The sequence below is a fragment of the Glycine max genome, chromosome 11 (genome assembly GCF_000004515.6).
Source record: "Glycine max cultivar Williams 82 chromosome 11, Glycine_max_v4.0, whole genome shotgun sequence".
Lineage (NCBI taxonomy): Eukaryota > Viridiplantae > Streptophyta > Magnoliopsida > Fabales > Fabaceae > Glycine > Glycine max.
In genome coordinates, this window is record NC_038247.2 from 39119681 (window position 1) to 39253300 (window position 133620).

Here is a 133620-nt window from a genome sequence, read left to right on the forward strand (position 1 = left end):
CTCTTATTTTTATATGCAATGGAAATGGACAGTATACGGATTTGAGGCTTGAATAGATTTGCATATAGTAGAGCAGAGAGGCTAGCTGAATAGGATTCTGTGGAGTGGCCCAGCAGAGAAAGAAGGACAAGGAATATGTGGCTGTGGGCTTGGTCTTTTATCTTTATCCACTTTATAGTGTTGAAAATGGAGGTTATGATTTTGCCTCACACATGAAGATAAGAATGAGGTTGTGGCAGATATTTACGACATTCCCTACTATTCGAATATGATGCACTAATGTTGGTGTCTTTTGATGCCAAGTATTTTGAGTGAAAAAGATTGAAGTTTCCCCTCTCCCCTAATTTGTTTTCTTATTTTTTTAATTACGAAGGATAGTAAGAAAGAAAATAAAAATGAGAAAGAGGTTTCTTTAGCTGTTTGGGTTTAATGCAACTTTTTACTTATTCATTGTCTTTACGTAATTTATCAATAAAGATGGGCCTTGGCATTGCTGCAACGTAGGGTCTACTTATTTTTTTAGGTGCCAAATTAGGGGCGGCGAGTGGGTCAGCTTGGGCTCAGCCATTTGGATCCAACAAGAATAAAGACGGGAAGGTGAAAAGGTGAGGGGAGAGGAGAATGGCCAAGAATGTCAGGGGAGTTGAACAATATAGAAGAAGAAAAAGAAAACAACAAGTGAGAGAGAAATAAAAGGGAAAAAACTAAATGTAACTATTTATTTTTGGTTTAGTTGTTTACCGTTTTATTTGCTCCACATAACAAAGAACCACAAAACAAGAAACCAGTTTTTATTTAGTCTACATATGAAGCCCATCAACAAGTTGCTCTCCGTTTTTTATAGGCTATTCATAACCAGATAGATATATTGTGGGCTTATAAGTAGCAAAGCCCAATAAGGGTTGGATAGGTCAGTTTCTGCCCCACAAAAGATGCATCTCGCCCATAAGTGGTTGGCTTAGTGATATTGAACTCGGTTATGTTAAGTAAAGTCTTGAGTTTCTTGTGGATGAAAAAATATAGTTGAAAGGAAAAAATTCCATTAAAGATAGTCAACATGTTTTTTGGCAAAGATTAATCATCAGCAAATCCGATAAATACTTTATACTAGTAACATGATAATAAAAAAATATACCTCTTAACTCATGGGTTAAAATGTGTTCGCAAAACATGTATAATATAATGTGTTCACAATTCATAGGACCAAAAAAACAAGATGAAGAGAAAGTAAAGTTTTATATGCTCCCTAGTTTTAATATTTTCCGCTTATCTAAAGAATGTCTCTTTGCCTAAAAAAAGGTACTTTGGGCCTTGACTTTAGACTTCATTTTTTTAAAGCAAGGTATTCTACAGTTAGAAGTCATGAGATTAATCCCTTAGGAAGTAAAGTATTATATCCTTTTCCCATAAATGTTACTATATTCACATAATCAAGAATCGAACCCCTAATCATACGCTTAAAGAGCCCACGCTACTAGCCACTTCTGCTACACCTTCTGAGTACCTTAGGCCCCATTTGATATGGCGTGAGCATCAGTTGAGTTGATTTGGATTTAGGAGATGTTTAAATTTAAATTAAGCAATGTTAATTGATTTAGGTTGATTTAGATTCATTAAATTATTCTTTACAACTAGAACTGAAATATTTTGGTTATATCTGGATTGATTCGGATTGAGTCATTAAAATTTGAGTGTATTAATAAAATAATAAAAAACATTGAAAAAATTAGAAAAATAGATCTATAGATAAGAAAAAAAATATAATAAAATGAGTAAAAGCTTCTAAATATTCACTTAGGGGTTCTAGTTCATTCAATTAAGTGGAATTTTTGCATTGTTTTAACCCTTTAGTACTTATTTTTTATTTTTATGATAAAAAACTAATAAATGTTCTTAAATGTCAAAATTATCAAAATATTCAAATAAAAATGATATAATTGTAGACTAACGAATTTGCTAGTACTAACTAATGTAATAAAATTTCTTAATTCCTATAAATTACTTTAAAAAAATCTTCTATATAAAACGCCATTCACCCAAGAATGCTACAACTTTGGACTGTGAAGCACTAGATTGTAATGATTCCTTCAAGGTGAGCCAATGAAATATGGGAGGAGATGCTTGCTGCTCCGTGTTAATTAATTGCCTATTCTTGCTCTTACCCATCAAGTTAAGACTTAAGACCCTCCTAGTGCATAAATTAATAAATTTGCTTTTCTTTAATTCCCTCCTATTCGTCAATTCAATCTACTTTGAACGTGTCTATTTTATGTCAGTCTAAAACTCAATGGTATGCAAACCAAAAACTCAAGCGCAGCCTTTGTAACTCAATAAGCAAAATATTTTGACCAAATCAAACTATGTTCTGCAAGCTCAACGTAACCATGTTTTTCACTTCTCTAACAAATCTAACATTACACATTCAGTCCACCTTGCAGATCCTTGCCGTGCCACCGTTTTGCTGTAAGATCAACCAACCAAAAACACTGAAATAGGATACTAATAGTTGTGTAACCTTGTTACCTCTTCATTATTTAAAGCAAATACTAGTTTAAGGAAAAATAAAAGAACAACGAGAATACTTCACTGTTTTTAAAAAGTAGTATATCTAATAAGCATTGCATTATGCAATCACTGTCACTAGAAATCAATAATGAAATAGTGTATGTCATTAACATAATAAAAGTCAACTAAGAAGAATAGGGAAAAGAATAGTCCTAAAGAAGAATTAAAACATATGTAAAACGTGCACGATCTTGATATGAAATGTGAATACTGTTAACATGTTTTGATCACCAATGACTATAAATGGATAAGTTGGAAGAATTCTACGTAAAATTGACTTTTGTGAAACTTTTAACATGATAACCGTTCATGCTTAAATGGTGTTAAGTACAAAAGACTGTGGTTGTGACTTGTGAGAGTGAATATTTCTCATTTGTTAGATCTTAGCGGTGTAAATTTTCCTTCTATTGTGGAATCTTTGGAGGGTCTTACTTTTTCACTGTTTTGATATCCGTCAACCATTTTTGCTTCAACATTATAATGTACGTTTTTGTGGCGATATCCTGGCATTCAATTCTTCCAGACGAATGGACTTCAAGTAATACATGTTATAATATAACCATAACCATTTGTCAAAATAGCATTAAGCTATTGTTTAATCATAGTATTCTTCTTTTGACTGTTTTCATGGTCTTTTCCACCACTTATGGGGTTTAATGGGGTGAGGTTTAACACCCCACCAAAAAAACAAAAAGAAATATAAAACACTTGACTTGATTACCTACTCTGATTGATGTAATTCTTTATATTAATTAGTATATTTGATTAAATAGTTTAGCACAAGATCTGAGGGCGAGCCCTGGTGCAGCGGTAAAGTTGTGCCTTGGTGACTTGTTGGTCATGGGTTCGAATTCGGAAACAGTCTCTTTGCATATGCAAGGATAAGGCTGCGTACAACATCCCTCCCCCATACCCACAAGATCTTTCATTCCAGAATATAAAACACTAGATTTGATGACCTGCTCTGCTCGGAGCTTGGAAGACAGCTAACAAGCACAAAATTATAATATATATAAAGGCGCACAAAGAAACTAAACAATTCAACAAACCGATATGCCTCCCATCAAATGCTATTGAAATGAGCACCAGTGCCTGCAGCACCCTTCTAATCAGCTTTTAAACTCAATATAAGAGCTAACTTGAGCATTAGTTTTACCAATAAGACTAGTCCAAAATGTTTTGCCACTAACAACTAATCAAAGACATGCGCAATTCTTTTATATCTTGTTATTGAAATTTGAAATAAAAAATGGTAGTTAGGCTTTTTTTTATAAAGAAAAATTATCAAGTCATTGTTTAATTTAAAAACTATGACAAAATAAAATGGGAATTCAATGAAATGGTCCAATTTGATTGAGTCAAGCTCAGCAACAAGTGTGGCCTTGTATTCAACAATTGCGCAGTAGCTTCAAGTTTGAACACTTCACTATGACTGAGAGTGAGACAGAGCACAATTCAAATACAACAACAACAACAACGATTCACATTACAAGTACAACCACGAGCGTAAATTGCACAACAAGAAGCCAGAGCAACTTGATATTCGATTCGTCGCATTACTGATCAATTAATTACGCGCTTTCTTCAATTCATTGTTAGAGCAACAAACAAAAGAGGAGCAAAAATCTATGCTTGTATAAGAAATCAAGAATACGAATTACAGTAATACTAGTAGTATATGATTGGAACCTAACAATTAATTTGCTTAGGTGGTAACGTTCAACTTTATATTACATAATAATTGATAATTGATTGATATAAAAATAAAAATAAAATGTTATACTAACGCTAAAAGGAGTAGTGGCGAGCGAGCCCAACGAATAGGTGACCTAATTAATTGGGCGGTTCGGTGGGCGAATCGCGATTTTGGCCGGCAAGGGACGACCGGTCCCGGAGCCGCCGCAACTGCTGCAGGCCATCCGACCCGACCCGGAGCATGTGGAGCATCCGACATCGCCGTCGGACCAACGCGAACAGAGGCACGTGACTCGACCGGTTCCGTTGCACGTGGGGCAGCGAGTGAATGGGCCTGCCATGGGCTTCTGGTCCATAACCGATTTCACAAGAACCGCTCCGGCGAGAACGCTTAGACCGGTGGCGAGTTGGCTCAGCAGCATCGGACCCATGATTTTAATCTGCTCAAGGGAGAGGAGAGAAGGAGAGTAAATAAAGTGGTTGTGGAATTGTACACGTTCACGACACTGGTTTTTGGTGGCTGGAAGAAGCTTTTGGGTTTCGACTTTGGAGGCTAGTGCCAAACGCTAATTGGGACATATTTTTCATTTTAGGACGGTGTCTTCCATTTCACAATAATTAATTCTGTGTCATTTTTAATTTACAACGTTTAAATTGCTTTCTTGCACATCACTTGCTAATAAAAAAATATGACTATTTAATATTTATATAATACAGTAAATTTTAAAAATTCATTGCAATACTGCTTGCTAAAACCCAGAAAATAATTATATTTTATTAATCAATCTTTATAACAATTCTCTTAATCATTTAAAGAAGACATATTTTGTTTTTCATTTCCAACACTTCATTACTTTTATGTTTAATCATTATTGTTTTGTACTACTAGCTAGTAAGTATTTTAGAAGTTCAAAAAAATTATCATACTCTTGATATATTGCCCTAAAACCTTGCAATAAGATTTAACGATGATATTAAATATGCATTCAAAAGAAAGTATTAAATAAAAATAATGTTTATTTAAAACTTAAAATAAATATTAGTAGTATGTAATTTAAGTATTTAGTATCGAAGCGTTATTGTTTTTGTTAATAAAAAAAAAAACTTGTTAGATTTTATGATTTAAATTAGAACTTTGTTAACTTGCATATGTTAAAACTCGTTTATTGTTTTCTATTAAGTGATCTTAATTGTTTGAAAATATTATACTTTGTTTTTAATATTAAATATTTTTATTTCCTACCTTATGACATCATGATAAAAAAAAAAAACATTATCAATAATAGTTCGGTTGCTATTTCATTTCGTTGGCGCATGCTTATGAAATTGTGACAAGGTATTTTAATGAAAGAAGTTACTTTGAGATTCATTGAGAAGATTTTTCTGCCACTTGGCAATATTCAGACAATTCAACAAGGAAGAAAGAGGAGAAGAGCAAAACAATGGATAAAATTTGGGACCATTTTCTTCGTCTCATACAAAATAATTAATTAATTTACGTTCAAATTTGTTAGAATTGTTTATCCAAAATCCTGAAGCTAGCACAAATCGACATATTCACCACCTGGGGCAAACGACCCCCTTTACTGGTATTTTTTTTCTAAATTATTAAATGAAAATAAATTTTAAATAAATTCTCAGAAATAAATATATCAAAGAGTATCCGTGACTTCTAAGTTCAAAGATATGAATTATTTTATGAGTTTTTTTTTATTTTCACTGAATTCGTAAAAAAAAATTATTACTTCTTTTTTTTTTTAAAAAAAACTAACTTTAAAGTCATAAATAATTTTATTTATTAACATTTTTCTTTTTACTTTTATTTTATATTTTTATATATTTTCGTATATTTTTTTTATTTAATTTTTTTAAAAAACAATTATTTTTTATATTTTATTTTTATATTTTTTTTATCTAATGTTAAGATTTTTTTTCCTAATTTTAATATAATCCATCGAGCTCGAATTTAAAGTCGTACATATAATCACATACATATAGTCACAGCTTCATTTTATCAGTGTTTTATTTATAGAAAATATATTAAATAAAAATATAAAAAATATAGAAACTATTGAATAAAACTAAAAATAAAAATTTTAATTTAAATAAAAAATATACGACTTTTTATATTGTTTTTAGTTTTATTTAATATTTACTATATTTTTGTATATTGTTTTATTTATATTTTTTATATATTTGTATATTTTTGTTATTTAATATTTTTTATATATTTTATTTAATATATTTTTTGTAAATGAAACACTAATAAAATGAAGCTATAATAATATGTACTTTAAAGTTGAATTCGTTGGAATATATTATAATTAGAAAAAAAAATCCTTAACATTAGAAAAAAAATATAGAAAATATTAAATAAAATAATATAAATAAATATAGAAAATATTAAATAAAGTAATATATAAAAAATATTAAATAAAACTAAAAATAAAAATATTAATTTAAATAAAATCATTTACGACCTTAAAGTCATAAATAATTTCAAAATTTACGACTTGAAAGTCAAATCTAAAAAAAAAAAGTTGTTTTTTACTATTTCAGTGTAAAATAAAAAATAAAAACAAAAGTCTTAAAATAATTTAAGACTTTAAACTCAGAAACCGTAAGATATTTTATTATTTATCCTTTCCTGGATGTTTTTTTAAAATTTGCCCCATTTGATAATTTAGAGAGAAAAAATACCCCATTGTGCGTTTTATATTGTGACTGATGGATATCATTCTAGCCATCCGCGTGCCATGTTTCTAGGACCATATTGGCAACCTCGCAGGTTAATAAAGAAGGTAACAAATTTATGTCATGGTTTTTTTATTTTCTTATTTCAGTATTCATGTGTAGAAAAAGATAGACGATCAAATCCATTATGATTGAGTAAGTAGTTAGTGGTAAGAAGTTTAGTAATTTGTATAAGATTCTAAATACAAGTTTCATTGTACACATAAAAAAATAAAACAATCACCTTAAGAAAAACTTATGATCTATCATGTGTAAGTTGTTATTGGGTGATTTATGATTTAGTTAGTATTCTTTTTTAATAGTTCTTGTAGTCCTATGCGGCGAAAAGCATGCTTAATGGTAAATAAAAAGTTATTTATGATTTATGTTTTGTTTAAATTTCTTCTCACAATGGTTTTCCAATTCTTGCGTCCCAAGGCTAGGTGAATATTAAAAAAAAAATAGGGTGGGGAGAGAGCTTCCATTGAAAAGTGCATTGATATTAAAATACAATGAGTCAACTCTAAAAGAAAGGCTTTTAGTGGCTCAATTTCCTACTCTCTCTCTCTCTCTCTTTATTTTATAAATGCACATATGAAGTCAAGTTCAGCAATTGAAATCATCTGTTAATTCATATTTTTCCATGAAATGCTATTACTAATCCTATAATATAGGTTTTTTTAGTAATTTGATAAATAACACGGGAAGTTATTTATGAAATGGCATGAATTTGAGATGTTCCAAGTTTATTCCAGTGTTATTCAATTTGAAATATTTCAATTTTAGTGAAAATTGATTTATATTCCAACTCATTCACGTATGGTAAGGCATATTCTCAGTGGTCAAATTATTTATTCGCCACTTTTTGTACAAATTGTTTCGTACGAAATAGTATTTGTTTTAATTTTAATGAAAGTTGAGATTCTCTTTTTTAAAGAATTCTGGGTGTCAAATTAAGTTTTTCCATGAAGTAGAATAAACGTTTTATTTTTTCCTGAATAAGTAGAATAAAGGTAAATATATCTTTCTTGATTTCAACTTAAAGATCACAGAAAAGTGTAGCAACAAATTACATTCAACAAATCAATCCGAATAGTTCGCACAAAAGAAAAATCTAGATAGTTCGTGCACAAAAATTTGCAACTTAGATAATTTTTCGGTCTCTTAAATGCCGTTTGGAATATCAAACACGGTATAATAATAAAAAATTTGAATGTGAAACCCAACAAAGTTGAGATGGCCGAGTTGGTCTAAGGCGCCAGATTAAGGTTCTGGTCCGAAAGGGCGTGGGTTCAAATCCCACTCTCAACAATGTTTTTTATATTTTATGCAGTAGATTTTTCATGACCAAAATCGGAAAGTAACAGGTACCCGCTTATGCCAACTAACGATAGCTAACGTAGTGTTCTTAACCAGATTTTTCGTTTGGTACATCATAAGGATTTAAGGGTTCAGTTGTGTTTTTATTCTAGTATCGTTGCTGTGTTGGCTTAGCACTGTAGATACCTTTATTCTATTCTTTGCTGGCTGGTTTTCTATGCATCCTTGGTTAGTGAGGTGAGGATTGTCAGTCATCTTTTATCTTTGTATTTGGGTTTTGGTACCCCTGTTGTACCCTTTTTATCAATATATTTATCTTTGTCGAACAAAAAAAAAACCAGTTTCACTGCTTTACCCTCTATCATCACTACTAACCATTGATTAGAAATGGAATAAAGCATGCTTGAGCTAACTGCGAAACGGACAAAATGTGTTTTTGGATGGGCATCCAGAACCCACAAACTTGGATAAAAAATATCAAAATAAGAAGCAATATGAAATAGCTTTTACCTTAACGTGGGAACGATACGTGCATCTGAGCAGAAGTAACACGAAACCAAACAGGCTAAAAAGCTACTATTATCAAGTTTACCTCCCAATTCCCCGACTCAACAATTCACGAAGAATTAACAGAAGGAAAAGTACCTTAGCAGCGCCAGGTTTGCTGGATAGGACTCGCTTGTCATATAAAGCAATAATCACGTTAAATAGAAATCATACATCATTTTTTTGTTCCTTGAGCTAATAAAACAAATTTCACTTCGAAAGAAAAGAACATACTACTCAAAAAACTTGTCTGATATTGATGTTGATTCTAGATGTTTGAATGTATTTTAAGAAACAAATATCATCTTCATGCGTCAGCCGTGTCTCAAGATGGCCTATTTCAGCATTTTCTTTATCTGTGAAGATCCGAGGAACCCCTGCAACATAGACCAAAATCAAACCAATTTCCAGTAATTAGACAGAATCTTGACACTGCACAAGTCAGCATAAGACATTACTCAATTCAAACATGTCAATTCCCAATGATAATCTTTATCCAAGTGACACCAATTACTCTAATTTTAATGCTTCAAATGATCACATGATGAAATCACTCTCTGGTTTAATATTCCGGACCAAGTTCTCATAGGTGAGGCTTACCATGAAAGCATTCCCTTGCATCTCCAGCCATAAGTACAGCATCACCGCTTCGAAGGAACATTGCCAAGGGAGTATCCTCTCTGGATTTTCCTCCCAAAAGAAATATAGCTTTGCAGCCCAGACTGAGGAAACGGGGACAACAAACTAATTAGGATCTAAATATGAATCTTTCTTTTTACCTGTTGGCATCTAGAAACTAAAAAAAAAAATTTAAAAGAAATTAACGTAATACCTTAGACTAACAATAGGCTTGCTCCAATCTGCTTCCATGTCATCAAGGTGGCCACCCAATGTGTCCCCTGGAATAATATAAAAGATAAAATGAGAGGTTGACTGGTAAACAATGAAGCAGACTGTTCTAAAAATTTCTCAAGAACTGGAAAACATTCACTACTACAAGAAAATGACATTTCTTGCTTACCACTGGTATGAAGAATTTTATGTTGCCACTTGCCATTGCATCAGAATTAAACTAAAAGGGAGTAAAACAGGACATACGGAACTATGACACAAGCAAATTCATAATAAATATTTTCTTTGAGCATACCTAGGCCGAAGTAATTCACTATTGCAGCATCAGGTCTGAACTCAACACCACCAGGCAAAGCAGGTTTTGCCAATTGTTTGGAAAGCTCACATAATGCTTCAGGGATTTTGTTATGTGGGAGAGATACATCATAATTCCGCTGCACAAAAACATAATAATTGAGTGGTTTCTGTGAATGCCCAATAGGTAAGCATTTTTTTTAGAAGCTAGAATTAAATTATAACCCCCAATAAAGACCCAATGGTGCACATGTAAGTGATGCAGCCATAATAACCTTAGCACAAAAAGGTTTAGTTTGACATCTTTGTAACAGAGCAAAGAGAATTTCTACTAGCTAGAAAAGTTTAAGATATATGTTAAGCAACCTTATAATAAGAATCTTCAATCACAGAAATTTATTGATTAAGATGAATGTAGTCCTCCAAGGACATTGAGGCACAGTCTGGAGCACTTGGCTAGTTCTTAAAGCAATTGTCTTATATCTCATTCACACAACAACAAAATACAATCAGATGGATGCTAAGCAATAGATTATGTGCGATAAGGATCAATAACTAGCTACAAGGTCCCCATAGCATAAATGCACTAATGTACTTCAGTAGAGTAGACACAAAGTTATTCCAATTTCCTAACACAAAAATAAGCCCATAACTAAAATTTAATTGTTTTGGAGAAAAAACAGAACCGGAAAATATTTGAATTGGTGAATCATATCTTACCTTGGACCAATCAAATTGTAGGCCAAGGGTGCTCCATCGCAACTTTCTAAGTAACACAGAAGCAGAAACTGTTCTGCACTTTCTCAACGACATGTCCTTTTCAGTAGTAAACTTCCATTCCTTATCATCTCTATGATCAATATCAGCATAAGTTTCAGAAGAAGTAATTGGAGAGTTGTCTTCAACCAAAAGTTTCCCTTCCTTAGCTGCAACGAACAGGTCCTGAATAGGACCATACAAGGCATTGTGATTTGTTCTGTTAGGTGGCTGCGGAAAATCAGTCAAACTCTCCCTTATCAAACTACATTGTTTCTCTATGCTTAATGCCCCAGGAATAAAATAAAAGCCTGCAAATTAAGTATCACCAAGTGTGCTTGAGTTCATTAGTTACAAATGCACTTATGATTAGTTTCTAATCACTAATTAATTATCCCAGTCAAGTACAATTCAAGCCATTTGTTTCAAGTTACTAAGATAAACGGCAAATAAAAGAAAAAAGAAAATACCTGGGCGATTTTGTAAAGCAAAAACCGGAGAGGTGAACTTGTCGTGAAGAACGATAACACCCGAAGGAAGCACAGCGTTTTGGTGATAGCATTCTAGAATAGATCTAAAGTCAAGGACCTCCGCTAAGTCCACGGGTTTAGGTTGTTTTTTCCTGTTAAGAAAGGGAATTTCAATTAGAATTTGCAGAGATTACAACTGAAACAATCTACGTTCAAAGGAAATGAAATAGTAAAATACTTTTTGTTCTTGGAAGAAGCATTGTAGTCGTAGTAGAGCTTGTACTTCTTCTCTGCTCTTCTGAACGCCGTTCGCTCCGAATCATCTCGGTTATTCTCGGTTCCGTACATCGGAAAAGGATCGAACTCAGAGAGGTTAGGGTTCAAAATTTTAACTAAATAAATAAAATTGAAAATGTAAGAAGTCAATAAGATCCTCGCATGACTGCTTAAAGACAGGGGCATTAATGAGAATTCACATTGGTCCTTATCGAAAAAAATCTGTGTTTTCCGAGGGTGATGGAGATGTCTTATATACTACTATTAGGAATTTATCGTATGTTGAAGAAAATAGACGGAAAAAATGGCGTGCAGGAGCATGCTTCGTTCCTCGATTCTGGTGGAACCCTTCCAATTGCAACCTCTTCATTTTAGTAACAGACCCGTTAGGGCTTGTCCGTTTCGCCGTGGCAAAGGAGTGACCCTCCGTTGCTCCAGCAATGAGACGCCGTCGTTTCAGGACGATCAAGGTCCACCTCAAGAAGCCGTGTTGAAGGCCATTTCCGGTAATTCCATCTTCTCAACTATTTAATTCATTTAATCTATCATGCTTAATTTTAATTAATAGTTAGAAACTGAAATTGAAAATTGGTTAACTGGTTACATTGTAGAGGTATCTAAGGCAGAAGGGAGGGTTGGCCAAACTACGAACATGGTTATTGGAGGCACCGTGTCGGATGATTCTACTAATGAATGGCTCACTTTGGACCAGAAGGTACTATTTCATTCATTCCTTCATTATTTAACTGTTTGCTTGCTTGGTTTTAACAGTTTATTTTGTTTGCATTTCGTGTTCATGTTTGCGCCTTGTGTTTGTGACACTTTAAATTTTTGTTGTGTCTTGTTATTGCAATACTTTTTGTGTTATTAATGTGTGCTGCGCAGGTGAACTCATACCCAACTGTTCGGGGATTCACTGCAATAGGAACTGGAGGGGAGGACTTCGTTCAAGCCATGGTTGTTGCTGTGGAATCCGTAATCCAGCAGCCCATTCCTCAGGTGTGTATTCATACCTCAACACACTTTCGTAGAAACTTGGAAATTGGACTTATTTGTTGGAAAATTGATGCACTAATATATAGTATGATCTATGTATGATCCAAATGACTTGCGTATTTGTTTTCTTTATTACCTTCCCTTGTGAACTTAACTTGTTTTCCTACACAATACAAATATGGTCTGTTCCAATTGCAATGGTAATTGAAACTGTGGCATGTGCATGTCTAATAAATTTTTTAAGTTGTTTGTTATTATTACTTAGGCTAATTTTGTGACCAGTTTTGCTTCAGTCCAACTTTTTTCTTGTAACTTGGCTGTTTCTTGAACTTCATGTGATGATGATGGATAACATAGTTTTGTTTGTTAGGCTTGTAAATTAGCATTCCAAGTGGAGCCATACATAATATATCTATACAACTAACTTTAGAAGTTCATTGTGGGCTGCATGCCTGCAACTTTTGATTCGCATAGTTTTGCTCCTCTGTTGGCTCTAAGATCACATGTGAATATCTATCTTTTTTTCTACTAAATAGTTCTTGCTTGTAAGGTTGCTGAGCTATCCCCAATAGTTATAACAATACCAAACTACTAACTATGTTGACCTTCTAAATTACTCGTTTTTTTTTTTTACATTTTACCATTGATGTAATAAGCTTGAAAATAGAAATACATCCATAATTGAGATTTGAGATGCATAATAAGCGTTGGAAAGGACAAAGTGACTTTTCTTGACACCCTTCATACTGAAGGACTATGATTATGCACGTGCTTAAAGTTTCCAATGAGGTGTATTGCCCCTAAAAATCTTTCAAGCATGCACTCAAATTTTCCAATATAAGTATTACCCCTAAAATATTTCAAGTATATGCTCAAGTGAAAGGACTTTCAAGCTTGTGCTTAAAGTTTCCAATATGAGGTATATTGCCTCTAAAATCTTTCAAGCATGTGCTTTAAGTTTCCTATGTGTACCCCAAAAATCTTGTGGAAATTGGTCAAAGGGAAGGAAAACATAGACACAGAGACTTTTACATGCATGGACACAAACTTTCAAGCATATACTCAACACACACGCACTCACGCTTTCAAGCATGTTTTCAAAGTTTCCAATATGAGGAGTATTGCCCCTAAACTCTCTTGAGGAAGTTGCTGAAAGGGAAGGAAAACGCACACAATTTGAAACATGTACTCAAAGTTTCCAATGAGTTGTATTGCCCCTAAAATATTTTCTGGATGTTGCTCAAAGGGAAGGAAAACACACGTGATTTAAATCTAGATGGGGCACAAACTGAGTAATCATCATCTATGTAGTAGTCCTGAAAAGTATCTTGCTCTGTTGCTCATCTCTCTTACATTTGTGCAAGCACACAGTTACACACAGAGTCTTCTTGATCTAAAGCATTAATCAAGATATGCATAGGTCTGAAAAGTATCTTGCTCCTCTCTCTTACATGTGTGTAAGCACACACTCACACACACAAACTCAGTTTTTGTTGATCTAAATTGTAAACCTAGAAGTTAGCATCAGCCAGGTGTTAGATGGCTTTGCTTTGGTTGGTAGTTGATCTAAATCATAAACCTAGAAGTTAGCAAACTTTACTAGCCTTGAATTGTTAATCAGTTTCCTTTTACTCAAGATGTTTGAGAATTTGAGACAGGATGACCAATGGGAAGATGTTTTTTTACCTGCTTTGTGCAAAATACCCTCTACAGTAATGTAGTGCCAATATGACCTTACAAGCATTTAATTAAAATTGATAATTGTGCCATGGTCAGCGACAATGAATTTGATTGATCCTTCGTCTCACACCAAGTCACTTACACTTGAAGGAAGAGTGTAGTCCATCATAACTAAGTACTCACAAAATGGACTGACTGAGTTCATTAGAATTTAGAACTTAACATTTCTTCAATAAGCTCTTATCAAATGAAAGCTTCATGAGTTTAATCGTGAAGCCTATTGAAATAAAGCTAATAAGAGTAAGAGCTTATTTTCATACGCATATGTATGAACCTTATTAAAATAAGTTAAAAAGAGCTAATAGGAAGGTCATAAGTCACTTTCACACAAGTACTATATAACTTCATCCAAACACTCCCAAAACCAAAATATGTGGTAACCTTGCATGCTGTGATTGCCTTCAAGGGATTGGTACAGGAAGAGTGTGGAATATATCATCATTAACTCTCATTAATTATTAATATATCAATATTTTACATCTACACTTTCAATATATCAATGTATCAATAATTTGAACGTTAACATCTATGTTACAGGGACGTGTGAAGCAGAAGTTATCAGCAAGGGGCAAATATGTATCCGTAAACATTGGCCCTGTCCAAGTTGTTTCCAGTGAACAGGTCTTTTTGTCTTGTATACTGATATCTTTTCCTCTCGTTGAACTAAACCTTTGTAGCTTATTTTTTTTGCTAAAGATGGATTTATTCGTAAAAAAACATGAAACTCCCATTACACAAACACTAAAATGTGTGTCCCTGCAAATGACACTTGGTGAATATACCTTTGATATACAATGTTGTTGTTGTTGTTTTCAGGTCCAAGCTGTATATAATGCCATGAGGAGGGATGACAGGATGAAATATTTTTTGTAGTCTGTTAGATTTTGAATAGAATGCAGTGTTACCAAGGGATGAATTAACACGTCTGCCTTCTAGTAGTTAGGCTGGTTTTGTTATTTGATTAATCCATGGTATCATTGCAGTAGATGTAATCATGATGCAAATTGGATCTCTTCCGTATTTTGCGAAGATGTAATTAGTATGATTTGTTGTTACCGATAGTTATATTAATATAATATTATAAACAGTATATTCTAGTGTATGGAGTTGAAGGGGGTGAGTCGTAGATGTCCTGTTTGGTGCCTTAACTGCAGATTAGTTTAGTTTAATTTCTGTACGCGTTATTGACTATTGAGTGTACGAAATAATTGGAAAATGACAGTTGATACACGCTATGAAATATCTATACTTTGATGAGATATGTAGAAATTAAATGTGCGTCCACCCCTTTCACAAGATGATAAGCAAGCAATGGAGCGTGCAGATGTGGCCCTTAATTGGATTTACACTCTGCTAGGCCGCCACATACTAGTTTCATTCCTTAATTTTAAGTCCTTATTCTAATTTCTTGAGTGAAAATTTCTGATCTTTACTAGGTAATAACTAATAAGCATAAAGGGAAACTGTCTTGAAGACTTGAACTGAGAACTATCTTAAAAGGAAAATTTGATGTTCTCTTATTTCTGCTTTAGGTAATCCATCTTTTCTGCTTTTGACACGAAATGAAAACCCATTGGCTATTGCGGATGGGAGGAAAATCTGACGGGTGTGTTCCAACTTTCAATTATAATACCATACCTTGCTCTTGTGCAACGATTGGCATCTTTAGCCAGTATTAAAATATATTATTTAACACACTTCTTTAAACACATTCTGTCTTAATTAAAATTTATTAAAAATTATAATATCGAGAAGAAGAAAATCATTAAATATAACGTGAAACCCATTAAATTTTATCATTTTCAATAAATTTTAGTTAATGGGAAATAATGTATTTTTTTATGAGGGAAGAATGAAATAAAACAGAAAGAACTACTGCCTAACATAAGTAACACCTAAAGAATCACCCAACAACAAGGAAGAAAGTTGTTGAGGACATTCATCCCAAATTGTGAGAGTGTCCATTGTTGAAGATCCCATTTTTGGTAGAGAATCCGCACACATGTTTCCTTGACGAAGCGTATGGCTGAAGCTAATCACCCAATCACGGGTCTTGTTGATCACAGCAGCATAAGGGTGGTACCTGTTGTCCCCGTGATCTATGAGGTGAAGGACTCAAGAAGAGTCTGACTCACAAATGAGCAATCGAATACCTTTCTCCCAAACTAGCAGCAATCCCTGGAGAATGGTCATGAGTTCTGCATACAGGTTTGTAGCATGTCCACAGTATCCTGAGAAACCTGTTATCCATTCAGCAGAATTATTCCTGAGAAGACCCCAAAAGCCTGAAGGTCCTGGGTTACTGGCCAAGTGAGCTCCGGCAACATTGAGTTTGAAAGCGTTGTCCGGTGGTGCAAACCATGAAACCTCTCTTGGAGAGGAGGTTGTTGTTGCTGCTGGTGAATCTGTTGTGATGATCCCATGAAGAACAGTGATCTGGTTGGTTGTATCCTGCAGTGTCCACGTGCCGCCGTCAAAAGCGAATGCATTCAGGGTGCCATATAAACCAACAAATACACGCCACAAGTTAAAGGAATATGTTAAGAGAGTGTATTTTTTATATTTCTCTTTTAATTAAAAAGTAATGTTAGATGATAATATCATATATGAAATTAGTATTTGAGTTATATAACATTCATACAATACCCAAGTTATTACACTAATTACGTTAAATATATAATCAGAAATTAAATCATTAATTAACTATAATCTTTTATATATTTCATTTCTTTCCATTCTAAGTTTATTAGAAAGAAGAAAAAAAAAAGTTAATACTTGTTAATCTTTAGTAGACACATCATCTTTTTTTCTAAAAGAAAAAAACTAGACATATCATCTTAAAAGTGTTATTTATGATTTTTTTTTTAAGATACAATTGATGAATCGTTTATAATAAATAAAAAACTCTATTTTTTACATATTTAAACCATATTTTTTTCATATTTAATTAAACTATTCCATTCATCATTTCATCCATTGTCATTAATCTCTTTGCTTTTATGTAACCTTTGGGCTGGCTTGGGCAACAGTACACAATACTCCAACACTAAGCTAGTAATTAATAACGATTTCTACCTATAATAATTTCCATTTACCACTCACCAGAACAGCACATGGTTCCATAATCCATTCATTATTCATTCAGGCAGAGAAACCACCAAGCAGAAGATTATTATAATCAATAAAACTATACCTCCAAACATGTAACATAACTACACGTCCAAACCTCAAACTGAGTACCAATTGATCACTGTAACCTTAGTAATTTTCCATCATAATCATATCGAAGGGCCCAAATTAATAAAGGAGAAAAAAAAATTGCAATTAATCTGGCCATCCCTGTGGGGAAAGGGTGCATTGGACATGCATGGCAGTTCATGCAATCCTATGAGCCGGTGATTCCTTTTGTCTTTGAATTTTCGAACAAACTAAAAAGTAAAATAAGAAAGCTTAATATGGTAATTAAATTAAAATATATATATAAAAAAAGAGAGTAAGTATATATAATATAGTATCTGAAATACTGTTCCTGTGCGTGCCACACCACATGATTTTGAATCATAACGTACCAAGTGAAGAAAGAAACAAAAATGATGAAGAATCATAGTAATTGTGAGCGAAGATGAACAAGATTCTAGCAGAAACGAGAAGCACGTGTGTCGTTAGAAGGAGGTATCTCGAAGTGCCAAAGCCTTCCAACACCCTTGACCAAGTTCTTTTTACAGAGAAACTCTTCGGCGTACACCTTCTCCACCTTCCGATCCACGTCATGCAAAAACACGTGCGTCACACCGGATTCCTTCCTGTTCCTCGCCATCACCGCGGCGGAGAACACCGCCGCCATCCTCCCCGGCGCCTCCGCGAAATACCCCTTCGGCGCGTCGATCATGATCATGTCCCACTCGGTCTCGTAAACCTCGTCGGGCAAATTCTCCAGCGCCAGCTTGCACGCTTCGTTGCCTCGCAGGTACGCCTTCGTGGGAGAACACGAAGGTTCGGAGCGGTACGAGGTGATAAGCCCCTTGGCGTCGCGTAGCTGCGTGCGGTAACGCACCGTGTGGGCCCGCAGGCCAGGCGCGTCTTTAAGGATCGAGTGGACCCACTTTGGATCTTCTTCGAGGAACACCGTGGTGCCGCCCGGGTTGAACGAGGCCCACATGAGGGAGTCGTGGCCCAGCCCGAAGACGAGGAAGTTGATGGGCCGGCCCAGTGATTTAATGACGTCCAGACTGATCTTGATCTCCGACACCGATTGTTGCGGAACCACGCGCGAGGTCGCGTAGTGCATAATCGCGCGGAGCTGGATCGGTGACGCGTCGTAACTGAATTCGGTTCGGGTCTTGCTTCGGATCCCGAGCGCCCCCGGACACACGTACGAGGTTTCCGAGGTTCGGATCGCGTTGCTGAGGAATAGCACCGCGCCGATCAACCCCACGACGGCCAGACCTACGAACCACCGTCTCTCCGGCACCAAATAACGGTTCTTCATTTTTTTTAAGCCTCCTTGTTAGTACCTTTTTATTCCTTTTCCTTTGTGCTGTTGCATGTATGTGATGAGATATGGTGTTTAATTATGAATGTGTGTGGTTGTGTTATGAAAAATGTAGCACGGAGTGAGGAGGTAGTGATTGGGAAGAGGGAGTTTTGTGTTTTAAGGAAAGGTGATTTGATTTTGTCAAATGTAATGAGGAGAATTGGCAGCACAACCAATATCATGCAAGGTACGAGGACATGCGAGATTTTATTTTTCCTTTTTTTTGAATGATACGTTTTGATGAAATTTTGGGGTTAGGACATTATTACATGAATAAACCAATTCTATAGGAGTAGGAGGGGTGTCGGGGCGACAATTGGCAAATGGCAATAAGATGGAACTCATGTTCACCGCATCTGGCTATAACACAATTTTGAAGGAAAAATGTTAACCAAGCGTAATTATAGTATAGATTTCAAAATGATTAAATGTGTAAAATTGAGTTGTTGGAAAATTTTTATGCTCTCTTATTATATCCACGTTAAATGGGATGTGTAAAATTATATTTTACATGACTTATTTTTTACGTTATATTATATTTTTTTAATTCTTTAACTAATATTTTAAAGATAAGGACAAATCCACCTCTTGTTTAATGAGGACAATTTTTCGCACTAAATTGTTTTTTTTTTTACTTATACACGCGTAATAAAAAAATTGCTCCTATAAAAATAATAAGTATTGTTCCTATAGGATTTTTTTAAAAAAATAAAACTTATATATATATATATATATATATATATAATTGATACTAAAATTATTATTTCATCTTTTTAATTTTTATCTTTAATTATTATTTTAGTCTTCCAATTAATTTTTAGGTTCAATTAGTTTTTTTTAAATGAAAAAATTAAATTCATTTTAAAAAATAAAAAATATAATTAAAATTTTTAAAAATAAATAAACTAAACTTAACCTATTGTATATAAATTAAGGAATCAAATTAAATATTTTTAAAATAAAATGACTAAATTGAACCTAAGAAAATCAGAGAGCCAAAATAATAACCTCCAATTACTCTATAGACATTCAACATAAAGCAATGATTCATTTACTAACTTACACTATATATTTTCATTTGAGTGATTTAATCCTAATTTCCAAATAGAACAAAAAATAAATAAAGAGAGTTTATCATTTAAGATATTTCTCTACAATTAATTTTGTGAAGAATAGAATGTGATCACATAAAAGAAGATGAATGGTTGAACAATTGTTTGGTTATATATATAATTAGATATTTTTTTATAATATTAACATTGAAATAATCAGAGAACATTCTCAATAAAAATTCATAAAAGACAATTATAATTTATAAAAATTTAAATATTTTAAATTATTTTTTTTCATAACATTATACATTTTGCAAAATCTTATTATATTTCTATTTTGTAAAAATATTATAAACTATTTATTGTCTTCATCAAGATTTTTTTTTTGGATCCGTCAGTATCTAAAGTTACTGGTTAACAAGACTATTTTGGAATTCACATATTTTAGCAAGACCCATTATAACTTCCATTTTTACTTTTAATTTTTATTTATTATTTTAAAACATTAAAATATTCCTAGGAATATTAAAAATTAATCGAATACATTTTTATACATGCCAATGAATAACATTTTCAACTATAATATTCTCGGTAATGGGATTTCCAAATATGTAAAATAATTTCATGGAACAAACATCCGCTTATTCTTATAGCATTATCATATTTTTTTACATTTATTTTTTCGTTTTTTTTAATCATTATTATCACTTTTTTTTTTCTTTTTAAAAAATTGTTATACAAATTTATCATAGAAATAAAATTATTCTTTTTGTAAAAAAACGTATCAATACACCTATTAAAATGTACATTTTAGTTCAACGGAAAAATGTGCATTTTTATTACTACGTAATAAATAAAATATATTAAGAATCAAGACATTGTGTAAAACTTTAACTGATTGGTTATTAAATAAATTATATTGACAAATTCGTGATTTTAATAAATTTTAATTATAAATAAAACACTCTTGATCTTTGGATAAATTCTAGTGTTATTTTTCAAAATAAAATTTGAATAAATGTTATTTTGAATTGATTTGTAAACGTGTAAACTAATAATAATTTAGTATTTGAATATGAATGAAACATAAATATCATCCCCGGTTAACATCAAATCTAATGACGACGAGTAGATAATATCATGTACTCTAAGTTTTATGTACTTTGGTGAATAAGTGTTTAGTATATAATTGTAATTAGAAAATAAAAACAAACAGTTTTACACAAATTACAAGTTATTAAAATAAGTTATAGTAAAATTATAAATTTTAGTAATATAAGTCGAAATACTAAATTACTCCGACGCATTCAAAACTTAGAAGGAAAGTTCAACATCCAACAAACTTTAGTATGTTGATGTAATTTAGTAGCAGTACAAAATTATGCCACGTGGACAATTAAATAGCGAGGTCGACATGACACGTAGTGGTTGAAAAACAATGCTATTTATAGTATCTGTCGTTTCCACAAACTCCAATGTCATAAGCTGAAGCAGTGAGCTCTTAATTTCATTCCAACGACTACTTGCTTCCTCATTTATTAATTATTTCCTATGCTTCACGGCACCATCACGGACAAAAAGTTATTTATAGATTATTTCAATTTGATTAGTTAAATACCCTATCAAACTTTCTTTATTTAAATCAGTTAATGTCAAGCTTTACAAATTCTATAAGTTATTTCTAATATTATTTTTTTAGAGAATTTTCAAAAAACTAATATAAATTCAATTATAATTTTTTTTAATTTGTTATGATATTTTTATATTTTTAATAACTGATATCTCTCGTGCTATCTTTATTATGACTAATTCAAGTAGTATCAAGAGTATGTTAGAAAATTCAATACCAAGATTTCCCATGGCATAGTGCCTGCCCGTGGTCCATGGATGTTTAACCTTAAATTAAATTCTATTAGGTATATCAAGTATCAGTAACTCTCACTACTACTCTCTTCTCTAAACGAACATTTTTAGTGATTTTTAAAAATAAAAATGTACTTAGTTGATAAGAAATTGACTCTATTCATATCTTACAAGAAAGTAAATTTAATTTTTATTACTTACATAAAAACTTTGATAATTATGAATAATTTATAAGTATTTTTATTAAGTGTTTTCTGAATTTTAAGGCTTGTCTTAGCCCTAAAGGATAATCATCATCTAACTCCTCTGAACTTTATATTATAAAAAATAAATTATAGTTGAAGTTGTAGTGAGAAAAATAAAATTAAGTAACGGCGTCTAAGTACCGTCCAATGTTGGAGCAGCACCTCCTGGCAATAAATAGAGAAGACCAGGCAATACATTTCCCACACACAGAGCTATTCTCATATTTTGGAGAATCCGAAAAACACGTTAAAGAAAGTCCCATTCCCACTACCGAAGCAAATTAAGAAGATGAAGCAGCAGAGAGTGGAGTTTATGGGCCTGGGCATGGGCATGGGCATGGGCCTTTTGGTGGTGATGATGGCATGTGGGTCGGCGAGTGGTGCGGATGATTTGGCAACCAAGTGTTCAGCGGTGATTCAGAAGGTAATACCGTGTTTGGATTTCGCGAAGGGGAAGGAAGAAACGCCGAAAAAGCAATGTTGCGACGCAGCAACGTCCATAAAGGAGAGCAACCCAGAGTGCCTCTGCTACATCATTGAAGAGACCCACAAGGGTAGCCCACAGGTTAAAAGCTTGGGCATTCAAGAGGCCAAGCTGCTTCAGCTCCCTTCTGTTTGTAACGTCAAAAACGCCAGCATCACCAACTGTCCTAGTAAGTACTCCCCACTATTAACCACGTTAGGGACAATACATACTATCGTTTTTCAATTATTCTTTCGTCTAATTTGCTTTTTACAACTACATGTACATCTAAACTTTTACTTTACTCATTTTTTGTAAACGTACAAATAACACAGTTTTTTCTCTTTTCTACTTTTCCCCAAATTTCAGATCTCTCTCCTTCTATCCAAACACACTATTATTAGCTGACATCCATGTTATTATATATGTTATGTTATCGATACATCTCTTAATAACAAGGTTTTATATTTCTCAGGTTCTTACCATTCATCTTATTACTTGTATTTCTAAAACTTTATTTTTTAAGAGGACAACCACCCCTGCTTATACTTTTCCTTGATAAAATTTAAAAATAATACTAATATTTTATCCTCTCATCAGTCATCTTTGTATTTTGGCATCATGAAAGATCTCATTTACTGCAACTCTGTCTATTGATGTTTTTTTTTCCTTCTCTTTTCTTATTGTATCTTTTTTCTCTCTTTTTTTTCGTTGTATTTCGTTTTTCAGTTCTAAAATATCTACACTCGAGAAAAGTAAACCAAAAATATTTTTAAATGAAAATAATCGAAAGCCCAGTTGGTTAATTTTATTTTTTTTACCTGATTCACATTTTTGGTTTGTTCTAAAAAATTATACTATCGTCTAGTAAAGTAAAAGAGAAAATTTAAGTATACTAGTATTTATTTTTACCTTTTTTTTTATTACTCTCGAATCAAATCAAAGTTTTGTTAATTAGTGCCGACCTCGGATGTTAGTTTTGTGTGTGTGAGTTTTTTAAGGTTTTGTTCTAATTTTGTTGAGGATAATGACTCATATGTTAATTTTTTTTTTGGGGGGGGGGGGGGGGGAGTACTATTAAGGTGAAGCTCTAGCTTTGGTGAGAAATTTGTCCTTTAGGTAATTTTGGAATACTCGTGACTCAAAACCAAAGTTCTACTATTAATTAGTGTGTGGACCTTTTATGTTAATTTAATTTTGCGTGTTTCTCAGTGCACGAGTTGTTAAGGAAGTTCTAATTTTGATTGTAAATTTGTTGTATAGTAAATTTTGGAAGCTCGTGATTTAATTTTTTTTTACTAAATTTGGACATCTCATTATAGAACAGAACAAAGTAAAATCACGATGCTTAATAGTAATTACTACTGCTTTTTTTTACTGGCCATAATTATTACTGCTTTAGATCTTCACTTCTCATTCTCTCCCATTTTTTCTGTCTCTTGTTAAGTTTTTCAACAAATTGTATTGAACTTTGCAATTTTAATACTATCAAATACATGTAAATACAAAACATCTAAAAACACTAATAAAAATTAATAACGATCCGCATATGTGATAGTAATTTATGTTTTTTAAAGTGTTTGAGGGTTTGAATCCTAATTAATCATATGAAATAAATTATATTAAGAAAAAAATACCTTATTTATATTTATGATTTCCAACCAAAATTAATCACCACTTTATCAATATCAAGATAAAATTAAAAACAGTGATTATAAGGAGGTTACACATCATCTAGATTAGGTAGGAGGACAAAATTACTTGCAGACCTCTCATCTAGATTGGTTAGGAGGGTGTTAACATTACTTTCAATAAGATTGCGCACATTAACTAGAATCTGATTCTTGTCATTAATTAAATTGATATGTGACCCAAGGGCAATCCAAAGAGCTGAACTGTCTACATATTTATTACTACTAGATTAGTTTTTAAACCGACGAATTTTAACTTTGTCACGTTCACCACTTGGAAGTGTAACAGTCTATATTCATAGGTCATAATTGTCGATACTTTCTTAGGTGAAGAATTGAACTAGTATATTGCCATTAATATATTATTCTGAGACTCGAATTCGTACTAGCCAGTTGTTATGTAGGAGCTTTTAAGTGTTTGATGGAACAGAAATGGAAACATGGGTTGACAATAGTTATTGTTTGGTTGGTTAATAAATTTGGTCACAGGTCGTCAACCACTAATGTCTATCTCAAATTTTCTTAGCCCATGATGGATTAATTTCCCTTAAATTAATAAATACTAATACTATGAATTATTTGAATATTGACAGAGCTTTTGGGTCTATCTCCAAGTTCCCCTGATGCTGCTATCTTCACATCAAATTCTTCGAAGACAACTCCTTCTGCACCTGCAACCTCAAACTCACAAACTACGACCCCCCAGAGCCAAAACGCATCGTATGGAAGCATGGTTCAACCCAGTAGTACCGTTACCTATGCGATTGTGATGGCTTTGGCCATTGTTCTAATTGCTCTTCCAACCGAAATTGTGAGCATTTACACATGATGATGATGATGATGATGCGGCATTGTTGAATGAATGCTTCTTCATCTACTTACCTCCTGCAGTGATGAAGACAGAGAGTAGTAGACAGTTGGGGTTGTTTCCTGCTTTTGTTATGCATAGGACTTCTTCGCAGCTTTGAATTAAATGAATTGAATTGGTTTGCATTTGTGGCCTGTGATGGTTTCTCGAATTTTGGGACCTCGCTGTAATGTTTGGCTTTATTGTGGACTTGTTTCTTTTCTGCTTCCCACAATTAATATTAACCGATAGTTGGTGAAAGTTGAGAGACTTAATAATGCTATGAATTATTTTATTTAATTTAATAGTTTAAGACTTGATTGATTTCACTTTCAATACTTTTATAGTACTACTGGAGTGTATAGTTTAATGAATAAAATTCAGCAAAAAAAGAAAAGGTTAAGGAATAAAGTAAAGAAAAGAAAAAACATGAAAATGAAAATTCCTTTTTAAAATTGTTTAATAGAGAAGATAATGAAAAATGAGAGAGAATAAAACCATATAAATATCTCTAACAAAGAAAAAATATGAAAAAAAATTGTTATTATATTTAACAGAAAAAATTATTTAATTTGATGCATAGTCTATGTAAAAAATTGTAAATGCTTAACTAATTATAAGGTTGTCTTCAGGGTGAAGGAAAAAAATGAAAAAATTATAGATTTGAATTCCTTTATTGAGAAAAATCTAACAATTAATATTAGCTGATAAAGAAAATTAAAAAACATACTATATGCACGATTCACATGGTCTTCTATGTTTTGCGAGATTTTAAGATCAATTTGTTTAACATGTGGTTTAAACAGATTTACTCATGGGCTAACGAGCCTAATCATATATATATATATATATATATAAATAATTTGTGCTTGAAGTAATTTTAGGTTTTTTAACCATCTTTTACTTTTTTCTCGTATAGTTGTGCTCATGTGAGGCTAAATATCATAATTACGTTTAAGGATACTTGTTTCCAATGTTAAAATAAAGTTGATTCCAAAAATATAAAAGGTAGAAGAACATACAAATGTTTAGCTATAAAAATCACAATAAAATTATACTTTTATTATTTTATTTTATTTTCCATCTGAATTATTCGCACTTATTGTATGAGTATTTTTCAAATTCCCCAATCTCATGAGGATGAATTGTAGGATATGATGAATTCTTATTGGTGGGAAAATAGTAGTAGAGAGTCAAAAGACATAAATTGGTTGAAATGGGATAGACTGTGTGAGTTGAAGGAGGATGGTGGAATGGGGTTCTAAAATGTATTTGTCTTAAATCTTGCCATGTAAAGCAAGTAGGGATGGAGTATTGCAACTATGGGGGTTCATTGTCCTTCGATTTGTCCTCTATGTGAGCTTAATGAGAAGTCTACTTTTCACATGTTTTTCATGTCCTATCAATGAAGGGTGTTGGGAGCACGTGGACATGAAGGAAGCTATTAAGGCTTGTTCTAATCAGGCAGAGTCTAGCCAACATATGTTTTTTTTTTGTCTCAGTTGAGTTTGGACAAACGCAAATACTTAAGTATGTTGTTGTGGAGTCTTTGGATAAGTTGTGGGAGAAGATAAATATATCAAATTTTGGCGTTGTTAAATTAGAAGATGAGTTCTTTTAAGGGTGGGCCAAAGCTAAATTAAAACCCAACTTTTTGAGTGAGGAAATTGGCCAACCTTTCATTGACAAGTGCTCTCCACCAATGGGTCACATTAAGTGCAACATTAATGTTGGGTTTTTCCACGAAATAGGGGCAAGCAAGGTGTTGTGTGTGTGATCATGATGGCGTAGTTGGTATTGAGTGTATGGATTAGAGAGCACCAATCATGGACAACAATGAAGGGAAAGTTTGGGCATTGATAACGGCTATGAAGTTTGTCATCTCTCTTGGCCTGCAACATGTGAAGTTCGAAGTTGATTGCAAAATTGTGGTGGATAAAATTATCAAGCGCACTAGTGATGCTTATGAGTTTGGTGATTTGATTCATAATTGTATTTGGTTGTTTTAACAAAATCCAACCTTTTCTATTGGGTTTGTAAAGAGTTAATGGGGTTGCCCATGACCTAATTAGGGTAACGCCATTCTTTTATAGTCTCTATAGTTTCTATCTTCTTATCCCTTGTATTGAACAATTGATTAGAAATAAAATGGGATGAGTATGTTTTCGTCAATATATATATATAGACACACACATATACATTATAAAAGTAAACTTCATTTGAACTAATACCAGGCATTGATCAAAAGTTACAATTAATAATAGTCATCGATTATGTTAAGTACACTTGGACTAACATCAACCATTGATCGAAAGTTGTAACTAACAATAGTCGTTGATTGAATTTCATCATAATTAACAATTGTGAATGATTAATTAATCTCATTAATGCTATTTAAATTGATTTATAATATTTTATTTAATCATTAATTAAGGATAAAGTTAAGAGATATATATACACTCACAATTCTGTTTTTCATAACTATTATTATGATTATGTGCTATAAAACTATACTCAAATCTTTAACATTTTAAAGTTGACTTAAATATGTTGGAGATTCTTTAAGTATATTTGAGTTTCACAACTGACCCCTAGAATTCTTTTGCTTCTCGTTAGGTCCTTGAAACTTCAAAAGTTTTGTAAAAGATTTTTGTCATTAGTCTCCGTCCAAAACATGATGATGTGTCTTTTAGTTAGACACGTTAATGATACATGTGTGAAGTCACGTCAAAAGTATCAATGACACGATGTGCCACTTATATTTTTTTGTTATTTTTATATTTAATTTAAGTTAATAAACTATTTTATTAGAAAAAAAGAAAATAAAGTTAAAGTGACGGATCATATCATTTTCAAAAAAGCTTCTCACACGAGAGTTGGGTTTGGAATTAGGTATAAGAGTAAGAATGAGGAAGGGTAGGTGGATTTGCATTTTGCAAAAGGTGATTTCCAAGACTGTCTTGAAGGCATAATTCAATTGTGGCTCCAATCAAGGGCGTAGTGGTGAAGGAGCCAAAGTGGATGGTGGCAGCGATGACAGCGACATTGGAGAAGCATAACGCGAATCTAAGCGTGAATTTAAGCAGCGAGGGTAGTTTGGAGGATGATGATTCAATGGAGAGTCATAATCTTCAATGGGCGTAGAGGAAAGCAGGGGAGGATCGTGTTCATGTTGTGGTGTTTGAGGAACATAGTTGGGTTTTCGTGGGGATCTATGATGGTTTTAGTGGAACTGATGCACTTAATTACCTTCTCTCCAATCTCTACATCCCAATGCATAAGGAGCTTAAAGGGTTGCTATGGGATGACAGGTCTACACCAGAAAATTTGATGATAAAGGAGGACATGTTGCGAGATGTTACGATCATTGATGAAGATGATGTTTGTTCTCAATGTCAAACCAACTCATCTGTCGTGCCAAGCTTTCAAGCCACCATGAAAGGCTTTGTAGTCACTGCGTTAGCGAACAACAAGTGCATGTTCATATATAGGTTTTTTAAGTGGGCATTCTTGATGTATTCTTTTCTTTTTTTTTTCTTATTCAATTATTGTTCATTATTATATTTTTCCCCTTTTAGTCTCAATAGCTTGTGATAGCTACGGTGATTCGTGGATTTAATTTGTGGTGCATGTTAATCGTTGCTTGCTGGTGTGGATTTGATTTTTAGGAAAAAAATTCCAACAAAAATATTGAAATTGCTTATTGGTTGTTGTTATTTGAATCATTTTCTTTTAAGAATTGAAAGAGCATATCTGGGTTTTAATTGTTGGATGAGCAGGGTATTTAATCGTTGGTGTCCCTTTTTCAAATCTTGTTTTAATTATGAAAAATATTCACTAGGTGGTTTTGAAATGAAGGGAGAACACTATCGGTTGGTAATGGAGGAGTACGGTAGTCATGGTTGACATGACCCTGTATGTGTATTGCTGACGTATTCAACTAACAGATGCATCATCGCCTTTTGTATGGAGATTAACGGTGGGGATCTCACACAAAACTTTTGAAGTTTTAGGGACACAAGGACAAAAAAATTTGTTAGACGTAGTGAAATTTGGATATATTTTAGGGATCTCTAGCATATTTAAGCCTTTAAAGTTTGATTAATATTTATTTTATTTTTTATCTTTTTATATATAATTTATAAAAAAATATTTTATTTATTTTATTTGATAATGATAACCTCATGAAAAAAAATGACAATCAATATGCTTAATTTTTAAAAAAATACAAATAATTCTTAAAAATTTTATTTACAATGAATCATCTATAATAAGTTATTAATTGATAATTTTTAAATATTTAAATAAGCCCATGCAACACACAAGTTTATAAAAAATGATTAAGTAATTATTAATTTATGTTTATTATTTTTCTTTTGAATTTATACATTTCATATAGGTATTACATCATTGTTATTATTTGAAGAAAAAATAAATTAAGATAAATTTTAATAGACTTAATATGTTTTTAGATAATATGATAATATTTGCTCAATTAAAAATACAATTAATCTTTTACTAAATTTTAGTATAATTATATTTAATATGATATTAAATATTTTAAACATGACAAGTTTATTTATTTGCATAGCCGAACCTTACTATTATTTGTCATTAATATTTATTTCATCTAACTAATCATGTTTGCGTGCAAATAAAAAATGCAAAGAGGTTGAAATCATGATTATCTCCTTGGTAAAAAAAAAAAAAAGCACAAAACAATAAATATAAAGCTTAAATGTATTTTAGTCCTATAAAATGATTATGTTTTGATTTTAGTTCTTACAAAAAAATTCTTTTTTTTATTCTTTTAAATTTTAAAATTATTGATTTTAGTTCTATAGAATCAACCTAATTTGATTTTGGTTTCAATACAATATTTTTGTTTGGGTTTAATGGCTCCAAAATTTAAAATTACTACTTTGGTTCCCCTAATCTAAAGTTTTTTTTTTTTTAACAAAACCTAAACCTTTAATTTTAAGGTAGATAAATAACATTTTAAGAATCTAGATTTTTTTTAAGGTATTACATATTGGCATTATACCATAGACACCAGTGAATGAAAACCAATATCTTTTTATATAAAAACTGAAATTAAAATTTGATAGTAATTTATAAAAATTTAAAGTATATTTAAGTCAATATAAAAAAAAGTATGGGAATAATACTGTAAATTAAGTAATCGAATCCTATTGATTAATTTGTTAAAATTAATGTTAAATAATTTAGATATTATTCAATCTGAGATAATTTTTTCTGCCGAAAAATCCAAACCTGTTCATCATCAAATAACTCGGTGACCTGGGCTAAAATCAATGTACCAAATCTGATGGGTCAAATGCTACATATGAAAGAAAACGACGTAGCACAGGCAAAAGTGCAAAACTCCTTGTGCCCAGTAGTGTTCCTATTCGTTCATACAGCGAAGAAGAAGCTAAACAATGTCGTTTATGCGAGGGGATTTTCTTTCTCGAACGAGGAAGCTCGTGAAGGGTTTGGCTAAGGCGCAACCCGCGTGGCTCAAAGCCATGGAACAGTTTATCCCCTAATTTCTGATTCACTCTCTTCAATCTTCGCCTTTGCATTTTTCTTTTTCCATTTGAGAATCCCCCATCTGGGTTTTTATCACTTACGCCCCTTTTGCCAAAATGTGGTGCCATTCTTCGGTTTCTTAATTTCACTTCTGAAAATTCATTTTTTTTGTTATTTATTTTTCCTGAATCCAATTAAGTGTTATGGTGTCTGTGATGTTCAATTTTCAAGTATTGGACTATACTTCACTTTCTGAGTTTGATGGTTTTAGGAATGTTTGGGATTCAGTGATTCACTGAATTTTTATTTTGAATGTTTATTTGAGCATGGCGATGATCCTTTTTTGTTTTTGTTTTGAAAAATTGTGTAATGTTTTATTTTACTTAATGGTTATGGTGATTGTGATGTTCAGTTTTCAAGTCTTGGTCTAGACTTCACTTGCTGAGTTTAATGATTTTGGGAATTTTCGGGATTCACTGAATTTTTATTCTGAATGTTTACTTGATCATGGTGATGAAACTTCGATTTTTTTTTGGAAAATTGTGTAATGTTTTGTTTTTTACTCTGTTTATCAGGGCACCATCTGCAAAGTTTCCTCGATCTGCAGGGAAAATTCCGACCATCACTCTTCCTGAGGATGTTTATGTGAAGAAGTTTTATAAGAAATATCCGGAATCTAAATCCCATGACGCCATAAAGTATTTCCCTTTGTTCCATTTGGAATGTTTGAGCATCTAGTTCTGGTTTCTGCATTGCCGTATGATGTGTTATCTTGTTATGTGTCTGGTCTCCTTGTTGTAATATGACGTGGCCACGAGAGAAAATTGTAGGCGAGGTTCTAAATTTAGGTTCTTGAATGAGGGAAATCATAATGTCATGCCTATTTGGTTTAGGTAAATGTTTTAATTACCAAAATGTCATTTTATTTTTTTACTTTGTTTCCTGTTTTAAAAATCTTTATACGAAAGTTTTGCCACTATTATTGGAGTTTGACAAACCTTAAACCATCAACTATGAATTTCTCACCGTAAAATATGGTATAATTTGTTTTCACTGTCTTTATACCGATTTCATCAAGATCGAGTTTCCAGTGTAAACAATTATATTGTTGGTTGAAGATTTCGAATGTTATCTCACGTGCAGCAAAGTGAGTATAACTTAGTCTTCTCCAAGATATTTAGAAGCATGGCTTCCTGAGGAAATTCGCAATGGTAGGATCATTCAAAGTTTTTAAAAGAATTTTCTTTGTTGGTCTAATTGTATAAAAGAAAATTAATCAATCTAAATATCTCATTCGCCGGGAAAAATGCTAAGAAAATATCAAGTAGCAGAAAATAAGAAAATGTTAAAAAATGCATTATCATAAAAACGTTTTCAAATTAACTTCCGGTCTATACTCACTTGCAAGATTGATTCCATTTGGATTATAACATATTCCCCTCCTAGCAATAATTTTTTTGGAGATATTATCAGCAGGTTCTAAATTAAAGGCAAATTTATGTCAGAATAGAACTAAATAAATCAGTCATTTGGTTAGTTTATTAATTTTTTTCATCTTAATATCACTTTTGGTTCATTTAAGTTTACTTTTAGTTTTGTTTTAATATATTAAGTTTAAAAAGTTTCGTATTTAATTCTTTATGTTTTAAAAAAAATTATTTTGGAAAGCTAGATACTAGATAATAAATTTATTTTCTTGGGTATTATGAAATATAGAATCACATTATTTATTTTAGCAAATCTAAAGATGAATTTATAAATACTAATGGTAATGCAAAAAAATTAAACCTCTAGGAGAAATCTTGTAAAATAAAAAAAATATTCCACAAAATTCAACAGATTATTATTTTATGGTGTAGCATGAAATGTACAATAGAATTAAAATGAAAGACTTGATGAAAAAATGTATATCTTTTTATTGATGAGTGAAAATGAATGTAGGATGATAAAAAGATTTGAGAGTGGAAACAAAAGAAAGGAAAACTGGTTCAAAACCAATTTAACTAACCAGTTCAATTTATAACCATTTTAGTAAAGAGGATCAAACCGGTTCGGGTAATTTTTTTGGATACTCGATCCATGCACAATCCTAGTTGTGACCCTCGTGGTTAGATTGCATTTCTGGGAAGGACACACTTGCTGATTTGGACGATGAGGCATGCTGGAACTGGATGGAGGAAAAGAAATGGGGTGCAAAGAAGGGGCGGAGGGTAGGTTCCTTATTTCATAAAATCTGGTAGTGAAAATAACAATTAAATGGTGAGAATAGTAGCTCCCCCCCTCTCGTTGTTTGTCGCTGGGCCGTGTCTTGGGCCATTCTCAATTTAGACCTAAAAATACTTACATTAAAAATAGTTTTAAAATAAATGTATATGTATACTAGATTCGTGTTATTTGGGGATCGTTATTGTGTTGCTTATTCTTTTTTCCACAACCTTGAATGTTTACCGCCCCGCCGGATAAGGAGAAGGAGAAGGAGGATCTGCGTCGCAGGCACTGTTCATCGCCATGTCTCGGGTAAAACCCCCTCTAATAATCTCATTCCTTCACTTCTAATAATTCTCTTCGATTCATCATCTTCCTTAGCTACGCTTTTGAACCCTAGCCCAATCGATCTCGGTTCAATCTGGTGTATTTAGGGTTTTGTCAATTATAAACGCTGTAATTTTGATTCCTATCCTTTTTGCTACTTTTTTTTTTTGTGGGAATCAGCTTCTTTTTGCGGATTTATGTATTTAATTTGTCATGTATAGTTCTCTTTGCTTATATGCCCAGTGAAATTGGAATCTTAGCCTTCTGATTGGTTTTGCAGGTTGATAACAGAAATTCCTCAGCCACCAAGCGTGCTAGGACTGATGGTGCGTCACGCTTTTCTTTATGTTCTTGTTTTTTTTACTTTCTGATTTTTATGCATACTTCCAACATTGTTGTTGATACTTGAAATTATTGTGCGCGCTATTTTACATTCTGCAATCAATTTATGCACTGGTGGGTGCATTCGCTAGCCTCCACACTCACCATCGTGTTACTTTTTTTGTAATTCAATGTTGTGGATGATGTGGTGTTGAACCTAAACTCAGGTGCATTTTATTTGGTTTTTGTTTGTAGGTAGTCGTAGGGAAGATGATTGGACATGCCCCAGCTGTGGCAATGTCAATTTCTCTTTCAGGACAACTTGTAACATGCGTAATTGCACTCAACCAAGGCCGGCTGATCATAATTCGGTATGATATTATATGTAATGTCATTTTTTTTTTAAAATGTGATTTTCATTTCGTTAATGATTTATGGTTAACATTTATTTGATGATTTCTTTTTATCAATTTCTCTCTTTTTGCTTGTGTTTCTTATTGTGCTTTCTTTTATATTCCTATTTTCTGTTCACTCGTGTTCCATGAGTTTTTTTCCCAAATAATGGGGAGTATAGAGGGTATGGAAATCAAATGTTCATACATACATAAAGGACTGAGGTGTAGTTATATTATGCTTCCTTTAGAGCTACTTTTATCATCAAATCTCTATGTATTCATTTACTACTATCCAGAAATCTGCTGCCAAGCCTCTACAAGCTCCGCAGGGTTATTCATCCTCAGCTCCTTATTTAGGTTCTAATACCCCCTCTTCAATATATCTTGGTGTTCCACCATATGGATCTTCTCTGTTCAATGGATCATCTGTTCCTCCCTATGATGTTCCATTTTCTGGAGGATCAGCATATCACTACAATTATGGTAGTCGCCTTTCTGCTGGCAGTCCTTATAGACCATTGCATTTATCTGGACCAACACCCTACACAGGTGGACCAGTGATTGGAAATGGTATGTTCTATTCCTTTGTTTCTGTCATTCTTGTCATTGAAGTTTCTTCAATCTGGATAAATTATGCTTCATGTTTCATTTTTTATTAATAAAAGAACATGGGAAGGGAAAAATGAATAATCAATTCGAAGTTGGAACTTTCTTTTTGTATGGTAATGATTGATTTAATGATACATAACTCTTGCTTCTGTAATTTTCTGTTTTACTCTTTTTTTTTTTTAGCTTTGCTCCTGTTGTAGTTAATATTTACTTTATTGATTGTGTATTCTTTACAGGTGGGATATATGGAATGCCCCAACTGTTGGATCGGTATGGCCTGGGCATCCCTATCGGACCTGGGACAATGGTACGAGACTTAAATCTAAAAGATTAAAATCAATTATTTGTAACTTCTAATTTCAGGACGAACATTTTTTTAATTACTCATTGAGTATTTCATGACAACACCTGAAGAATCTTTTGTCAAGTTATGCAGTTAATTTTGTTCACAGTAAACACAATATTATAAGCTAGATTTTTTTTCTAGTGTCAATCACAACTCACAAGTTAAAGGTCTTAACTCTTAACAATCTGCATTTATAGTTTACTCATCATAGATACCTACAGTCATATTTTATATTTTTTTTTAAAACAAATTAAGTGTAGATATATGCATATTTGCATCATCAAAGTTGGATATTATCCCTAGCAAGTTAATGAAGCTAAAGTTTTTAAATTGTATAATTTCATGAATTTTGTTGCTAAGTGGAATTTAATAGTTCTTACTTGCTTGGGCAGGGTGCTAGGCCTGGATTTTTTCACGATGACAAGTCACAGAAAAAAGGTACAGGTGTGTTATTTCTAGCTTATGTCTATTTTTGTTCAAATGGAAGTTGATGTAGATTTATTTTTGTCATCCCCTATTCCTAGCAGATGCAACTCGTGACAATGACTGGACATGTCCAAAATGTGGCAATGTCAATTTTTCATTCAGAACTGTCTGCAACATGAGAAAGTGCAACACACCCAAACCTGGATCACAGGTCTGCTGTCTTTATTTCTATTTTGCATATCGTGATTTGTGAATTTTGGTTAACTTTTTTATAATGGAAAAAATTTCATTTACTGTTTAACATTTTTTTTTAAATGTTTAACATTGTTGGATGTGAATGTCGGGCCGCAGGCCTCAAAGTCGGACAAAAATTCTAGTAAGTAGCTTCCCAGGCTCCCCCATGATACCATCTGTGATCTGTCTCATAATTCATGTCTTTTACCTAATACAAAAGCAACAGTTGGTAATTATGTTTCTTTGTTTTTATTTTTCCATTCAGAGCAAAAGATGCCTGAGGGAAGCTGGAAGTGCGAAAAGTGTAACAACATAAACTATCCTTTCAGAACCAAGTGCAACAGACAGAATTGTGGTGCTGACAAGCCGGCTGAGTCTGAAGAATCTCCTTCATCAGCTGCAGATCAAAATGATCAGGTTTGTTGTGTAAAATATTTTCATGTTGACCTTCATTCCTTGTTGCTACAGTTGTTGGTTTTCCAAGAGCAGGTTTGTAACATAATGAACATTTTCATTTGGCAATCGGTTGTGAAGTTGTCTTTTAAGTGGATTCTAAGGAAAAGCTTCAGTTTTGCTTCCCTTCATTTGGAACCTTTTATCACCCCTTTTTAATTTCCTCCGTATTTATCCGTTGCAATCTTTAATTTGCAATTATTTACTGTTCCAGTGAGTACTAGGACATGTTTGAGGGTTGAGAAGGTCCAGAGTTGTCATCAAGCATTGCTCAGTCTGGGTGTCTGACAGTCAGTCTTGTCGTCTTCTATGTTGCAGCAGTTGTCAAGTCACTCACCTTCTCAATATGTGTCAAGTTGTTGTATTAACTGAGATGGTATTTTGGTCTTTGTGGATTGTTATGACGCATGTGTCAGCCAACTTTCCTGGTATAAAGGTTATTGCATGTTCCAGTTTTAAGTTTTCTTTTGGTTCTTGACTGTCTGTGTTTAAGTATAACTCTAGATAAATAGATGCCTTAAAAGAAAGTGAAGATTCTAAGTTTTTTAGATTTATTAGGTGACATTTTAGTTTTGGGTAGTTGAAAGTGTCTTCCTAACATACCACTTTTAGGATGTGCGCATCAGCATTACAAAAGCCATTCTCTTTCGTACTGTTGCTTGTAGCTACATGGATGTTTCATGTTGTGTCATTGAATTAAAGTTGACAGTAGATTATTTAGTTGATCATGGATTTTTTTTGTTTCATTTAGATATAAGCACTTCTTGCTGATAATAGGTTTTTGGGGTAGTCTTTTTAGGGTCATTACCTTGAGTGCTAATCTTGATGTTTCTGGTATCTAACTTGTTTCCCTGCCCGTCCACCATTGACAATACCTAAAGTTCAGAGTAAAATTTCTAAATGTGGATGTCAAGTGGGTATTTGTTGTGTCCTTTATAACTCGTTTCAATAGGCAACTTAGTTGGAATTGTTCTCTGCTAGCATAGCACTTGAATTTATGAAACTAGCATCACATTAGTCGTTCTTGTATCTTTTAGCTTAGACCCCAAGAATGACTAATTTGATATGGTTTTTGTAAATTTAAAGAATAGAATACATGAAAAAATTCAATGATCAGCTGCAGATGATTTCCCGGACAAACTTTGATGTCCATAAATATTAAGTATTCACTGGAGTGCAGCTCCGTATGAATTCGGACTATAAATCTAAGATTTGGTTCACTCTAAAGTGAGTAGAATGCACTTTAGAGGATAAAGTGCATAAATCTAATAAGCAGAGGATGATTGGGAAGAGAGATGAAGTTACTTGATATTGTAGTCCGAAGAAGCTTCCAATTTGCTCTGTTCTAGGAGTGCACGTTGGACTTAACTGATAAAGGTGGGCTTTCTTGACTAACAATTTGGGAGAAAGATTGTTATTCAGCACGAAAAATTAAGTGATTGGGCATTAATAATTAATGTATCGAAGTTAAGGTTGAATTGTTTGGGTACTATTTGAGTTTGATTCTTGCGAAAATAATTCTTAGTTAGATTTTATTTCCCTTCAGATGAATTCTGAATTAGCTAGAGTCTCTCTATCCTAGTGAAATGGAGGATTAAGAAAAAAAAAATAAATGCACAAAAAAATGTGCAAATCATCTGCTGAGTTGTTATTTTTAAAAAATTATATTAAAAAAACTGGGTTTTTTATATGAAAAAATTCATTTGTGTGATTAGTAGGAAATTAGCTTTTTTACTAATCAGCATTTCTCTTTACTAAAAAATAATTAAAAGTTATATATATAGGTATAAGTTAAATGAAGGAAATATTAAAAGGTAATTTAATTATTAATTATAAAGTATTGTAAATACAATTCTTTAAAATTATGTATATATTTCAAATAGAATAATAAATATCAATATTATATGGGTATCAGTAGTGTTGAGAAACATCTTCAAATTATTTAAGTAATTTTCTATGTTTAGATCCGGCTGTCATCCTTTATCACAAGATCAAAACATCACTGTTGACTGATACTGGGCATGTAACACTCCTCAATACTACATCTTCCTCATCAAAAATCAAATTTTGGAACTTACTAAATCTCATTAATTAGAAAGATGTAACGCCTATGGGACTATGGGTCATTGGCTCATGGCAATACAGAATCCGATTATAGTTAATTTTATATATGGTAACATGTGTACTATGGTTTGAAATTACATATTATAATTCAGTTATGGGTTACATAATTTCATGCAGAGAAAAATGCTAATACACTGTCAGTGTAAAGAGACTTTACACATGCAATTAATCACAGTTCTTCAAATTGCCATGTCATTTAGTAGTGTTTTAATTAAATAAAACTTAATTAAAAACAGTAAAAAAAAACCAACACTGCTTTTCAGTCTCTCAACGCTGCAGCCTGCAGTTGCCTCTGCCCTTCCTTAGATGTCTCCTAATTCGCATGACTAATACATTTCCGAATTCAGAATATTCCTGCATAATTAATCTTGCTACCCGTTGGCAAAATCTTCACAAGACTTGAATTTGAACTCCATTTACAGAAATGTCAATAACTTCAAAATGGATCGCTTATTGTAACAGCAAAAGATTTTTCTAATTGTTACTTTCCCTCTGCATAAAAGAATTGATCTCCCACTTTTAAACTTCCAGATTATGTCTACAAACATATTTGTCCACCACCTGCTTATTATTATTTCCCACAGAATATGACGAGAATGGGTTTTGGAGATAGAGGTGCCGATGTAACTCGAGAAGATGCAACACTAGAGAACGACGAATGTGAAGAGCAACGTAACAGAACATGGTGTTCTTACGATTTTCAATTAATTTTTACGCTCTTGGAGGCCTTTGAGAAGGTGCCTTCGATTCAATTTTTGTTTTCATTCCGTTGGTGGCCTTATGATGGCGGAGGTAGCACATTGCAAAACTCAGAACGTGCATCGGACGTGATACCAGTGTTGTGTTTACCTTTTATATTTATTCAAATAAAACACTACTAAATGATGTGGCAATTTGTAGAACAGTGATTGGTTGCATGGGTAAAGTTTCTTCACATTGACAGTCCATGAAATTTTTTCTCTTTTATGTATATAACAAGAACTCAAGAAAAAAAAAACTTTTATTTCTATTAACATTGTATCTAATAATACAAGTTGAATTATTCTCTTAAGTTCTCATACTTTATCAAATTTTAGTTAGGTTTTTAATTGAATCTTTGATTTTTTTTTTCAATTGGTTCTCACCTCTAGTTGTGGTTATTAGAGTTATAAAAATTGACTCTTAGCATCTAATTAGAGATGGGAATAGTGGATTGATATTTTTGAAGTGCGTTGTAACTTGTAAGTATAACTGAGTCAATTTTGAAGATTTCTAATGTTAATTTTACGAAGGACAATCAGACGAAAAGATTCAATTGAAACAAAAGTTCCAGGACTTAATTAAAACAAAAAATGAATAACCTAATAAAAAAATTGGTGACATTATGAGGACCCACGGATCAACTTAACCAATAAGATTATGCTTCAATATTTATGAAGATAGAAAATAGAAACATCAGAAGCTTCCAAACTCCAGAAACGAATGAAATAGGATGTGTTTTTAACAGCCTAAATTTTACAAGTTTTTATTTATTTATTTACTACAATTGTCTGCAAGCTACTCTCTTCGTCCCAAAGTTACTTGTTTTAAGTTATTTCATGAAGATCATTTAAAACTAATAAATAGAAGAAAAAAATAATTTTACAAAATTATCCTTATTAAATAAATGAAAAAGAATAATATTAACATTTATCAGAGATATTAATGAAAAAGAATAATTAATTTATATTAAAAAATCAAATGCAATATTTGTTTTGGGATGTGAGTAAATAGTATTATGAAGTAGGGAGATGTGCGTAACATAGGTAAGAAGCTAAGGTATAAAAAACTGTTGCTGGTGGAGACATGGTAGGTTAAGTAGAAATTAAAGTTAAAATTGAAATGAGCGCAGTCTGGTACAAAATGAAAATGTCTTGGGAGTTTTCAAGAGAACAGGTCTTACACCATTCGAACTGCAATCAACATGCAGTTTTAATTAATCTCCATTTGAAAAAGCAAGCAAATGAAAGACAGCACCCTAGAAATTTTGTTGAAGTAGAAGCATAGTGTTGTTAATCCAGTTGGTTGCAAGGAAAAGGTGATTCATAGGGTGAGCTCAACAGCTGAAAGTCTTGAAAGCGATTGCTGCTATCGCAATCCGTGAATGAGATACACATGCTTGAATGTTGTTGATGATCAGTGTGCCAATACTCTGCCGAGGAAGGAAGTGGTAAGTGATGCTGAGTGATTGAGTGTGTTGCCCGAGTGGAGTGTTCCAAAGAAAGGGACTTAGTCTCATATGCACCCCATGAAGATGAAGAATTCGTTGACAGAAGAGAGAGAGCACGGTTAACATCTTGTGTACCGTTTGGATCAGACAACCTAATGGGATCTTCCATACCTGCAACATCTGCAACAACAATTCTATCAAAATTGAACAATCATTGTTCCATCGAAGCCTCCCCATCTACTTAGGAGGTTTCTTGCTATGAAGCATAGACTCGAACACCGGACACAGGCACTTTGACACAAGTAATGTCAAAAATATAGGACAGGGGCACAACGCATGCACACAAAACACATAGATTTTAATTAAATAAAATATGAATAATATATAACAAAATATCTAAATTGATGATATATTCATCTTTTTACACTAACTTTCTATGTTTTTTCAAGTGTATTATTAATTGTGTAAAGGTAACGACTGTTCAAACCAACAAAAAGTATTTTTTTGAATCAGACGTCTAACAAGAAGTGTCAGACAAGTGTCTGAATGTGTCAGTATCAGAAATGTATCCGACAAGACGACGCTTTGAACAGGAGAGATGTCCATACTTCATAATAGGTTTCTTGAGATAATGTTGTAGGAAAAGATTTTGCATTTCTACATGGTAGTTACCTCACTACTTCATATAAACTAAAAATCACTACTTGCATTCTACTAAGTTTGGGATCAGTATCCTAAATCTCAATTATTAAGAGGTCAACAGTAACCTGGAACAGTACTCTTCGTTGCTATGCCTCTAGATGTTAGAAGGCCACTGGAATCATCAGAAAGCATGGAGACAATACTCGGTATCTTATTGAAGGCTTTTGCAGGCTTCGGGAGAAATTCTTTTGTCTGGGGGTGCATATCTTGCCAAGCTAAATTTGTGGCAGTCCTTGAAAATGCAAATGGACTCACTATTTGCCTCCCATCTGCAAAGTAAACATAAATTAGATAGATGGATATAGTAATGCTCTTGTTATAAAATGAAATTCTAGTGCTAATCATCACGACCGGACATTAATACTTTTATTGTCGGTACATGAAAGAGTACAAATGATTTTTCTTGATTTGCAGAGTGGATCACTGGATGTTCCTGCTTTGTTTTGTCAGTAACAATAATGCATAGCTAGTGTTGAATTATCTGGTTACATTTTTTTTCAAAAATGATTTCCAGTAAACCACAACCTAAGTAGTAGCAGTGAATAACTAAGCTATGCTTTTGTTGGGTTGAGTTTTGATATGGGAAAGTAGTTCAAAGTGGTTTTTATTTTTTAAAATTTTTGAATATCATACTCATGCATGAATGTAAGTCATGCTCTTGATCTGCCAACCCAAAGTTCTAAAAAGACATTAAGTAACTGTATTTCATGTTTAACTAGCAAATGCTTTGCTTCAATTATGTGTGCTAACCAGTTTCCTATGACTTGGTCCTCTACCGTATCAAATGATAGTTAATACTGGTTTTGTTTGGATAAATTTCTTTATAAGCACTTATAGAGGAAGAAAATAAGAAGTTAAAATGAATTAAGCTTTTCTCATAAATTAAAATCAACTACAACTTTTACAGAAGCTCTCTTGTTTAACTTATCTAAAATTTAAGGTACATAAGTTGATTTTAACTTATAAAAGAAAATTAATTCATTTTCTCTTTTTTTTTCTTTCCAATAAATGTTTATAGAGAAGTTTATCCAAGCATAGCCTGTATCTCCATACAAATCCTCAATATTAAATCGACCAAGCAATTCACTACATAAAGTGATTGGCTGTATATGTTGGCATTGTACAGTGTACTAGAATTCTTTTTATTCTAAGGTTACAGGTTTCCAAGCATAAGTTGAAATCAGCTGCAAATACTAAACACAGCTGAACAGCAAAACTGAAGGAAAACAAAGTCACTAGCTGGAACCAGTTATAATCATTCAAAAATGGCAGGGGAATGTTATGATATGTATAATATGCATCCCAAAATAATAAACTGCAAAACTAAACCAGTGACCGGTGAGCAAGAAATAGGCAATAGATTTTCCAAGGGAGGGGAATGATCCTGTTATACCATAGGGTGATGAAGACAAAGCTGATGGATTTAATTGGATTGAGTCAGGCTGAGGTTTGCGGCGCCTTGCATTGTGATCTGAAAGACGTCGCCTACAGCTTCTTTTTTTGTCATCAAACTCTGACAGAGCATGGAACCTTCAACATGATAATTCAAGTGAAAAACTTTAACTTATCTTATCAACATGACTCACAAAGACAGGAAACTCAATTCGACTGACTACTCTTTATTCTTACTGATATGTGCCTTAAAAATGTTATTTTTACTCAATGCCATTTTCATCAGAACAATCAAAAGTTTAGTGAGATTTACCTGCTACATTGCTGGCAAAATCGGCGTTCCAAACCAGTTATAACCACCTTAGGGGATTTGGAATGAGCTTCACAAACTCGGTGTTTGCGATGGTAATCTTTAGCAGATGAGAGGTCAAGGCCACAGCCTTCCACCTGGCAGCTTGGATGCTGTAAAGTCTGACTACTGGTTTTATGTTTCTTTCCTGATGAAATGGGAATGTCAAAGGAAGATGGTTTCTTGGAATCACTTCCGGTACAGACATCCTCAAAGTACAATCGTTTACCAAGCTTTAGAGTGAGCAACGGTTCACCAGAGACAGGAGAGGGCACTGCTGCAGGAGAAGTTTCAATTGGCTCTCCATTGCACAATTCTTTCTTCCCAGTGGAATCATCATGAGAACCTTCCAGAGTCAATATAGATGCCTTGCTATCCCCATTTGATGATGAATTGTTGGAAGCTGATTTTGAGCTCCTTGATGAAGAAGCATGTATTAGTTCAGAGCCAGAACAAGCACTACCACCTGATGGATGCAACATTCCAACGTTGATTTCCCGATCTGCTTCACTGCTACAATCAGTTGGTTGTAACCTTGGATTTTCAGCTGCTTTTGTATTGAAGAAGAATAAGTGCTCCCAGTCCCATTGCCCGAGAGATTTTGCATTACACTCCATGACAAGACCTTAGAAATTCATACACAAATGGTCACTGTGATCTGCAAACTACAATTCAAATCGAACATTAATTGTTAACTGCTTTAGTTTGTCCAGAAGCAAAGAAAAATACAACAAGATCCTATCAGAGATATTAAACAAGTCAAAGAAATCACAGAAACTGGAATAGTGTTTGGCAGAAGCAAAAAGCACCAGCAATACCTGTATAAATGGGGTAGACCAATGATTAAAAAACACATTAAGAAGCTAGAGTTTAAGAAACATCCCCAAATTTTACAGAATCTATGAATGAACTGCTAATTCCTAAGGGAAAACATCGATTAATTTTTCAAAGACAACATTAAATCACTTGTTCTATCCCCATGTCAGCTGTATTTCCTGCTAGACCAAAAACTTAAACAAGCAAAGAAAATATGTACTTAGCAAATAGCAAGTGGTAAGTGTAAATTAGTTTTGACTATATCATTTACAAAATGCGAATTCCCAACCTGATATGCCCCTAGGGGGGAATTATCTTGTTTAGAGTAACCAAAACAAAGAAACTAATGACACAAATCCAACAAATCAGTGGACTCCACAGTGTCCTGCAAATCCCGTCCATAACTTTACAGACAGATGAGTGGCTGTATTTTAGTGTTGTAAGATTTCTCAGGCTGATATCAAGCAGACCCCACCATTAATAATAATAATAATAATAATAATAGGGTGAGTCATTTATCTATTGCCCTGGTAAACCTAAAGTGTGTACTAAACTTCCCACATAGTCAATTTGTGTCACTATATATAGTTACTAATCTCTACTATTTTTACCTCCTCCCACCCCCCAAAAAAATCTAACCTCCTCCATCATAAACATTAACAAGGGCATTTTATAATTTATTCATTCATGGCAATAAACAAAAAACGGTACTACCAATCCCTACTATTGATGATGTGATATGCAAGGGGTTGCCCCTATAGATGTGATATGTTTAACTCTTTAACTCTTCCTAGAAGTGTGTACTTACCCACCAAAAACTTCCCTTTCAACATTGGAAACCTTCAGATTCCAATAATTCACGTTTTATAACTGCAATTGTCAGGAGTCGGTCATTGAATGAGACCCCACAACAGCAACAACCCAACAAATCATGACTCCTTGACTCATCAGAGCCTCCAACACTCTGGCCAACACACCACAGTTTTTACGCCCTTGGTTTCCTTAACAAAAAAAATAAAAAGGCCAACAACCTAACCTCCAAATCATAAATGCAAGAAGCTCCACTTTTAATCGGAAAGCGTCACCAAAAACATACTACTAGTATATGTTACCGCAGCGGAGTTTTATCCAATCATATAAGTGCCAGAAACCAATCAATCTAAACCCCATAAAAAGCATCTTTTTTCTTAGCTAAAAAAAACCTAAGGAGGAAAGTGGAGAAAATAGTTAAAAAGAAGCTATTTTGAATATTTAATCCAATTGTAGTTAAACATTTTACATGCTGGCTTTGGTGTTGAACAGTTGAAGTCTAAGCCCATTGTGGGAGCCAATGTCAATTCATTATGTTGTAGGAGGGGTCTCTTTTCTTGGGACTTTGCTAGTAGTACGTTCAAAAGCTTTGGTCCCCATTTTCCCTCAAAAAGCACAAGTTTTTCTTTTTCTTTTGTTTTTGCATGAGAGAAATTTCTTAAAAAAAAAAAAAAACCAGAGGCATCTATCACAAGCTTTCAACAATCTCACTTTCCCAAGAAAATGATAAACCCCCAAAAGTGTAAAGGAGTAAGAGATGAAGAAACGGGGAAACCCCCCCTAAGAAAAGCATCTTTTTTTCATGGGCTAAGCCAAAAGTCCAGCCTCACATTGTGAAAGCTTTCAGAAAAAGGATGTTGCAATCTGACTCTACCACAAAAGGAAATTACAGTAAAAAGCAATAACAGCACTTATAACCATCACCCTAACATTAACACCACTAATTAATACCCATCACTAAAAAAAAATACCATAAAAAGAAAACCTTCATGTTGGTATGACTTTTATTCCAAGTTCTCATCTTTATGCCGCAAGAGTGGAAATGGGAAAAAGCTACAATGAACAGTGATACACACACCCGCTTGATCGGTGGTTTTTCATCGACACAGAAGAAGATGAACCATAAATGTGGTGTGGAACGAATGAGTGAAGTGAATAACCAAAAGGGTTTTCTTACCGATCAACACAGAACTCGATGTGTGTGTTTGTAAGCTAAATCAGGTAAAGCAGCAGATAACAGACTCAAAACCAGTGGTCTTTGTTTCCTTTTCTGATTCTTATGGCCTTTTGCTTTTGTAAATCAAATTTTGGGGACTAAATACAAGCAGAAACAGAGAAATTGGTATGGTTAGTGAAATTGGCAAAACAATAAAATAAAATAAACTTACAAAGGTGATAAATTATTCAGCATTTGGTTTTGGATTTGAAATACTACTACTAGTATCTCAGCATTTCATTAGCATTGATTGCCGGTAAGAGTAACACAAAGAGCTGAACCTGAAAACGTACTCCTCGTACTAGTACCCATGAACCTCTCTTCGTGTTTCTCGCACTCACACAACACAACAATCACTGTGCTCTTTTTGCTCTCAAGTAAACACACACATACACATATATTTTTCTTGTAATAATAATAATGTTTTGTAGCATAACTTTTTTTTTTTATTACATTAATTATTTTATCTTTTTTTTAGTATTGTATAATATTTATTCAAATAGTAGTAGTATAATTTTTCTGAAACAAATAACTCTCGTTCTGCTCTAGAAGGGGACAGCTCAGACTCAGCATAAGAATCGATACATTTTTCATCAAAAAGAAAACGAATCAGACAAGCTGGCTGTATCTTCAGACTTCAATTTCATAAAAATCAGTGGCATTAAACAAAGTTTTATCTTATTTTTTACTACTCATTTGTTTTGTTCTTTTCATGTTATAACTAAGTGTGAAATGTCCACTAATTTTTATAATAATTAATCTTTGCTAAATTATTTAAGAAACCATAAGTTTTAATCTTTGGTCTCCCTATTTGTTTTAGAATTTAATTTTGGTCTTTTTATACTTTAATCTCTTAATTTTTTATAATCTAGTTGTTTGAGTTCTCAATTTAGAAATTGAAAGTTGATGGTTAATTGATTATGTTAGACAGTCATGATTTGATTGAAAGTTGATTTAATTAGGTGCACAAAATTAACGTCCAATAAAAACACAACACATGACAGTAAGCAACCATCAACGTTTAGTTTTAGAATCTGAGACTGAAATAACGATATTGAAAAAAAATAAGAGACTAAATTTATTAATTAAATTATAGGAAGATCAAATTTATAATTTTGAGACAAACAGAGAAATTAAATTTGCAATTTTGCCTAATTTTTAATTTTATTTTTTTATTTACAAAATTTAAATTGGAGATTTTACTTAAAAAAATTAGTTTAATTTTGCTTGTACCAATGTTGGAATTTTATTTTTACTGTTTGGTTTCAGTGTTATTCAATCTTTTCTATTAGTGGTATTAAATTCATGTATCAAATATTTATTGTAGTTTACGGATTAGGTCAAACCGAGTACAATGTGTCTAACTTTTTTTTTCCCCGTTTGCCTTTATAATTTTTGAATTATGCTTAAACTGCAAAGCAAAGGAAAGAAATAGTGTGCAGCGAAGTAAACGAAGATACTATAATATGACAAATTGCAAGCGTTACACGCGTGTCAAATGATGCTGTTGAGCCCTATGTGCACCTGGTTTGATTGAAGACAAGTGTTAGTATAATGTGAATTGAAATTGGAGTAACATTGGTGCCATAAGTGGTCCACCACCCATTCACTTTGACTATATATTAATTAATGCATAGAATAATGGAGGTATCAGACGAAAACTCAACTTGTTATTGGAAAGAAATGATGAATAGGGAATTATTAATTAGGACAAAAAAATTCTGTATAATGTGTGAAAATTGTTCCTTTTCCAATGATTTAGACCCTTTAATTCACTAATTATTTATATTATCGCGCTGAAAATATAAAGGAAGTCCTAAGTTAATTACGTGCATTGGATTATATTATTGATTATTATTCACCAAATTGATGGGAAGGATAAGGATTTGCAAAGGACAAACTTGTTTACATGACTTAGTTGAGTGGTGGGTCATTTCAATTTCACTGTGGGCATACAGTAGATATATGACTTTAGTGGGATATATGTATATTTAACAATTATTTGAGATTTGAAACAAACTTTTTACAAGATTGTGCAAGCAAAGGTTGGCATTGAGTGGCCTAGTCAGCTCATCAATTCCAGTAATTATTATAGAAATATATAAACAAACATTGTAAGATCTATGTATGCATGATTAAAGCAAGAGGTTCACATGAGCACTTTTGGCGATGTCTCTAAGCTTAATCATCTCCTCTGCACCTGCGAGATATCGACTTATTAATATTTCATTAAGTGCATAATAATAACCTATGTCAAATAACTATTCATCAAGTTGAACCGTTGTAGGTATGTATGTCCCTATATAGGTCCTAGCTAGTAACTAATCGTTTAAAGAATATCAGTAATCAGCTATTGCTTATTAGAGTTGTGGCTAATTTTGCATGATATGTATCCTTAGTTTCACCATGGAATGGGACCAATCGATTAAAGTGATCAAGAAGAAACCAAAAGTGGGCAACCTCACTCATATCATATATAGCGTGGTCAAAATCAGAATTTTTAAGCAATTTCTTAATTTATTTGATTCGACAAAAAATAGAATAAGAAAATTTGGATGGAAATAAATGAGAAATTATTTTTTTCTTATTTAATTGAAAAAACCAAATATCCCACATAAATATTTTTTTTATCTTCTCACAAAATGGAAATAAAAAAACAGAGGAAGATAAATTTTTTAAAATAAATTTATCCATTTATATTATTTTAAAATGAAATAAAAATATTTAATATGAATATATTTTCTATCTTATTACTTTTTATTTCGATTAAACACAAAAAAAATATTCTAATTTTATTTTTAAATAATTAAAGAGAAAAATACTTTTTCACTTTAATCTATTTTCTCTTCATTTTGTTTTTATTGTGTTTCTCCCTTCAAATAAAGAGTTTTATTCTTTTGGGAGTAAGTTTTTTTTTTCATTTTACTTTCTATATTAAGTTTATTAAATATTTGTGTGTTGGGTGGCTCAAATTCTTGAGCATTTTTTTACTATTGAATATTTGAATTTCAATGGTCAAAATTAACTTTGTTTCGCTTTTGAGCCACAAGTCTTTAAATGGTCCAAAAACTTATCTCTGGTTGAAGTTGTGTTGTTTTCATTCTATTTGTCTCTTTGGTTTTCCAATAAATTTGATCATGTAGTTTCGCATACCCTGGAATTAATATATTAACCGTTTTAAACAATATTAATTATTAATTTTTTAGTGAGATAAATTTTAATTTTTAAACTTTTTTGTTCTTCTTCAACCAAGTCAATCTTATAATTTCTTATCTACTTTCACGTAAGGTAACAAGTTGTATCCAAGCCATTTGATGAATTAAGAATTTAAGATGTCTATTATTACAAAGTTTGATATTGAGAAGTTTAATTGCAAATTTAGTTTTTCTATTTGGTAAATCCAAATGAAGGTCATTCTTACCTAGAATGGAGGATTAAGGAAAACGGCAGAAGAGAAGTCGAAGAAATCAGCTTCCATGTCTAATGAGCGTGAATGAGTTGGCAGTTGGCACTTTCGATAATTAAATTTTGCTTGTTTAAGGAGACTTTTTGTGAGGTATACATAAATACATAATAAAATTATTGCTGCAAGTGATATATAAAAATTAGATTTTGTATATACAAAAGACTATGATCCTCACAAACAAGCTTTTATCTTAAAAGCGTTTGTATACAATCCAAATGATTGTAGGTACGACATATTCAATCTTATCTTGAATTTAGTTCTATTATTGTGGATCGTGAAAGTATATTGAGTTTAATTCAATCTTATCCGAATGATTGAAGATGAAGATAATTAGATAAAGTTGATTTTGTTGATTGTTTTCCTTACCTTTTACATATGAACACTTCAAGGCAATAATGTTTGTACGGTAACAACGATGCTTTCTACCATATATACATGGTTAAGATTATAATTCATATATTTGAGATACATTAGCTGATAATGATTATCACTTATCTGTCTATTTACTTGCTAAAGAGATAACCACCTATTCCATTAATTAAGAAAATATCTCATTATAAATAAAGGAGTGCATAAATAACGAGATATTATAATTATGTTATAACTTTTTATTCATTTGTTAATTGGAGCGGAGTATCTTTTCAGGTATCACTCCATTATCGAGGAGCTTGACATATTAAATAAGAGATCGCTGGTGAAAGATTGGTCTAAAGAGTATTTTAGAATTTAGTAAGAACACAAAGTAAAATAAATTTTTAATTTGTATAAATTTTATCGTATTAGCTTCTTTAAAAATTGATTTTTAACTTGTGCTAAAAAAAATGCATAAGATAAATTTAATTTATAAGAAAATATATTTTTTCTTATAAATACCGAAAAAATTATTCAAATAGACCCTTACACTTGTCACACTTTCATCTTACAATTCATATATTTAAACTACTAATCACTTGTCAAATTTTTATCATACCAGCCAAAAGTAAGAGAACTAAATCAAAATACAAAGTGCAAAAACTGAACACAAAGTGCAGAGATCGAATTTCCTGTTCAATTAGTAGTTACTAGTTTAGAGAATTTGCTTATTGTGCAGTTGTAGTGAGAATGGCATGCATGCAGTTTTGAGGTCACTGAGATGAAACCCATCCACCATGCATCTTATTACTGTCACGATGGAATAAGAATCATATCATTGAAAGGGCGGCACTATTCAATGCTGATGCATATAAGTGACCTTATTTGTGAATTTGTGATTAACACATTTGAGAAATTCCCTTAAGAGGAATCTTCCCGTGCATCCCCACCGGCCACGCCACTTTATTTTGTTGTTGATGGTGGCACATCATATTCCCAATGTGATGCTACAAATATGCATGCATATGGTAATTAATTAATTAAAGGGATTCAACCTGAATAGCTAAGTTTAGTGTGGGGCTTAGTCCCTTAGATTTCCCACCAGATTTTGTTGTGTCAGGTCTATCTTCACATTTTGACATTCTCATATACTGCATGTTTCATCTTGTTCGATCACTAATTTCTTTCTTAACTTAATCGTTGTACTTACTAAAATTTAAAGTTGGAACACGTAAACGTGGTTAAGGTGGACTTCACATATCGTTGGACTGAGAGTAGCCTTTGTTAGGAGGACAAGAGGAAAAATTTAAAAAATAAAGGACTCTAACACTTAAGTGAGTATATAAGGAGAGTAAATGAGAATGTATGAAAATAATTACAGGCTTGTAGATAATAGTCTCTAAATAAAGGTGACTTGTAAATAAGGTTAGAGATAATGTATAGCTTAAAGACAAAAGTTAGTAGATAATTGTTACTTACGAGTCATGCGTAACTTTGTAGATAATTGAATATCTTCTAATAGATAAAGAGATGACAATATATTCAAAAAATAAGTGGTTAGAGATAACTTGTCAGTTGGAAGTCTGATTCCTAAGGACACATCGTCCATGCTCCTATAATAAAGTTGACGTGTACATCAGAGTGTCGATAACATGTCACGTGTATTGGTGAATCCTTAACAGTACAACAGCTATTCTGCAATGCAATGCAATACTTCAAATGCTTATATTTAATCAGTCATGGCTTCCATGTCAAAGAAAAAGAAAATCCATGTTCCAAAGTTTTGAAGACATCCACTATAGTTTTTGTAGCTATGATCAGATAACTATATAGTGGCTTGCTTATGTTGAGCAAAAACTATGACGTGACACACCATATATGATGTATAATTTTCTCAAGTACTTCTTGACACTTTGAAATTTTTGTGGTGAACATGAGCCCATGGCTCTCTTCATATCTTTATCCGGAAAAATTAGGACTTCCAAATCAATTTGAATCCAGAGGAAGTGTTACTAACAATTGTCGGAAATTCCTTTCTACAAGTAGTTGTTTGATAACTCAAGATATTCTTGTATCTATTTAGATTATTAGTTATGCACAAGTGAGAATTTGACTAGCCAATACTTTATGTAGGTGTGCATAATATTCATTGTTTTGCAGTTAGTTTTGTTTTAATTTGGGCCATTTTTGCAAGCCTCGTTTCCTTGGCCGAATAAAAATCTATAATGGGCTCTTTGTTTTTGTGGTTGAAATGATGGGCTTCAATTTCAGTACTTGAAAATGGGCTCATCATTTGAAGTACCAAAAGAGCACTGGATCGTGAAGAATATGACCTAAAATTGAAGCAAAAAGCAGAAGGGAATTGCTTCGGGCACCAGCATTTTTGCTGGGGCACCCTGCAATTTCCAAAAATGCCAAAAATACCCTTATGATATTTTCGATTATAAATAGCAGGTTCAATTTTTCATTTTTGTAGCGCCATCTTTTTTTTTGCAAAATTTTTGTCACTTAGTGTAAGTTGCTTCCGTTAAGGGCGGTTTGGAAGCATATCTGGTCTCCGGTGGTGTACGTGTGTTTGTGAGGAGTATACGGTGAATTTTGGTCGATTTCCATCGTAAAAAAAGGAGAGAAGTGTAAAAAAAATTTTGAGATACCGGCCATTTTTTTTGTGATAGGGATTAGAATTTTTTTTTTGTAATAAAAAAACCATAAATAAAATTTTTTTTGCAATGATAAAACAAATTGATTCAAAAAATATTTGAATGATTAATTTTAATTCAGTATATTTGACAAAAAATATTTTCCAATGATTAATTTTAATCCAACGTGATGGCGACGGACGAGAGCATGACATTCTAAAATATATTTGACAAAATAATATTTTAGTATTTTTGTTCTACTAACATTTTCATGTTTCTAATCTAATTTTTCTTTCTCAAATCTAATGTTTGTTTTAAAAATCCAATCTAATCTAAACTGTAATCTAATCCTACTACTAACTAACATAAACATTTCTTAGATAAACTGAATAATAAACATTTCTTAGTAAAAAAAAACCCATACTGGCTCATACGGATCAACAATCCGTATGACTCATAAGGATTGTCAATTCGTATGGGTTTTCCACAGACAAAATATCAATTTAAAAAAAAAAAACACATACGGATCAGCAATTTGTATGGCTCATACAGATTGTCAATCCGTATGTGTTTTTCACATACAGAATACATCATCAACCAAGAACAATACAAAAATGAAGAAGAAGAAGATGCAGCAACGAAGAAGAACAAGCACCAACAAGCAACATACAGAAGAGACAAAGCGCAATGAACATCAACAACAAACAACAAACAACAACCAACAAAATACATCATCAACAACTGCAGAAATTCAAACGAAAACCTAAACACTTACCTCGAAGGAGACAGAAACAAAGAAGATGCAACAACGACGAAGAAGAACCACCAACCAAGAAGAAGCATCAGCAATGAAGCAATGGAGAGGTCCTACGAAAAAGGAAGAAGAACAAAAAATAAGTCAAAAGAAGAACGAAGAAGAAGACAAAGGACGAAGAAGACGGAGGAAGAAGACAAAGGACGAAGAAGACATAGGGAAAAGAAGGTAAACCTGGAGAAGGAAGGAGAAGCGAAATGTTGTAAGCACAATGACTCGTACGGACGAGTCACTGTGCTGATTTTATATGAAAAGGGTGAAGGATATTTTTGCCCTTTCACCCGAATTACTGGTGCCCCAAACAACTGCCAAAGCAGAACTACATATGAGACTCAAAATGAGAATATAACCCGTGGGAATGACTTGTCACATACAATGTATATGTGCAATGATATTGAAACTTGAACAAGCTACAAAATTTTGAATAAATCCTTTCCCAACTATTTTTTTTTTCTGTAAGTTTTTCAATTGCCTACACGAAATTATGTCATGTCGGTGCATTTTGTTGATGCGTATATTCAATATTAAAAGAATTGCAATTTGGTTGTGTTTTTCAAACTATCAATCGGATTATTCAAACTCCAATGAATCATATTCATATATCTTTTACACATGCACGCACCTAGTATTTATTAACTTTTTTTTATAAATACCAGTTATGCACATTTTTTTTATTATTAACTAAAATTTATTAAAAACTACAGTTTTATCGTGAATTTTAAACTAGTCTTATAATTATGTAATTTTTAATACAAATTAATAAATAAATAAAAAAGAAAATAAGTTATGCATAGAATAATTTTACATTATTATGAATCATAAATTATTTTATATCATTTGTTAATTTTTATAATAAATATTTTAAAATGATATCAATAATAATTTTTAATTGATTCATGTTATAAATTTTTTACACTAACCTTACATAATTGTTAATCTCATGATCAAATATGCGTTAGAAAAGACATGTTTAATTAGCAATTTATCTTAGGGAGGAGATTGTGGAATAATGAATATGAAGGCACGAGAAAGGAAGGAAGAAAGGAAGTTAGTGTGATGTATACATGTTTAGATTGAAATTAGAAATGTTGTGCATGAGTCTTAATACAAATTCGATGAATAAAAATAAAAATAAGAGTTTTGATTTTTTAATAAAACTATTTTTACCTTAAAAACAATTTTTTCACCTGAAAATACATGCGCTAAGTTGTATAACGCATAGGGGGAAGAAGGATGAATAAGATGAAAATGCAAAGTGAAAGGCACACTTAACGGATGGATGCACACGTAAAAGAAGGGGAATCCATGCATGATGATGATGAGCAGTGAGTAATGATACATTACATTATATACCCACCAAACCAAAACCAACTAAAATATATAACCAAATGTCTCTCTACCTTTCCCTAGACAAAACGAAATCATTACCCACCGCAAAATATGCATCTCATTTCCCTTTGGTAATCATTCGGTTCAATTCAAATTCAAAAGAACTCCCCTAACCCCGTTGCCCTAAGTCCAAACTCTCTTTCACCACGAACCTCCCAATCAAATTCTCCCAATTCTTTTCCTTAATTTGCAAATCATATTCCCAAATACTTTTCCCTTTATTTTCAACATGCATTTCCATTCACCACCGGTTTCCGCCTTTCAGGTTGTTGGATTTTGATGCATAGTCTATTGCATAATGCTTCAATTGCGGGCTAGCTTAGAGCTTCTACTCTACAAATATGCATCTACTTCTATTTCATATAGTTAATTTTATTAAAAAAATTAATTATGAATTCATTTAAGTATTTAGATTGGATACTAGTAACAAATAAGAGTATTATTAGAGGAAAAAAAAATACTGTTATCTTATTGCAATTTGAGAGTGAAGCATCATCATATATATAGTAGTTTTCATATGACCGCCAAAAATGAGAGCATAGCACTCAAAATTCTGACCAGTAGGGGCTTTTTTTTTTTTTTGGGGGGGGGGGGGGGGGGGGGGGTTGTTAATGCTGAGCAGTAGGGGGGCTACCTTAACTCATTGCAATTATGAAAAGTGATTCGATAATTTTTATTTTTATTTTTAAGATCATTGATTTCTTAATATTATATAAGACATTTGACTAATTTAAGTCAAATATAAAAGACTATGAAGGATAAAAAATTTATTTTCAAATTATTAATGTAACTATATTTCTAAATACTAAACTCGAGATCTTATTATCATATTTTGAATTAAAAAAATATTTTAAGTGCACTTTAGCAATATTATTAGTAATTTGTTTGCTAAACAACAACTCGAATATTGCTTTGGAGGGGTATTTCCGTCAACCCGAAAAACCCATCATAGAGGGAGAAAAAGACTGTGATGACAATCATGCGGTGTGTGTTGAAGAAGGGGCCACAAGGATGCATGACACACAATTTGGTCCGTTGATTCCAAAGTGAATTATGGAAGCACTAACCCATGGGACACGGTGCTCATGAGTCTTTATCAGCTAAGTTTTACCAAGTCATAAATAATAGTTTGAAAATTAAAGTGGGTTGGGTAATGAATGGCAGTGCAGGATTAAGAAACTGCCAAGTGTTAAAAAAAAAAAATCAAATTCACTGTAATAAAAATTATTTATTTTTTACTTAAAAGTTGCTGGAGTATTCAGTTATTAACTACAACAGTATCTAACTCATTTAGTATTTAGATATAAGCTTACTTTTTAGGGAATGAAATTATCAAAATATATACGTTTGAAAAATAGTTGCATGCATGTACTTGTTTCATAAGTTTCACGCAATTTTTAAGGCTTATTTTATCTAAATGTACTATTTATAGTCTGAAATAAAAATTTAGTTTGAACAAGTATAATTTTTTTTTATTCAAATTTAAGCAATGCGTATAATAAGGACACTTGTGTTAAATGCTATGATCAATAATTTTAAACTACAAATACATACTTATCTTCTCAGGCGTTCGTATATATTCATATTACGAACAAAATAAATTTTCATTTAATAATAAACAAAAATTATCAAGCATTACAATTATTTTCGTTAATATTATTTTTATTTATAAAAAAATAATCTTTTAATATAAATTTTAAAAGTTTATACTAATATTAGGATGTAATATATTAACATTTGATGAATTGAAAATATCTGTCCTCATTTTATATATCCAATTTATATATTAATACAATATATATCGTATTGTTTGTATAAATTTCCAATACTTATATTAAATGTTTAATTTACGCTGACAAAAAAATACCTATGAAGAAATGGCTAATGATAAATGTTGCCGTTTATTAGTGTATGAAGGAATTTGGAATTCAGTAAAATGATGCCCAACCTGAAATTAATCTCACATACACGCTATTTGTTGTCTTACCCAATAAAAATAACATACATTTTTTATTAAATTACAGAAATCTCCCATAAAGTTTGCTCTATTTACAAATGTCTCTTTCTTCTTTTAAAATCATTGTATTAATACCCTTCACTGATAAGTTGTCATTTGAAAATTAAAAGATATTTACAATAATTTTATTTCATTTTTAGGAAAAACTAAAATTGTGTCTAATTTTTTAGTGACCCAATTAGAGAAAAGGTAGAATTGTGCTAGGTCTTGTTTCTTCTTCTCCCCACAACCAAAGGGGAGTCATGTTCATCACCGTTCTACCTTTTGTGTTCATCGTCGTCACGCTGTGTTGTGTTTTTTCCTCTGCAATGGTGCTAGGCACGTTTTTATTCCACAGTTGTTGTGCAAGGCGTGTTCTCATCTGCAGCGGTGATAGATAAGCCCCTTATGTTTTAAAAATCATACACATGCACTCCCTGAAATTATAATAATATTATGCATGCACCTCATTTTTTTTTTTTTACAAATAATACATATATTTCCCTTTGTTTAACAAAAATTATACCCCATACCCCTATTCCCTCTCACTGGTTGGAATGTGAAAAAGAAATGTAGTAGAACATTTGAACATCATAAAAAACGAAAAAGAAAATCAACACCATAAATATTAATCCACGAAAATAAACTAGCATCAATTTCATTATACTTAATAACAACTTTGGCTTGTAAAGATTCAATAATGATGTGTCAAAGATAAACTTTTTAAATGAAAGAAAAAGATGGAAATAATTTTAAGATTAAAATGTTAATAAAAATCATGTGTTTATCACGTGATCTAAAACATAAATAGAATTAACGCCATTAATCATAGAGATACAAATGTAATGGGATCACAAAAGTTAAAAAATTTTGGGTAATGTCAAAAAAAAAGAATGAGAGACATATAAATATTACATATCTCAAGAAAAATTATTGTAATTTACTCTAATTTTTTCATGTTCAAGTTGAATTAATGCTGGCCATTGCTTCCCAATGCAAATATATGCCGTGCATTACCTTTTTTATTTTAAAAAGGAAGAAGACGTAATCATGGATGGTTAGGCATTATTGTTGAATTTTAAATATATCTTCATTTAAAATATTTAACAAATTAGATATTCATCATTTTCATCATTATTTTAATAAGAATCGAGTTAATGTGCATGTTCTCTCTCTCTCACTCTCAAAGTCAAAATCCTTAAACTTTAGGGGCTTACATATAAGTGAGTAGCCCCCACTTCGTTTTATTCAATAACAATAATTTTATCAAAATAAATCCTAACTTTTTGTGTTCCTTTACCATAGTGTTACTTAAGATATATTGTTATGGTTTAAGTGTAGGGAATCTTCGGTAAAATTAAACTTATAAAATAACTTAAACTTATAAGTTAAGAAGCCAAAAGATAAAAAAATTATAAGCTAGTTGATTAAATTAAAACTATTTAGTTAAAAAATTAACTGACAAATATAAAAGAATATAGTTAATTATTTGAGTTTAAAATTAAATAAATTTAATAAAAGAATTAGTTTTTTATTAATACAAAAATGATGGAAGCAGCACATGTTTATCAATTGCGTGAATTTTGTCTTCTAAGTTTTAAGTGATTTTAGTTTTTTATTATGTGATTTTATTCATTTAAGTTTTAATTGCATCAATGAGGCCTAGCAGGTAAAAAATGCAATTACACCTAATAAAATTTTCTTTTTAACATCATTATATCTTTTTCCTTAATATCAAGACAAGATCCAAATCCTTTCTTCTAATTTATGTAGCTCATAAGATACTTTCCTTTAGGGAAATCCAATCTATATATGTATAGGATCACATTGGATTCCAGTAAAAAATAAATAAATAAATAAATAAAAGGATCACATTGAGATAATATGAAACTTTAAGAGTTTGAGCCTTTGAGTCTTTACTCATTTTTTTGAGATGAGATGAATCATAAGTGTTAATATTCTTGCAAGTATTCCTTAAACTCGAAAACTCCAGCTATCTTAGATTGATGAGCCATTTACTCCCTTAAATTTAATGTGTACTAAAAACAATGTCATGGCATGAAAAAAGCTTAAAACATTTTTCTAACTAGAAAAGTAGCATGCCAAAAAGAAAAATTCTGAACTTGTATTCAATTTTTTCCCATTTCATTTTCACAACTTTCCTGGTCACATTGGAAAAAATTAATATATTTTTTGTGACCATGACATGTTGATTAGGGTTAGGCATGATTCAATTTGGATTGGATTTAAGCAAGAACTAAAATTGAATTGGGTGAAGAAGCATAAGTTAAGTTAAGTGGGGTTCTATTAAAAAGAATCAAGTTGGGTTATTTTTTTCTTTTTCTTTGATTTCAACCCAAATGACTCCACTTGATTTTGTTTGATCAAATCAAGTCAAATCTTGGATTACTTGATAGAAAGTGAAAAAAACTAAAAATTTGGGGGAGAAACAAAAGAAGAGAAATATCATTCAATCTTAGACATCATTCATGTGTTAATTGTAAAGAAAATAAACAATACAGAAAATTCACTTTGGCTCTTCATGTCTTAGTAATTTATCATATTGAAAATATAGAATTATCTTAACATATTAACTAATTAAGTTGGATAGGGTTTCGAGTCTGCATAATCAAACCAGTAACTCGATTTAGATTGATTAGGTTGCTTATTGCATGACCCAACTTGATTCATGAATTTAACCAAATCAAGTTAATATGAATTGGGTCAAGTTAATTTTTTTTGAGTTGGTCCAATTTGTGTTCATTGCTAGTTTTTATGGTCTTAAAAAATCTTTATGTGACATATAAAAATTAACAACACTCAATGTGATGTGAAGATACATTATGTAATAATTTTTCATCACATAACAACCAATTTGAGTCACCACTTATATCAAACATATATTATTAACACGAGACACCAGACCCGATAAGAATTTCTCATTTATTTGTTAATATTTGTTGTGGCACAAAACCAATTAAGGCCTAATTATCCCAACTTAAGAAGGAGACACTAAGAAGGTCTGGTGAAACTTTCACCAACCTCAATGATAGTCTTCAACCGCAATAGAAATTACAAATTCAAAGAATTTATCAACCCTAAGAAGAAAAAGATTGATCTCATGTCTAAGAAGTTAATTATCAAGAAGAAGACTATATAAGCATATATCATTATGCACTTCATGACACGTAATTCCAAAATCACCAATTAACATTCAGACTCTAATTAACTTGATTGTCTGAATCTTTTCAGGTAATATTCTCCATTTTTTTCAATTACTATTCTATGCATCAAAACATCACCTCCATCCAACATACTCGAAGGCTAGTTTTTAAATTAAAGGTGTGTAATAATTTTTTTTCTTCCATAACTTAACTCTATTTTATAGTTCAATAATGGTTTAAAAGTAAGAATGAAAAAGAAGTGTTTGGAAGAGAGGGGGAAAGGATTTAACAGGGATGGGTTAAGAAAAGAGAAGAGAGAAAGAAAAAAAAAAAGAAGGGAAAATGGCATCCCATATTGAATGAGGATTCTATTGTTATAAAAAAGAAAAGAAAAGAAGCGCACGGGTGTAGAAGCATAATAAGCATGTTAGTTGCGTGGGTGGCAACGTGGAAAAACAAGAGTGGGTAAGAATAGGGAATTAGGGAGAGAAGGATAAGAGAGAGAAAACAGGAGGAGCAGGAATCAGGCATGGAAGGGCTGGCCATGCTGAAGCAGCTCATTGCTCAGCTTCAACACCTCTTTGACACTTACCACTCTCAATCTTCTCTCATCTTTCAACAACAACACCCCAGGTCCCCTCTCTCTCTCTTAGATCTATTCGCCTTCTAGCCCCCCCCTCTTTTTTTGGCCCAGCAGGGTCTTTTTCCTTCTTTTTTTGTTTTGATTTATATATATTATTCTTCTTGTTAATCTTTGAAGTGAATTAACCGGTTAGGTAGGTAAGTTAGGTCCTTTCTGCTCTCCAATGTGTTAGTGTCGGAATTAACTACTTTCACTCTAATTTTTCATTTTGATTCTCATTCCAACACAAACGTAACCCTACCCTAAATTCCAACAGTTCCTACGCTCTCTAATCTTTCTCCCTGTCTGCAGTTTCTACGTAATCCTCACACATTTCATGTTCCTTGCTCTTGCTTTCTTTTTCTTCTTCTATAAACTCTTTTGTTGTTATAAAGAAAAGTATGTAAAGTGCGATTTTCAGATTAAATTTTACATTCTTGCATTGTTCCTTGTTTTCTATTGGTTGAAAACTTCCTTTGTTTTTGGGGTAGTGTTTGGGTTTGGAGCAGTTTTTTCACATGACAAAAGACAAAGGGGAAGAGCTGCACTGGATGCCAATTAGTTTTTATTTTTATTTTTATATATTATTTATTTTTCTCTCTTGCGCACGCACGCACGCATATATGTATGCAAGTAATTATTTAGAGAGATCTAGGAGACATGCTAGGAGGATAATACAAGCATACAATACAATCTTCTCCCATTAAACCCTTTCTTTGACTAATAACAAAGAGAAAAGAATATATACTTGCATAAGTTAAAATGAGTTTTTCGATAAGCTAAATGACAGAGATTCTAGAAATTAGCTTATGCGTAGGTTAGTTTTAGCTTAAGTGAAAAGCTTATTTCATTTTTCGTTCCTATTTTCATATGCTCTAAGTTCTTATGAAAAAGTTTATCCAAACAAGGCCTTAATGAACTGCATATCATACTTGGCAATATTAGCAGTAAGCAATCCATGCAAAGATCACAGCCAGATTACTTGATTGTTGGGTTTAACTATTGGATATTTTAATATTTGAACATCTATTGTTTCTAGTGTGTTTCCTGCTAGTCATTATGGGATAAGCAGCATTTTTCTGGATTTTGTGCATTGTTTCTGTGTCATAGTATCACACGAAGGAGGGTTTTGTAGTGCCAATTCACACCTCACTCACATTCCTTATTGGTCAAGTAGATATATCTGAGTGGAACTTTTAGCAAACTTTTTTGAAAAATTCAAGTCCGTTGGTGTTAAGAAAGTAGGAAAAGGAATAAGAGAAAAAGCTAGACTGTTGCTTGGATTTCCATTTGAAACTTTTTTTTTTTTTTTTAATTATGTTTCTTTGGAACACTAATAATTTGAATTTTTCTGATGGAAATATAGCTGATGGACCATTTTTTTTTTCCAATTTGTTGGTATGACAAACTAAAGTTAAATAGATAAGCTTTAGTTAGTAACTCCTGACCTGAGAATGCATATCATCAGAAAAATGGATGTGGTAATGAAGTGGCGACAACTGTGAGGGTTATTACTTGTATGTTATAACCTTACCATCAGGTTTAATCGACTTTTTTTCAGAGCATAATTAGAGCCTTAGAGGCACCATAATTAGTAGAAATTGATTTACTTGAGAAGCACTGTTTGTTTACTTGCCTAAAAGGAACATGCCAACATATGGGATTCTTGAGAAGCACTGTTTGTTTACTTGCCTAAAACCCTAGATGCTAGAGAATATAGATATCTGCTACAATAACACTAAATATAGTGATGTGAAATTGCAATTCTTTTACAATTATGGTTTTGAAAATGTCTGCTTTGGCACCTAGGGCTCTTTTGAGAATTTGGTTTTTAACTGAGTCCAATGGCTTTGTGCGATCCATGTAGCCGACTTTACCTAATTGGATAAAACTATTGTTGTTGTTGTTGTTGTTGTTATTTAAGGCTTTCTTTGGATAAACTTCCCAATAAGCACTTTTAGGAAAATAAATAAAAAGCAAAATGAATCAAACTTCTTCAATAAGTTAAAATCAATTGATGTTCTTATCAATAAAACTTTTGCTTATAAAATAAAACAATTTATGTACCTCAGCTTTTGGAGAAGGTAGATGAGAGAAAATTTATAGAAGTTGAAGTGCATAAGTTGATTTTAACCTATGAGAAAAGTTTAATTCATTTTACCTTGTTATTTTCTTCTCCTATAACTATTTATGGAGAAATTTATTCAAACATGACCTAAGTGGAGTCGTCTAGTGTATCCGACTGTCATGTCGTAAATTAATTATTGTTTTATACACATTCAGGTATGTACTGTAGGGCAGTTTTGCTTGTTCAAATTTATGAAACACTTGCTTGAATTGATGCTTCTTTTGAATCCTCTTGATCCTTTAAATATATTGTTTCATCTCACCTACTATTTACTTGTATCTTTTAAACTTACATGCAATTTCCCTTGGTATATATAGTCTTGATCCTGTAGTCAAAGATCAAGTTTCATTTTTGCTACTGCATATATAACTTTTTTTTAGTGAGATTGGTACTCTGACAAATCAAGAAATTTCAAATTTGTGTACTACCCCTGCAGTCCCAGGCTATTTGTATGTGCAATATCCCTCCCCCATACCTTCGCATAGCGAAGAGCCTCTGGGCAATGGGGTACGAAGTTTTTATAATTTTAGTGGGCTCAGTCTGAATTTGGTCTATAATATCAATTTGTATTTTAGTTGAATGGTTATGTGATTTGCTTTTCAATTACACTTTTTTATCTGTGAATACTGCTGATCTTTGTAGGAATGTTGGTTCAACTTCCACTTAATGTCAGGGAGGATATGATTTATGAAATTGTTTATACTTTTCACAGATGGACGACCTCCCTTGACATTGAAGATAACTCTGTAGATGACTTCTGTGGCCTTGTAATGACAGCTGGAAAGTCTGGCAGTTTCAGGATGTCGGAGCCTGGAAAGCCTCCACCTACTAAGAAGTCTCGAAGAGATAGAAGCAGGGGCAAATCATCTGGAAGATCTTGTACAACTGAAGTTATGGAACAAGAAATTTGGAAAGATTTTCCTGAAGATTTATTTGAGGCTGTGATTGCACGTCTTCCCATTTCCACATTTTTCCGCTTCCGTTCTGTCTGCCGGCAGTGGAATTCCATGCTGAATTCTCAAAGTTTTTCTCAGCATTGTACTCAAGTCACACAAGAAAATCCATGGTTTTACACCATTACCCATGAAAATGTGAATTCGGGAGCCATGTACGACCCTTCTTTGAAAAAATGGCATCATCCAACTATATCAACACCGCCCACAAAATTGATTGTTTTACCTGTGGCTTCTTCTGGCGGCTTAGTTTGCTTTCTTGACATTGGTCATCGAAACTTCTTTGTTTGTAACCCACTGACTCAATCCTTCAAGGAGTTGCCAGCTCGATCAGTCAAGGTCTGGTCTCGTGTTGCTGTAGGGATGATGGCAAATGGAAACTTTGCTGGTTCAGGCTACAAGATCGTATGGGTAGGTTGTGATGGAGAATATGAAGTATACGACTCAGTCAGAAATTCTTGGAGTCGTCCAGGAAACATGCCTGTGGGCATGAAGCTGCCATTGTCGCTCAACTTTAGGTCTCAAGCTGTCTCTATTGGCAGCACACTTTATTTCATGCGTTCAGACCCAGACGGGATTGTTTCCTATGATATGGCAACTGGGGTTTGGAAACAATATATAATCCCAGCGCCACTGCATCTGACTGATCACACTCTGGCTGAGTGTGATGGCCAGGTCATGCTTGTGGGTTTGCTCACGAAGAATGCAGCCACTTGTGTATGCATATGGGAGTTGCAGAAAATGACTCTCTTGTGGAAGGAGGTTGACAGAATGCCAAACATATGGTGCTTGGACTTTTATGGGAAGCACGTTAGAATGACTTGCCTGGGGAACAAAGGCTTGCTCATGTTGTCCTTGAGATCAAAACAAATGAACCGATTGGTTACTTACAACATAGCAAAGAAAGAATGGCTGAAGGTTCCTGGGTGTGTCGTGCCACGTGGGAGAAAACGACAGTGGATAGCATGTGGTACTGCATTTCATCCATGCCTGACTGCGGTGGTGTGATTTCTCATCTATCTCTAACAGCAATGGCCTAGCAACGGCCTGCCATTTCCCCCCTCCAGTCTTGTAGTTCTTTTGCAATTTGCAGGCCTTTGGTGTTGCTGTAGGTAATCCTAATGTTCATTGCTGGTGTAACAAAGTAGATGAAAAATAATATGGGTTTGTAGTGATTCACGTTTTTTCATGCTCTCAGACATGTAAACATTACTTTGGTTTTGTTATGAATGCCTCATCCTGGGAACACCTTGGTAAAAGGTGATATAAAACTGCCGTTCTTTTCTGTATTCAGAGTGTGAGTGGTTTTTTTCTTATATTTGTTTGTGCTATGGGGAGAAGCTGATAGAGGATCCTTGATGAGGTATTCTAGATGGAAGTAAATATAGTTTTCATATTTATTGTTTCCATTACCAACAATTTGATTGCTAAATTAACAACACTGCTAGGCTGTGAAATCAGTGAAAACAAATTTACAACTGTTCTGGGTGTCAGGCATCAAAACTAGGCCCTAGTATGATGGTAGTTATATGCTACAAGCTTCGTTGCCTCCGTTATACTAATATATTATACTCGTATAACAAGAATTTGCGCGATGTGGAAATTCGTTCTTATACGGGGGCTAATGTCTAAACATATTTGGAGCCCTTTGACATTGGTTACTAAATGTTCTGGTGTCATTCGGCCACTCGATGTTGAACCTTGCATTGCTGACGAATTTGTGACCTCTAAAAGCCTTTCTTGTTGTAGCAAAACTTAGTATATTTTGGTTTACGTAGTGACTTCTTTTCAATGTTCAGCCATAGACACATTCCAAGAAAAGTGTTGGAGGCTCTTTCGGAGAGTAAACAATTATTTGTCATAGATAATTTGGGTGTGATTTGGTCATTTATTATTCTACCGGACAATCTGCTAGGCATCAAACACTCAAATAGGACAAGTCACGTAACTAGTAACTAGGTCTTTAGGTTAACAAGACGTTAAAAAAAGATTAGGCTAAGCCTTAATATCTTAAATACTTTTTTTTTCTTATAAATATGTTACTTTTTTTTTGTCAATAGTTTCTATAATTTTTTGTTTATTATTTGTCTTTGTAAATTATATTATTTTTGCTTTTATTCATTATATTTTCTTAGTTCCTTAATAATGTGACACTTGCGGCATGATATTTATTGGTGACATCATACTTGCTAATGTAATAATTTGTTAACATCCACAACCATTAGTCATATTAGTAGTTTTTAGTGACAAGGACGGAAATGACAAAAACAAAAAAAATTATAAGAGTTAAACTTACATTTATCCCTTTAGTTTACCTCTCTTAGTCACATTAGTTTTTAGTGACAAGGGATGGAAATAACAAAAACAAATAAATTATAAGAGCTAAATTTACATTTACCCCTTTAGTTGACCTCTCTGCTCTTCCTTCCTTCACCCCTTCCCTTTAGTTTATACTTAGGCTACTAAACAAATCCAAATTGCAGGTGTTTTATTATTAGTCTCTGTGTCATTAATAAGTCAACATTCTTTAATCTTTCAAATTTATAATGACCTCTATTGTTGAGTATTTGTAGGCATTTTTGTGTGTGTCATTTTTGGGTCCTTTCATGGTTAGGATAGGATAATTATCTTATCTTATTATTTGTTGCGTTAATAAGGCATTATTTTGCTGCTTATCTTATTTTTATTGCTTTATGATATATTTATGTAAATAAAATATATATTTATGTGTAGTATATATAATAAATATAATAGATAGTAATATATTAATTTATACAATATATATAATATTTGTTAATCAACACATTATCTTATTTATATATTTGAAATAACTTTGACACAAATTTTTTAATTTATATTATTAATTTAAAAAATAAATAATTATTATTCAAATATATTTTTTTTCTTCAAAAAAATATTTGACTAATAATTATAATTTAAAAAAATCATATAATGTATTAGTATTACTACATTTTAATTATAGGATGCGCACCAAATATTAAATATGATTAAAATTTATGATATTAGATTCACATGTTTTATCCCATCCAAACCACTAAACAAGTACTTTATGTATATGTTGAATTTGATTGGATGGAAATTGAAAATTGGAGTGAATTGTATAACAAATTTTAATTAGATTAGATTAGGTGGGTGGGTTTAAAAAGCCCTATTGGAGAGAGGAGAGGGTGGTGGTGTGCGTGAGAGTGAAGCGAGAAGCGAGAAGCGACATGGATCCAGACGCGTTGGCAAAGGCATTCGTGGAGCACTACTACTCCACCTTCGACACCAACCGCAACAATCTCGCCAATCTCTACCAGGAAGGTTCCATGCTCTCTTTCGAGGGTCAGAAGATCCAGGGCTCCCACAACATCGTCGCCAAACTCACCTCCCTTCCCTTCCAACAGTGCCAGCACTCCATCACCACCGTCGATTCTCAGCCCTCAGGCGTCAACGCCGCCATGCTCGTCTTCGTCAGCGGCAACCTCCAGCTCGCCGGCGAACAACACGCCCTCAAGTTCAGCCAAGTATGTATGTTTTAATAATTGTTTTACCAATGGTTTTCCTCTTGGAGTCTTGGCTACAGTACATATAACTCGATGTTCCTTAACACTTATTTTGGTTGTATGATGTTTTTTTTAACTCATCCTGTCTTGCACTGTTCCTTTTTAATTCCTCTTAAATCTAAATCTTAATTCCGTAGTATCTATGTAGACACGTGTCTTTGGATTATGTAAATGATCTTCTTTTATATGATTGCAATTGCCAATTATTATTGCTCAGATAGGAACATCGATGTAACTTGATGGTCAGTTGATCATCAATGTCTCTTATCTTGGCTGCTTTAGTTTGTTTGCTAATCTACTATTAATTACCTCATTTATGTCGTTATTAATTATTATTGTATTATTCATGATGACTAAACTTGTTGATCTCAGATGTTCCATTTGATACCAACACCACAGGGAAGCTATTATGTGTTGAATGACATATTCCGGTTGAACTATGCGTGAAAGATAGACCTCTGAGTATGTTGACATTTGCCTACAGCTGTTTTGCTTCAGACATTTGCATTTGAGAATTAACGAGTTCATTTTGGTTCGTGTTGAACGCATAATTGTGCCTCTTCTGTTTTAGAATTTCCTGTTGCGATTGGTCAAAACGCTTTCATGGATAAATTGTTAAAGATTGATGCAAATTGGAGGGTGAAAACTTTTATTTTTTTATATATTAGCTTCCAACATCCCGTGCTAATTTTACCTCTTAAAGTTTGTTTATGCATATCTTGTATTCGATTTTATGGCTAAATTTAAATGTTGATTTTCTCTCACTGATGGTCGTGAGCTAGCCATTGCTTGATTATCCTTCTAAGATGGAGAAGGAGCGAATTTCTTTTTCCTTCGGTACAGAAATATTTGTGCTTAGTCATAAACTATAATCGCCATATATGTGGTAATTTTCAAATAACAGTGGTTAAGTGGTTTTGGAAGCAATCAATTGACTATAGACAATTACTTGATCCTTCCCCCGGACATCGAATGCCTATAGATGACGGAAATGAATAGCAGTCATTTCCAAGTCTCTAGCAAATCTACCTTCTTCCATTCCCCCCGTGAATAAAAGAAAAGAAGCAGTTACTTCCCTTAAAAGAGAATGCATTGCCAGGTGCTGAAGAGCTAATGTTGCATGTATCAGTGATGTGAAATCAAATTTGCATTGCTCAGTGGTTAATGCTGAATATTCTTGCCTTCCCAGCTTTCTCCTAGTTCAAACTCGTAAAAGAGAAGCGCAGGCCAGGGAGGGAGGATTCAATGAATTGGGATAATGGGATGCAACACCTGAGCACAACACTAGAATTACTTATGGATTAGAATAATGGAATGTCAGCTAGGTACTGTCCTCTTCACAGTAGTTTGGTGAAAACTACGGTGAAGATACATAGCGGATTGGACATTTTCCAAATTGTCACCCCAAGCGCTCTTTTCCCTTTCAACTTTTGGTCAGGGTTCATATAAAATCACAGAATAATAAGGCTATGTAAATTAAAAAATAAAAATAAAGATACAAACACTATTTGACTTTGAGGGAATTTGGATTTTTCTTACTACGTGTAGAATTGTATTAAGATTCTAAACCAAGTGATGTTGACATGAAGGTCTTGGTCCTAATCAGTTCTCGTCTAAATCTACTGGAAAAAAATATGGCAGATTGGATACAATGATAATGCATGATTCATGAATGTGCTACAATAAGACAACACCTGTCAACACTTGCAAAAGGTACAAGGAAGTGGGAAAGTGCAAATCCATTTCCTTCGGCATATCACTTTCAACCAATTGACAATAATAGAGCAAACATCACAAGAAAATGGCAAGTTTCACTAGTTTTTATTATGAGACATATTTGAAATGATCATGGAAGGAAGGGATGGAGATTCAGATGGGTGTTCTTTGTCATCAGGTTCTTGGATCTAAAAGAGTGGCTTAGTCCATCTTTGACTTTCAAAATAAGAGAAACCTCTGATAGTTGCCAAGCCACATTGAGGACAATCATCACCGAAAGAAGACAATGAGTCACAAAGTTCTGCCTCTTCACCTTCTTCAGCTCTTTGATTATCTCATCATTCTTACTTCCCTTACCTTCCCTTCCATTCTCCTTTTCACTTTCTGTTTCCTGAGTTAAAGAAGCCACAGGCTCAGAAGAACTAGAAGCCTCGAATTGCTCAAGTATCTCTTCTCCTTTCAACATTTTCAACTGCCATTAAATTTAGCACTTAGAGTGTAACCAATCTCAACCATTCAAAACACATACCATTAATATTAAAATAAAATATATAATAAACAAACATCATATGTAAGGATAAAATTTGGAACTAGTTTTTGCACGACTATATCAATATGCATGAATTGCAAATATACAATGATGATACGTACCTGAGAGACAGAGAAAAGGTGGGAAAGAGCATTTTGGTATTGAGCATCATTGTTATGGAGGGAACCTTGGACCTGAATTGCGTGGTCGATGAGCTCAAGTCTTCGATCTTGTTCCATGCTTGTATATATTGTTTAGACTTAAAAATAAAAAATAGAAGGGTCTTTCTCTGTTCTTCTCACCCACCGGCCACCGACAAGAGGTGTATTATTGAATGAAAAACACAAGAGACGTGGCGTTTTAGTTTTGTTTGTTGGGTCTTCTCCTCATCATCTATAATAGCGTCATCCAAGTTTGGAAGGTGGCGTCAGTGCTGCTTACCTTTTCATGGGAAACACACAATACAATGACTTAGCCTCACCACATAATAAGTGGGAGGGTGGGGTCCTTGTGTTGACTCTTGATATACGTGGTTCTTGACTTACCATTCATGAAAATGTGATAAGCTAGGTGGCGGCATGTTCCCAAGTCATCAATTAACATGAATCTGTATATACACATTATATAGTACTTGCGTAAATATTGTTCATCAACCATAGTTTTTTTAACAAGTTGTTGTAACTAATTTATATAAATAAAGATGTTATTCCTTTTGATTTAATATTCTATCATTGATATGATTTGTTAATGCATAATTATGTAAATTAGAGTGTAAACTTTTTAAAGCAATTTTCTTAAATTGCATATCTAAAGGTTGGTCGCAAAAGCTACATTAAATTTAAAGTTTATAATATAATTCAAAATCCTTAGTTAAGAAGGTAGGACTTTACATATATAATGCATAAAAAATAATTCTCCTTAACTTAGCCGTGTTGCGTTTCCATAATTTTATTAGATAAACAATTTATTAACTTTTGTATAACAAATTTTTAAAAATGATCTAAATTTTACAATATTTTTTGATTAAATTGTAATTTTGGTCTCATTAGTTTCTTAAATTTATGATTTTGATCCTCCTGAGTTTTAATTATAATATTTGATTCCTTTAATCTTATAAATTGATGATTTTAGTTCTCCTAAGATTATTAACAAATAATTACGATTAATTAAATTATTAAGTTAATTATAAATTAATTAAAATCATTAATTATTAAAAAATTCAATAAAAAATAATATTAGAATTAATAACTTTTTAATGATTAATAATTTTTATTTAATTTATAATTAATTTAATATCTTTAATAATCACGATTATTAGTTAATAATCTATAAGGAGACTAAAATCATAAATTTATAAAATTAGAAGGACCAAATATTATAATTAAAAATCAAGAAAATCAAAATCATGAATTTAAAAAATTAAGAGAACCAAAATTATAATTTAGTAAAATAATTCATGATAAAAATAAGATATACTTAGACTAGAAAAATCCACGCTCAAAATAAAAAAAGATTTCCTTTTATGCTTCAGAACAATTTATAAATAATTTAAAGTTACACAAAATTGATAAAAAGAAAATAATGTTACATATTAAAGGAATACCCAATGAGAAATTAGATTAATTTGAATCCTCCTTAAAATGGGAATGATACGTAATCATTTTAAATCAGATTAATATCTTAATAATATAACATTTTTATCTTTGTGGTTTCTGTAATTCTGTGTAGTTCTTCTGATGAAAAGACATATAAGAAATATAAACTTAGTCCACTGAATTTGAAATCCTATACCACCAGAGCCTTGAAGCCCATTTTGTACATAAAAAGAGAAAGTGTCCATCGCCATTATCACTATACAACCTAGACATTCAAATACACAGACCATATGAGCGGGGAAGCCAGAAATTTATCATCAAAGATAAATAAAAACTAGGAAGGCCAGAAGAAGGTGTCCAAAAATTGACACAAATCATCATCTTCCATATTGGAAGCATTCTCTTCCGAAGTTGATAACGGTGCTTCATCACTTGTGCTGCCATGTTCAATCTGTAAAAGAATCAATAAGTTATGATCGCACAAAACAGGGAACCTCTCCTTACATAAAAAAACATTGCTATATGCTAGCTTAGCATGTTTAATTAAGCTCCTAATTACTTTATGAAAAGTGTTAGCAACACACTATTTGACACTTTTATTGTTGAGTAAAGCCTCATGCAGCTAGCCCCACTAATAAAGAATGGGATCAGATTGTATTCTGATTTTCAAATTTCAACATTTTATGAGACACCAGAATTGGGTTTCATCTAGTAATAACAGTGTGTCCAAAGAGAATATCATGTGGCTACTCGCTAGCGTTACAGTTATCTTATTTGTCTCTCAGTAAAGAAATGGACTATGAAAGCTATACTCGTAACAATCACTTATTATTTGATCAATCTGAATGCAAAAAGTGGTTTAACTAACTGGTGGTATCCCAGACCTATATTTTCTTTTTTGCTTTCATTAGTGTATTTACCTTGGCTTGACGATACAACGAAAGCAAGCGTCTATATTGCTGACGAGCACCAGTGGAGTGGACCATGGAAAGCACCCGCTTCAAGGCCTTTTCAATTGCTGCATTTACTTTCTCTTTCCGGAACACATTGAGAAAATCTGCATCATCACTTTCTTCTTCATTTGACTCCATTTCTTGCCGGACACTTTGTATACCAATTCGTTTTCTCCGCCATCGTAACACAACCTTGTCCAAGATTCCAACTGCCCATAATATTAGCTTGTATTGCTTCCGAACCTGGTAACCCCTCACACAAGCCTGCCCAAATAAATATTGAAAAGCCAAGGTTATTCTTGATATATGCATGTGCATGTCTAGCTATGTCTTTTATCTCCCCCCTCCTTCCAATTTATTAACAAATTTATTATTTATTTACATTACAAAGTACCTACATTTCTACAGTGCCTATGTCCAGGTACATACAGAACTCTTGGAATTCAATTGGTATAGCAAAACTGTAATAACAACTTCTATTACAGTTACCTGTATCTTAACTATTTTCTGGCGCAATGCTAAGAATTCTATACGACCTTTCCAATTTCGATATTTCTTCTGAATCGACAAAGCAGCTTTGTAATCACGCCAGCTCTGAGAACTAAGTTTTGACATGGCAGAAAGCACTGAAATGTTATTATCAATGCTACCTGCATCAATACAATATCCATCTAGAACTGTGGCGGCAGCATCTCTTTCTTTCCGTTTTCTAAAAGAATGTGCACGAAAAGCAGCTTGTATCCGTGCAGCTGCCTGAGCTGCATTTCTAACAGCATCCAAGGAAGCTTTTAGTGAAACCTGATCCTCACTGGCCACAAGATTTTCTTCAGAGACACTACTGACAGTTAACTCAGCTTCAAGCTCAGAAGATTCTCTAGAAAGCTCACTCTCTTCCAATGTGAGGGACGACAGATGGCTTGTTAGGTCTACCTCTGAAAGATAACCTGCCAGACCCTTATGGTCATGGCTGGCTGCAATAGATGCAGCAGTTTTACCGGTTGGATCTTGTGAACTTGGATCTGTCACTGCTCCAGCAGATGCACCAGAAGCTATAAGTGAAGCAACCATTTTTTCCCTATCATGAAACAAAATATTCAGTGACCTGAATTTCCAGAACACTTAGAATGGAACAGATCATTTATAAAGACTTTTAAAAGCAAGAGTTTCAATCTTGATATGATCATTTATGTCAGAATTTGGTCTAATAAGATGGTTTGATCATGCTAGAAGACCAATAGATGCCTTGGTAAGACGAATTAATTATATGGAGTACAGTCTGATCAAATAGAGATAGGGGAAGACCAAGGAAAACTCCAGAGAAAAGGTTTAAAAACAATTCGATTTAAATGAAATTTCTTAAAATTCAGTTTTTGGTCCAACACAATGTTGTTATTTAATTAATGTAGCCGATCCCATATGGTGGGGAAAGCCTTTTTTGTTGAAACAAAAAACTAAACATTTGGCTTTGATTGATTAGGCTTTATATACATGTTCAAGAATGATTGAAACATCCTGTTGCATGTGAAGCATACTGTTACTGGGCAGGTATTTGATACAGGCTTTATTTGTCCTCCTTGTTCTCTTTCTTTGCATTGGTATTCCCTTCTCCCAAGGATAAAGTAAAGGTTTCTAAGTAGATTTGATCATGTGTATATTATTCAAGGCTTTGAAACAAAAATGCTATCACAATTGCACATCAATATCAACAAATCAGTTTTCTATTACCTCCCAAACCGTGCAGCCCAATGAAGAGCGGTCCATCCATTGATGTCACGGAAATTTATATTCACACCACAACTGAGAATGGGGTTCAAGGCCCACTCAAAACCCAACCCAGAAACCATGTGTATTATCCCCTGCTCTTTCTTGGACAAAGAACAGCCCGTCCCTTCATCTCTTCGGTTAGAAAGCCAGAGCTGCAACTTATCCTTCAGCAGCTCTTCAAGAAGCCATTTAACAGCATCAGATGGTGTTCTAGTGCTATCTAGAAGAGTGTCTATAATATGGCTCCACGAATCATCATCATCTTTCTGTTCTGTTGAAAGATGACTTCCAGATTCTATTCTGTCATCCTTTGTAGTTGAAGAAGAAAGGAGCATCTCTGCAAATCGAACAAGTAATAACAGATCTTCAGGACTTTTGCTTCCTTCTGTTTCCAATGAATTACAGCGAGTGCAACTAGTAGTCTTATTTCGAAACTCAAACTCCCTCATTTCGCTGCATGGCACCCTATTTCCTGAAGTAATGCACAAATTAACCTTTCCAAGATGATTGGATGGAGCTTCACAACAGATTATGCCGTCCTGAATTATCTCTGCAGGAACTTCAACATCACCAAACATACAGGCCCAGGTAGAATCCGAGTCATGGCAGAGAAATGACCCAATAATGATCACCTATGAATATAACTTGGGAAATTAGGATTCAAATATAGACAAAATCAATAGTATTTGTATCATATCATAAATAAAATAATAAAAGTTCAAACGGAAAGAGAGTAGACACAAAGTATATGTCCCAAATGATTAAGTATTGAAATCAAAAGCTAAGAGCTTGCCTTTTTAACTCCCTAGTTATTACATATATAATTACATTATACCAAAAATGCATACGTATTTGAACCATGTTGTGTATGCATTTTAAAGCTCTTCAAGAACATCATAGGTAAAGCTGAGCAGTAGGCACCAAAAAACAATAACAATTCCATCATTCGGCAGATAACAGTCCCTAGTGCAAAGAGTGATAAATCATTAATAGGACATAGTAAGTGTTGAAATTAAAAGGCACAAACCTTTGTAGTCTCGGTAGAATAACAGTATTCTGGGGATACTGCCCTAATGGTAAATTTCTGTTTCTGCACAACAGTCAAGCTTGAATCTACACCCAGAGGTCCTTGATTTTGGAATTGGTCAAAAAATGTTTCATAGTAGTCAGAGTTAGCTCCTGGAGTTTCTGCTAGAGAATATGGTGGAAATTTGACCCCACCATCTTGAGGAAACAATAAAACAGCAAGTGATATGGAACATCAAAGAGAGATGGAAGAAGTTTCATTATATGCAAAAAAAGGGAAATCATCAAGCAAGTTAAGGTAGAAATAAGTCATACAGTTTTCAATATTATTACTGTTGGAGTTTAGCCACTGATTGTTTTCCAGGTTGGCAATCACTCCCCTTCCCGAAGAAAATAATGTATTTTCCTGTTTTAAGCATAGAGATTTTATTTCTTTGCAAGTTGCAAAAGAAAAATGTATTATAAACTCTTGACAGCATGAAGTATATCTTTGGAATACTCACATTTCCAATCGCCTCATATGCATGTTGATCTGGTAATTTGGTCACAGATAAGGGCTTACACGATTCCAGCACTTTCGTCCAGTATATAGTTTTTTCATTTCCACCAGGACAATCATCAAGAAAATCATGATAATATGTGCCACTGTCATCTACAGAAAATACAATAATTTCAGAAGATTTTGCTTTCCTCTCTTTACAGTTGTTGTTTAATTATAATTAGGAGTAGCAAAAACAAACTATAAAGATCTAGTGAAATAAATTGAGTCTGATCTAAAGCTGAATGTGACAGTTTGGGAAAAAAAAGTTGAGTGGATCATGAGTAACTAATTTACAACGAAACACTTTGTTGATTGTAATAAGATATGCAATTTATCTTTTCATCAGTGGTAACTTAATCTCACGAAAAAGTAAGAAACGGACTGTGGTTGCAAGGTCATGTACCAAAGCAATATATCGTGCTATGGCTAATATGACTTATGAATTTTTATGGCTAAAGCATTTACTTGTGAGGTCCTATGGAACTTGCTTGTGGCAACCAAGCTTAGCATCTTTCCTCCAATCTGATCTTTCTCAAGAGGACTAAACATATAGAGGTTGATTGTTGCTTCATTAGAGAAAAGATCCTCCTGGCATCATGAAGACTACCATTGTGAATTTTAAGGAACAACTTGCAGTCATATCGACTAAGTCCTTATGAGGTCCTAGGATAACTTACATATGTAACAAGGCATATATGCTCCAACTTTAAGGGGACTAGGGGAGTGCTAATTTTAATCAGACATGTAGTTTATCTTTTAGAAGATTAGATTAGATAACCAGTTTAACTTTTACATAAGATTGGTTTATCTTTTAGATAACATTTTATTTGTATATATATGGATACACATGTTGTAACCCAACTCACTGAATAATACAAACTAGAATGCCTTTTAATTTAATTTCTCAAGCACAAAAGAGGATAAACAACATTGACATATTATCTAACACATAGAGTTCTGTGCATTAAATATTTGAAAACTGTGCTGCATGGTTAATATATTTTTTTACGAAGATTTCTTGAATGCCTCCTGGAGTGATTCTAGATACAAGAGACCTAATTGTGAGGCTTTTGTTTCAAACCTTTTTGATTTCTGGTTACCTGATTCACAATAATCTCCCTACACTCTCTTTTAAAAGATTCACATGAAACAACCAGCATATAACAATTGGGGAAGTTTCACTTAAAGAAAATCTATCAAACAGAAGGGTACCATAGACAAATTAGAAGAATAGAAGATATAATCTATATATATATATATATATATATATATATATATATATATATATATATATATATATATATATATATATGGCTATGATAACCTTAGAGAACTTAAAATAAGTAGGTATGTTATAAATTAGCTGTGAGGGTGGAAGAAGCCACCTGCATATGTTGCGTAAGTAGAAGACAAGCATCTATAACTGAACAAATCTAAACACAATACAAGATAAAAGCGTAAAATAGGATAATAATTCAAATGTTTCACTAACTTCAAACATATATTAATTTTATTCCCCCGCTCCAAAAAAAACATTAACAGCTCAAGTTTGTCTAAATTACCTTGTCTTCCATTATATCCATCACAAGGTTGTCCTAGATCATTTGGTCCAGACAAAGCTGCAGATTTATCTTGCTTATAAACCACCCTTTGATCTTGACCTGACACTAAATCAAGTGCAATTTCATTGAAGCCATCATCATTCAAACTCAGCTGTTCTTCCAATTGGCGCAAGGCTTGTGCTTCGAACGTAACTTCTAAAGACCCAGGAAAAGAAAAATTCTGATTAGGTTCACATGAATCACCAATCATGGATGCTGTTCCTGGGTTGTGAGCAGTATACGAGCTATGACTCTGACTAAAAGCAGGAGAGGAACCTGATGGCAATTGTGTGACATGCTCAGAATTGGATTTCCCCTGCAAAATGTGAGAGTAAACAGTAATGTCAAACTCAACCTTGGGTTGTTGATACAATTCCCAAGCAATGAACAAAATAGATGAACATACTTTTCTTTGAGATGTGTTGCTTAAAAAGGATTCCCACCTTTTCACACATAATAAACTGCAAATACTATATTATGTTTATCTGATATCATGTTCTGGAAACTCACCTCACTTGTTTCTCTATAATGCACAAGAACAATATGATCATATTCCCTGTCAAGAAACAATAGTGTATGAGCAAATATGAACATGCACTACAATAACATATTGGCATATAAATGAACCCATGTTAATATTAGTTACATATACTGAAGGTTGATTTTGTTTCACAGTCAAGATAATTTTATCTTGGTAATAAAGTTGCCTTTAATATACCTTTGTAAGTTTGTGTGTGGATCTTAAAAGATACAACTAGTGGCAACATAATAATATGGTTGGTATCCAGCTAATAGTTAAAATTTACTCACGGCTCCAACATCCAATAGCTCCGTCTCTGAAAAGTACGGTTCTCCTCTCCATGTGCATAGTAACAGTTTAGGATTTCAACATTGCCAACCTAAACATGCAGATTAGAATGACCAATCAGATTGAGAAAATCAATACATAGAATTCTATCGCAAAACAAATGTTGGCACAAAGGCATCAATATAGCAAAAAATAAGTGAATTATATTTAAAAGAGAAAAATGCTCCATACCAGTAAAACTATTAAACAACAAATTGGTTACATCTCAATGTTCTGTTACAGCTCATGCACAAAATGAGTGCTAGATAAAAAAAACTTACTATTTGTCCCAAAAGCTTTTTGGAAGCTATATATGGTACAGAGCAGATTAGGAGATAGATTTGAAAATGAAATTTCCAATGAGGATCGTTAATTATTTTCGATTAATACTTTGTTTCAATATGTCTGAGATTTGAATACTTCTTCCTAATAATTTAGTACATTTATGGACTGTAATTTAATCACTCAGACCTGCTTGAAACATTAGCAGACTTTTGCAATTAAAGCAAGAAAATAAACAAAATCCAAGTAGAAATACATCATGCATACAAGATATTACAGCAACAATGTCAAATTTTTATTATTCAATTTCCTCTAATAAATAAAAAGGAAAGAAAGTGAAGTAGAAGAACGTATAATTTCCATTGGTATGAAAACTTCAAGCTCTCAGTATGGTACAATTATTGTATGTTTCATCTATTTTTTTCTGCATGGTTCTTATTTGAGACTAAAAGAAAGGAAGGAGCTTGGTCCAAATTAGAGTGCAAATTGGGGCATTTGCATAAAAAATAAAGCATGCCAAAAGTTGGCAAGATGGTAATGGCTGACATGAGCTGCAGCAAGACAAATAGATGTCAAAAAAAAGAAAAAGGACAGCATAGTAGACAAGGCTTCCACTTGGAGAGGTTTTGGGAGGGTAGATGCATGTAGCCTTATCACCGCATGTGAAGAGGCTACTTCTAGGATTTGAACCTGAGACCTACATGCAGTTGCACCATGCCTCACCCTCATGTGAAACCTTTTAATGATCATTGTAGGTAATCTTAATTATCACAACACCACGGACACTAATAACAGACCTTAAGCCGTTCATGCGCTTCTCCCACAGTTTTGCCATCTTTTTTCTTCCGCCAGTTATGACCATCTTTACGGAAGGAACGCATGATTCTACGATTAAACAGAAACAGGGATCCACCTGTTAAGAAAGTGGATAGGCAACATCTTCGACAATCAGTAACCTATGATAATCGGAAAAACCTGTCCTTCATTTGAACAAAGAAAACACAGGATGTTATGTTACCAGCTGGCTGATGAGGGGGCTGGTGGGTGAACTTGCACTGGTCGTGATTCCGTAGAATGTAAAGAGCTTCCACAGGCTTGAGCCATCTCCTCTTAGCTTCTTGAAACAGATCATCGATGCTGTACTCCAAACCTGCCATGACAATGTCAAATTAGCCCAAGAATTCAGAACTCATCTTATTGTTTCTTGCTCACGTCAGTCTTGGAATCATGCAGAACTTAATGGTGCCCACACACACACTAAGAAGTAAGAACTTAATAATAATCGTCTTTTCTATATCTGAAACTATAGAAATCCAATCAATTATTCCTCCATGTGGGTAGGAAGGACAACAATTGTGTCCATGAACTTATTTGCTCGAGGCGGATTAGATCGATGGTAGTATAATGAATATTTATAATGCCAATGTATTGTAATTATTGTTTTGAAAATTTTATGGATAAGCTTTTGTTATATTTCTTAATTTTAAAAATATTTTTGACATCTAAGTATGTAACAATAAGTAAACAGTGGTGGTTATATGTAATGTAAATTGAAAGTGTCGGAGACATCTAACGACGAATTTCTTGGATAAATTGTACCAAAGTTAGAGAATTATGGATAAGATATGTCTCGCGGAGGAAATTTCGTTCGACTCCCTTTGAAGAAAAGTTAAGGATATGTTTGATTTAGAAGATAAAAAGAGAATAGAAATAGAAGATTTCTTTTTAACTTAAAAGTAATAAAAGTATGAATTCCATATAAAAAGTATAAAGTTCTTTTTTTTCTCTCATCCTAAATCAAACACAACCTTAATTATTGTGTAGCAATTCAGTTGCAGTGAGTAAAGACTTGAAAGTGTGAACAAATGAATATTGGTGGTGGTGACCTGAAGAGAACTCGTGAGTAACGTGAATCAGTAAGAAAAGCATGACCTGACTGGGAATAAGTCGCAAATGTCACTCTCTTGGTACTTGAGTAGACCTAACATGCATCATTTTCTTTGGTTTTTGAATTTCTCCCCTATAGCTACTATACTCTTTTGATACCGACAAAATACAGAGAAATTAAACGCTCAAAAGAATGAAGTTAGAGATCGTGTATTCAGAAGTCTATTGATGAAGTCTTCTTGAATAGTTACAATTTCTGTTCATAACTTCATATGGCTGAACTATGTAATAATGTAATGGTAACAGTTTAGGGATTAGGGAATTACAACCATAATCAAGCAACTTTTAAGTAGGGATCATATGTAACAAATTATTTATATATAATTAAATTTAAAATAAATAATAAGTTTTATTTTAAAAAACAATTAGATTCATTACAACTTTTTTTCTTCGAAGGCTGTGTTAAGTTACTGAAGTGGATTTAAATTCTTTTTTTTCCAGCCCAATATTCATCACAACATTTTTTCTTGGAAGGCCCAAACTCGAACGAGTCTACTATGTTCCTGGTTCGCTGCCACCTTAGTGATCAACTTGACTAAACTTTACATTCAGCAAAAAGAAAACTTCACTAAACTTTCAATGCTAGTTTTGCACAAGTTTCAATTATTTAAGTGATGTAATATTATACAATTTTTTTTTGGTGATTGGAGAGATAATGCGTGAATTGGACATTCAAAAGAGATATGAAAGAGATCAAGAATATAAAAAATGTTTTAATTATGAAACTTAGGAGAGTGAAATTCTCAATCTTTTAAATTGTGTATTTTATTCTTTAAATATAGGAGTATATTTTTACAGTTTGAAAATATTTTTTACTTTAAAAAATATAAATATTTTTGTATCAAATCGATTTGCAAGAAATTCCCTGACATTTTTTATATAAAAAAAAATAGTACAGCATTTGTTTCCCTAAAAAAATCATTCTAGTCATTGTAGATATTTTTTTTATGAATACAAGTGAATGATTGTGAAGTTGTCATCCTTGCTATATAGCTGATGAGTGGAGTTCCTTTAAGAAGATTTATGAAGTATGGAACATGAAACCAAGCCAATTATTAATTAAGTTCCGAATTTCTAAACATGAGTAGTGTCTGTCTGGCTCTATAACTAATATAATTCCTTGCTTGAGCATGAAATAAACGGTGAAAGGTGAAGCACATGGATAATAGTTAGAATTATGATGTGAAGCAAGTTATCCTTAATCCAAATCTGAACCACAAGCACCACGTGCACAGTGGCGGTGAATCCAAACGTAGCTTAATCACCGAGGCCTCCACCCATGCACGACACCTTCCTAATACATAGTATATATATAGCAGTACATATTTTCTCTGAATAGCACAACAAGGACTCTCTGTGTGTTCTTTCTTACTTATCAATACACATTAATAAATTGGAAGAATAGATTAATAATGTTGGACTGTGGGCCTGTGGTTGTGGCTGTGGTGCTATTCGTGTTGTTAATGCCTGGCTTGCTTTTTCAAGTACCTGGACGCTCAAGGTGCCTTGAGTTTGGCAACTTTCAGACCAGTGGTGCTTCCATTCTAGTTCACTCCCTCCTCTACTTTGGCCTCATTTGTCTTTTCTTGTTTGCCATTAAGGTCCACTTTTACATCGGCTAGCTCTCTTTATGTTTGCTAATTCGATCACTTTTTCCTTTTTCTTATTATCATCCATTGCTATCTTCATGTTCTTATTATTACTAGGGTTGTCTTGGAAGATCTTGTGGGAAAGAAAAATATGACTTTGTATTTTCTTTCGTTTGTTGTTTATTTTTCATATGCTTGTACTCACTTTAACATGCATAATATATTGAGACGTGTATCTTTTTGCTGAGAGGTTGAGATTAAATTAAACCTTTCTATATCAATTATCATGTTGACCAAGTGGGGAGGAATGGATTGACTTCAAAATTAAGACCAAGGAGCATTTCAATTCAATTCACGCACGCCGCAGTGCATAATTCAATTCATTTTCTTCTTTAATCATTGGCAAAGTGCACATCACATAATTAAAGTGCACAATCATAATTGCAATAAAATTATGTTCTTATAATGAACTTTCACACTTTTTTTATACAAGCACTATTTTCCTTTACTTTCTCTATCGCAACATTTATATTTTTTTTAAGTAATGATACCATTCATTTTAATTACTACTTTTCATCCGTTCTAAAATAAATGTTATATTTTAAAAAATTGATATAAATATCACGTTAACTTTTCAATATAATATTAATAATAAAATTTTATAAAATTATTATCTTTTATATTTTCATTTATTTATTAAATTTTCTTAGTTTATGTAATATTAGTAACGTAGTATGACATTTAGTTTTGGACGAAAGAAATATTTCATATATTTATTTTTTTAATCTCTCTTGTGTAAAAAAAATAAGTTTAAATGTAATTTTTGTCTCTTAATTTTATAATTTTATGATTTTGACATTCCATTTTTAAAATGAAATGTTTAGTCATTCTATTTTCAAAAATTCCATTTTGATATGTGACATGTCATAAAGAAAACTTCGTTTAACAAAAGAGAGGAGGGTGGGCATAACTCCCCAATTCTCAAATTTTTTCGTGTACCCTAAATCCAAATCACAAACCCTCCATTCGTGAACTGTAACTGTAAACCCTTTGTTCCCAAATTTCTTCCCCGTTATTTGATGTTCTTGATCGATTCCTTGATCTACACATGAACGTTTAGGAAGTGCTTTGAACTACATGAACATTATTTGATGTTGGAATTAAGGATATTGATGGAACGTGTGTTTGAAGTTAAAAGAGGAAGAGGTATATATATATTGTGGATACTTGGTGTGGAAAGGTGCATGGAAATGGTAGGTAGAACAATATCAGAGAGTGTCACTCCAAGGTTTCGTAAAATCTTAAACAAAAAGCTGGAGATTCTGGCGGCTTCCTTAACATTTACAAGTTTTAAAGTATAATAATAAAAAAATTATATATATTTTCTACGGTTTTAATTATTTTTTCCCTCTCAAAATTATACACATAAGTTTATCAAATATAGATTTATAAGTTGTTATATTTTTTAATTTATAAATATGATCAAATCGAGACTCTGGAAGTTAATATACACTGCATATCATTGAGTCACACCATGCATGGCGAAGCTGCATCTTACCAATGCTTTATTTATTTATTCTTACACATAGATATATAGATGTGCTTTATTCTTCAACGTGCGACTTAGACCCCCTTCACATAGCTGGCAGAGACAAACAAAATATAGTATGAAATGTGTAAGTTATTATATATGATATGATAAACGCACGGAGAAAGAAGAAAGAGAACAATTAACGTTGAATTGAATATTGAATAATGAATATTTGAATATATAACGCTTACCCCTAACTCCTAATTAATTAAGCCCTAAGAAGGCCATTATGGTTCCACTTGTCCTTGTTTGGTACATCCTTATTATTATTCTTTACAGCTTCACCCAATCGCATCCCCTATCCATAGTGCTACAGGTATATATAATTACGCATGGAAGCGGCATTTTACTCAAATTAAACTTCAAATATTTTTACTCTTGAAAACATTTGAAGGAAATTAAATTTTATATATTTCAAATTTATAAAAGTTTTAAATACATTTCTAATTTTTAGAAATTTTGAAATTCTTAATCCAAACACAAGGTTAGGATGTGGAGCAGCTCTTCAACTCACGTCTAATATTTATAAACATTTTTCAAGCGTAAAACTAAAAATACCTTTGATTTGATCGATGCTCGTTTTTCCTGATCTTCATTGATATATGGATCTCATTCGCTTAATATTCTCTAAGAATATATATAATATATCACCGTACATATATAAGTATCTGACCAAGTATCAAGATATGTTATTCAACTTTGTAATAGTAACTACTTTAACAAGATGATCTAATTATAAGTGTCTAATTTATTATAAATTTGGTGTGCATTCGTAGTTGATGTAATATTAAAATATTTAATGATTGAACTATTAAAATTACACATATAACTAGTTATTAAATAAAATAGAGTTTAATAGTCATAAATGATATTAATCAATAAAAAATTATCATCAATAATAATTTTAAAGTGATTATTATAAAACTCAATAAATTTATGATGAATTGATTGTATAAAACCATTTTATAATTGATAATACATAGCTTATTTTCCCAATAAAATAAATTATTCAAAGAATAAACTTAGTCCCCATCTATTTGTGCAATATCTTTGATTAAATATACGATAAATTTACATAGATTGTTGTATTTACATATTGTTTTCATTACATCTTTTTTAAATAATAATTTTTTTATATCAATTTCTATTTATTTCTTAAAAGATGTCCATCAAATCTCAAAACTCTTAATTTCTCTTATACAAACAAGAAAATAATTTAATTAATGTCCTTGCTGAGGCTACAGGGTAACGTGTCCACCTACTCAACACAAATATGTTATTCATTAGTCGCTTTTCAACTACAGAGACAAAAAAAAATCAATTGATTCGATCTTATCTTGCTAGCAAGTTCCATTAATGAAAAGCCACACCAAAACACTAGATTTAGGATATGCTGGCACGTATATGGTTGCTTGCTTAAACATCACTCAATAATGCACCCCACCACAGCACTGACTATGACATGCACCTAAACGAAATTAAGCTATTTCTTTATTTAGTTGATGCTAGCTAGCTAGGTAGCTCTTTCTAATTTATTTCTTGCTTGAGTTATGCCTATTTAATTTCCATTCACTTGGATTTTTTTTATTCTAAGATCGATCATCTTCAATTTCCCTATATTACTTGCAATATTGATTGAACACTACTAGATCATGTGTATAACGTTGTATAGCTAGCTAGCTAGCTTTCTATTGTCTAATATACCTTTGTCTGTGTTGTAAATTAAGGTGCAAGAAGCAAGTAATCCCTCATAATACACACACACACACACACATATATATATATATATATATATATATATATATAATGGCGGATTGGGGTCCAGTGGTGATAGCAGTGGTGCTGTTTGTGTTGCTAAGCCCTGGTCTTGTGTTTCAATTGCCAGGGAAGAGCAGAGTGGTGGAGTTTGGGAACATGCAAACCAGTGCAGTGTCTATCTTGGTCCACACAATCATCTTCTTTGGTCTCATTACCATCTTTCTTGTTGCTATTGGTGTGCATATCTACACTGGCTAGCCTTATCGCCCTCACTCCTTTAAATCTTTAATTATTCTATTCTTTTTGGTTAAAGTTTTAGTAATTTTTATCTTGTTATTCTTTTCTGATTTGGTGACTGTATTCTCCCATTTCTCATGTCCTCGTCGAATAATAACTCTACTTCTCTTTAGTCTTTGAGATTCCAAGATTAGGACAACTTTGGTTTGTATAGAATCATAGAATGGAATAACTTGCACGTACTGCACACACTGATATCACATCATATGGCTTAATGTTTTATGCTTTGATGAATTCATTTTCTTTTCATACTTGAACCTCTCCCATTAGTGTGGTTGAAAACGAATAAGAAAAATTAACTAAGTTTGGTGTTATTTAATTATATCAGTGGTGATTTGATTAACTATAATTGGACTCTCGCACTCAACCCTTAAAATCCCTTTTGTTCAATGCCTATAATTGTTTTAAATTAATTATCTGATAAGAATGCCACATCAGTTTTTCTCACTCTTTTTTTTTTCCTTTCATAAAACACTTTTTTTGGTACATAAATGACTAACAAAAGACAATTTTTTGTGCATAGTAAAAACATATGACTCATTTTAAATTACTATTTTTTTTGGTTTTATTCGGATTTTGTAATTATATTTTACCATCGAAAAATACTTTTATCCTTCCTGTACAAAAGATACTTTTATTCTGTTTAAGTATTTTCGGTTTAATTTTTTTTAAAAAAAAAGTATATATAGCAAGCACCTAAGTCAAAATATTTTTTTGGAATATGCAAAATTATGATGTCCATTGTTTTTTTTTTTTTATGTTCGTCTATTATCTCCACAATCAATACTTTCTATTTTATGTTTTTAATCAATGTCTTAATGATTAACAAAACCCTTCTCTTCAAATCAAATAAGTATGAACGATAATTTTTTAAGAACTTAATATAACTAGATGTTTAATATTCAAATTTGAGATTAATAATTAACCTAAAATAATACAACTTTTAATGTTCCTTTAATATTTATTTTCTAGAGAGAAAAAAACATTTTACATAGTTACAATACATATATTATGTGTTGTACTTTTTGAGATGTACAATGTATAACCAATCTTATTACAACTTTCTATAAAATAATTAATAAGATTATCTTATATTTTTCTAAAAAAATATTATATTATATAAGTAATTTTTTACCATCATGTGGATAAATTAACGTAAGATTGTTTCATCTTAATTAAAAATTTTAAGTTTGAGTCCTAACTCCAAAAAAATATCCTGATTTAGACAAAAAAATAAAAATAATTTTCAATCTTATATTTTTAAAAGTAAAAAAGTGAAAAAAAAAATGATGGGTCAACTTGAAAAGCCCGCAACCTACATTGGGTCAGGCTTTAACATGTTATTTGGGTCTATTTGGGTCTATTTGCTTAACATGTTATTTTCCGTACCTCATAATGATGTTGAACTAACTCGTAATAAGCTGAAATTAAACTTTTTTTTATCATCATTTTATTTTAGTTTTAAATATTTTTTGATAAATTGTAATTTTAAAAATCTAATCCACCATTATATTAGTTCATAAAATAATTTTACAATCTTTTCAGTCCTTTATAAGAACAGGTTTGGATTTTTCTTTTTTTTAAAAATCTATTACCAAATAATACTCTTGAATATTTTTTTCATACCATTTTAGTCTAGATTAATATTTTTAAGCAACTTATAATACTCGTATCACCAGAGATTACACAACATTTATACAAAATTGAAAAAAAAAATTATAACTTTGTTTAACAAGAAAAAAAAAACTAAAATTGTTAAGAATTAGTGACACTAGAGTAGAGAGCAAGGCATTAATCCATAACATAAGGGCTACAATAAGAATCCTCATCATTCATCAACTACCCTCAACAGCAGAATGGTATGCTAATAAATAATATCAGCTGCTATAGACAATTAGACACAACAACCATCCGATTTCAAAACATTTTTCTTGATCCGGTACAACCCCTGTTTCTCAGGAGTCAAATCATATTTTCCTTCTCTTTCTATAACTGAACAAAAGGAAATTCACCAGCCTAAGCTTAAGAATTTAGCAAGGTGCGAATAAAGTTAAATAAAATAATTGATAACAGAAGGAAGAAGCTGGGAACAACCCCCGAATACCAAGGTAGTAAGTAGTTCTTCAGAATTTTACTTGGCTATTTCTGATGCACATAGAAGCCATATCCACATAGTTCACTTCAGTAGCTTAATAAAACTCAGTTAACCACGATTCCTGCACCAATAGACAGCACAAAACCCCACACCATCGTACTCCTCATTTTCATTCTTCCATCTGGTCACTTCACATAAGCTTCCATGCTGCATGCAACAACCAAAATTTAGAATTAAGCTGTCAGGCTCATCATGCAAATTAAGAAAGATAAAAAACCCAATATGAAGATAAAAGCCCAATCAAGTAAATAAAACACGACTCCACAGCAAGGGGTGAATTCAGAACATGCAACAATATTGAAATTGAAATTTACAACAAAAACATGATATTAAAAAATACTAGAAAATTTTCTTTTTCCAAGGGGAAGCTCATTATAGTTGCAGTTTATGTAGGCAATGAATCAAAACCAATTTATGGACATAAAGCAAAGTATGTATGTTAAAAAGAAAAATAAATTAATACTCCAAGCCACACAAAATTTACCTAATTAGCTAGGCTGATGAAGCAGAGACCGACCAGCTCTGGCCTGCGGGTGACATCCAAATCTTCTCTTATTTGGTATATTTTGGTTCAGGTAAATGAGTATTGAATTTGAGTGAGTGGTGTTACTATTTTTTTTTAAAAAAAAATACACACTCCTAACAGTCTTGTTTTATAAGAGCCATGTTTAACAAAAGTACCCCATTCAACCTCCCCTGGCCATGCCATTGCCATATCGTGCCATCTTTTGGTAAGTTGAATAACAAATTAACAATGATTTCCCAATAAGAAATATATATCAAAAAAAGAAACTATATAGATATCAAATATGATTTACTCAATGTACATTCAAAGTTGAAATAATTTAAAAAATAACTATTATTGCATATCCTTTGTTTTCGAGCTTACAGCTTATTAGAGACCCCTACCCTGAATGCAAAGCTGTTGAGAAATATACAATTGCTGTGGTGGGGAATGGGGATGGTACCATCATACCATATTACCAAGCATCAATGTTTCTGCACTACAATTATTTTGCAAGAAAACAACATAATGAAACTTAATGCTAGTCCTTGACGTATATTACTATACTATAAAATTTATGATTAAAATAAATTTAAACACACATATTTATTATATCAAAATTATCCAATTTTAACCAAACCTAACCTCCAGCAAATGATAGCTAACCAACCAAAATCCAAACCTTTAAAGATCCGTTCTTAGAACCAAACAAAAACCGGTCAAAAAGAGAACTTTGTTGTTGAGCTTTCTTCAAAACACATCATATTGGCTATTTCTTCAAAAAGTAAATTGCCACTCTTCCCCTGTGTTCCCCACATATCCACCCCAACACAGAGAAGGAAGATAGGAAAAACAAAAAAGGCTCATAAATCATAATTCTAATTTTCTTTTTTAAAATCAAGGATGCGCTTTAGCTCAAAGTCAGTATAAATTAATCTCTCTAAGATACTGGCATCGAGAATTCAATACCTCAAAGATGGATTTAATTGGGATTTATGAATTACTGTGTTATAAGTGCTAATAATACATTCATTGACTTTGATGACGGTCAATCATGTGGCATATTGGTAATCCGTTGGATTAGAAACAAAAATAAAGATTTCCATTTACAGGAAGAGAAAAAAATAAAGTTGAATTGAATTTAGTTGTCCTACCGGGAATGTCCTTACGTGGCGAGGGTGGAGCGGTGGCGTAGCAGAGAATGGAGCGGCCGAAGACGGAGAGGCTGGAGAGGATTCCGGCGACGTAGAAGAGCATGACCAATCCCAGAACCCATGGCATCAACACGAACCCGATGAAGAACGTCACCGATCCACACAGCATCAACGCCAGCGATATTCCCAACAGCAAGGAGGCGAATCCCGCCGGCGATATCTGACCCAGCCCGGGACGCCGTGACGCCGCCAACGGCGGAACCTCGTCAGAGAACGTCAACGACGACAGAGGCGAGCGAAGGAGGTTGAGAACGAGCGCGGAGAGCTGGTACAAAGCTCGAGATTGCTCATCTTCTTCATGTCTTGTTCTTCCCCTCATCATAAGATCGTATCTTTTGTTTTTTCCGATGAAATAAAGAAAAATGGGTAGAAATAAATAAAAGGAGTTGGTTGTGTTGTATTGGTAGAAACGAGGCAATTGGATAAGGTTGTTGTGATTGGATTGAGGGTCAGAGAAATGATTTTGGTTCTGACAATAAGGAACAAAAAATGAATGACATGTTGACGCGGATATGTATGAATGAATGGAAAATAGAAAAGTGATTTGGGTAGGAATGCCAAACAGGATAGATAGAGAGAGAAGAGACTACTTTATCATTCACGTTACCATTTTCAGTTCTGGTGTGCTAAATAATGCTAAGTTACACCCAATGCCATGCACGAACAACAACGATCAGAACATTAAAAACCTTAATTAACTTGATATAACAAGGATAAACCGTGATTAGCTAGACTATCTGCCACCTAATTCTTCATTCAACACATCCAACCAAGTATAATAATAAAGGTACAGGTTAACATTTGTCCTATTTTTCAACTACAATAGTTGTTTTAATCAACACAGTAATTTTTATTTCATCATCACAGTTTTCAAAATGAATCTGGTAATCGATTCCATCAAAGACACTTAATTATTGGATCAATATTCAAACATGTGGATTACTAATTGACTCACATCATCAGTCTGTATTCCTATAAAAACTTTATATTTATCTTAGGAAAAACAGGATAAAGAAATAAAACGCACAAGTGACGCTTTAAAATTTAACTAATTATGAAAGGATAAATAATTAATCATATAACTAACACAAACACATATAAAAGCTCATTATAATTTTGAGGAGTGCCAACAACACTCTCTTGATATTTTTTATGATTGGTTAGAATTTATTAAAAATCATCAATTTTAGAGAGAAAAACATTAATTTAGGAATAAAACTTACCAAAATTAATAATTTTCAATAAATTCTAATCAATCATAAAAATAATATCATAAAGAAAATATCAAAGAAAGTGTCACCAACACTTCTCTCTTATTGAGTATCCACTAATTTTTAATAAATATATTTTTCATTTAGAAAACTCAAACATAGATCTTAAAAAATCTGAGTTCATCTCCATTCACACCAATAATATGTTGGTAATTTTTTTTGTAACCACTTAATTACAGTATAATTTTAATAGATGATGTTTTGACAATATAATACAGTAAAAATCAAATTAAAAATGAATATTACAAATAAATATAAAATTTTACGTTTATTTTATATTAAATAAGCTAAAAAAATATTATTCTTATGGTATATAAGATTTTCGTGACGTAGGAGCTTATCCTGTTGGAATTTTAATTATATTTTCTAAAAAAAACAAAAGGTTTGCGAGCTCTTGGTCTTGGCTTGGGACCAGGCGTCTGGCGTGTTACGGTGAAGTCTGCTTGGCCTTATTCTATAGTCAAAATATTATTTGATGCGAAGTATGCGTGTCACGATAACCATTAAAATTCTCTCTTAAATAGTCATTAATATACAATAATAATTACTATTGTTGTTATTTGTTACTGAAAATATTTGTTGAGAATAATACAATGAGTGAATACTGTATTTACTAACAGTATAAAAGATTTTTTTTTACTAATATTCAATTACAAATTGACATTGACATCTGTAGTTAGTTTGTTAATTTTTATAATAATATTTTTAGAAATTATACCAATAAGTATTTATTTTGCATAGATTTTAAACTCAAATAAAATGTTTTCGAGATAAATTCATAAAGTAGTTACCTCCATTATGATCATAAATGAAGTTTCTCATGAATTTAATAAATCATTATGATCAAGTTCGTCAACACTTTCCTCAAAAAAAAATAAAAAATAAAATAAAAAACATCGTCAATAAGTTGCTGAGGCCCATTTGTCTTGAGGAGCCTATTTCAGCTAGCCCTGATTCACAATTGCAGGCAAATCTGAAATCCAAGGCCCATGTTATTCTCATTCTCCTTTTCTCTAAATTCACAAATCACTCCCCAATTTTGTTGTTGGACAAAATTATCTTTTGACAAAAATAAGTTTTCCTTGTGTATTCTGTTCAGTGTTCAAAAAAACTGTTTTCATTATATATTTCATAGACACAAAGTGTTTATCTATTATCTTTAACGAATTGCAGCTCCAATAACATATATTTAAGCTACTATTATCTTTAAGAAAAATAGATTTTTGTCGTATTAAATTGTTACAAAAAATTTAACACAAGAAAAATTGTATTGTTTTTTTTGAAATACAAGTTATATATCCTTCTTACAAAATTACCTTTTAATATTAAATTAATTATGATATAATTTATCCTTTTTAGTAATAATAAAATTAATTAATGTGATATAAATTATTTTTTAAATGAAATTAAATTAGTTGTGAAACAATTTACCTTATTAAAAAGTGTTTGTAGACTTCTCACTTATAAATTCTTTGTAAAATTTGATAGACTAGCATTCTTTCATTATTGTGCATTTAACTTTATTTTTTTTAACCACTTAATTTACTATAATGTGATTAGTTTTCAATTGAGAAATAATGTATGTTTTCACAATACAAGCGTCCTCACCCATCAAATAATTTATTTTGGTGAAATCAACCATCAAATAATGGCTATGCCTGGAAGAGAAAATTAAACACTAATGCTAAGGAGTGACAGAAGCAAAAGTGTGAGGTCATTGGTAGATATATAGTACAAGGTAATGTAAAGGAAAATTAAAGGCTGCAAACGATAGTTTTATTAATTAGGAAAAGGAAGAAGTGATTATTGAAACATGGAGGAGGCTAGCTAGCTAGGTGCTGTTTATGAAAGCTCACACAAAATCACTGCTTATATTGTTCCTAGATTAATTAGAAGGAAGAGTCAAGTGTAATTAAGTCCATTACGTGCTATTACAAATTTCCGTTTTCCTTGACTTGAAATAGATTTGAAACGGCAGGATCGATCTTTAATTATGCTCCACACTTGACACTCTTTCATGGTAACCATCCTGCCATGTAATTATTCATGCTTGGGCCTTCTGACACCACTGATACTGGATCAGGATGATATCTGCGATTAAACAAATTAATATATTATATTATTAAAATCTAAAGCCCGTTACCCTTTAATCAACATATGGTTCGTGATTGCAAAGTTTAAATTATCACGCAATATTTGTAGTTTCCAATAGTCTATATCAAATTCCATATATACCATGTACACCACAATCTCTTGAATCATGCATTAATTCTTTCGTATTGCATGCATGCTAGTTCGGAATAATATGTGTACAACCACAACTATATATGCATAAATTAATATTTGAATGAAGAGGAAAGTAATACCCAATTTGTAAGGTTGGCTCACAGTCCAATGGTTGAAAGAGAGCATGGCCTTGGGGTTGACCTGGATAGCGTCCATGCCCCATTTCTTCAGCACTAGGATTCAGTTGAAGTGGATTTATTTGAAACTCTTCCAACTGCAAACATTAACAGCAGCGCAACTCACTCTTAAGATTGATTTCACTTGTAGTGGTTGAGGATCGAGGGATTTGTCCATTAATTCAAAGTTGAATTGTTTAATCATATCTTACTGCAAATTGTTTAATTTGGTGGTATTTATAGTCCAATTGGTAGAACTATATATGAACCGGAATTTGAGTGACTACGTAATTTTAAGTAGGTTGAAATGTCTCTTACCCTTTGTATGAGATCTCTGTTTGATTCACCTAGAAAGTGTTCCTTCACAAGTGACATATATAATTGAATCGGTGAGCAAGGGAAACATGCGGAAGATCAACAGCAGTTAAACATTGATCAAAGAAAGAAAGCATAATTGACCTCATACCTTACGTTGTAGATCAGAAAGCTGATCCAGCATGAATTGGGTCTGCATATATAGAATGCTATGAGAAAAGTTGATATAGACCATTGACCATTGAGATTATATATGAAGTTATGAGAAAGATCAACTAATTTCTTCTATTCTTTATTGCACAGCTAAAAAAAAAATGATTATATATGTCAAAATGGAAATTGGCAACGTTGGAAACTTTAGTACCCTTATTGATCTGATTTGTTTCAAAGACGAATCTAGCTGCCTTTCAAGTGACTCAAGCTCTTTGCTGCTTAGAGGACCAAGATCTTCTCCCATAAGGTTCCTAATGAGTATCGACCAGTCAAATATATATTAATAACTCATCAGTTCGTATTATGTAGCTAGCATATACTTCTAGACATAGTCGAGTCTAGCTCTTTACCTTTGAGAACGCTGAAGAGCTTCATAACGCGCTTTCAGCCTCAAGTATTCTTGTTGACTGCTTAACTCCTATAGTCATGGAAGCAAAAATCATAGCTGTTACAAAAGCTGAATGAATTGTGCATTAATAAACTGGTGAAGCATGCATGTAACAAATTGTGTCCATACACATAGTTAGGCTATAAATGTTTTGCTCCAGACCCTATCAATAAATAGTCTTTATTTATTTTTATAAATTATAACTTTTCTCAATATGAAAATGAAAAACTACCCCCTCCGGGAATCATTGCTTCAACTTGATTTTCTAAGAGAGACACTACTGAAAATATAACTTTATGCAAACACTACTGCAAAAAGGGATACTAGCTAGAACAGTATGGGATTATCACCAATACCAAGGCTTCATTTGTTGCCACATTGTCCTCAGGCGCTCCATAGTTGCATTTCTGGTACCTCTCCAACGTTTTGAGCATGCTGCACGTTGACATACATATATATAAAATTATAATGTATAAACATTTAGAATATCATATAATATAAGTACCAATTAAATGTATAATTCCTTACTACAGGACAGATGCACAATCAGTAGTACTTAGCATCCGAGATTTTTTTTTTTTTTAAAAAAAAGGGAAAACTACAGTAAGTTACTGCTTAGTTAACATACTTTCTTTAGTAAGGGTTTCAACTTAAAGTATTATTAAGTACAAATTGTGCCTCCTCTTGAAACATCTTTTGACTTCAAAATTGCTGCAAAGTCCAAATCCGCCTAGCCAAAAGATTATGTTTTCTCAAGCGGTGAACAACTTATAGTGATGAGAAAGCAACTCAGTAATAAATGGAGAAATACATAATAATACACCTTGTGTGAGCTGGATCGATAGTTAGTAGTTTAAGATGTGAATATATAACTAAGACCCCTTTCATCTATCGCTAGATAAGGGCAAGTAACAAACTAAATTTGGCAAGAGAAAGAAATCGGATATATACACTATGGATAATAAATGAGATAGCTCATTTATGTGCCACTAAACGCCCAGAAGTAGACGCAAATGGATACATCATTGTTCTTTACGGTACATTAGATCCTAATGGACCACCGTTGATTTCTGAGTGCGAGAGAGAGGGAAAGAGAGAGTAGCTAGCTGTGGAAGAAGCAAACTTATACTGAGATCGAAGCCAATGTATATCCAGAAAGAAGATCTTGATTTGTCTAGCTACTAGCTAGGCATCGAAACATGTACAACTGAATGAATGGAAAATATGGCAGTGCGTTTATGCATAAGGAGATTGAGGTGAATTTTTTTGTAGTTAAATATTAATGATTAGTTTGTTAATTTTATTAGTAGGAAAAATTGAACTGTTACTCAACCAATCTTATATTTTTCATTTGGTGGTCAAATTATTTACTATACTAGAAGTCCTATAAGAAAAGACCATTCCATCCGATCCTGATTTAGTAGCATAAGTATATCAACCTGTTATAAATTCATCATGATAATTCTCAATTGAAAAAACATATCAAATGTACATCTGCTTTCAATAATATAACATATAACATATGTATACAAATGAACAAAGGAAAGTAATGAGTAAATTAGGGCAGAAAATTAGTACCATCATAAAGCTTGATGAGTAAATAAATAATATAGGAAAAATAGTAAGCCAGAGGCAAATAAAAAAAACTTTTAAATAATACATGAAAAGGGAAGAAATGGACAGATATATATACTGAGGAAACTAAGAACTAATTGTAGAAATAAAAGAAACCCTAGCTAGGCCCTGAGATGTAAATGCGATAGTGCCTTGCCTTGGGTGAAATAAAATGAAAAGGCAGACACGAGTTAGGTTTTTTGAGTGATTCTCAAACACTGAAGCCAAAAGCAGACACTGGCTGCTAAAACTTGACATAGAAAAAATAATTAATAATGATGTGCTTCTTTTCCCAACACTTAATTGCACAGAAACAGAAGCCTGATGAGCAGATCCGAAATTGCTTTTGGGGGAAAACTTTAAAACCAGATCTGCTTGAAACTTAACACAAATGAAGCAAAAAAAATAAATTTTGAATCGCTGGGTTGAGAGCCAAAAGAGGATAAGAAAGAGAATGGTAAAGGGTTGGGGAAGAACAAAGTTAAAGAAGGAAGAGAAAAACAACTAGCACAGACATAGTCATAGAATAGAATAGTCAATACAACAGTGATCTATCAATTGTGTTGTTTTATTGTATTTATATTTCTTTGCATTTCCAGTTGCAGATCTAACATCAATAAGACCACAGAAACACTCAACCTGCTAAAAACGCCGAGACATTCACGGAAACGGAAAAACTCAAAACAGTGAAAAAAGAAAATAAACTTTTCTCATGTTGTTTTCACAAAAAAAAAAAATCATCAGAAGGTGGCAAACGCTAGCTGGTGGTTTTGAATCACTGAAAACAGCAAAAATCAAAGGAAGTGTGTAGTGGAGAACTAGAAAGGTCCTGCGGTTCCTTTTTCGGTGCTAGTATGTTTTATGTGCACATATAACCATATGTGTTTGAAGAAGTAAACAAAAAGAGAGAGAGAGAAAGAGAAAGAGAAAGAGAAAGAAAGGATTTTTTTTTCTTGGTTATGTTGTGTCCATTCCATGTGTTTATTATCCATTTTTGTTTTTGCATTTCGGTGGAAAAAAAAAATACCTTGAACCGCTGCAAAACTCGTACTGCTTTCCTCTATTGGAGAAGATGATGAGAGCAACCTCGGCATCACAAAGAACGGAAAGCTCATAAGCTTTCTTCAAAAGCCCGTTCCTTCGTTTTGCAAAGGTCACTTGCCTGTTGATCTTGTTCTCAATCCTCTTCAACTCCACTCTTCCCCTTCCCATCTCTCTCTCTCTCTCTCTACTCTTCCCCTTCTCACGCTCAAAGTAATAATATCCACTCACAAAATTTAGAATATATATATATATATATATATATATATAATCTCTATAATATATATGTAGGCCTTGTATATAACATATACTGTAACATGTATGTATTTTATATGGTGTAAAGTCTAAAGTGTGATACTAAGAGGTATGTACGAGTATTATTAATTGTATTCTACCTTGTTATTAAGAATCCCAGCAAATTAAAAGCATCCTTATCAGGTCAAATGGGAATGGTAATGGATGCTAACTCCAAAATCAAATATCTCTTTCTCTCTCTCTAGCTGTCTTTTTCTCTTAGCTTAATTTGCTTCATAAATCACCTGTGTCCTGTGCTTTGATTACCGGGCCAAGTAAACACTGCTCAAATTAAAATTCAGGGTAATGTGGATACTACTGTGGTGGGAACGCGGTTGATTGAAAAGTAGGAAGAATCAGACGGTGGAGAAAGAAGGACCAAATTAAGGAACATAAGGAGATTGAGGAGGGAGGGGTTGGTAATGGAAATTTCCAAGAAAAATGGGAGAAGCCCTAAATAGGGTCCCTGATGACTAACGATGATTGGAGAGAATATGTCACAACAGTGCCACGTGTCGAAAGGTGAAGTGGGGAGCGGGCTTGATTTTCAGCTCACTGTTTCGGATTCAGGAACTAACCTTAAACGAGGTGAACCCTCATAGTCGTAGGTAGCTCGTATGTTACATGATGCATTTACCCAACTACCCCTATTCTTTCCGATATTTTTGGATTTAATATAAAATTTTATATTCTCATGTAGTTATAGATTATTATATGGTGAGAATTTTAATTTTTATAATAATAAGTAATTTAGGAGATATATTTGAAACATTTTTTAAAAATTGATTGATATTATAAATATTTTTATAGGGAAAATTATAAATTTGGTCCCCCATTAATTTAATTCACGAATTTAATCCTCCTATCTTGTAAAATCGTGCAATATTAGTCTTCTAATGTCACATTTAGATATTGACCGTTAACAAATGATGTTGACTGTTAGATGTCACATTCTTATTAGATGATGATTCTGTCATATGTTATGTTGTGATTGAATGTCAACTGCATAAAAGATGAAATACATTGTTATTTTTATTGACCAATAAAAACATAATATGTGTCGGTCATCATCCAATAAAGATATGACACATGAACGATCAACGTATTGTGGCTTGGGAACTAACATTATAGGATTTTATAAAATAAGAGGACTGAATTAAATTACCGAGAGACAAAAATTAGAAAAAATGGAAATAAGCTGGGAGACAAAAAAAATGTAATTTTGTCATTTTTATATTATATAAAACTTAAATTCTTATAAATAAACATATAATACCCTACGAACAAAATTGTAGATGTATAATATTGTATATTTTTTACAATTAATTACAGAGTATAATTTGGGATTAATAATGTGTATTACATGATATTAAAATAAATGACATAAAAATATGTGTAAAAAATTTAAAAGTCGATTTTTAAAAGTAAACAAGGAATCTTAATGAAAGTTTATTTTTTAACAACTAGGTCTAGGTGTAAACATTTTTAGGATCATAGAACTTTGATTCATTCTAAAGTTACGATAAATCACAAACTTATAAACACTTACACAATAATATTAATAAATAACTAAATCAAGAGGAGAAAAAGATATTTTTATGGAAGATACTTAATGAACATTAAGTATTTTTTATTCAAGAACAAATCATCCCACAACTAAAATCTTAACATCACTTCAACCATATAGCTATTTAACTCGTTAGTTTTTTTTAGGAATATTTAACTCGTTATTAGTTAGTCTAAGTACTTTAGAAGAAATAAATAAAGAACAAATAAAATAAATGAATAATGTTTACGCGTTCTCTTTTTCTTGTGGTCAATTTGAAATCGAAATGTCAGTTCAGCACGTCAATTTAAATTTAATAACAGACTCTTCTTTTACATTGAAATACGCTTCTCACTATTTCAAACCAGTTTGGCATTGTGCTGGAGTCATGAGAAAATGACATAACAATTGCGTGCCTTTCCAGAATTTTTATCTCAAAATTTCATTGTAATTAACCCTGTTTTCTGAAACCCATGCCAAGATAAAAAGGTGTCAATAGCCATATTAACTTTTTATTGCAAACTGCTAATAGTAAAACCTTAAATTCCACCATGCATGCATGCCCTATCTTTGAAGGGGCATTTACCGAATTGCGATTGACTTATACATACTATTATATATATATATATAGCACATTTAGCTGAATTAGAACAATTCTTAAAACGGTAAGATCGAGATCGTGTTGTGTTTAATTTGATCGAGGAGGGAAAAACGTACTCCTATCAACTAGACATGTTATTTACCCTTGCAGCCAAAACACGCGCTTCTAGGATTATAGTTCTTGACACCTTGTTTTGTGGAAAATTTTGGAAACCCAGCATGCTTCTAATTCATGACATGCCAAATTAGTTGTTTTGTCAGAAGGTTATCAGCGTAGTATGTGTGGTGTTGGTATACATAAAGCAATTACAATAATAACTCTTTTAACTTAATTGAAGTAAGAAAACTGTGTAGCCAATTTTGCTTTTTGGCAATATACTCATTCCTTTTAATTAATTACTTCATAATTTATAATGATTAGTAAAGCCGAATATTTAATTCAATCCTTAAACAGTAAAATTCTCTCAATTGAAATAATCTTTGGTTTCAATTCTTTTCTAATGACCAGTGTTCATGAAATTTGCAATTAGGCTATTAGCAAATTAACCACGCTGATAATTGCTATCTTTTTCATTTTAATTGGGTATTTGTGTCTCGGTGAGAGGAAAACAATGCTATGCTATGTGTAAGCCATTTGAAGGTGACGGTACTAATTGATAGTCAGTAATTTTAGGACAGCGACAAAGACAATTTCCTTTGAAAAAAAAAATGGAGTTATAATTATTGTTTAAACAATAAGGTTATATTTGGATTGGTGGCGGAAAATGAAATGAATTGTCTGAAATATAATAGAATAAGATGGAATAAAAATGTGGTTACATTGTTTGGATATTTTATGATGGAGTGAAACAAAAAATTTATTCCATTGGAACAAAATTAGTTATAATTTTTAATTGGTTTAAGTATACAATTTTGATATTCTTATTTTGTTAAAGTCAGAATTTTATTTTCACTATTTTTAAACTGAGATATTTAGTTCTTTTACTTTATAAAATTTATATTTTTGATCTAATCTTTAATTTGTTTATACTATTTCTTTTATTTCTTATATTTTAATTAATTAAATCATTTATTGATGATACTTTAAATAAAATGTTATGGCTAGGATTCACTTGAACCAAAATAAATGAAATAAATATATATTTGTAAAAAAAAGTAAGCAAAGTTGATAATTAGGTTGAAATTATAGATTTTTTTAAAATAGAAGGACTAAATTGTAGATTGAAAAAAATAGGATGATCAAAATTATATTGAAGTCCTTTTAATTCCTAAATTATCTTTAAGAGATTAATTATTAGAATAAAAATTATAAAGATAAAATATTTATCTTACAACCTAAAAACTTTAATTTCCATGAAGGACACCCAAATTTGGGAGAAGAAAATTAGGATGAAATAATGGAATGAAATGGATCATTGTCCATCATCTTTAATTATGTTCCAGGTTCAGTTTAAATAAGATCTAAAAAAAGTTGAGAAAATAATATCTACTGAAACCTATAGGTAATCAAGTAAGTTTGTTTTGGCATAAATTAATCATCCGTGTGAAATTGATGAATACTTCACATCATAATTTTTATGGTGACCTTCCAATATTATGTTCCATTTCAATTTTTACAAACCAAACACTAGAATAACTTCTCCCCCACTCCATCTCTGTCCATTTCATCCTTCACCACACCAATGCAAACGTATTCTAAGAAAATGACATGTTTATTAAATTAATTATATGCATGTTTGGTTTAACATTGATGAATTAATTTTTTGGGATCAAAATTGATTTTGGATGCATTTTGATACGTTGTTTTCACATTGAAAAATAATTCAGAATTAATTTTAAATCTAAATTGATTATGATTAAAGTAACTTTGAGTAATGTTTAAAATTTTATATTGAATTTTATATGTAACTTAATCATATCACTTTAAAATCAATTTTAAAGTGTATTCAAACACACACTATTTTTGGTATCCGAAAACAATTTCCAAAAATACCGTTTCCAATGAGTTTCATCCCCAAAAGATTACCCCTTTCGATTTTACCCTCTAATATTTTGTGGGGCTGGGAAAAGGGCCACATTTTATTTACTGTTTATCTATCTTTCACTCACTCAGATTCAGTGGTACTGGTATGTTCTAATTCCTAAAGGGGGGTTGACGTGAACTGCATATATATGGGCATGCATAATGAATCGTATATGAATGTTGCTGTTGCTGTTGGTCGAGACGAGGAGAGGAGGAACAGTGAAATGAACAATCTCAAGTCTCATACCAAATCCGAGATACAAACATCATGGGGACCCAGCACTCTGCACTCGCATTCTGTGCATCATGGGCACCACCCAAGTATATATCATGAGTTCACTTTTGTTCCTTAGTACACATTACAGATAAGCTCAATAATGAATGAATATGGTTAAGAATTCATATACAATATAATATGACAGCATCAAAAATGTAATGTGAGACTGAATTGCATATAAATTTCGTCAAGTGATCTACTCGATCGATCGCACAATTTAGTTTTAGTTCATTCGGGGTTTCTTAGTTCTTACAAGATGGCTATATATTTTAATTGTATTAGTAATATTTATGCATGATATTGTATTTGAATTTCATCTTTTTATTTATCATTAAAAATATAGGAAAATCGAAAACGAAAGAAAGGGAAAAGTTAGAGAAAAAGAAAAACAAAGTTGATTAGGACGTGGAAGATAGGGAAAGAAATTGATTTGATGAGAAGAGAGAAAGATGAAATTGAAGGTGGGGACCAAGCAATGTTGAATGAAGCGTGGCCAGAGACGCATAGAGATGTCAGATGCTTTACCATTTTAAGGTGAACAACATCAGCATCAACAATAATAACACGTAGACCTTATTCCATATTTGGCATTACCTTTTTAAAGAAGACGTCCCACTGAGTTGTAACCTCTAACAGAGTCTACATAGGTCATAGGTGGTACATCGATCCACATGAAAATTTTCAAATAAAATAATCTAAGATCCTTCAACGTCACCACTCACTAGAACCAAAACCTTCACCATTTTATTTTATTTTTACCGTTTGAACTTTTCAATATACATCCCTCCTCCTAAACATGAAAAGAGTAGCTGGATTTAGTGTTCATATCCTAGCTGGATTTAGTCAAAAGTGACTGCATATGCCCCACTCGGTGCAACTTCATTATGTTTTTTTTCCATGATAAAGTATCTCAAAAAGAATTAAATTAAGCGTGTGTTTGGATAGTGATTAATAAAATTATTTTTTGAATTAAATTAATTTTGTAAAGTGATATGATTTATGTTTAGATATTTTATTATAAAATTAAGTTAGAAATAAAATTTATTATAAAATTTTGAATTTAATATAGAAGTTACTTAAAGTTGTTTGAGTTTAAAGTCAATTATGAACTCAAAATTAATTCTAAATTATTCTCTAACTTAAAATCAAACATATGAAAATATAACTAAAATTAATTATGAACAAGGTATTCCAATAATTGAAAGTGATGAAACTAATCTCTCAAAAAATAGAGTGTCAGTTAAGAAAAAATTCTTGGTCCCATATGTATGTTATTTTATTCACATTGCCAGAATTAAACTTTTAAGCTTAAAGAATCCAAATTAGTTATTACTTTTGCTATACTTTGAATTATATTTCTCAGCCATGCATGTGAGAGGTAAGCATATAGTTACTTGTTCAACTAATGAACTTGACATGAATTCAAATCCTTATGGCAAATTAAAATGCAAACTAACGTGCACATGCGGGTATTGTGGTGCACTCAAATAAACATGAATGTTGGAGTATTTTCTTTGCAAGAATACCATCATAAAGTCTTCAACAATGAACAATTTGAGACATAACTTAATATGTGTTTGATTTCAAGTTGAAAATTGATTATCAATCAAGAATTGATTTTAGATAGAGTTTTAAATGTTTAATTTCATGTAAAAGAAGAGTTCAAGATTAACTATGGATCCAAAATTAATTTTGTGTTGAAGTATTTTTTTTTGTGTGTGTGAAAACTCCTAACTTTATAATACAAATATACAAACATAAATCACAATTTTAAAATCAGATTTAATCAAAATCAATTTTATCAATATCCATCCAAACACACACTAAATCATCACTTATATAAACTTCAATTTAAAATGAATTTCACCTCTATAATGCATATTTTTAAATTAAAAAATAAATAAATTTCATAACACCCCATGTTGTTGATGTTTTTCTAGTTACTATAGTACTTGCCTTTTTTTCCATTCAAAACTGTATTACTTATCTAAATATGTTATTATCATCTTTAATTATAAAATCTTTTTAATTAAATCATGTGTCTTAAGAAAAATAATTATAACATTAAATTTATCAATTATTTATATTTTTTTAAAAAATTATTTTTTTATTCTCTCTTTATTCACTTATTTATTTTTTATTAATATTTAAAAAGAGAATAATTAAGTAAAAATATATAGAAAAATAATTAATACGTCTAGATACTAAAAAAATCTTATAAAAAAAGATAAATATTTTCTTTAAAAGAAATTTTATAATTAAGAAAGAAGAAATAATTATAAAGTGAATAATCGTTGTATTATCTAATGAAACAACAAGAGGTGAATTGCATTGTAAAAACACACGTGATGATAAGATCATGTGCCAACATTTATACCGTGGAGGCTAATTAATTACTTATGACACATTCAATCCCTACGAGTCTGTCATATCCATTATATGCATGTCAGTTTGAGCTTCTCCGTAATTAGGAGCAAACAAGTGCTCAAATCCCCAAACAGGGAATTTGGTAAACAATGACTAAAAGTGTCACAGTAATTAAATGAGACCAAAGTCCAAACTCTATTATACTTTAATCCTCTTTGTCAATTCCAATGGGTTTACAAATACACTTGGAACACAAATACGACTTGGGTGGACGTTTATAAGGCTTTGCACTTTCCCCCTTCCATCTCCAACAATTGTCTATTAGAAACATTTTTTAAAAAATGATAAGTAAATTATATGAAAATATTTTTAAGCAAAAATATTAAATTAAAGAAAGAGTTCAAAATCAAGTTTTTTTTTTGTTTTTTTAGAAAACTTAGAGTCGTTTGTTAAGAATAATCAGTATCTTGATTACGAAAATAAATATTGATTTTATAAATCCATTTTATATTTTGATAATTTATTAGTTTTTAGGTGTCATCACGTAAATTTATCAGTTTTGATGAACAAATTTTAAGAAGTGATATTAGTTTTATTATTTTAAAAATTTCAACATTATGTTGGTCAAAATGAAAATATAAAATTGAGTTTAAATTTTTTAAATAACATCTTTGCTTTAGGTCGAATGAAAAAAAACATTATTAAGAGAAAAAGTTTTAAATTACTAACTAAAGTTGATCAAACAAAATTGTATTTAATTTTTATCGATAAAAAAATTAACAACTAAAGTCCTAAAGTAGCCCTATTGTGTATAAGTAGAATGCCAATTAGTCGTACTTTTAGAGTGCTACACCTGGGAAAGAAAATTACGGAGTATTAATGTGACTACACAACTCATAGTACATGTGACTTGAAAACCCATCGTATTTATTACAAAATCTATATTCAATTAAATATAAAGCCCAGTAGAAAAAATAATCTGAGATGTAGTAGTTTTAGAGAAGTATATCTCAATATATTTCATATTACACAATGCTATATATACACGGATACACGAGGGAACTCGAACGTACCAACGTCAGAGTAGTATTGACCTCAATTTCATTAAATAAATTTTTTGTTTTGAGTCTTATAAATAAATAAAAATACCAATAAACTATCGTAATCTTATCTAACCATAGCGGGACATAATCTACAAAAACCTATAAGAGGAAAAGCTGGGACATGCTAGGTGCACCCAGCAACATTGCTGGTGCACCCAGCAATTAGATGAATGGGCAAAATTACCCCTGCGTTAAAAAAAAATAATTTCTTCTTCCGGAAGAAGGTTCTTCCGGAAGAACCTTCTTCCGGAAGAACAATTTGTGTTCTACCGAAAGAATTTTTTTTCGGAAGCTTTCCGGAAGAACCTTCTTCCGGAAGCTTTCTGGAAGAACCTTCTTCCGAAAGAAGGAATTATTTTTTTAATACAAGGGCAATTTTACCCATTCACCTAATTGCTGGGTGCATCAGCAATGTTGCTGGGTGCATCAGCAATGTTGCTGGGTGCACCTAGCATGTCCCGGAAAAGCCCTATATTTTCTTTTTCTAATTGAGGCCCATTTTTGTCGGCCTTATACTTTTTTGTTTCCTTTGACAAAAAAGATTAAAAAAATTATATTTTGCTGACCAATTTTCTTCAACTTTGGTGATGCACATGAACCAAAAAAAAAATTTAAAAAAATAGCATCAATGTTTATGGTAAGCTTTGGAGGGTTGATTTATGATGAATTTGGTCCGAGTCGATGGTATATATGAATATTTGGATATATTAACTAGCACAAGTTACATGCTCTTACGTAAGGCTTGATTACAGCATCGGAGGTTGGATATAATTCACAATGCTGATATATATACATTTATGTAGTTATGGAAATCTTCTAGCAAACATATGTAAACTCATGATAATCTACTGTTTGGTCAATGGAAATTGGGTTAACTAAACTAAACCTGGGACTACTTATGTCCAAGTAATTCCATGGTAATTTTCTGTATTTTATGATATGCATTAATTTGCGACAAAAGTAGGACCGATTCAATATGTATAATAATACAGAATGTTATTACCGGGCCACAACTCTTGATAACACATATGCTTAATATACATATATTAATAACAAAAAAATTATTTTTTGGTGTGCCTAAAGCAAAGTCTTGGGCCACCTTAGCCTTGGACTGACCTTAGACAAGAGTTTATGTGCTATGGTGGTGTATCAGTTTTCACACCCAGCAAATTTAATTAAGAAGATTTTCCATTTCATTATTAATTAAACTTCTCGCAACATCTCACAGCAAATTCAAGTACAAACGAAGACAATATGATAAACAATAATTTGTTTATCATCTAAACCAATAAGCACTAGTTATATATACTATTATTGGCATTTAATTAACTTTCACTCATCTTTAGAATAAAATGATTTTTTTTCTTCTCGTGATGATGATACACATAATTTTTCATTATATTAATAAACCAGCTAGCTAGGGCAAGAATAAATAGCATAGCACGTATGTATCATTTGGTTGGATTCGTGAAATTACCTTTTCGCCTACCAAATGAGTTGGACATAATGGGTTTGATGAGTTTGAGTTGGAATTAACCCATCATGACTTGGAATTTTATTTTGATGAGTTTGAGTTTTAAAATTTTGATTTGGTATAATTAAAATATTAATGTAAATTAGACTAAGTTATTGTGTGATTTGTGTTATATATATATTCTAAAAACTATATATATATATATATATATATATATATATATATATATATATAATTTTGTATTAATAATAAAACTTTTTTTATATACAAAGATTAACAAGATAGATTAGAAGATTTGACTTTTTATCGAAATATTTTCACGAAGATTTAAAAGTTCTTCTAGTCTGTATCTAAATAACTGTAACTAATCTTCAGTTTGAGAATTAATAAAACCTAGAGTGTATTTGATGTTTAAAGGATATTAAAATAGAGAAAAGAATATAGAAAGATTTTTTTTAATTGAAGTAAAGTGTAAAAGATATAGATCCAAAAAAAAAAATATATTTTTAATATTATTTTTCTCTTCATTACCAAACACGCCATTAAAGGACAACAACCCTCAATTTGATATTACGTTATATATACTAAAATTCAAGTATTTTTTTTTCTTTCAAAAGCTACTAACTGAATTATGCCTATAAGATATTACGTCTGTAAACTAAGTTGATATAATCTTATTTCATTGTTATTCACATGAAAAAAAAAACTCATCATTAAATTTTCATCAAATTCAATTTAAGTCTAAACAAATGACCATATAAAAAAATTACCTGGAGTTCTAAAAGTCTAAAGCAAACCTGACTGAACTCATTTTGTAACAATTCTGCTAATTGGATGAATGTCGATTCATATGTTGAAAAATATAAATAAATTGTGGAGTGATTTAAACTAGATCAATAAATCCGGTATATTGGTACACGCACAAAGCTATGTATAATGGGTATCTTCACGTCATGGTGTTAGCAGTGGTGCATCTTGATTCCTTTTTACAAAATAAAATTCCTTCTCTCAACCAAGGGTACAGTAGTGAGTGGTGCATTTTCCATTAACAAAATAAAATTCTTTCTGAGTGGAATATTTCCCCCACAAGAATATCATATATACGTGATTGGGAACAAACGTACGTGAAATAAAATTCGGGTAGGTGAAGAAGCGTTTTTGTGCTCTTGACACCAACTCATGACGCCACATATATATTCGGAGCAGATGCAGATCAACCCAATAATATTTTAATCTACTGATCAGATACGTGTATCATCTATCAAATGCTGCCAAGCTACTTTCTTTTCAGTTTTCATATATTCTTAAATTTGTGTTATGTACTGTTTGTACAGTAATGTATGAACTCGTATTTGTAATTTAATTAATTTAATTTGATGACTATGATTTCCGGGGACGGGACAGTACGTACGTTGAGAATGTGATTCCAAATGTTTCCAACAGAATGGAATACCTTGTACCATCAAACTAACTTCACCCAAATTCCCCAGCTCTGTAGGAAGTTTACTGTTTGGAATTTGGATAAAAGATTTTGAAAATTTAAAATCTATAAAAATTTAATTATTTCATTTTTTTAAAAAATATAAATATTTTATGTTTCAAATTTCTTTGTTAATAATTTAATTAATTTCCATCATATTCAAATTTCATTTTATGTTATTTGAAATTCTTTTATTTTAGATGCACACGTTAATTTTTTTTTTTTATTGATACAAATGAACTGATAAAATACACTCTATCTAGTCCTTTTTTTTTATAGACACTCTATCTAGTCCTAGATATTGATTTGGGACCAAAACTTTGAGGTGAATTCTTGAATCAAACAAACGGCACCGATCGGTCACTTAATTTGATCACTATACAGAAATTATATTTTTCCTGTAACTTCAAATTAAGTTAATTAGCATTGATTATATTTTTATATATATGTTTTTTCACTTTCATACTTTGGCAATGAAATCAAAAGTAGGAATCTCAGGAATGGCTGATGCCATGCATCTTTATTTATCCAGCTATAAATACGTGTCTTGCATGGCATTTGGTTGGCAAGACACCTTGCATTGCTTGAGTGCCTGCAATTGCTAGCTAACTGGTGTCAATTAATATCTTCTTCTGATCAGTTAATTTCCTGTTGAAATTATCCTGAGTTTATAATTAATTAGCATGTGGGGCAAGATATTGCAATCCATAAGGAAAAGTCTCATAAGCCTTCAACAGAAGTCTATGAATTCTCGAAAGAGTGAAGAAGTTGATAGTAGTGTCACTAGTGTGTCTGTGTCACTGCATGATGGTGTGCAGTGGGTAAATTGCAATTGTTGCATAGAGGAAAACAAACAATGCAATTTTGACCACATTAATGCCTCAGAAGGCGCAAATAATGTCCACGCCCAGCGTGATGCCAACGCCAACAGTTCTTTTACTCATGCTGTAATCAACATGGTGGGGATGCTCGTAGGTAAACGTTCTATGCATGCTGCTTAATATATATATATATATATTATATTAATTTCAATTTTTTCTTTTTTTAATTAGCTCATATAACATAACCACACAGTTTATCCTCTTAAATGCATCCATCGGTTCAAAAGAGTCATTTTTTTTTCTTGGTATAACATATATTAACACAGAATATTAACTAATTTTACCGCTGATTAATTTTTATTTTTTATCATAAAATCTTATTAATTATCTTTAGTAAAAAAAATTAATTATTTTTTTATTCATGAGACTTGGATTACTTAAAAGAATACAAAAATTTAACTCTTTATCTCTCAAAAAAATTAATTTTAAATTTTCTACTGAAAGATAATTGCATGAAACTGAAAAATATTAGGTTTTTACGTTTTTGCCCCTCACATAAAATTGCCTTTCAACTCCTTATCAACCTTAACATAATTAGTTTTGATAAAACGGATTTTGAAACCGTTAACATAAGTAGGATGTATATGTTCAAATTCGTTTCAGCTATAAATTTATATTGAAACGTGTGTTTTATTTTATTAAAAAAGTATAAAAAAATGATTTTCCAATATGAAAATGACTAGGGACTTAATTAACTTTAGTAAGTTTACTTTTAAACGTACCATCATGTGTGAGGTTATCCTCTTGATTTACTATTACCCAACTTCAGCACGACAATAATGTTCAGAATATAGTATATACTAAAACTAAAACTCTCTCGGGTGGTGCATCTAAGATTTGTAAGATCACCAATTCTGTCTGTAAAAGGCACGTCTAAAATTGGACATAGCCACGAACTAATTTAAAACATTTTAAATTAGTCATAATCACAATCAATATTGTAATTTACTCTTATAACCTACTAGGATAGGCTTAATGGTGAGGGGTTTGATTAGTTTGCATAAGGTCATAGCGTAGATTCTAACTTGGTTGTTGTTTTAGAAATTTTCATATTTGAAATCAACAATATGTGTGTTCAACTTGATATATATATATATATATATATATATATATATATATATATATATATATATATATATATATATATATATATATATATCTTAATTTCAGGTTTGGGGCAACTGTCAACTCCATATGCTGTAGAAAATGGAGGGTGGTCATCTGCATTCTTGCTTATGGGACTAGGAGTGATGTGTGCTTATAGTTCTCACATACTTGGAGTATGCCTTAGAAAGAATCCCAAGTTAACAAGTTTCATGGATATTGGGAAGCATGCATTTGGATCAAAAGGTAGAAACGTGGCTGCAACAATCATCTACATGGAAATCTTCATGTCCCTCGTTTCCTACACCATCTCACTACATGATAATTTGATCACAGTGTTTTTGGGGACAAATTTGAAGCTTCACTTGCCTAATTTTTCTTCATCCCAGCTCCTAACTGCGGTGGCAGTCTTCATTGCAATGCCTAGTTTGTGGATCAGAGACCTTTCTTCCATATCTTTCCTTTCAAGTGTTGGCATTCTCATGTCTCTACTCATTTTCCTGTGTGTAGCAGCCACTGCACTCTTAGGACATGTCCAATCTAATCATTCCATACCTGTCCTCCACCTCCATAATATTCCATCAGTATCTGGCCTCTACGTTTTCGGCTATGGAGGACATATTGTTTTCCCTGAATTATATACAGCCATGAAAGACCCCTCCAAATTTACAAAGGTACCCAACTTCATGAAATTTTATAAACTTAATTATTTGCTTAATCAAAACTTTCAATAAATATAAATTGATCCGGAAAGCACATCATATTTATGTTTGGTCTCTAAAAGTGTTTGTGTGAACAATTTACCGTGTGTTTGGATTCCTATCCACACGTTTTGACGCACGTCACTGAAACAACTATTAGTTGCTTTTAGTGGTTTTTGACATGATATTTTAGTGAAATATGTGGATCACCAATCATAATCTAAATACACACTTAGTCTTCAAAGTTCAAAGGTATTAACTTATATTTTAGTCATTTCATCACAAAATATAATCAAAGTGTGAATAAATATGAGCAATATGAATACATTTGGAGTTTATGTTTACATTTTTTAGTCTCGAAAAAGACTAAAATATGATCAAGTTAACACACTGAGGGACCAAATATTATATATGCCAACACTTTGAAGGACTAAAGATAATCAAAGTGTCACTTTCATGTACCAAATTGTATATAAACTCTGTATATATTTGTGCGTGGGCTTGTGCAAGTTGAGAATTTGTTCTGTTTTACTATAATGTTAAAGCATTTTAGTAATTAATAAAATGTTGTTTGGAAATTAATTTCAGGTTTCTATTGTGAGCTTCGCAGTAGTTACAGCAATTTACACGACATTGGGGTTCATGGGTGCGAAGATGTTTGGTAAGGATGTGAAGTCTCAGATCACACTTAGCATGCCACAAGAGCACATTGTAACAAAGATTGCTCTGTGGGCAACCGTGGTGGCACCTATGACCAAATATGCACTTGAATTCACCCCATTTGCAATTCAGCTAGAGCATGCACTTCCAACTTCCATGAGTGTCAGAACCAAAATGATAATTAGAGGCTGCGTAGGTTCATTTTCACTTTTGTTCATACTAACCCTTGCTCTGTCGGTTCCATATTTCGAGCATGTACTAAGTCTCACTGGCTCCCTGGTTAGTGTTGCCGTTTGTTTAATTTTGCCAAGTGCTTTCTACGTGAAGATATGTTGGGGTCAGATATCAAAGCCTCACTTACTACTAAACCTCTTCCTCATCATATTCGGCTTTGTTCTTGCCGTGATGGGCACCATTTCCTCCTCACAGTTACTACTCAAAAGTCTTCAATCACATAACTTGAGGCACAAGGAATGATTCAGCAGCATATGCCCTTCCCCCTTGTTGATCTTTCTTGAATCACCAGTAATGATACATAAACATCTTATTATTGTAAACATCTCTCACTTTTTTTTTTCCTATCATATCATAAATGCTATCATATATTTTTTTTTCTTTCTCTAGGTATTAAATAACATGAGAACGGTAACATTTTTCATATGAGATTTGTATACATATACATATGTACTTCTAAATCCGAGTACTTTTAGAGGAGTCTGTATGGATATGATACATTGCATAATTAATGAAAACAAGTTCGTTGTCCATTGCTGGTGTGACGTTGGAAAATTAATTCTGATGAAGAATTAATGGATATGTATATTTAATTATCAAATCCAATATTGGAATTCTGTTTCTTAATTTGGTTTCCCCATTCTACCCCGAAACAAAAGTATTGGATTTGGGTTTCTATTGCTTCTACTACTTTTGTGTCGATGGATTCCAACTTATCTGAGGGACGTCAACGTCATTGGAAGAAGATTCTGAGCAAATTTGAAGCTTCACTTGCCTAATTTTGCGTCTATGTTTACAAAATTATTCCACGCCAATATTCGGCAAATATGAAAAAGAACTGAATATAAAGTTCTAGATTCTGAGCACACAAATTAAAAGATCTCCAATTCAGCTTTAAGACGATTGTATAAATTTCAATATTCCATGAAGTTACAACTACCATATGCGAGTATCCAAACAATCACCAAGTTGACAAATGCTGAGAATTCTGTGCAGGGAAAAAGAGACCTTGTCCCGGAGCAGACTTAAGGTATTGAACGCTCCCTTCAAAACAAGTATTCCTATAATTAATCTATATCTTTGTAAATATTATCAATTATGAATATGAATTTAAGTGATTATTCTTGAAAATGGAATAACTTGTACTCTTTTTTCTGTGTATTGATGTCTATTTTTTAAGTGTTCATGACATACTAGATATTACATAACACATTTTTTTTTATTACAAACCGAATCGATCCTCCACAGTTTTAGAACAACTTCCAACAGGTGTGTTTTTTATCTTCAAGAGTTGTCATTCATTGAACCATATTTGTCATAGTATTTTACCTAACAAACACTTTAAATATTTTGATGAAAAAAAAGTACTCAACGCGAGGTTCTGAAAAGAACTGGATGCTGATCACATGTTATTATGACATGCGTATAATAATTCTTCTTTGTAAGTAGTAACACCCCCGCCCCCACCCAGGCGCATCAAACTGTTTTTGAGTGCATTACTTTTTCTTCTTTTTTTACAATTTTTGAGTGCAGTACTCAAATGATTGAACTCATCCCAGTAACATGCCTCTCAACTTTTACACACAATATAATCTGAATGATTGAACTCGCATTTTTTAGTGCAGTACTCAAATGATTCAAACACATTTTTTAACACACTTTTGTAAATATTTTTTTTTAAATTGTTAAAATCTATTAAAAATTATAAAATCAAAAAAGAGAATTACTAATGTGAGACCCATAATTTTTTTTATCATTTTTAATAAATTTCAATTCATAAAAAATATTTTAAAGAATATGATAAAGAATGTATTCCTCGTAATTCTAATATAAAATAAATTTCGTACAGTTTAAATAGAATGCGATTTTAAAGTCTTAAACAACAAATTCAAACACAAAATCAAGGTCTTGTTTTATTTTTAGTTTCTTTAATTTTGATTTATGTGTAAATATTCAGATTTCCCATTTTTTTATCTAATTAATCTTGTATTTTTAAAGTAAAGAAAATATGATTCAATTATTTTTTTCTTTCTAATATTTTCAATTTTTTTCATGCAAAACTCCCCCCCCCCCCCCCCCCCCCAAAAAAAAAAAAAAAACAACTAAACTGTTTTAAATCTTCTTTTACTCAAAACTTACCAACTAAAACATCAAAATTCACTCAAGATAAGAAAAATATCTCGAGATAGACCTCTCCTTTTCATTCTTAATCTCATATCCGAAAAAACTTTAAAATCTTATCAAATTTTTAAGCCTTTTAAATTATCTGTATTCCAAATCTATTATAATCTATTACATATTTAGATAGATAATAATAATTTCAGGGTTTTGTAGGGAAAAAAAGGTTGACAGAAAGACGAAAAATTTGATTATTTTTAAAAATAGAGGGACTTATTAATTGATTCAAAATTTTAATCAAAATTCCAAATTAATCCTAAAATTAGCTATCTTAATCAATTTTACAAGAACTTTTCCATCCTATGTACACATAGTTTGAGGGGTCTAAAATAAAAAAAAAATGCTCTTGTTGGGACAAAAAAAGTGAATTTATTACATCAAAATGGCAACAATCATTTATTTATTAATGTATTGTAAGCTTTCTATTATTTTTAGTTCACTAACCAATACACTTATTTTTTTGACAAACTAATGCACTTGCTACGTAGGATAAAAAACCGATTTCAGAAAAAAAAAACCATACAATTTTTAAAAAGTAGATTATCACTTTTTTTTTAATTTTATATTTTTGAAAGAAAATGTATCTATTTCAGTGTTCAGCTCTTGAACTTGTTTTGCTATCCAGCAATAATACAGAAGTTTTTAAACATTTTTGTTTAATTATTTAAAGAGTCAATAATTTGAAATCAGTAATATAGTAATTTTTCAATATTGACCTTTCTTTCTAATTATTTTTAAATATATTAACTTTTTTTTGGAAATTACCAAAATGTAACCAAACTAGGATAATCCCTTTATAATAGTATAATTATAACCATGGCATGTAAATGAGTTAACGCTAAATTATTCCAATTTAACAAAGAGGTATTCAGTTTGAATTCTTTTTGCATATAAACATTTTTAAGAATTCAAACTCAACTTCGTGGAGTTTATTTCTTAAAAATGTTTTTATAAAAATAAAATAAAAATCTGAAGGAAAACCTCACTGCCTACAGCAATCTTACTCCCCCGCCTATAATCTGATAACACCAACATGTTCGTTAAAAAAATTAAGAAAACACACAAAGATGGATGCAGTTTCATGCTAAGTCTCCTACATGTGTTACACAAACAACTTGCATGTTATTCTGCAAATATTTTTATTAATCATCAATGATACTCGGTTGCCCATCATACTTTTATACTTTTAATAATTGTAGATATTTTCTGATATGATTGATTGCACTTTGAGAACATTCGTATATTGAAAGAATTTAATGTGTGGGCGTCATAAAGTTGCAGCTGTTGTTTTGGATGTGCATGGTAATATCAGTTTTTCAATTCATTTCTTTTATTGCTTTCTATTATTTTCTTTTCTTTAATCTCTTCATCTCTGTCTATGGACAAACAGTAGATTTTACAGAAAAGAGACAGGATGTGTTGTGTTCAACCTACCAATGAAGGTTGAAACTAGCAGCCTGCATAAGCGGGTGTGCAAAGTAAGCACCTAACGTTATTGCAGTAACTGTCAAGTATGGCAGTCGAATAAACTCCTTGTAGAAATCTTTTGGTAACTCTTGTCGGCCATCGAGGATTGCTGCAAAAGGGACAACACTTGTTCGACTCTTAACTAATTCAAAATCCTCCCCATATCTTATGGCCAGTCGCCTGTCTCCATTCCAGACACCAAATAGATGATGTGCAATCAAGCCAATTGAAGCTGCAACAGCCACGGAATTTCCGATCCAAATCGTATGAGCAAGACACCAGATAACCTGCCCAACCATCTGAAAGAGCAAACGTCAAGTGCAAGAAATATGTCTGGAGTAAAAGCAGATGATGGGGCAAGTGGTTACAGTGCATAAAACATGAATTAGGAGGGTGTTTTCAGAAGATATAATATTACTCTTAATATTGAGATAGTAAGGTATTACTACTCCAACTAAGTTAGCTTATGCATCAAGAAAAACAAGAGACACATTACCAAAGAAGAGAGAAAGTTCTGCATCAAAAGCAGACTATTTATTGATCCAAGTTATCAAGACCACAAAAATCATGTAGATAGCCGAATTCATCAGTATCATACTACATCTAGTTATAGAGTATTAGATTTATACCTGTGGATGCCTGGTTATTCTTATGATCCCAGTTTCCCATAGATGCAATTTAGGCTTGTCAACAGCTGCAACCTCTAAAAGATTGAAAGTTGAAGGATATAGGAAAAAGAAAGAAATGAAATTTGAAAGCCACAGAAGTTGATGAAGCCCAGGGGCATCCTGGAGCTGCCAGAGTTGAAGTCCATCATATCTGTGGTTAATAAAATACACCTGCATCATGACACCAAACAAGGCAAAGTAATTTAGTTGAATCAACTTCAAATCTTCCCTTGTCACAAGAAAATGCTAGAGATCCAAATAAAATGAAACATTTGCTTGTGTAGAGATGGACATCAGTTAATAGGGGATACAGAGTAGTAACTCACAACAGTACTGACAGCCAAAGGTAGTGATATCCCTGCAAAAAGTACACGGAAAGGTCTTTCTCCAATGAGTTTCTCACCAGTGTTCCGGAAGCTAGCTAAGCCACTATGGACACCAGCAAATATGAGAATTAGGATCAACATTACCACCTACAGGATACCATGTCAACAGTCAGTTACCAACCAAGCACTATTGCAACCTTTAAATATGTTATTTAAATGATAAGAGACATTATTGCTTCTTTCAAATAAGTTAATTGAATGACACAGACAACTAGACAACCAATACTGCTAAAAGAAAAGCAATGATCTGCACATGAATTGTGTTAGAGGGTGTGTGGCTACAAAACAAGCACCTTCGTGATGATCTCAAGCCATTGTGGAAAAAACCAGAGTTACCACTTTATGCTATACATGGTCCCAGTCCTACCCACCTCTCAGTTCTGCAGGCTCCTAGAATAAAAAGGTTGATGGCACTGTGTTGTTTCCCTTTGGCCATGATTAGTCCTGCGATTCTGTCAAGTTTGTACTCCATAGTCCATAGTCTATAACATTTTCATGTGTAGAATGTAGTAGATTTTTTGGGGAAGTTCATCCCCTCTAACTGACACACTCAACTTTTACTTCTTTTTTTCCTAGGCAAGTTGGCATATTTTTCAACAATCACCTTTCCACTTTTTCTTAAGGATAAACAGAATTACCAGTTGATGAAGAATAAAAGCCAGATTGTATAAACTTTCTCCCATAGGTTAACTTTCTCCCATAGGAGAAGAAAATACAATGAATTAACTTTCTCCCATAGGTTAAAATTAACTTATTATGAAGAAGTTAAACAAAAGGAACTACTGAAAAGTTGAGGAACATAAATTGATTTTTGATCTTACAGGAAAAGTTTGATTCATTTAAATCCTTGAATTATTTTAATTTCTTCTCCTCTAAGGAGTTTTATCCAAACTGGCTCTAAAGCTGAGTCCTACAAGCCTAGCCCGTCTAACAAGGGGTAAGAGCTTTCAAATTCAATCCAGTTCCACTAAAAGTCAATAATATGGCAGGGCTTCCGTGTAAAAAATTATACAAGTAAAATCAAGGTTTTAAATTGTGGTGGCAATCACAGTTGCGGACCATTTTGAAAACCTAGAGTAAAATGAAAGATTATGATGTAAACTAAATTTATCGGCATCCTCTATTCATTCTTAAAATTGAAAATGAAAAGTCAACCACCCTTCTTTTTCACTATAATGAAAAGTCACTCCAAACATACCCAAATTTCAAAGCTAAAAAAACAGGTTATCCGTATTTATTTCTAAGCACACTAGTGGGCGAGTGTGACCTACCTAATTCATAGAAATAGAACACAAGATACAGTAATACAGTAGAAAATAGTGGAAATTGTTGGAATAAATGAATAAGACCTCGCTAGAATCGGAAAGCGTTGAAACGGCGTCAATAAAAGCTTTGCCGTAGCCAGTTGAATTATCAATCCATGCGACGTTAAGAACATAGAGAACGACTCCCAAAATAGCGGTGAAATAAATCCACGAAGATACTTTCTGTTTGCCCAATTCAAACACCGCAGAGTCCTCCCCCACGAACCCTAACTCCTTCTCGCTCTCGCTCTCGTTTTCTCCAATTGAAGTGCGAGCAACAAACTTGCGGCAATAAATCGGGGCTACCGAATTCGAGTTGGAGAAACATTGCGAACTGAGTTTTAGGTTTGTTTTGGTGATGGAATTCGAATGACAAGAGAGAGCGGAAATGGATGGACGACGATGATAGCCATAGTTGAAACACACAGACAGAGAGGTAGACACTACAACAGAGGCCGCCATAGGTGGGTAGTTGGTTTGTTTCACCTCTGTTGTCGGAGCAGCACTTACACTTTGAGTCAGAAAGATATATAAACAAATTTTTTTTGGATTATAAGAGCATATTTACATGAAGATTTTTTTTTGGATTATTAGACTTTTTTTCTTCCAATGATACGATGAATTTTTGTTCTAGGGATAAAAGTTAATTTAGATTTTTGAATTTTACTTAATAGAGATAAAGTTGAAGAACCCAATTCAAAAATTTCTGTTAAAAATGTATTCACTTTTAAATATTTTTTATTATATCAAATTAATCACTTTAATCTCACAATAATAGTTAAAGAAAAAAAAATTGTTTCAAAATACTTCCTTCTTTGATTATAAAATTATTTTCAGAATTTTTTTTCTTTTATAAGATATTTTTTTTAATTTCTAGATATATTAATTATTATTTTTCTATAAATTCATATTTAATTATTTTTTTTCAAACATTAATAAAAAATAATTAAATTGACAAACAGATAAAAAAATGATAATTTTAAATAATAATACAAATAATTAACAAATTTGATGTGACTAATTAAATTTATTTTTGGTAAGAAAGGGGAATGAAGTGAAAGAATTTTATAATTAGGAAAAATGAGTAATTGTCATTTGAGTTTTTTAATATACTATTAATTATTTCTTTTATATATATTTCTTATAATATTAATGGTATGAGTTACAAGAATATAATAAATTTAATTTTGTAAGTTATTTTTTCATTTATTTATTGGTTTTTTTAATATGTCTAAAACAACCTATAACAATTATACTGAGGAATGACGAATAAGTGTTAAAAAAAATAATTACTAACTTACCGTACTAGTGTTTTATCAATTTTATTGTAAAATTAATTTATCAAAAAGTTAAAAACATTAATGCTTCTGATTTTATAAAATATCAAACTTACCGTATTAGTGCCTTATAAATTTTATTATACAATTAATTTATCAAAAGTTTAAAACATTATTAATGTATCTGATTTTATAAAATATCAAACCGATGACACGACAAATTCATTTAATAACTATTTCATATTTTTGAAAAATAATATATATCTCCAAGAAATTAACACCACAGAATAAAATAAAAAAAAATCGTGATAAAGTGTTATTCTCCTAACCTTTCATACCTTTAACTTTTTTTTTTTTTACAATATACTGACTATTTTTTAAATTCTACATACTATTTTTTGACAGTTTTGCTCACTGCTTGAGCCTTGAGTGGAACAAATTATTCATTCCATTGAAGAAGAAAGGAATAAATCTTTTTAAGAAATTACTCAATTCTTGGGTTTATTTGGCAGTTTCTCTGTAAGTTGCCTTGATTACTGCTTTAGGATTTGTGTAAATTTTTCACATCCTAAGGCAAATATGTCCCACTCTTACATTCCCTTCACATATAACAAAAGAAAAATAAAAAATGGCTTACCGACTTCTCCTTACACTTCAGCATCTAGCCATCTAGGTTGAACTAGTAAATTTTAGCAATTTGCAATATTAAATTTTTTATTAATCATTGCCAAATCACATCAATTGAGGCAGGTGCTTCGAGAGAAATTTAATAAACTGAAATCTGAAATTTCAAAATCATTATAAGAAATTCATAAATTCTAGGTGGATAAAAAAAAAGTTGGATTGATTAGCCATAGAGGCATACTAAAGAGCATCAAGGACACAACTCATAATTAATAATCAATAAATGAACACACTGGACTGGAATAAGATATGCATTATTTTTTTGTTCATTTTGATAGAAGAACAATTTATCAGAAGCATCAGGAATTAAGATTCCTCCTAAAACAGTCTCAGAAAAGACAAATTAAAGCTAAACGTCAAGAGACCTTTAACTTGCAACACTGAGCTAAACATCAACACGGATAGCAGATTTGGTCAAGTTTAAGAGACCTTGAACTTGGGGCTCCAAAATTGTTATTTTTATGATAAAGGAAAGTGATGGTAACATGTATGGGTAAAACCTAAGCATACTGTCTCAACCATTTATTTCATCTTACTATTTTTTAACAACTTGAACCACGTTGTTCACTACAATATTATCCACTCCTAAGCATAGGTTAATCCATAATCAGAAAGGTAGGACATAGATTAGATATTTCTTTCACACAAACCAAAGTTGGCTTGTGAAATATAGATTCGGATTCTCGTGGTATTTAAAGCCTTGTTGTCTAGGCTGTGGAGTTTCTTGTAATTGTGCTGTTCTAATTTTGGCTCCAGCCCCTATGTGAATGTGACCAAATAAAAAAGTCTCACATCAAACATTCATTCTAATATAATTGTGATTTATGAGCAACTTACCTAGGACAAAATAAATATGGTCACGAAATGTAAATGATTGATTCATAAAAATGGACCGAGTTTCTATGAAATCTAACCTCCACCATCAGCGGTTTTTATTTCAACTGCTTTGGGTTACTATAACATTCGCAGGCCCACATTGGCCATGTGTCCCTTTAAATCCAACTTTGAGTCTCATTATAAATTGTTATGGTGATACAGATAGATGCATTACTCATTACATTTCAAAGTCTCAACCTGTGGTGCGTCTATATCGATTCCTTTGGTCATTGCCAAGGGATAATAAACAAATACAACAAAGCAAACTATCCTCCCAAGTTTAGCAAAGAAAGTTCTAAATTTGTCACCAGTTGCCAATCAACTCTGAACAAGGGTGTCTTTTTCCTTGAGGGTTCACACATTCTCTTCTTGGGAGGGTTCTGATTCCGAGGTTGAAAAATGTCTGCTGCTGTGTCCTCCACAACCTCTCATTTAGAGGAAGAGCTTAAAAACAACAACAACAACAACAACAACGTTGGTGGAGAATCAGACCAGCCCCCTTACAATGAGGGTGCCAACTCTGATGTTGCTGAAGAAACTGAGCCAGAGGAAGATGATGACTCCAAGTTGGAATCTAACAAAGAACTGGATCTTGGCCCTCAATTCACCCTCAAGGAACAGCTTGAGAAAGATAAAGTAAGATTTTCTTTTTTCCTTCTATTTTTCAAATGTTTCTTCAAACCCTTTGGTTTTGCAGCCGCCTTTTGATGAAAGCCTTTTTCTTTTGTATTCAAAGGATGATGTAAGTTTGAGAAAATGGAAGGAGCAACTTCTGGGAAGTGTTGACATGTCTGTCGTTGGAAGTGGTACTTGTTTTTCTCTTCAACTCCTTCTGTGGTCTCTCTCTCTCTCTTTTTTTTTTTGTTTTTGTAAACTCTTTTATTTCAATTCTATAATGATTATTTAACTGAGATAAAGTGGCATTTAACTTGATAGGAACATTACCTCTTTATTGCAAGCTCTTGCTGAAGATGGTCCTCTTATTATCTTTATTTCACTTAACCAATTCTAAACACAGCTGAGATGCTTTGCTTTTTTTAAATAAAAAAACAAGATAACGCATTTTCTTTGAAACATTAAGTGAAATAAACTTAAATTAGCATAGCCTTCCTGTTTTCTTAGGTTGGCTCCAGCCTTTTTTTTACATTTATGGTAAATGTCAAATTGTTTTGAAGATGACAATTTTCAAAGAAAAATGTTAAACATAGTTTGTGTTGGAATCCACTAATCCAGAAAGCAAAGACCCTGAAGTAAAGATATTGAGCCTCATTATTACAAGCCCAGACAAGCCTGACCTCACCCTTCCAATTCCATTTACTACTGATGCTAAGAAGAGTCTTTTCATCCTTAAGGAAGGAAGCAAATGCCAAATGAAATTCACCTTCACTGTCTCCAACAACATCGTTTCTGGTCTCAAATACACAAATGTTGTTTGGAAAACTGGCGTTAGAGGTGAGAATACTCTGTCTCGTCTTTACTTTGATTAATTTAATCTTTTTTCTGGGTGGAATTTACTTTAATTGATTAAATAATGTTCACTGTAATTTTTTTTTTCTTGTTTCAGTGGACAGCAGAAAAAAGATGTTGGGAACTTTTAGTCCCAAGCAGGAACCATATACATTTGAATTGGAAGAAGAAACTATCCCTTCTGGCATGTTCGTCAGGGGAACCTATGCAGCAAGAACCAAGGTAAAATAATATTCAGTCAAACTTATAAAGTTGACTCCTATTTGTTTTCTTTTTTAAACTTTGAGTGGAATACTCTTGTTTGATAAATAGGAAGAGAGAGCTAACTCAAATTTCTTGCTTCAGTTTGTAGATGACGATCGAAAATGCTACTTGGATGTCAGTTACTACTTTGAAATTCAGAAGAACAGACCAACACCTCAATGAGATTTAAACTTGAGTAACTTGTTGGAATAATTTTCTTCCTTTTGCATCTTGTGTATCTTTGGAACAGATTGAAATTCAACTTGTTTGTCAATTCCAGTTAGCACGATTTTACACGTGCATGCTACATTGATAGTGTCCCCCCCTTCTTTTTTTCCTGCTTTTCTATGGTTACTTACTTCCTTTTCCTTTTATCAATGACTAGATGTGACAAAAAAAACCACTATAATTTTTACTCTCAGTTGCACTCGTTCACTTAAGAATAAGATGCCCCCAAAGAGTTGATTTATAATTGTATATGATTTGTTAGAAGTCAAGGGGGTTTAACTCAATTTGTTGAGGATGATGTGTAGTTATTGGAAACCCTGACAATGTCTTTAATATCTTCGGATAAAAAAAATGATTTGTTAAAATGTAAATGGAGGGTAAAAAGATGGGGACAGATAAACAAATGGAAATGAAGCAGTACCCTCAACTACTGCATGTGATTTCTTAAGCAAATGGCCTAAAGGTCCATCAGTTCTTTGGTGGGCCAAAAGCTTTTTCTCATGTGAATGCCACATACATGCATCATATATGCATGCACTTTACTAACGGCGGAAAACAGAAAAAGAAAAAAAATAAAGGAAAAGGCAGAACTACTAATGAAACTAAAATTGGGACCCCAACCCGCCGGTTATCATGAACCAAAATTTGAATGTGTTGTAAAGTGTCATTTATAACATTTTGTGAGTGATTGGAGATTGCGTTTAATTTTTTCTTGACCTACATGCTACTTTACTCATCGTACCCAAGTAGTTACATCTAGTTAAAACTAAGTATTACCACATGAAATCTTACTTTAGAAAGTTAATTATTATGTACCTCTTGGTTTGGATATGTAAATGTAAACATCAATTGCTGCTGTACCGTAGGTTTAGTTAAGCAGTTATTGTTAGTTCATTGTGTTCGCTGAATTGTTCTTTCAATTGTCATCAAATAATCCGACTTCAGTTAGAACAATAATGAAGCTGAGATCAAGTACCGAATGATCAACCTTCTCAGTTTCCAATCTTACACACTTGTGTTGTTGGTGTTCAATTAAATCGATGCCAACTCATTTTGAATCAATAATCATGGTGGTTTAGAGCTTGATCATTGCGTAAGGTATAGTAGTAACGAATTTCAGAATGCTAGCTATGATTGTATACATGGCGTGAGGGACCATGGTCAGAAAAGGGTCACCAGAAACCATTTCCTAGCCGCTTTACAACTACAAGATGCCCTATTTCATTAATTTGTCATTACTTTGACTGAGTGAATCCTTATTTATCATGCTTTACGAAAACAACAATGTATCAAATCATCTATGTTCTTGTTTGAATCAGTTTATTTTTTTTAAAAAAAAAACTTATCGCTTGTTTTTATTAATTTCTTTAAAAAGTTTTAGGGAAAAAAATGTGCAAAATATAATGACTTCCCAAACATCAATTAAATGTTCAAGACTTGTAACATTCTTGTCTCAAATGGAATGGCTATGAGTCACTTTTGGTACTAATCTTGAAAATCAAACTCGACCCAAAAGAACTCCAACAATCAGTTACACGTAGTTCTGGTTGTGTGCAACACAATTACAATCAATTTATGTTTATTACAGTCTAATCATAATGTATAGTTTGGCCATTATTAACCGTAAGTGTAATACTAGTTATATCATCTTTCTTGACAAATTATGAACACGATTAATAAACAAGAGATCCAAAAAAAAAAGGAAAATTTTAAAAGTATAAACTTAATTCAGAAATAAGTAATTCACTCAGAGTAGGTAAAATACAATTACGTAATAGCCCAATTTATTCTTTTCTAAATCGTAGTACTAGAGAAAAATCTCAAGTCCAAGAGAATCTATCTTGAACTTCGTTAGCAAAGTAGCCTAGCCACATTCTTTATTATATTTTTATTTCTTTGAATAAGTAAGAATGTATTCACCTTTTAACTTAATTTAAAATGCATATAATCTTATCCTACTTATTAACATTTGCTGCTTATTTTGAAAACAATCATATTTAGAAGAGCTTTTTCCAAATTATATGTAATAATGTATTCATTGTACTATCATTTTGTACATGCATGCCCTGTAGTTCATGATGCTTTCGGCAGTTCGGCGTGTCCCTTTTTTCTATCCTGCAAGGTACAAACAGCCATCTTATGTTGCCGTTTTAACTTGTTTCTCTGTTTTTGGTAAATAACAACCATGTCATGATGGTACGTACAACAAGTCAACAAAAATTCTCAACATAAAACTAGAATGAAATAATAATTGCGATGGTTTAATAGAATTATGAAGGTTGACGATTATGTGGAATTCGAATGCTGTTAAGTGACTAATAAAAGAGGACCAGTGTTCCCTGGCAACCTTTTTTGTGTCATGCCCAACATAATCTCTTGTCGGGTATCGAATAATTTGACCCAGGGCGAGTAAGGGACATCCTTTAACCTTACTTTCTTTGCAAGTAAAGTTGCATAATTACTAAGATTAATGATTACAAGAATCAGAAAAATAGCCATGCAGGAATGGCGGTTGGATAGCAATCAACCTTGGGAACATTTATTCTATATTTTCAAGTCAAAGAAAAATAACACTTATTTGCCACATTTTAAAAGCAAACTTCAATTAAATATTTGAAGGCCGCTAATTTTGATTAGAAAGGCAGAAACAACACTGCTAGTTAGAAGAATAAGTCTTATCCTTTAAATAGATTAGATTGGGGGTTGACTCTCTTATTAAATGGATCCCATCTTTGTTTGATTTGCATCCAGCCCATTTAACTCGCAGACTAATGGATTAGTTGGTTAACAACAACAAAATTTAAAAATGTAAAAAGAATAAAAAATTATTGAAAACTTAAAAAAGTAAAAAGATGATAAAAAAACACGGAAAAGTATTTAATATAAAAATTAATGAAAATATAAGAAAAAAATATGCATTGACTAATGAAATAGTAAAATTTAAAAAGAAAACTTCAGCTATAAATAAAGCATAAAAAATTAATATTTATAACTTTATAACAACAAAGTACAAATATTCACATAATAAGAAAGAGACCAACATATACTAAACACTAAATAATACCCATTATTTAAATGCTTAATAATACTAATCATACATTAAATAGTTTTAAGTAAATAAAAGTATAAAATTAAATAAGTTTACATTTAAATGGATTGGTAAGTTAGATGACCCTAATCAACTTAATCCGCAGGTTGATCATACGATCCCCAAATAGAAACCCATATACACGCTTCTAATCATATATTCATATTGGAACTACATGTGGTGTAAAAACAGAGAAAGACAAAAGTGCTCCTCTATGTGGTGTAATATCATCACTCGTATTAATTGGATTAGATATTTTTAATTGTGCAAAAGCACACTTCCTATGCATTTTTATCAAAAGCTACTATTTCTTTTTTTTTTTTTTGAAGCTATTTGTTTCCTTTATTAACGCGGATTTGCGGTTAGAATAATCCAAGCAAACATAAGGTTGGTCATCTAATTATCGTATTCCTTTCGTTCACTTTTCCGCTATTAATTTTCTTCCGGAAGCAAGAAAACGGGCCCACTAATATTTCAGGTAAGCTTGTGATTGAAATGAGTATGTTTCCTTATTTTCTCCACATCATCTATTTCCATTTTATTTCCTTAAAATAATGGCTAAAGGCATGGATCTTCTAGTTCTAGTAGCAAAGATCGAGTTTGAGTTTGATTAACATTCCAATGGTCATAGGAATTTGGTGTAACAAACATTGCATGAAGCAACCGCAACCCAACTCTATGTGAGTCAAGTCAATTATGGGTTCGTTCTTCTGCTGATGCAAATATTTCCCAGTTGACCAAAACAAATTAATATGCTTGTTTTTTCCCCCGTATATTCGTGCATTTCCTGTTTTGTTTCTTTTCTTCCGCCTAGGAAGAACGCCAACATTTATGTTGGGCCATGCTACCTAGCTTGTTATGGTCACGTTGCAATAAATTGCCCCCATATACTTCTTTGTGATCTGTAATTTCACAAAAAAAGTTCTTCCACGAATATATTCCATTACTTTTTTTTTCCTCAACTTTTTCCCAAGATGGTTGAATTGAATATTAAGATATTGATTGAAATGTAAATTAAAACTCAACACCAAACCAATGCAGTATTATAGCCACATTCTAATTTTCTTGTGGCTGAAGTTAACCACCACTCATTATGTATACTGTACTGTACAAAGTCATCAGAAATTAAGCATATGCCTATGTACATGTGATCTGTAATTTCACAAAAAAAAAAAAAATAACAAATGCAATCTACTAATATTTTTCTCTTCTCTTCACATATACATGAAAGAGAAGTAACTTAGAAAATGAATGAATAACTACTAGTAGTCTATCAATGCAAACTTGACCTGTAATCCAATCTTACCACCCTCAGTCACAAGCTTAGCAGCAGTTACCAACCAATGACCAGGAGCATCGTGCGGGCCCCTCACAACCTCACTTGTATCCACATATACATGAAAGAGAAGTAACTTAGAAAATGAATGAATAACTACTAGTAGTCTATCAATGCAAACTTGACCTGTAATCCAATCTTACCACCCTCAGTCACAAGCTTAGCAGCAGTTACCAACCAATGACCAGGAGCATCGTGCGGGCCCCTCACAACCTCACTTGTATCCACATATTTAAGCATTTTGCAGGAACGAACAGGCACTGGTGGACCATCTGGATACACACCAGAGTCAAGTACTGTTGGAGCCTGCTTCTGAGGAGGACTTTGTTGTGTGAATGAAAATGTTGTGCTTAGATTTGTGAGAAAAGATGATTTTCTTGAAGCCTCTGGTGCACCATCCCATTCTGACTTCCTTATACAGCAATTGGGTATGTGAGTGTATAGGAGGCGCAAGTGAAGCACATTCTTTGGCCAACTTCCTTTACTAATGAGTTGTGCACCACTTACAATATAAACACCACTTGTTTCATGCAACCAGTTAGGGTCATGTTTGACCACTGCAGTGCACACATTTGCAAATCCCTTCCACCTTATTGGTTCTAGAAAGATGTCACTGGATTCATTATCATCAGATCCTCGCCACAATGATATGCCTGATGAAGAGTGGATCATTGTGTTTGGGAGGCTTGAAAGATGGTGTACATGTATTGCAAGTCTATCACTTTTTCTGCCTTCCAAGTACATCCGTAGGCCTACCACAGGTTTTTGGTCACTTACTACCTGATATTGTTTTCCATAAAATAAAACGACATGATTAACAACACAATGAATATATATTATATACACACATAATTAATGCCAATTATACGTACGAGTTTGTTCAAAGAAGAGTAGTTACTAGTTAGTACCTGTGCACAGCTGACACGAAGCTTGGGAAACATGAAACCAAATTGCAGGGAAGGGGAAGAACACTTTTTCCTTTGATGCCTCAGAGGAAGGTCATAAAACATGGGTGCCCATTGCCTTGGAATTTGAAACTCCAAGAAGCATTGTAAATCATCCGGAGGGGGCTTATCTGTAAAGAACAACTTAATCAATCAAGTGTTGTGTTCCTTAACGGTCAAAAATTGTAAAATGACAATGTGCAAGAAATTATTACATTGGAAGTCGTATTTTTGTAAAGGGTGTCAAGGTTAGTTATTTTGAAGCTTATCTTATGGTTAACCATTGAAACAGTCTAAAGTGGATATGGATAAAAGTACTAGTGGGTTATAGTATTATTACTTATTAGTCGATTTGAGAAGAACTTACAGCGTAAATACAAATTGATTGCATGACTAAGATAGCCACTTCCAGGAATTCCTGTGAGAAGTGAGGAAATAGGTACAAACTTGAAGAGGAATGCTTCAGGATTAGAAGCCACTGTTTGGAGCCAATTTGAGTGACTTTGCTTGAACACATCCCCTCCTCTTTTTGAACAAATGATAGTGAGGCCCTGTTCCAATATAAAAGTAAGATATTAACAGCTTGGAAAATATATTCACTTATCTCAGTTCAATTTTCAAATGGCAAATATTTCTCTTTTTGTTTGTGACTTACATCTTTGCTTGATGCTTCTGAAATACTGGCGAACTGCGTTGTACTTGATTGCATCACACGATTAAAGACCTCAGGAACCTACATGAATAGAGATATTGCATCAACTGATAAGCATCAAATATCCAAAAAATTATAGAAGACAAAGCACTATATATATATATATATACTTCATTACTTTTTGTTTGCCTTCTGGGGTACTGTTCCTTTGTTGTTGAGAAGGGCTTTTTAAATCTGAAAACAAAAAATCTCCAAGATTCTCTAAATGTCTTCTTAGATCACCAGGTGGAACCTTGGAAGAATGATTTTGTTTGACACAAATTACATCTTGACCTCCAACAGCCATACCTATTATTATGTGTGTACCATATGTCTGAATGAACCTGCCTTAACAAAATTGATCAGCAACATTACGTAATAATCCCAAATCATGTAAATGGTTGTTGGGGCTTTCTGCTTACCTGGTTAATGAAGCTGGGTCCCATTGAGCTGGAACAGACTTCTTTACTTCCTCTTGCAGTATGAGGTGTGAAGCAGTAAGGTGCAAATAGTACAGGGAAATGAAATAACCATCAAAAGCAAGATATTTTATGTCATGAGCATCACGAAACCAATCACCACTCAAACCAAAAAGAGCATTGAAATAGCCGGAAGGAATTTTTCCTTGTATAGCTGATTTTTGATTAAGCAACTCAGACATCTGCAAGTAAAGAAAGAGTTATGTAAATGCAACAATGCTAAAAAGTGCTTAAAAAAAATGTAACAATGCTTAAGTGAATCAAGTTATGGATAGATCTTAATTCAGAGTGATATCTTTTAAATTCCAAGTACTAAACTATCAAGTCCAATGTTTAATTTGATAGTTCCACCTATAAGGGAAAAGAAAAGAATCATTTATGTTTAAGAAAGAAAAACTACAAAAAAATATAGTGGAATATTTAAAATAAAGAATAGTTCAGTGTAAATTAAACGTTTTTTAATTACTTCTCTCGTGTGAGAGATATATACATATCTCTGTGTTGAATATAGTTTCGGGTCAAGATATATTCGTGTGAGGGATATATTCCAAAAGAAAAAGATATAAAGTTTATAACCATTTTTTTTTATTAATTTAAAGTTTATAGCCATTGATTGTCAAACAAAGGCATGGTCCGCTTGGATATATATTTTTTTTTTAAAAAAACTTCATATATTGTATACATATCTCCGTGTTTAATATAGTTTCGGGTCTTTTTACTTTACCTTTTTTTCTTTTAAAATGGATTTTTAATAGAGTTTAGTTTATATACTCCATCAGCCTAATTTTTTTTTTCACACAAACATCCAATAGAATTTCATCTTAATTTTATATCATATTAATAAATTAAATAAGATGATGCAGTCATCGAGTAAATTTTTATTAAATATGTATGAGAAAAATGTATACTGGCATGCATATAAATTAAATTGTTTTAATTTTAGAGTAACCAAATTTTAAAATAGATGTGAATGCAACTAAAATAATATTTATTTTATTTTTCGTTAGAAAGATGAGCCGTTTAAATGGACAACTTCAACACTTCAAGCCATGGGCAGTTTGAATGGTTTCATTGGCTCACCATGCCTTGTCAACATTTTTATATGTAGGGACAAATCTAGAAATATATTAAAGAAGGGAAAATTTTCTTTAAAACTATATACATTTATATAAAACTGTTTTTTTCAAATGATTAAAATAAGAAAATATAATAAAAAATTTATTTCAAATTATAAAAAAAACTATAAGTCATAGGGTATCAATTATTTGAATAAATAAATAATATTATAAGAACTATTTCTTAAAAAAAATGTTGAGCTGTATAACAATTGTTTAATATTTTCAACATCTATCTGGATAATTTTTTTTTCATAAACACTTACAGAAGAAGAAATAAATTTTTTCATAAACTAAAATTGACTTATATATAAGTTAAAAATTATTTTTGATAGAATCTAATATGTGAAATTTCTACAAATTCACTTATGCATAAACTAATTTTAATTTATGAAAAAGTTTACTTCATTTCAATTTCAATTTCAATTTTTCTTTCTCTTAAAAGGTTTTTTAGAAAAGTTTATCCAGAGTTTTAAGACAAATCCTTACTAGATTGTTGAGTAGTCTATATGAAATATTCTAGTTCTACTTGTTAATTTGTTCATTATTTTCCAATCCCTTGAAATGATAAATGAAATGAAATAACGTACTGTGCAACATTTCTAAAACTTTTATAAATAAAAAATACAGTAAACTACCATGACCACAACATATATCTTTTCTATTTCTCTTTTTGTCATTAACACGAAAAGAACTTGTACTCTATGTTTGTGTGTGTGAAGAAGTCATACAGTGGGCATCACATGCACGATTTCTAGAACATGACACAGACGAATTGCAACAAGTTTGGTAGAATTTGACAAATATAGGTTGAAATTTATGGGGTGCACTAGAATTTCTGGACCTTTCAGGTAAACATAAAAAAAAAAAAAAAAGGCCCATTGGTAAACAAACTCATAATATCTGAAAGATGAAAGCAAAAATGAATCTTTTAGCAGTTAAGAATATGCAATTGCAAGCAGACATTGAAATTAAGCTTTTATTATTTTTATATATATATATATATATATATTCATTAACAAGTAACAAGATTCTGGATACTTTGAAAATCAGTAGAGCATAGATAATTAAGACTAATTAAGGCAATGGAAGAATCAGACGTAATGAGAGAGAGAATTAGAATTAATTAAGAAGTAACCTGGTTGAATTGAAGGACATCAGACTTGAAGCGTAGGCGATCGCCCTTGTCACAGCGAATATCCTCAGAAACATTTGGAATGGTAGCTGCTCCTCCTCCTCCAGTACCAGGAACCGTAATGTCCCTTTTGTTCCCTTCATCAACCACCACCAATCTTCTCCCAGATCCCTTTGCAAACTTCAATCGAAAATCACTTGTCAGATCAAACCCTTTACCCAGACACTCTATGGGATTCGGCAACACAGCACCCTCCATCATATTCATATCACCACCAACCACAACAAAACAAACACAAACATATATCTACTCCTCCTTAATTCCTTTTCTTACGTATCAATAATATAATAACAATGATCAATATATGATAGTCTTACGTGCCTGCCAGGCAGTTTGACTATAGACCAGTCTACTCTCCCTGCATGTGACACATTAATAATTAATAAACCAAACTATTAAGTTATATACGTCCTTGTTCAGAAGATGAATCTGAAGAAATTCATTAATAAAATAAGAGATTAGAAAAGTGTTTGTTGGTCTGATTTTGGTATGCAAATCCAATAATCCAAGGAAGCTAGCTTCCACGAAGGAGAAGACAAGGTAGCGTAAATAAGGTTTGAACTTAATAGCTAGGATGGGTGTAGCCGCCACAACTGCAAAGAGATAAGAAGCGTGCGTGTTATCTTGTCTGCTTGTCTTGGTTCATATATTTAGTGTCTCCTACTACTATGTCTTTAGCCAAATGGCTAAAGAATTAATAAATAGAATGTTTTTTTTTATTAAAGATTATATTAAAATTGTATTGGAAATTACGGAAAGTTCATTGAATATTTTCTAATAAAAATATTTTTTTTCTGAAATTTCCATTTTCTATATATTTTTATTATTATCTTATTAGTATTTAATATAATAATAAAATACATTTGCAGTCAATGTAATTTTTTATATTATTAATTAATTATAATTTTTAAAATAATTAATAATTTACCAGAAAAATTAAATGGAAATCTCTAATTATATTTTTTGAAGATATGGAAACTTTTTGAAAGAAATTTTCTTGCATATTCAAAGCTATTTTTTTTTTGTTTTAATAAGGAATACTACTTTTATGGATTTTTTTTTCAATTTTTTAAAATTATAAATATATTTTTCTATCCATACCTCAGCTCTATTTAATAATTATTATAGTAGCAGTATTCATAAATAATAAGATATCAAATAAAAATGTTTTATATTCATTAAATATTATTTTATCTGTTTGTATTAACATCAAAGATCAATAAATGCAGAAAAATATAATATTTTATTAAATTATAATTTTTTATTTAGTAAAATATTTTTAAAATGTACATTATGAAAATACTCGCTTAAAAGAATACGAAGGTAGAAGTATGTCACTAGTCATGAGTTATTCTAATTTTTTTTATAGAAGGAATACTTTACTAAACTACAATTTTTAAATTTTTTTTAAGGATTTAATTTGTTAACATTTTAACAAAAAAAAATTATATTAACAGTTCCCTTTGAATTTTATTTTTATTTAAATTTTATTAATATTTAGTCTTTCAAACTAAAAGCTGCATATAATTGAAAAATGCATAGTTTTATTAAATGTATTGAGTAGAAAATAAAAAAAATTAATAGGAATTAAAAAATAAAATATATTTATTTTTTAATTAAAATAGAACATAGAAAAACAAGTAATTTTTTTTGGTTGTTAAAGAAACAAGTAATCTTTTTTATGAGTAGGAAACATGTAATTTTGTTTTATCAGTAATTTGAATGTCAGCGTGTGAGAACAGATAATAATGGTAATAATAAAAAGCTACAGTCAACTTTAATTGAGTCGTTAGTCTTCGGTCTTTAATTAGTTACCCACGACTCTGCTCATATTTTCAAGTCCAACTAACTGTGCATTCTATGCCGTCAATGCTCGTCCGTGAACAGAATAAAACTTGAATTTGCTCTTTTTTGTATTACCCTCTCTCTAAATTAATATTTAAAGTAATGATTCTATATCATTTTTAAATTATTATTGAATATTCATCGGTTAAATTCTTAATTGATGTATCTTTTTTTATTAAAAATTAGGAATTAATGGGTTTTTTAATACTTAAAAGATTATTTAGTATCTTTTATTAATGACATTAGTGTGAAATATATATTAATTTTATTAATGATTAATTTTCCTTGATCTACCTTAAGTAGAGTTTTTATTGTCAATTATCTTTTTTTATTTACGAGCCTAAAATCTGACTTTTTGTTAAGGACTATTTAATATATTTTATTAAGAATTTAGTGTATTTTTTAATAGATTAAAATGTGATTTTGGTCTCTTATTTTTTTAAATCTATCATTTTAGTTCCTTATTTTTAAAAAATTTAAAATTTTTGTTTTTGAGACATTTAGTTTTCAATTTTAAAATATTTACAATTAAATAATTTAAAAAAGAACACTTATCTTCTGAATAATAAATAAATATATGTTATTTAATATTTAAATAATATATACATAAAAGAATTTGATCACAAGGATTAAAATTCTGAATTTTTTAAAAATAAAAACAAAATGTCTTAATTAAAAAATATAAAATCAAAATTACAAATTTTTTAAAAGTGAAAACGAAATATTTCAATTAAAAATGGAAGGAATAAAAATACAGATTTAAGAAAATAAGAAAATGATAGCATTTTTACTTTTTTAATACTTAAAAAAATTAATTATATAATTTCTTTCAAAAATAATGATTTTTTTCTCGAGAACAACATCACGCAGTGAATGACGGAAGGGGAAATGGCACATTGTTGGGTAACCGCTGGAACAGTTCATAATCAAACACAAACACTAAAAACAAAACTTGATTTATTTAGTTATAACTTGCTTTTACCATGGGTGTGTTGTCTTCAAGAGATAATGACTTACAGGCGTTTCTGAACTTAATTTGTTTCACGTTATTTCTTTATACTTTTGGTAATACGAAGCTGGAAATATTAATTTCCATAATTTTTATAAGGTTATAAAAAGATATTTCAGATTTTTTATTTTTAGAAAATAAAATATTTTCATGTCTTAGATAGTTTAAACTATCTAAGACATTAAAGGTACGTAGGAAAATGATATTATGATTCGAATATATATAAGAAGTTTTTTTATCACAATTGTAACTTACACTTTTATTTATTTTTAATTTAAATTATTTTGAATTTTAAAAATATTTTAAAGAATATTAAAATGTAATCAAAAATATTTTTAAATATATATATATATTTTAAGATATGATACTCTTGAAAATGCAATTCCTAAAAATATAGAAAGAAATGCTTACTTAAGCACATATAATTTTATAAAAGAAAATAAAATAAAAACAAAATAAAACAAATATTGCTTCCAGCTTATTGTTAAAGAAACTCAATAATTACTTAATCTACTTTATGTCGCTTAATATGACAATGATACCTTCCTTAAAATATGAATCTCTCCTGCTAACTTTCACGGGATGAAACTCTCTTTTTGGAAGAAAAAGAATCAAAATTCTCTTATTAAAGATTGAGCTTCTATTGTTGACCTAACTAAAATTACTTGTTACTTGATTGGTATTTTCTTCTCGTCTTTAATGAGTCAGTTCCCATAAATAAAGGAAAGGAAAGCAAATTAGAGAATGTAATTAAAGTAATTTACCTTGAAA

At 31.9% G+C, this 133620-nt stretch overlaps 20 protein-coding genes, 1 long non-coding RNA gene and 1 other non-coding gene across 46 annotated transcripts; 11 read left to right on the forward strand and 11 right to left on the reverse strand.

Moving 5' to 3' along the window:
* Positions 1 to 4180: 4180 nt before the first annotated feature.
* LOC100797611 (chaperone protein DnaJ) lies at positions 4181 to 4897 on the reverse strand. Its single transcript, XM_003538499.5, has one exon. It carries the CDS (start codon positions 4689 to 4691, stop codon positions 4395 to 4397), a length of 297 nt encoding a protein of 98 aa, XP_003538547.1. The 5' UTR covers positions 4692 to 4897; the 3' UTR covers positions 4181 to 4394.
* A 3326-nt stretch (positions 4898 to 8223) lies between these two features.
* Positions 8224 to 8304, forward strand: TRNAL-AAG (transfer RNA leucine (anticodon AAG)). The gene has a single exon. It is a non-coding gene; the product is annotated as a tRNA-Leu (tRNA).
* Positions 8305 to 8973: 669 nt separating this feature from the next.
* Positions 8974 to 11628, reverse strand: LOC100797068 (alpha-ketoglutarate-dependent dioxygenase alkB). Its single transcript, XM_003538498.5, has 7 exons — positions 11470 to 11628; positions 11232 to 11383; positions 10726 to 11072; positions 10007 to 10145; positions 9692 to 9758; positions 9460 to 9581; positions 8974 to 9236 (listed from the first exon to the last, which is right to left on the reverse strand). The coding sequence occupies exons 1-7, from the start codon at positions 11577 to 11579 to the stop codon at positions 9097 to 9099; spliced, it is 1077 nt and encodes a 358-aa protein (XP_003538546.3). The 5' UTR covers positions 11580 to 11628; the 3' UTR covers positions 8974 to 9096.
* Positions 11629 to 11791: 163 nt separating this feature from the next.
* Positions 11792 to 15331, forward strand: LOC100499928 (uncharacterized). Its single transcript, NM_001251197.2, is given in 5 exon segments — positions 11792 to 12013; positions 12119 to 12222; positions 12393 to 12506; positions 14781 to 14864; positions 15060 to 15331. Coding segments are annotated over 5 exon segments (561 nt in total). The 5' UTR covers positions 11792 to 11811; the 3' UTR covers positions 15117 to 15331.
* A 703-nt stretch (positions 15332 to 16034) lies between these two features.
* LOC100789499 (probable methyltransferase At1g27930) lies at positions 16035 to 19096 on the reverse strand. Of its 2 annotated transcripts, none has more exons than XM_041006966.1 (2): positions 17813 to 19096; positions 16035 to 16694 (listed from the first exon to the last, which is right to left on the reverse strand). In XM_041006966.1, exon 1 carries the CDS (start codon positions 18730 to 18732, stop codon positions 17878 to 17880), a length of 855 nt encoding a protein of 284 aa, XP_040862900.1. In that variant the 5' UTR covers positions 18733 to 19096; the 3' UTR covers positions 16035 to 16694; positions 17813 to 17877. The 2 variants fall into 2 exon arrangements, with proteins under 2 accessions (XP_040862900.1, XP_003537534.1); XM_003537486.5 differs by having other exon boundaries at positions 16035 to 17671.
* A 3150-nt stretch (positions 19097 to 22246) lies between these two features.
* LOC100499777 (uncharacterized) lies at positions 22247 to 25011 on the forward strand. The gene is made up of 2 exons (NM_001248958.1): positions 22247 to 22590; positions 24685 to 25011. The coding sequence occupies exons 1-2, from the start codon at positions 22251 to 22253 to the stop codon at positions 24918 to 24920; spliced, it is 576 nt and encodes a 191-aa protein (NP_001235887.1). The 5' UTR covers positions 22247 to 22250; the 3' UTR covers positions 24921 to 25011.
* A 5218-nt stretch (positions 25012 to 30229) lies between these two features.
* LOC100788973 (uncharacterized) lies at positions 30230 to 31403 on the forward strand. 2 transcript variants are annotated; one of them, XR_005887245.1, is made up of 2 exons: positions 30230 to 30588; positions 31046 to 31403. XR_005887245.1 is itself a non-coding variant. In XM_003537485.5 (2 exons), the coding sequence occupies exons 1-2, from the start codon at positions 30380 to 30382 to the stop codon at positions 31206 to 31208; spliced, it is 258 nt and encodes an 85-aa protein (XP_003537533.1). In that variant the 5' UTR covers positions 30230 to 30379; the 3' UTR covers positions 31209 to 31403. The 2 variants fall into 2 exon arrangements, 1 of the variants encoding a protein (XP_003537533.1); XM_003537485.5 differs by having other exon boundaries at positions 30230 to 30474.
* A 1430-nt stretch (positions 31404 to 32833) lies between these two features.
* On the forward strand, positions 32834 to 38844 carry LOC100796535 (ranBP2-type zinc finger protein At1g67325). Of its 4 annotated transcripts, none has more exons than XM_006591385.3 (10): positions 32834 to 32987; positions 33283 to 33328; positions 33579 to 33694; positions 34015 to 34288; positions 34564 to 34634; positions 35066 to 35117; positions 35201 to 35310; positions 35451 to 35475; positions 35599 to 35750; positions 38495 to 38844. In XM_006591385.3, the coding sequence occupies exons 1-10, from the start codon at positions 32979 to 32981 to the stop codon at positions 38789 to 38791; spliced, it is 1152 nt and encodes a 383-aa protein (XP_006591448.1). In that variant the 5' UTR covers positions 32834 to 32978; the 3' UTR covers positions 38792 to 38844. The 4 variants fall into 4 exon arrangements, with proteins under 4 accessions (XP_006591448.1, XP_006591449.1, XP_006591450.1 ...); XM_006591386.4 differs by having other exon boundaries at positions 32836 to 32987; positions 35066 to 35111; XM_006591387.4 differs by lacking the exon at positions 38495 to 38844 and adding an exon at positions 36001 to 36245 and having other exon boundaries at positions 32839 to 32987.
* Positions 38845 to 39742: 898 nt separating this feature from the next.
* Positions 39743 to 45800, reverse strand: LOC100796013 (squamosa promoter-binding-like protein 12-like). 8 transcript variants are annotated; one of them, XM_006590250.4, is made up of 6 exons: positions 45665 to 45791; positions 45345 to 45481; positions 42506 to 43206; positions 42194 to 42330; positions 40866 to 41069; positions 39743 to 40278 (listed from the first exon to the last, which is right to left on the reverse strand). In XM_006590250.4, the coding sequence occupies exons 3-6, from the start codon at positions 43156 to 43158 to the stop codon at positions 39941 to 39943; spliced, it is 1332 nt and encodes a 443-aa protein (XP_006590313.1). In that variant the 5' UTR covers positions 43159 to 43206; positions 45345 to 45481; positions 45665 to 45791; the 3' UTR covers positions 39743 to 39940.
* A 13682-nt stretch (positions 45801 to 59482) lies between these two features.
* Positions 59483 to 64176, forward strand: LOC100795488 (F-box only protein 6). The gene is made up of 2 exons (XM_006591384.4): positions 59483 to 59835; positions 62665 to 64176. The coding sequence occupies exons 1-2, from the start codon at positions 59732 to 59734 to the stop codon at positions 63911 to 63913; spliced, it is 1353 nt and encodes a 450-aa protein (XP_006591447.1). The 5' UTR covers positions 59483 to 59731; the 3' UTR covers positions 63914 to 64176.
* A 1733-nt stretch (positions 64177 to 65909) lies between these two features.
* On the forward strand, positions 65910 to 67131 carry LOC100500395 (nuclear transport factor 2B). 2 transcript variants are annotated; one of them, XM_003538494.5, is made up of 2 exons: positions 65910 to 66432; positions 66844 to 67131. In XM_003538494.5, exons 1-2 carry the CDS (start codon positions 66136 to 66138, stop codon positions 66916 to 66918), a joined length of 372 nt encoding a protein of 123 aa, XP_003538542.1. In that variant the 5' UTR covers positions 65910 to 66135; the 3' UTR covers positions 66919 to 67131. The 2 variants fall into 2 exon arrangements, with proteins under 2 accessions (XP_003538542.1, XP_040862902.1); XM_041006968.1 differs by having other exon boundaries at positions 66010 to 66432; positions 66871 to 67131.
* Positions 67132 to 68113: 982 nt separating this feature from the next.
* LOC100788444 (uncharacterized) lies at positions 68114 to 69429 on the reverse strand. Its single transcript, XM_006591383.4, has 2 exons — positions 68839 to 69429; positions 68114 to 68659 (listed from the first exon to the last, which is right to left on the reverse strand). Exons 1-2 carry the CDS (start codon positions 68953 to 68955, stop codon positions 68318 to 68320), a joined length of 459 nt encoding a protein of 152 aa, XP_006591446.1. The 5' UTR covers positions 68956 to 69429; the 3' UTR covers positions 68114 to 68317.
* Positions 69430 to 70479: 1050 nt separating this feature from the next.
* On the reverse strand, positions 70480 to 78892 carry LOC100787909 (calmodulin-binding transcription activator 4). 2 transcript variants are annotated; one of them, XM_006591382.4, is made up of 13 exons: positions 78344 to 78891; positions 78123 to 78238; positions 77007 to 77095; positions 76707 to 76752; positions 76473 to 76512; positions 76158 to 76352; positions 74558 to 74706; positions 74370 to 74460; positions 74056 to 74252; positions 72990 to 73660; positions 71754 to 72339; positions 71232 to 71528; positions 70480 to 70762 (listed from the first exon to the last, which is right to left on the reverse strand). In XM_006591382.4, the coding sequence occupies exons 1-13, from the start codon at positions 78480 to 78482 to the stop codon at positions 70646 to 70648; spliced, it is 2733 nt and encodes a 910-aa protein (XP_006591445.1). In that variant the 5' UTR covers positions 78483 to 78891; the 3' UTR covers positions 70480 to 70645. The 2 variants fall into 2 exon arrangements, with proteins under 2 accessions (XP_006591445.1, XP_003537532.1); XM_003537484.5 differs by having other exon boundaries at positions 76158 to 76512; positions 78344 to 78892.
* Positions 78893 to 80613: 1721 nt separating this feature from the next.
* LOC102660664 (uncharacterized) lies at positions 80614 to 81108 on the forward strand. Its single transcript, XM_006591381.4, has one exon. It carries the CDS (start codon positions 80685 to 80687, stop codon positions 80892 to 80894), a length of 210 nt encoding a protein of 69 aa, XP_006591444.1. The 5' UTR covers positions 80614 to 80684; the 3' UTR covers positions 80895 to 81108.
* Positions 81109 to 82302: 1194 nt separating this feature from the next.
* On the reverse strand, positions 82303 to 83148 carry LOC121173091 (uncharacterized). 2 transcript variants are annotated; one of them, XR_005887247.1, is made up of 3 exons: positions 83011 to 83148; positions 82644 to 82762; positions 82303 to 82503 (listed from the first exon to the last, which is right to left on the reverse strand). It is a non-coding gene; the product is annotated as an uncharacterized lncRNA (long non-coding RNA). The 2 variants fall into 2 exon arrangements; XR_005887246.1 differs by lacking the exon at positions 83011 to 83148 and having other exon boundaries at positions 82644 to 83000.
* A 601-nt stretch (positions 83149 to 83749) lies between these two features.
* LOC100787382 (uncharacterized) lies at positions 83750 to 84758 on the forward strand. The gene has a single exon (XM_006591380.4). It carries the CDS (start codon positions 84259 to 84261, stop codon positions 84466 to 84468), a length of 210 nt encoding a protein of 69 aa, XP_006591443.1. The 5' UTR covers positions 83750 to 84258; the 3' UTR covers positions 84469 to 84758.
* Positions 84759 to 86401: 1643 nt separating this feature from the next.
* LOC100526959 (uncharacterized) lies at positions 86402 to 89099 on the reverse strand. 8 transcript variants are annotated; one of them, XR_005887002.1, is made up of 4 exons: positions 88322 to 89088; positions 87552 to 87666; positions 87147 to 87189; positions 86402 to 86809 (listed from the first exon to the last, which is right to left on the reverse strand). XR_005887002.1 is itself a non-coding variant. In XM_006590209.4 (2 exons), the coding sequence occupies exons 1-2, from the start codon at positions 88701 to 88703 to the stop codon at positions 86793 to 86795; spliced, it is 384 nt and encodes a 127-aa protein (XP_006590272.1). In that variant the 5' UTR covers positions 88704 to 89099; the 3' UTR covers positions 86402 to 86792.
* A 2297-nt stretch (positions 89100 to 91396) lies between these two features.
* LOC100794429 (agamous-like MADS-box protein MADS4) lies at positions 91397 to 95865 on the reverse strand. 2 transcript variants are annotated; one of them, XM_006591379.1, is made up of 8 exons: positions 95612 to 95865; positions 93321 to 93405; positions 92933 to 93000; positions 92734 to 92833; positions 92521 to 92562; positions 92373 to 92414; positions 92019 to 92152; positions 91397 to 91743 (listed from the first exon to the last, which is right to left on the reverse strand). In XM_006591379.1, the coding sequence occupies exons 1-8, from the start codon at positions 95794 to 95796 to the stop codon at positions 91668 to 91670; spliced, it is 732 nt and encodes a 243-aa protein (XP_006591442.1). In that variant the 5' UTR covers positions 95797 to 95865; the 3' UTR covers positions 91397 to 91667. The 2 variants fall into 2 exon arrangements, with proteins under 2 accessions (XP_006591442.1, XP_003538541.1); XM_003538493.5 differs by having other exon boundaries at positions 93327 to 93405; positions 95612 to 95857.
* An 11486-nt stretch (positions 95866 to 107351) lies between these two features.
* Positions 107352 to 110895, forward strand: LOC100786839 (amino acid transporter AVT1H). The gene is made up of 3 exons (XM_003537482.5): positions 107352 to 107764; positions 108841 to 109448; positions 110064 to 110895. The coding sequence occupies exons 1-3, from the start codon at positions 107473 to 107475 to the stop codon at positions 110610 to 110612; spliced, it is 1449 nt and encodes a 482-aa protein (XP_003537530.1). The 5' UTR covers positions 107352 to 107472; the 3' UTR covers positions 110613 to 110895.
* Positions 110896 to 113844: 2949 nt separating this feature from the next.
* On the reverse strand, positions 113845 to 116900 carry LOC100793910 (15-cis-zeta-carotene isomerase). The gene is made up of 4 exons (NM_001255159.3): positions 116418 to 116900; positions 115009 to 115155; positions 114644 to 114853; positions 113845 to 114313 (listed from the first exon to the last, which is right to left on the reverse strand). Exons 1-4 carry the CDS (start codon positions 116832 to 116834, stop codon positions 113978 to 113980), a joined length of 1110 nt encoding a protein of 369 aa, NP_001242088.2. The 5' UTR covers positions 116835 to 116900; the 3' UTR covers positions 113845 to 113977.
* A 2397-nt stretch (positions 116901 to 119297) lies between these two features.
* On the forward strand, positions 119298 to 121228 carry LOC100793380 (rho GDP-dissociation inhibitor 1). Its single transcript, XM_003538491.5, has 5 exons — positions 119298 to 119845; positions 119946 to 120015; positions 120443 to 120661; positions 120774 to 120898; positions 121022 to 121228. Exons 1-5 carry the CDS (start codon positions 119609 to 119611, stop codon positions 121100 to 121102), a joined length of 732 nt encoding a protein of 243 aa, XP_003538539.1. The 5' UTR covers positions 119298 to 119608; the 3' UTR covers positions 121103 to 121228.
* Positions 121229 to 125271: 4043 nt separating this feature from the next.
* Positions 125272 to 130584, reverse strand: LOC100792859 (MACPF domain-containing protein At1g14780). 2 transcript variants are annotated; one of them, XM_014764282.3, is made up of 8 exons: positions 129939 to 130584; positions 127629 to 127867; positions 127346 to 127550; positions 127171 to 127248; positions 126883 to 127066; positions 126480 to 126646; positions 125785 to 126351; positions 125272 to 125611 (listed from the first exon to the last, which is right to left on the reverse strand). In XM_014764282.3, the coding sequence occupies exons 1-8, from the start codon at positions 130200 to 130202 to the stop codon at positions 125498 to 125500; spliced, it is 1818 nt and encodes a 605-aa protein (XP_014619768.1). In that variant the 5' UTR covers positions 130203 to 130584; the 3' UTR covers positions 125272 to 125497. The 2 variants fall into 2 exon arrangements, with proteins under 2 accessions (XP_014619768.1, XP_040862895.1); XM_041006961.1 differs by having other exon boundaries at positions 125272 to 126351.
* Between the last annotated feature and the right edge of the window lie 3036 nt (positions 130585 to 133620).

Coding starts and splice junctions, on each gene's coding strand:
- LOC100788973 (XM_003537485.5), top strand. CDS start 30,380: ATGTCGTTTATGCGAGGGGATTTTCTTTCTCGAACGAGGAAGCTCGTG. Junction 30,475..31,045: donor TGGCTCAAAGCCATGGAACA/GTTTATCCCCTA, acceptor TCTGTTTATCAG/GGCACCATCTGCAAAGTTTC.
- LOC100499777 (NM_001248958.1), top strand. CDS start 22,251: ATGGGCCTGGGCATGGGCATGGGCATGGGCCTTTTGGTGGTGATGATG. Junction 22,591..24,684: donor CAGCATCACCAACTGTCCTA/GTAAGTACTCCC, acceptor GAATATTGACAG/AGCTTTTGGGTCTATCTCCA.
- LOC100796535 (XM_006591385.3), top strand. Junction 35,476..35,598: donor AAAGTCGGACAAAAATTCTA/GTAAGTAGCTTC, acceptor TTTTCCATTCAG/AGCAAAAGATGCCTGAGGGA. Junction 35,751..38,494: donor CTGCAGATCAAAATGATCAG/GTTTGTTGTGTA, acceptor TATTTCCCACAG/AATATGACGAGAATGGGTTT.
- LOC100786839 (XM_003537482.5), top strand. CDS start 107,473: ATGTGGGGCAAGATATTGCAATCCATAAGGAAAAGTCTCATAAGCCTT. Junction 107,765..108,840: donor CATGGTGGGGATGCTCGTAG/GTAAACGTTCTA, acceptor TCTTAATTTCAG/GTTTGGGGCAACTGTCAACT. Junction 109,449..110,063: donor ACCCCTCCAAATTTACAAAG/GTACCCAACTTC, acceptor AATTAATTTCAG/GTTTCTATTGTGAGCTTCGC.
- LOC102660664 (XM_006591381.4), top strand. CDS start 80,685: ATGTTGGACTGTGGGCCTGTGGTTGTGGCTGTGGTGCTATTCGTGTTG.
- LOC100500395 (XM_003538494.5), top strand. CDS start 66,136: ATGGATCCAGACGCGTTGGCAAAGGCATTCGTGGAGCACTACTACTCC. Junction 66,433..66,843: donor ACGCCCTCAAGTTCAGCCAA/GTATGTATGTTT, acceptor TGTTGATCTCAG/ATGTTCCATTTGATACCAAC.
- LOC100793910 (NM_001255159.3), bottom strand. CDS start 116,834: ATGGCGGCCTCTGTTGTAGTGTCTACCTCTCTGTCTGTGTGTTTCAAC. Junction 114,854..115,008: donor CTTTGGCTGTCAGTACTGTT/GTGAGTTACTAC, acceptor GTCATGATGCAG/GTGTATTTTATTAACCACAG. Junction 114,314..114,643: donor GAATAACCAGGCATCCACAG/GTATAAATCTAA, acceptor TTGCTCTTTCAG/ATGGTTGGGCAGGTTATCTG.
- LOC100789499 (XM_041006966.1), bottom strand. CDS start 18,732: ATGAAGAACCGTTATTTGGTGCCGGAGAGACGGTGGTTCGTAGGTCTG.
- LOC100787909 (XM_003537484.5), bottom strand. CDS start 78,482: ATGGCAGGTTTGGAGTACAGCATCGATGATCTGTTTCAAGAAGCTAAG. Junction 76,753..77,006: donor AGCTATTGGATGTTGGAGCC/GTGAGTAAATTT, acceptor GTTTCTTGACAG/GGAATATGATCATATTGTTC. Junction 71,529..71,753: donor AGAAAATAGTTAAGATACAG/GTAACTGTAATA, acceptor TTATTTGGGCAG/GCTTGTGTGAGGGGTTACCA.
- LOC100793380 (XM_003538491.5), top strand. CDS start 119,609: ATGTCTGCTGCTGTGTCCTCCACAACCTCTCATTTAGAGGAAGAGCTT. Junction 120,016..120,442: donor CATGTCTGTCGTTGGAAGTG/GTACTTGTTTTT, acceptor CCACTAATCCAG/AAAGCAAAGACCCTGAAGTA. Junction 120,662..120,773: donor TTGGAAAACTGGCGTTAGAG/GTGAGAATACTC, acceptor TTCTTGTTTCAG/TGGACAGCAGAAAAAAGATG.
- LOC100788444 (XM_006591383.4), bottom strand. CDS start 68,955: ATGGAACAAGATCGAAGACTTGAGCTCATCGACCACGCAATTCAGGTC. Junction 68,660..68,838: donor ACCTTTTCTCTGTCTCTCAG/GTACGTATCATC, acceptor ATTTAATGGCAG/TTGAAAATGTTGAAAGGAGA.
- LOC100797611 (XM_003538499.5), bottom strand. CDS start 4,691: ATGGGTCCGATGCTGCTGAGCCAACTCGCCACCGGTCTAAGCGTTCTC.
- LOC100795488 (XM_006591384.4), top strand. CDS start 59,732: ATGGAAGGGCTGGCCATGCTGAAGCAGCTCATTGCTCAGCTTCAACAC. Junction 59,836..62,664: donor TTTCAACAACAACACCCCAG/GTCCCCTCTCTC, acceptor TACTTTTCACAG/ATGGACGACCTCCCTTGACA.
- LOC100797068 (XM_003538498.5), bottom strand. CDS start 11,579: ATGTACGGAACCGAGAATAACCGAGATGATTCGGAGCGAACGGCGTTC. Junction 9,582..9,691: donor AAGCCTATTGTTAGTCTAAG/GTATTACGTTAA, acceptor CCGTTTCCTCAG/TCTGGGCTGCAAAGCTATAT. Junction 9,237..9,459: donor TGCAAGGGAATGCTTTCATG/GTAAGCCTCACC, acceptor TCTATGTTGCAG/GGGTTCCTCGGATCTTCACA.
- LOC100796013 (XM_006590253.4), bottom strand. CDS start 43,158: ATGGAGTGTAATGCAAAATCTCTCGGGCAATGGGACTGGGAGCACTTA. Junction 42,331..42,505: donor TTTTGCCAGCAATGTAGCAG/GTAAATCTCACT, acceptor ATCATGTTGAAG/GTTCCATGCTCTGTCAGAGT. Junction 41,070..42,193: donor TTTGTCTTCATCACCCTATG/GTATAACAGGAT, acceptor TTTACTTTGCAG/ATGGGAGGCAAATAGTGAGT.
- LOC100787382 (XM_006591380.4), top strand. CDS start 84,259: ATGGCGGATTGGGGTCCAGTGGTGATAGCAGTGGTGCTGTTTGTGTTG.
- LOC100794429 (XM_006591379.1), bottom strand. CDS start 95,796: ATGGGAAGGGGAAGAGTGGAGTTGAAGAGGATTGAGAACAAGATCAAC. Junction 93,001..93,320: donor CAAATGAAGCCTTGGTATTG/GTGATAATCCCA, acceptor CCATGACTATAG/GAGTTAAGCAGTCAACAAGA. Junction 92,153..92,372: donor ACAGAGATCTCATACAAAGG/GTAAGAGACATT, acceptor TAATGTTTGCAG/TTGGAAGAGTTTCAAATAAA.
- LOC100792859 (XM_014764282.3), bottom strand. CDS start 130,202: ATGAATATGATGGAGGGTGCTGTGTTGCCGAATCCCATAGAGTGTCTG. Junction 127,551..127,628: donor GACCCAGCTTCATTAACCAG/GTAAGCAGAAAG, acceptor TTGTTAAGGCAG/GTTCATTCAGACATATGGTA. Junction 125,612..125,784: donor AATATGTGGATACAAGTGAG/GTTGTGAGGGGC, acceptor GATACAAGTGAG/GTTGTGAGGGGCCCGCACGA.
- LOC100526959 (XM_041006386.1), bottom strand. CDS start 88,703: ATGATGAGGGGAAGAACAAGACATGAAGAAGATGAGCAATCTCGAGCT. Junction 87,190..88,321: donor GCCACGTAAGGACATTCCCG/GTAGGACAACTA, acceptor TGTCACCCGCAG/GCCAGAGCTGGTCGGTCTCT.